The sequence below is a fragment of the Porites lutea genome, chromosome 6 (genome assembly GCF_958299795.1).
Source record: "Porites lutea chromosome 6, jaPorLute2.1, whole genome shotgun sequence".
NCBI classification, from domain to species: Eukaryota; Metazoa; Cnidaria; class Anthozoa; order Scleractinia; family Poritidae; genus Porites; species Porites lutea.
This window is the reverse complement of record NC_133206.1, coordinates 14,717,327-14,861,505: the sequence shown is the minus strand read 5'-3', so window position 1 is coordinate 14,861,505 and position 144,179 is coordinate 14,717,327. Positions and strand designations below refer to the sequence as shown.

Below are 144,179 nucleotides of genomic sequence, written 5' to 3'. Positions count from 1 at the left end.
TGACGGTAGCTTACGACATGGAACCAAATTTTTGCAGCGCAGGTTCCAAGGTCAACTCTCCCTAACTGACAGATAGTTTTGCAGTGCCGGATCCAAACTTTTAGATAAGGAGGGGGCCCGGTCATCCAGACCCTGAAATGGGGGGCGGGGGGGGGGGAGTCAGTCTCCAAAAATTTTTTCGGCTGTGCGAGCCTCAGTTTGCTAAAAATAAGGGAGGGGGCCGGCGGGTCCCCCGGGCCCCTCCCCTACATCCGCTACTGCTTTCGGGAGCGGCACTAGGCGTCCTTCTAAAAGTGTTGTCCGCGTCTTATCAGGTGTCTCATACAAAGTTAAATAAAGTGAGTAAAGAGAGGCAAGGACCTTTAGCGAGATGTCCGTCTTGTAAGAAGTGTCCGTTAGGAGAGAGTCGACTATAATTTTTGCGATTTGCGCTTTCTTTTTTCTATTAAATATAACCCGGAAAAATTTCTTCGCATAACATTACTGTAAGGTTGATCTTTACAATATAGAGGTTTGATCGTTCGGTCTGGGAAGCGCTCAATACAAACAGTGAAAAGCTCTCAACGGATACTCTCGTAAGCGGACAGCTCTACTTTAATACGGTCGCCTTCACAAAATACAAACTCTGTATTTTTACATTCCCGTAAGCGGCAGCTCCGGACACCTCTTTCGCGTCCCGAGAGCTTCCAGTGCATGATGTTGGCCTAGGAAAAAAATTGAAGTTGATATTTTATCCTCCGTGGGAAAAGCTGACTCACTATGATCAATGTAAACTTGGTCAACTCGATCGTCATGCGTTTTTATCATGAAAGGAGACCACAAGGTCCACAAGCCGGCGCTCAAGTCATGCTTTACGCAGCCAACCATACACTCATCACACTTAGCCTTGCATTTACTGGTGAATGATTCAACAGAATCTGCAGAATGTGAATCTGCATTTCCGGTGATGCAAACACCACGCGTGAGACACTAAGTGGGACAGAATCAATGAACCGGCTCAGAACTTAAAGTAGAATACTGACGTCGTAAGTCACAAATTGACTCAGAATAACACTATAAAGTCAACTCTTTCTAAGATGGACTCTTTCTAAGTGCCCGTCTTAGAGTCAAAAATCCAGGGACCAACTCTAGGAGTCTGTTTTACGGAGGTGTCCGTCTTATAGAAGTGTCCATTAAGAGAGAGTCAACTGTATTAATAAGTAGTACGACGTTTGGAACATGCAATATTTTTCATCTGATTATTCAGGTTAATTTTTCCCTGGCTAATTTTGAATGTCCATTTGATAAAGAAACAGAAAAAAGTCACATAATGTTTTTAAATTTGCGACGAATTTATTCCCTACAAGAAAAGTCATTCTTGGCAGTTCGAAATAATAGTTCCCGTAAAACATTTGCTTACATCCCGCTTTACATTCATTTCGATGAAAATTTTTGCCATGTTTTTGTCTTCGTCTGCACCAGGTGACACTATTAAATATGACACAACAGCAAGTCAGTAGCCGCAATTTTTAGCAAGCTGGAAGCAAAAAGCATGTAGGTGCATTTGAACATTTTTATGAAAAATGCGGATTACAAAAGTGTTATTATTATCATTATTATTATTATTAGAAATTTCTCTAGTAAAGTGACAAACTATCGAGTCAGCAAGCCGTCTAGAAAGGTGTTTAAGTAGCGGTTTATTCGGTGTCGGTTGAACCAATAAATTATGATAATCAGATGTAGATTCGTATTTTGACAATTTTCGCGAGATCTAATTCCAGTTTGTAACGAATTTTGTAGACCAAATCGAGAATTTAAATCCCGCAAAATGTCTTCGTCCCAGTTCTTGCGAAATTAAGTTTCCCCCCAAACAAGTAACATTGAGAGGGACAACCTCGTACCCCCCCCGCCCGGGGGGCCCCCCGCTCCCTATTTTTTTTTTTATGGAAAAGCCCTGGATGTTGTTGTTAGCCTAAAAGCAACCAACATTACTTTTCCTTCTAATTTATCACTGCTGGGGTCGATCAGCTACGGAGTCACCGGAATCGCCCTTTTAGACAAAAGTGTTTACTGTTCGTATAATGTTTTAACTGGATATCCAGTTGCCTGTTAATTTATCACAAAAAATTGGACCAAATATTGTCTTTTCATTAATCACAAGGCAATTTTGGGGTTTTAATATAGCAACAGAAAACTGAGGGCGTTGTATTTGATCCATAAAAGTGGCGAAAAAGTGCTGGAAAACGTTACAAACCATTGTGAGCCACATTAATAGAATTTTGTTTTGAAACAAAGTGAGAACTTTGACACCATTTCGCTGTTCTTAATTTCAGTTCCCGTTGGACGACTTCCCTTCAGAGATAATTAAACTATTTTAGTAAGCCGAACAAAAAACAAACAGAAAAACCAATAAAGCAACCATCTGAAGTCAGCGGCGCTGTCATATAGTTCACGGAAGAACTTCACTTACTACGAAATTCTAATAAAAGAAGACATTATCCATTTATAAGTTTAAAAACAGTTACACGAGAAGTGACAAGGCAGAAAGTTAAGATAGGATACAACAGACAAAATAGATTCCTGTCAAAACATTTTCCGAAAATTTACGTATGAGATGTATGTCTATAAAGTTGACAATGAACAAAAGAAAAATTTCTCCTTTCTGTCTTGTCTTTCATTCAAGATATAAAGAATTAATTGCACAGCTCAGGGGAAAAGCAATAACTCATTTTTTCTGGCACAGTTCCTGAAGGATATAACTTATTATTATGCTAGCGGGTTACTAAGTTTTTCGAGGCATTGATCACGCACGTCACCTGTGCAATACTGATTACCACTGACCGACTACAGGGTGCCAGCTAATCGAAGCAAAAATAATGCAGTTCCAAAAGTATACACTTGAAATAATGTTTGGAGTTAATTCTACCATAACATTGTTCCCTTCGTAAATTTAAAGACTTTTTTCTTTCTTTTTTTTTCAGCGATCATTCATTGGAGATATTTGATTCTTAAAAAACAGTGCATTTTAATAGCAAAAAGGCTCTGAAAAAACTTAGCAAAACAACTATGCACACCAATAAACGACTAAGACGGAAATGGGCTGAAGACAGAAATTTTTAAAAAGTGTTTTCGTTGTAAGTTATGCAAGTGCATGTGCAATTTGAATTCATATTTTATGAGTATACGTTGGTTTTGATGTTGTGTGGTAGAGCCGGCAGCCTCCCACACTGTCGATCTATATATGGCCGCTTGTCATTTATTGTGGTTTGAGTACATCCGCAGCTTTTTTGTTCTCCATCCTTTCTTTTCATTCTGCAAGTCATAATTGATACACAGGCTACAAAAAAGTGGAAGTAACAACGGAAAAATGGTAAAACATGGTGGCTTTTAAAATACTTTTTAATTTTTAATGAAATACAAGAGTTTAACCATATCGATTCCACACTCAATATATAATAAAGACATGCAATGTGGTTTCACACTGAATAACTCATGAGTCTGTGGACGAACTCATTCCGTGACACCACATTCGAAAGAAACCTTTCTCAAAACTCTTGCATGATTCTATTGGATTTTCTATATCTGACAGAATTAAATTTAGAATTTCCCTCACCATTCAGGAGGTGAAAAGTCAAATAAGAGCCAGGCGCCATGGGATAGCCTGTGTGCCGCTATTTTTATCTGTGTAAATGTTTTTTATCCCGTCGAGTAATAGCTTGCTACCCCGGCTTGCGACATAAGAAATTCAGCCGATATACCGCAAGTAAACAAAGAGTGGGTGATGCCCAGAATCATGAGTCATGATATGCACGAAATCCCACTCACGTATTGAGGTTTTGAAGGTGTACGCACGGAAAGAAAGGTTGGACCTCCGAAGGCATCGCAAACTAGTGGGGTCTGGGGGCATGGTCCCCCATAAAATTTTTCAAATTTAGGGGCTCAGAAATGCCATTCCCTGCGTTTTCCGCAGGACATTTTCAGTAAATAAATACGAAGGAAAATGCAATAATAAGCCAGTTGTTTTATTTTCATCTCTAGTGTTATCGATAACGAGCAATGTTTGCGGAAAAAAGGTAAAACAGTGAGCCATCCAGGAGGTTACAAGCAAAGGGCGAGATGTCTTTAAACAATTCAGGCGGGTAAAGACACCAATATAAAGCGAAAGATTTATCTCTCATTTTCTCCTAGATTTCAGCTGTTCGCACAGGGATATGTGCGTACAAGGCGTTACGCCTCTGTTGTATACAGAATGCATACTATAACATGCAAACTCGCTCTGTAGGAGAGTCATAATAGAGCCTCAGTAAAGGTGAAGGCAATAAAGGCACAAACAAAAAAGGAAAAGGTTTAAAAAGCGAAAATACAACTCTCCCTGCTCGTGTATCACACTGTTTGGTTACCTTTCTTTGTCTCCTTGCGCACAAGACTGACGACGTGAAATTTCCGATACACCTGTAAGAAGGAATCGTACCTCTCCGGTCTTACATTACTGCCAAGGGTGGCCACCTCGCCCGGAGAGGTATAACTTATTAATAATTAACTTCAAGCTTAAAATACTACCGTCTAGTAATTTCGCAATTCTCCTAAGGGCTTTTCGAAAAGCTCTTAATCCATGTCTGAATGCACTCCCCAATTTGCTCAACATGTCCACGAACTTAATTCCAGAAGAGGCAAAGACCGAGTAGCCTGTGTTACAGACACTCTAAACCTTCTCTGACCTTCTGACCATAATAATCGTTTACGCGATACGTGGGCCGGCTGCAGCGCAAGCTAAGACTGAGAAATATATCTAAAAAAATAGTTTTCCTAGGAAGAAAGGCTACCCAGAAGGTAAATAACAAATATTTATGTTTTGTGAATGGTGGACTAAAATCTTATCGAGTTTCTTGCCTTGAAATGAAATGTAAAAAGGCATTTATCATAAAACAAATAAGTACGAAAAATATTTATATATATATATATATATATATAAAGAAAAAGATTAAAAAATTAAAAAAGAAAGTGAACGCAAAACACCCTGCATGCAAGACAGACCTACTTATAAGGACATTGAAACCATAAAACCCTGTAGTTTAAGACTCTCCGGAATGTCTATATCCTAACATAATACTAGAAAAATTCAGATTTTTAAATCCTCTCCAAGACAATTCTTCATAAAACAGTGTTTCAAATTTCACACTCTAGACTTGCTTTTTTCTGAAACTAGAACCTTTCTGAAAATTGAGTTGCACGGCTGGACAAAGAACATGTCCTCAACACCCGTGCTCCACTCATCAAACACCAGTCAACAGCCACACTTCCGGTTGAAAACATGGTTGATGTCACGGATTTCGGTCACCCTAATGAATATTATACTTGCGAAAAGCGTTGTACTTTATCGTATAAGATACGATGAGACAACAACGTATTTTTATTATAGTTCCTCTAATTAATACATTCAAACTAAAAAACCCTTTTTCTTTTGGTTGAGTTTAAGCATAACCGTCCTTTAAGGGTCTTTGAGGCCGGGGCAAGACTGAGTTTTTTAAAAAAATTCAGATAAGAACCTTTGCATAATATTGATCCTTTAATAGTAAGGATGTCTTTATTGTCTGATATTCAGTCAAATATACATAAAACTATACAGGCAACTGCACAATATTATTTTAAAGGGACCCATTTGCACTGCATTTGCAGTTTTGCTGTAAAATTTCGCAGCCCATGTAGCATAATTGCGCGTTTACTAAAACACGGAACATTCGAACAGGGTTGCGAAATTTTCTGCTGAGGCAATCGAGCGCGGAAACACTTAACCTTTCTGCGGTTAAGTTACGTCAAGTCTTAATTCAAATCCAGTCGTAGTTGCTTCACTTAGCACGTACATTGTGAAAAGCATAAGCTTCGGAAGAGAAACAAATTGTAAAAAAATGTCTCTCGATGATTCAGTTTTACCGGAACAGAAATTTGAAGCCGTTGCCAAGTGAAATGTTTATCAAAGCAGCTCGTAACCATTTCCGCCAAGGTTCTATTTCACGCACGCGCCCTTCGATATAAACAACTTGGGATCATAGCGACGCAAAGCCAATCAAAAGCCCGCATTTGGCGTCTGCGGATAATGGAATTAACTCGTAGCAACCAAGTTACCAATGAAATAGCAGAACGTTGTTTATACCCCTTTGTTACTTTGATTAATGGGTCTAGTCGGGAACAAAAGCCCGAGAACGATGGTCATTCATTACATTTGCTAGTGATTGCTTGCAATAAGCGTTTGCCTCTATATGCTAAATACAGGAAAGAACAAATTGGCGTCCAGTTATCTACAAGGGGCATTTAAAATTGTGGAGCATTAACACCTTGAAGGAAATGAATTGCGCCAGCCGGGTAAACTAGCGAAGCACCAGCACTCAAATTCTGCCTTATAATTCGCCTGTTTTCATCACATTTTAGAGCATAATTACTGACGTTTTAAGCTCAATAGTGAATTATCTACCGGCAAGAAGGAGGTATTTCTGTGGTTGACTTGTGTTTATCGACTGGCGAGTATATATACAAGTCGCCTGTGGACATTAGCAGTTGACGGAAACACCAAAGTGCTTTTATTTTACATTCGAAAGGATTCCAAATTGCAACAGTTCTCTAGTTTTCAAGCTCCGATCTACCTGCCTACGTGTTTCACCTTGTGAATTCCTCTGGAAAACCCAGCACAGTCTGACTCGAGATAAACGTTCAGGAAAGACGAAAAAACATCAATATTAGTTCGCTTTGCTGTGTAGGTAGTTTGAAACGGGACATCTGCGTACACTTTTGACTTATCGGGAATATTATGAACAGCAAAATGCCGGTTGCAGTACAATCTTATGCCGAGAGATTTGCAGCAAATTGGAAGGCACAGAACCCTGAAGACGACGAGGACGAGAAATCATCGCTTGATGACAGTTTGACCAATCTGCAGTGGCTTCACAGCATCAGTGTTCAGGACATCGCGCCGGTGACTACTTCAATTGCTCCTTCACCTAGCCCTTCCTCAAACTCATGTGATTCGGACGATCGAAGCGATACCAGCGACGGATATAAAGACGTCAATTCCAAAGAACCAAACATTGACTACAAAAATGATGCGAATCACAAGCCCCCGTATTCCTACGCCACGCTAATTTGTATGGCCATGCGAGAAACCAATAAGACCAAAATCACCCTTAGTGCGATTTATAAGTGGATCAAGGAGAACTTCATGTATTACAGAGTAGCAGATCCAACATGGCAGGTACGAAATTTTCAACAATTATCTTACAGTTTTTATTTTATTTTTCGAGATTTCAGCGCAAACTTTCACCGGCTAAACACCATCAGCCGACCATTGTGTTTGATCTACCTCGTTACGCATATTCTCGTTAATGAGGAGCGTTTAAATTGATACGATTATAAGTTGTATTAGCACAAATTTTGATGGAAGATTTTTCCCTTTGTGTTAAACAAATTTGTTCGCATTTATTAGCGGCTTGTCTTTGGGTGCTTCGAATTTTTGAAAACCTGTATTTTGCTTCGACAGAGCGGGTTGCAATCGACTCAGACAGCAGGTCATAGGATCTTGTGGGGCGGCTTGTGAATATGGTTTACAAATAAAGGCCACTTGGATAGCTTATGAATATATTTTATTTACACTTGCATGGAATAATTTCCTTACCAAAATAATTTGAAGCGAAAAACGCTGATCAGACATAAGGAGTATTGTCCACCGAAGTTAAAAAAAAAAGTAATGGATTGTTTGCACTATTGCGGGACAGTTTTCGAATGTTACAAAGTGTGTTTTTACCGCAGACGAATTGCTCTATCGTGGATAACTTAAGCTTTCGAAGAGGAAAAAGTGGCAGTTATGCTCGCTGTTTTATTCGCTTTTCTTATTTAAATACATTTACAATAATACCCGCAAATTCATAATCGTGGGCGGAATTTTTTCGGCTTCGTTCGGTGAATTAAAGACAAGTCTCAGTTACATAATACCATTACCACCAATAACGATGTCCTATACATTGGAAAGCGAATAATATTATTTATCTCGCATTCGCTTTCAACTATTAGATTTCGGGAACAAAATCCCCGATATTCTTGTTTTCTTGAAATTTGAAGGTTTCATGCAAATGCCTTGTATGACATGTATTTTAATGTACTTTTCAGATTTTCACACCGGGGCAATCCGGGGCTATTTACTTCACGTCGAGACGAAACAATAGCAGTTTATGTAATTCTTTCACAAAATAATCTGACTGCCCCAATGGTGGTAGAACTCAAGTTTACAGTGAACAATATATTTGATTGCAAATATCCCTCCATAAAAAAGGAAATAGAAAGAAAATATTAAATACGACATCCAGCAATGAGAAAAAGGATATAACTAAAGTACTTTTTAAAACTGTTGCCAATTTCCTTGCCATCTGAAACAGTAGTCATTCTAAAAATAAACTTTTCAATTAATAATAGAACAGAATAATATTATGTCTTACAAAAAAGAATATTATTTTCAAACTCTTAAATTTACTTCAACATTGTTTTTATAAACCTAAAACTTTTAAAATGGTTTCACTGTGTCACTTCACTCTCACTTTTTTTGCAATAACATTTCTTGTAGGTAGGAAAGTTTCAGATAAGTAAATATAACTACTACTTATTATTATTATTATTATTATTATTTGTTTTCACACTATAAAATATGGTAAAATAAGGTGACAAGACATTAAATAATGTGAAAAGTTACAAAATGCAAGCAAACTGTTAATGGAAAGGAAGTCGGTGAGAAAATTACAAAACATAATTACCTAGGGACTATCACAGTTATATTTCAATATTCAAATGAATTCTCTTTGACTGTTAATTACAAAGTTAGAATAATTTTAATGAGACAAATAATTTTGAGGCAACACATTGCTTCCTTTTGAATTATTTTCACCAAGATCAGGGTTAAAAAACTATAACCATCATTGCAAAATGCTATAAAGTAATAAACTGCCAGAAAACTGAAGTTAATCATTCTGGGGTGATATCTCAGGAATAAACAGAAATAGACTAATACCTCTTGGCTTTACCAGTTATCAATTAATAAACATTTCTCCAGCCTTGTATTATTCACAGCTTTGCTGTAAATGTGTCTTAATATTTTTTTTAGCATTATCACACGCAAAAGTTTTCCTGTGTTGAGGTCACATCACTTAAACTAAAGAATGAACCAAACTTTCATCATTTGTTTTGGAGGTCTATTAACAAAGACCCGTTACATTCAAAAGAAATAGAGAATGAGCTGTTGTCATTAATTTAATGCCAATGGTACTAGGAAAACTGAGATGACTGCCAGTTGCCGATAAGAGCATCTCTTTGTTACACAAGACAATAACAATATACTGTGAATTATAACATTGAATCATTTTTCACTCTACCATCATGTGGTATTTGAGGCATAATAAGTACATGTGCCATAATAGCAATGTTGGTTTAGTCCCTGATAAAATGTGACAACCACTGTAATAGCAATTTACTCCAAATTCTCTGCTAATTTTTTGATTCTTCACATTCACTGAAAAATCAAGACCTCATTAAAAAATAATTAGTATTGTTGACAAGTGCATCACTCATTACTGGCCATGGTCTTCGGGAGTGGTCAGTTCAGGAATATTTCATCCTTGGAGACCCAGAGGCAGTTAGTCGGGACGATACTTTAAAGTATTCCATTAAATTTTTATCTGTTCGGGTAGACATGAGTCAGACCCTCGGTTAGCATACAAAGCAAATTATGATTTTTGTTTTATTTTGCTTCAAAGAGGCTAATTCAGCTCACAAACTAACTGACTGACCATTGTGCTGGTTAACTTAGTTTTTAGTTCAGGAGAGTTTGTCTGAGTCATACTAAAGGATGTGGAAAAGATATAATATATTATTTTATTTTTCCCTGACTGAGTGTACACACAAAATTAGTACTTTTTGGTCCAATGGTATCACAACAATGAGTAAAAAAAAAAGAAATATTATAATGTAATAAAAAGAAATGTTTGCCACCATGCAACAGTATTAAAAAGGTCTTGCTTGCTGTAACCTTATTCATATTATTTATATCTTTCAGAATTCAATTCGCCACAATTTATCCTTAAACAAATGTTTTGTAAAAGTTGCCAGAAACAAAAACGAACCAGGCAAGGGAGGCTTTTGGAAAATTGATCCTGCTTATGCTGATATGTTTGTTGATGGAGTCTTTAAGAGACGAAGGGGTGTTAACACACAGAAGCCTTCTAAGAGAGGCTCTTCTTCAAAACCAAGTAAAAAGGCTTCAAACAAGAGACCATCAGACAGTGTAAAACAAGAAAATGATGAACCATGGGCAAAAAAGAAATTTAAACCAGTTAAAATTAAAATTGAACCGGAGAGTGATGAAGAGGAGTTCTACGAAGAGGAGGAAATTGCACCATTTTCTGGTGGAATTAAGGAGGAATTCAGTTGGATGACAGTGTTAACAAATGATGAAATTGATGAAAGCATTAGAGAAATAGCTGATGCTCACGGAATTTCCTTTGAGAATTCACTATCTACTATAACCCTTTCGGGTATTGCCACGTCCAATTGCTTAAGCCCCCCGCCATCAACTGAAAGTACTGAGGAGAATTTTCAAGTTGATCCTGACCTGGACTTAACAATAAGAGGAGTGGGACTCCTTCCTTCTCGTGAAAATTTAGCAACACCATCTCCAACAACCTTGACAGATGCTGCACAGTCTGTGTTCAACATGCCGCCATCCCCACCTCTAATGTATGAGGAGGAGCATCCCTGGGCAGAGACTGGGAATGACTTTTTTGACTGCTTTGAGCTGGATGAAAATAATAATATTTGGTAATCTTAAGATGACCAGCTGTAGGCTTTTTCCTTCAATTAGTGCCCATAAGTTCTATGTCCAAGATGAACAACTCATAATTTTTGGAATGATAACAGTAACATAGAAGTCAACTCATCCAGTACTTTTGCGTTAACCCTTTAAGTCTCAATAGTGACCAACAACAAGTTTCTCCTAACAATATCCATACACTGTCAAGAGATAAAGTTATGAGAATTAATAAAATGAGCATAATAGAGAAAATTCCAAGACCTTTTATCAAATTCTCTCAACTAATTCTTAAAGGAGATGTATGGAGATCAGTTTGGAGAATTTGTATGTGGATATTGGGGCTTAAAGGGTTAACATGTTTAAATGAGCACTAATGGTTACAGTTCAAATTAAGGTTAAAAAAAAATGCCTCTTCAGAGAACTCATGTCTTCTTAAAACAATAATTCAAACTATATATAGATCATTCATTCTAATACTGTTGCTAACAGATCAACAGCAGTCTCATTAATTAACAGCTGCTGTTGCAATCATCTGAAGTTTTCTCATCTAAAATGTACAAGAGCTTTTAGTACAAGCATGAAGTTAACATACCTACAAGTTCTGTTGAATTTCATGTTAGATTTTATTTAGCATTCTCTAAGAGAAAAAGTGAATTTTGTATTAAACACAACATGAAGGTTTTAAGTTAGGAAGAAACACTAGCTCTAAATGCAGTATTTTTGTAAATAAAGAAATGTAAAGTGAAGTTGTCATAATTTATAGATCTTTTAGGTTGTAGTTTATGTTGTATACTGTAGATAAGTAGTTACCATATGAATGACAGCTATATTAGCAACAACTGGCAAGAATACGGCAGGGCCCTTGTTCTTTACAAGGTGTTCTGGTGTACATATATAAAGATTATAAATTTCAAAGGATTCAGATTAGATCAGTGAGTCCACTTGGATTGTTGACTCTTTAGATTTTTGACTCTCTCCTCCACAGAGGTTCCCCTGGGTTTTCCACTAAAAACAGCAATAATATCATTATTTGGCATGCAGTGGACAATGGAAAGAGGGAAAACGCTTTGATTTTCCCCTCTCTCCAGCCTTCCTACGACACAAAGAAACAGTTTGGAGGAGAGAAGGATTTTGATCTTCACAAAGAAGAGCACCCTTAGTAGCCCGCGAACACAGAGGTATTTTCAGTCGACACTTCTCTCCATCTGTTATTTTAAGTGACAACCAGAAATACGTCTGTGTTTGCAGGCTACACCCTTAGTTGCTGGATGCAGTTGTTACAAGTGGGGTTGCAATCATGCTGCACTCCCTTCATCAACTTATGCAACACAGGGTATAAAATAACTACAATTCAAAGATTTAAATAGGCAAAGTTTAATATTTTGAAAAGCTATCAGATAATTTTTGAGGAGCCTGTGAGAAAACTAACTGTCAAACATTGTGTGCCCAAGCAATTTGGATCAGTTTTCGGCAATATTTCATTATGACATGCAGAGGCAAGTAGACTTTGCAATTCTTAATTTTTCAGAGTAATAATATTAAGAATGACAGTAAAAGGTATTGCACAAAAGTTGAGATTATGGTTTTTGTTATAGATTGAATTAAATATTGTAAGAAAGAAACTATTGCTATTTTTTAAGAAAACAGAGTGTATAGCAAAGCATAGTGTATGTACATATTTTATAATATATTATTTTGCACCACTTCCATATAAATGACACTTACCATTAGTCTACAAAACATCAATGAGATTCACTGAGGATATTTTTGATTTGGTGGTTATTAATATCTTGAAGTTTGTGGAAGACTAGTCAGTCGCATATTGCTTAAGTTATGGTAAGGATTAGCCATGCAACATAGGAAAGTGAAGTAATTTTGGTGTGTGAAGAATGATGAATAAACTGTGTGTATTTTGAATATTGTCTGACATTTTACGTGTTGAAAAAATGAGAAAAAAATCCCTTTCCTGTAACAGTGGAATCCCGATTTTCCAATCCTCCAGGAATAATCAAACAAGTTTTAAACAATGACCAAAAATTGAAAAATTAGGCCAGGGTAAAATGATGTGAGTGTTCAGCAGGGAAAGGAAAATCAGTTTTGGTTTGAAACGTTTTCTCCTGTCCAAGGTTCGAATAATCATGAGGTTTAAAAAAGGACCAGTAGGATAAATCAACCAATAATATTACTATTCCAGAAGTTAGGGTATAATATAGTTAAATCTACTAAATTTCAAGGTTTGGTCTGCAAACTACCAAAACTGAACAAGTCCCAACTTTACCAAACAAAAAAACAGTGTCCCGCAAACTGGAGTTTGGACATTTCAAATGGCTCTTTCTTGAACTTGTCCACTAAGGGAAAACATTTATTATTTTTTTCTTGTGACTTCAAACACAATCTTGAGAATTACTGTGCTTTACAGGAGAAGAAAAGCAATCATTGGATTGATTAATCAGTAGGTTATCAAAAATCAGATGCTACTAAAACCATTTATTTCAAGTCATTTTCAAAGTATTTCTCTTTTCCCGAAGAATATCATGAAAGTTTAAATGGATACTAAATTTTAAAACAAAAATATTATTATAAATCTAACCTCTATTTTTATAACTTAAAACTACCGACAGTGCCCATAACACAAACTTGCATGATGCATGAATGAGATTATGTAATATAATTTGTATGTTGCAATGAAAAATGACTAAAAATTTGGAGAATATATCTTTGTACATTGTATATACATTATATAAGAGAACAATAATAATAAGTATTATATGATACCCTAGGTACCTCAAAAGACACAAATGCCAAGTTAAATTTGCAGTTAATAGGTAGCTTACCAGTTCATGCACTGTATACCAGTCATTAAAAGCTATACTAAGTAAAAATGTCTTTTTGGCAGTAATGGTCCTTGTGCATGATTGCATCAGATGAGCACACTTCCACACCAAGCCTCATTTGTAAGCAAATTAAATTCTTCACATATTTGCCCAGTTTGCATGGGTGTTCTTTTCAACTCTTACTGCACTGCCTTAGGAATTCAGCGATACACAAATTGCAACTTTACAATTTCAAAACGAGGTTTGGTGGTAAAACTTGCCTGTATGACGTAAACATGCATGAGGGCTATTACATTACTATTATTTATTGTACTTCCATCTGAAAAAAGATATACAACACTGAATGCAACATCAAGATCCTCGGTGTTAGCAAGCTGTTCCTGAAGGTAAGTCTAAGCTTTGTAAGACTGAGAGACTATTTATAGCAAAATCCCACACCTGCAGATAAAAAAAGGGTTATTTCAGTGGGTTTTTCTGAGGCATCCTTAACTGAATCCTGCTTATTCTAGTACAGTTTTCATCAAGATTTATCTATTCCCCTTGCACAAGTTTAAAGCAGTACAAGGAGCATGGAGAGAAATTTCAGATGCTCTGCAGTTCATGAGAATGTACTTTTTGGGTCAGTATTGGTGCTCCACTGAATTGACCATTCGTTATCCTGCCCCTCGGAAAAGGGACTAACTTATATATCTACAAGTTGGCTAAACTGGCTAATCTTCAGGTACCTGGCCAATGAAATATTCCCCAACAACTCCTGCTACCGCAGTCCACAGTGCACATTGCAATGAAGCAAAACAAGCACACTAAACATGTCATATGCCTTGTTCTTCAACCTACAATTCTCAATTAAGCCAGTTTAATGCAGGTGATTTTATTAAACACTTGCCTAAATTCACAGTCAATGACTTTGGGACTGCACACTGCAGTAGCAGTAGATTTACACACATAGTCAATTTCAAATTCACTGACTACGAGACTACAGACAGCAGTAGCAATACATTTACACAGTTAGTCAATTTCAGATTTACCGACTATGGGACCAAAGACAATGGTAGCAGTACATTTACACACCAAATTCCTTATCACTGACTGTGGACTGTGGACCATGACAGCAACACACTCAACAAGAAAATTTGTGACCAGGTATTCTAAAGTTGCTCCAACAAGTTAAAAGTTTACAAAGCTGTTGGACAAGACTACCCACAATAACAATACCATAAATTATTTGTGATGAGCACCAGAGTTTACTCTTACCTTGATCTCACCACAGTTATCACCACTAATAACCCACTGATCATTAAAAGTTACACATGAAACCCCTGAGGAGTGGTCTCCTGGTAGAGTCAACTGGCAGTCACCACTCTCCAAAGACCATACCTTAAATGAAACAAGAATACTGTCAGTCTTTGTCATGCTGTTGAGAACAGAACCATTTGTTAACTCATCTAATGAGAGTAAAGAGCTTTTGCAACAACAATGGTGACATGCAAAGCAAGGAGAACATCAACAACTTTGCACTAGCATCACACTTTTTTGAACATTTCTCCACTAGCGGTCACTTTTTTTGTCTTGGCGGACAAATAATCCATACATTGACTTATAAACCTCTCTACACTGGCCACTTTTTTATAAAGGCCATAACCTGAGATCAGGCCCAATTTGAGCAGTTCTCATACATTCTCTCTAACGGCTACCGCTGAAATTTTTGTTTTGTCTTGCCCGCTGGAATGTAATTCTCAAAGCGAAACGAAAATAGAGCCTGATCTCAGGTTATAAAGGCCACACTCATCTGTCCCCAAGGTGGCAGTTGCAGAGAGGTTTAACTGTACTTTTTGGAAAGGATCGACAACTTTTTCTCTTGCCTTGGGTAACAATCCAATTACCTTCTGTGGTCATGCTATCATCCACCTTACAAAGAGTGTGATATAACTATCTCCTCTTTAATAAGACGGCTTCCTCACCGACTTATGATGCATGGCAAAAAGCAATACATGTTCAGAAAATGTGATCATTTTTTATGAAAGGACCCTTTTTTATTTGGGACACAGTCTTACAGAGCTAGTAGAGTACAACTTTCTAAAAGCATGACATGCAGTCAAAGCTTTCCAATGTACTAAATAACTTGGTAGAGTACATTGATAGAGGAGCTCTCACATACAATTTTGGGCCAACTGTGGCAGATTGTCCTGTATTTATATTTTGCTAGTGAAGTATAAAAGAAAAATTTGACATTGCATCAAGACACTACTGGGGCTTTACTCCAGACACCCTTCATTATTATCGGCAACTCATCCAGTGTATACAACTTGACATAAAGTAACTGAAAAACTTATGAACTATTCATCATTATGAATGTTAGCAGCGAAGCTCTTTACCTGTAAGAACAAAGCCCCTTAAAACTAATGGGGTACAAAAAACATACCTTTACAGTTCTGTCATTGGATCCACTAACAATTTTATGCATGTCCATATCAGTGCATGTTATGGCACCTGTTAAAAATAATCATGCCAATATAGAAAAAGCGAAACTCCCAAAATCAGCAGTTGGCTTTAATGCCAAACTTGTTAGGGAACTCAGCGTTCCATCTTACACCTGTGTTGTAGACTGTGGGCAGGTCTGAGACAATCTTATTAACCAATCAAACCAAATAACTTGAGCTGATTTACAAAAAAAACATAAACAACTGCAATATGTATTTTTCAAACTTTTTTAAAATCCTGTAAGATTTCTCCAACGTCCTTTCTGTTAAGGACCTTTGCAGGGGAAAATATTAGTTGTGAAAAAACCTGTATTGACTGTATCTATCGCTTACTAACTCATGCCAGGGATACCCACAGACCTGTCAGTGATCTGTCCCAATCAGCAGCTGTAAAATTGACCAATCGGCTACTTTGTCTCTGGACTGACAGAGGTTTTGTTGACTGCAAAAGAGTCTACAGTCTGCCTTTTCTTGTCTCATCCCTTACTGTAACATCATTGTTTGCAAATACACTGGCTGGGACGAAAACTCAAAGGATTTTAAGAGCAAAGGCAGACTTCAAGCAGTCTACTTGTGTTAAATCCTATAACATGTGTAATTGATGTTTTTTATTTCCACACACTCATCAAGTAAAAGTTAATTAGATAATAGTTAGTTGTAACGTTATTGTAACTATATAAGTAACAAGTATGTACCTGTATGTCCAAACAGGATATGCCTTCGGCATTGCGTGGCTGTGTCCCAAAGTGAGATAGTGTTATCATTTTGGCCAGATGTTACTAATTTGGTACAAGGACTGATGGACAGGCAAGACACAGATGTCCTGGAGCCCATTTGCTGCAATAAAAGAAAAATGACTTCAATCAGACCAATACCATCATAACTGTAAAATAGTTAGTCCTAGGTCAAGAATATACCAGTAATATATGCTGTTCCATGATACGAAATTAAACAACTACAGAAGAAAAAAACTGTAGAAGGCCTTTTCCAGTAAAAAGGTATTCAAATACATCTTTCTGATTGGCTTTGGGGCTAACAGTAGCTCAGTTTGGAAGATTTACATCATTTATGAACTTCATGATTGGTAGACTTGGACATTTTGCCATTTTCAGAAAGAACAAGATGAAAAAAGCTCCCTTGCCAAAAATCAGCCTGTTGGTGCAAATTGGTGAGGAGATATAAGCACCTGGGTTGTAATGTTACGATCCAAGCCAATTTTAATAATAATAATAATAATAATAATAATAATAATAATAATAATAATAATAATAATAATAATAATAATAATAATAATTTATTCATTTATAGTGCGCTTTATAGTAGAAGGATTTGTATTGTAGGATTTTAGTAGGATTTGTATGGAGTCATCGGAGCAAAATGTTGCTTACATCTTACTGCCATTTTGCACCAACAGAGGCTGAATTTTAGCAAGTGAACATTGTATTTTTCATCTTGTTCTTTCTGGATAAGCCAACCAATCCCATAATTTCACAGAATAAGAAAATTATCAAAAACCCCCACAATCAAAATAATGCTTACCTCCTTCTGTGGCTGCATCCATGTTTTAAGATTATTTGATGGATAGCAAACACTATCATCCTCATCATCAGAACATTCTGTATCTTCAGCTGCATAGACAAATAAAGTGCCAGTACACTGAATTAGAAAAAAAAATCAGAAACTTCTTAACGACATTAATGAGTCATTCTCAAAGCACCAAAAAAAGTTGATAATTAAGTGATCTCAAACAATTTAAATTGCTCTAACAAATCATGAGTCATAATGAATGAATCATTTCGCTCACATTGCCTTTGGGAGCAGTCACTTTAGCTGTTTTTTGCTCCCTGCCCCCCCTTCCCTAAGTAAGTATCTGTGAAACTCTCCACTGAAGGTTGTCAGTGTGACTATGCCTGGTGGTTGCCACTCATAAGGTTGTCATGGTTACCTTCTGCTGCACTTGCTTGCGGCTCCCTCAATTTGACCAGACAACTTTCCTGCACCCATCTACTGGCAATGGGTAATCAACCTGCTGCAAATATCTTTTATGCTATAGGTGTCTTTTAAGTACAAACACTTTACATACCCACAACATCAAGTCTAGGTCCAACATCAAGAAGTCTGGAACCTTGAAATCTCACTGCCTGTTGAAATGTCAGAGATAGCACTTTACAATGTAAGAGGTGCTGCGGCCTAGTGATTAGTGCTATAGACTCCTTATTAAGGGGGCCAGGTTTAGGTCCTGTTATATTAGGGTCATTGTGTTGGGTTCCTTGGCAAGACACTTTACTCTCATGGTGCCTCACTCCACCAACATGTAGAAATGATGGCATACCATCCTAGGGGGGAACAGAAGTACTCCTGGTTGCTTCATGGTACAGAAACCATTTAAGGTTGTGCTCTAACAAAAAGGATTCCTCGTCACCCAAGAGCGAAAGTAAGACGTTAGGGGCCACTGAACACTGCTAAAGCACAGCCCTGCATTTTTGGACTCTGGCCTGATGCAGACGTAACCTTAACTTTAAAAATGAAAAAGAGCTACATGTCACCTTTAATGTATAATTTGTCATGAACTACTATAATACAATAATATCGCCACAAGTAGATGCCTTTAGACCAAGGGCAGTTCTCTAGTATGAAGTGTCCACTCTGCATCATTCTATGGGGGATGATAAAAATCTACTGTACATACAGTGGACCCACAGACAACCTCTGTAATCAACATAACTAAAGAATAAGAAGCAGTAATATCTACCTGAAAACCAATAAGATTCCAATTTTGTAAAACTTCTGCGGCATGTGATATGGACACAGACCACATTTCATCAAACGGTTCTCTTTTTAGTTGAATATCTAACACAGAACACCTGTGAAAGTGAGAAGTATTAATACATCAAATAACAAAATACTACAAAATATATTTAATACCAGATATATTTAATGCATAATGTTCATGGCAGTTAATTTTTCATTTTAGTTAATTTTTTTTTTCCCATTGTTTTTGGATTTGGTAATCTACGTACTAATGAATTTGAAACAAAAGAAAAACAAAAAGTACCAAATAACTGATTAACTGCGACCAGAAACTCATTTCTGCTATGACATAACTATATAAATTGCTCAGATTTGGGAACTATTAAACGTATACACATTTATGATAAATTATAATAATATTATAATTATAAATGCTGGAAATGACATTTCCAAGCCCGTAATTTAGTGTAATATTTTATCTATTTTTAAATCCAAGTTAAAAACTTTTTTAAAAGATCCTTGCTAATTTTAAACCTTGATATTTTTTGTATGATCGATTTTAAGATTAAAAATTTTTAAATTTGTTTTACTTGTAAACATATTTTCCTTTTTTCGTCATAATTAATTAATTAGTTAGATTAATGCATGAGGGCCCCACTGAAAACCGCCTTGGCGAGTTGGGCTCCCTCTATAAATATTATTATTATTATTATTATTATTATTTAAAAAGTTTTGGGGGAGAATGTCCCCAGACCCCCTAGGTTGGGCTTCCTTTGGCACTACAACTTTTCTCCCGTGTGCATACACCTTCAAAATCTCAAGCTACATCCCTGGTCATGCAGCTTATGGTTGAAAAATAAAACAAGTTAGGACACAGTGTGATGCCTGAGAACCATGAGAGCCATGCAAGAAAATTACAAAACAAATTTCAAAAGCAGTGATATGAAAAAAAAAAACAGCTAACCAAAGTAAATATATGTAAGTGTTTAACCCTAAACAGTGCTAAACCCTAATTGATAAAGAGTGCTTAACTCAAGTCAGTAAAATGGGCATTTAACCTTAATTATTGTAAGTCGACCAAGACTGAGTAATTCTTCAAATATTCCAGCAGCAAAACCGCACATACCCATAAGGAACTAAGCAGGAAACATTTTTCATGTATTTGCAAATTATTTCATAAAACTTTATCTTTTTCCCATCACTCACAGACTCACAGACTGTTTGGCCCCAATATTATAATCAAAATTTGATTATAATGTTATAATATTATAATACTATTTAATAGTAGCTGTGTTAACTCAAGTTCATATTATTACTGGTACCTTGGTTTAAAAGTTGTCAGAGTATGCAGACAAAGGCAAGAAAGCTGACCACTTTTACTGAAATCCAACTGCCAAACTTTTACAATACACTGAGTTGTAACTGTTGCAATCTTGTTATCCACTAGATTGACACGACACACGGCAGTATTAGGGGTGGAAATGTTATTTCTTGGAGTAAACTCTCTTGAAATCTCTGATAAATTAACCTGGGTTAGGAGAAACTTCTCCCTATGGAAATCCCACAGGCAGAACTGTAAATAAAACAAGGTATTAGTTATTTAAAGTATTGTATCAAAGAATCCCACAGTTGTATGCTGTGTTGACACACCGATGACATTTTTTGCCTGTACTGCAAATATTTAAGACAGTAAACATGATAACAATGTTCTGTCCAGGTAAACCTGATTATAAATGAATAGGCATTTTTAAAGTTGTGGGCCTAGTGTCCTAGCCTTTGAGGGAAGGTGAGGCTGAGGTCTAAATTTTGCTAAAAAAAATACTAGTTAGAATAAGAACAACATGATTTACATAATAAAACAAGAAGCAATGTATCAAAACAAGGTCAACTCCAGTCTCGTTTCCAACTGTAACTGTAAAATGGGCTATAAAGATGTAAGAACGTTGTTTTATCTTAATTTTGATATTACTGATTTTTAACACTTCCACATGGTCAAGGTAGTGGCCATAGTTAGGGTACATAAATGGATAATTTTTTCTTTTTGTTTTTGCATCTGGACAAAACCAATTTAACAAACTTAGGTATGTTGTGAGCTTAACAGATATAGTACATTAGTTCAATGTTCAAACAACACTGATGTGACCTCAAGAAAAAACTTGGGACTGTTATAAAGTGGTTATCTTTACTAGTAAATGTTGTGATTCAATTTTTTTTTTTGGTTCAAGTTTGATCTTATATGTACACACCTTGTTATTAAAGAGGCCAATGGCCAGTAAGTTTCTTGAACGTTCACTTCCAAAGTCCACACAACCAACAATGCTTTCACAAAAGACCACATGAAGTGATTTCTTGTTGATTAAACTCCACAAGTGCACTACTTTAGAGTCATGATTGACACTCGCTAAAAGGCTACCGCCACAATTTGAGATTTTTAAGCAGATAATCCTTGAGAACTCCTTCTGTTGTGTGGTGACAGTCTTTCTATGGAGACTCTGAACATGGCAGTGACCACTGAACCAGTTTGATCGTAGTATAAACAGTTCCTTCCACTGAGTTGGAAACACATTGTTATAGTAAGAAGGGTCTAAGATGAACTTGTCAAAAGTTTCAATAAATAATTTTTTCCATCTGTATGCAGGAACAATTTTTTTTAAGTCAAGGAAAATCAGTTAACAAGTTCTATCCAAATTTGCCATAATTCATTTCTCAACAATGAATAGTAACATGTACATGGTTTGTTAAATTAAATAAAACTTCCTTTGCCTTTACACATGTACAAAATTGAATGAGAACCAAATGTATCTTACACGCTTATAAATACAGTAGAACCTCAGTAACTTGAACTTGAATACTGTAAAAACCCACGACCAAGATCCTAATTTTAAGAAACTTTTAGGCTAAAATTTTTCAGTTAGGCCCCCTCAAGAAAGGAACCAATTTAGCCTAAAATTTGAAACAGTTCAATATTTTCTAAAATCTATAATAAAAATTAATTGCCTATGCTTGGGCCAAAGGACTTCAAATTCATGCGGTCAGACGTTCAGACCTTAACCCTGCAAGCAGAGGCCCTTCTGTCTTCCTAGATAAGTCGGGAAGAGGACTTATCTATGAAGATCGATCCCGACTTATCTAGGAAGATCGAAGGGCCTCTGCTCGCAGGGTATCAGTCCTTCTTCTCAAAGTCATTTTTACATATTTAAATTAAATATTGAGTACTAATTTGGTATGCAGATTTTATAAAAGAAATAAGCTGAATACCACTAAATACTCATAGCTACCATGCTTTTTCTTCGTCAGAAAATAAGAACCCATTTAAGAACCTAACATTTATGTAAGAACCTGTTTAGGCTAAATTGGGAGAATGTAGGTTCTTAGTCGCGGGTTTTTACTCTAACTCAGGGCGTGATCCATTCAACCAAAATTTCCGGAAATTTCGGTCCAAAACTCAATGGATCAGTTCGGCCCAACCAGAAAACCTTTTGAGGTGGACCACTTTTCCCGGTCGGACCGGTTGGAATTTTGGTTGAATGGATCGCGCCCTCAAACTCCCCTTTTGCTTCAGAGTTCCAGGGGTTCTACTGTAGACGCATCAGGAGAAATATGGACACATCAGGGGTGGGAAGCTGACAAAAGAGGTTTAAAATACATGTATCAGTATACTGTGCAGTTTGAGCCGGCGTGTGTATGTTGCATTTTCTCACACCACGTATTAAACTTTTTGACCACAGCCATATTGAACAACTACAAAAAAGGATACAAATGAAAGTCGTTTGCCAGACGACACCATGCAGAACACACCTAAAGAAATACGTCACAAAAAACACAAGTCAAAAAACATTCGCCGGCTCTTTCACATTGTCCACAATACAACTTGTTTACCCCACAAAATTTAACACAAATATTGTTTTCGCTTTCTCTTGGGACGAATGTAATACCCAAGAGCAATTGGAAACAATTCTTATAAAAAAATTGGGGGTAAACAAGCTCGTAAACTTCCCGCCCGCCTGGCAAAAAAGCATGCGAACATCAAGCATTTTTTCACGAAAATGAGCAACACTGCATACCTGGGAGCATCTGCAAAGATCTCGAGCCGATAAAAAGCTAAAAATTCTCACTAAAATTTCATCACTTAACTTCTCCATGACGATTTCAAAGAATAAAAACTAAAAAACGCTGATAGAACGAGAAAACTCATTAATCGCCGCCATCGATTTCGCCGCCATCTTGATACTTGTTTACGTGAAACAGGAGAGGTCCTGGAGCAAATTAATTTCCAGATCTTCGCGATCTTCGCTTCTTCAGTGGGACTGGAACTAAGCAAACCCAGGCATCTACTTAATTAAGGCAGGGGCCCTTAAAGAAGGCATCTACGCAGAAATAAAAACATCAAATGTTTAAGACCCGGTTCAAAAATCAAATTTTTAAAATTGCCAAGGCGTGTGAGAAAACCGTAAGTAAATACCGGCTTTATGCACTTGTCAACAACAACAACAACCATAACAATGTGGTGAAAGAATGAAAAATGGTCAATTTTAGGGCCTGTTTATATGGAGGTGGGGGGCCCCACGTAGGTGAGGTAACCCGCTTAGGTGGTAGACTGTTCACAGCAACCTCGTTGTGTTCACAGTCATCTATTTTTCCGTAAGATCATCGAGATCGAGCGCTTTGCGTTACGGGCTCCCGCCCCCTCGGTACATTTGAAAAACAAGATAGCTGTGACGGTAAGACGCGGAATATCTAAACGATCTCACGAAAAAATAGGGGACTGTGAATAGTCTACTTAGGTCGGGTAACCCGCCTATCCATAAAAGTCTCATTTTCATTTGATCACGTTTACATGATGGGTGGGTAGCCCGCCACATGTTACCTCACCTACCTTGGGTAACCCACCTCCTTGTAAACAGGCCCTTAGGGCCTGTTTGCGTGGAGGTGGGGGACCCCAGGTAGGTGAGGTAAAATATTGCGAGTCACCCCACCTAACATGTAAACGTGATCAAATTAAAATGAGAGATTATATGGACAAACGGGTTACCCTACCTAAGCGGGTTACCTCACCTACCTGGGGTCCCCCACCTCCATGTAAACAGGCCCTTGAGCTAGGTGAAACAAATGTGAAAATGAATTAATCAGCATGTCACTAAAACAAGAATGCTGGACTGACCGGCGCGAAAACTACTTTCGCGATTTGTGCAGCACCAAGATCGAGTACTCAGTCTCGTATTCATTCAAATATTTTATATTTTACTTTCGCAAAGTAAAGGAACTAAATGAACTGAAGCGTACTGAGTGCAATTGATCAATATTCTGGAATCTCTGTCTACAATAGGAATTCACAGAATGACAGCGAGGAAACTACTATACAGGGTGAGAGTTTTGCGATATTCGGAATAACAAGGTCGAAGTAAATGTTATCGGTCTAAGCCGAAGGCCTTGGTAAATAACACTTACCAAGATTTTGATTATTCCGGACATCACAAAAGCCGAATCTAATTAACTGCCTTGCTGTAAACTGTTCTTACTAAAGAGAATAACGGCAAAAGCGCTGGACACAGTTTATTATTTCCAAAAAAGGATAGAAAATGCTTGGAAATCATACATTGCGCGCGCAAATGAGAAGACAGATAGTGCATGCAATGCTTAATAATCCGGGATATCCGTTCGCTTGGAATAAAACGGAATAACGAAAGCTGGGTTTCCGACAACAAACAAATGGCGGAACGCGTTACTGACTATAAACGATATTTAAACCAGAAAGAGAAACTAATTCGTAAAAGGGTTGACTACTTAAGAGGAGAAAATCTCTTTGGAAATTTTTCCCAAAAGAGGGAAGCGAAGAATCTGCTCATAAATTTCCCAGTTAGCACAAACCCCCAGTATTGGGAAAAGCTTCCCTGCATGCTGGCGCTATTCTACAACATACAATGCAAAATATCTCGTCTCATGCTATATGAAAATGTTATCCCCTGGCAAATCCTTCTCGGCTAAAATTTATTCTACAAAAACAAAATGTTTCCAGCAGTCATCATAAGACATTACTCTTCATAATGAACAAATGGCCGTGCAGTCATCAAATTTTATATTTCAAAACGGGAAAAGTAGATTTAGTTATTTTTATCATAAAACTAAACCAATTAGGGTAATCCAGAATTGATATATTCCCCTTTTCAGAATAAGGTCAATTATGTTCATTAAAATGAAGAAAATTACACAAAGTGTTCAGAAAAATGATTAAGCTGTCGGAAATAGCTGACCGTTTCTCCTATTTTAACACTATTTATTAAAATGTTGACCACGTAGTTTTTATCTTAATAAAAGAAGTTCTCCTTAGTTCTGAAGTTCCCCTTTGTTCTTCTTTACAATATAGTCAAGTAATCGTGATGTAAAACGCGGAAGTTTAAAGTTCCTCTTGAAAATCGGGCAGCATTTCCTTTACAAATTCGAAGACAAAACCAGCAACGTGCTTCCTCGTGATAAAGTGCTGTTGATAAGTTTGCTGTTGTAAGATTTCCTGGATAAACACATGTTTATCCTGTTTGAGGTGGCCGTTACGTCAAAGCGATGCTCGACATCATCGTAGACGCAAACATTTTTACATGCTTGCCAGGAAATCAGAATCCATTTGCAGACAAATGATACATAGCATAGGATACTTTCTGAGATGGGGAATTTGCAAGGTGCACAACGCGCTACAGTTATCGCTGTTGGGGGATTCTTATCCTTAATTCTCGCTATAATTGTTCTCTGCTTTTGCCTCTTCGTCGTCTACAACTGCTTCTACCACAAGGCAATCCTAAGACACTTAAAGATGAAGGATTCTGCAGCTAAATCTGAGACCCAGTCCACAAATATCGATATTTCCCTCGCCGAATGTCAAGACCTACTGCGATGCATGGTCGAGTCCGAAGGAACCAGGCAGTGACAGGCCCTGAGCAACGTTCAAGAAACGCTCTGTTTTTCTTCTTCAGTGAAGGAAATTTACTCAAATTCAAGTAACAATTTCTGACCGTTAGTTTATCTATTAACGGTATATAACTTGAAGATGACAACATCTCATTGATGGCGTATTTTAAAACGTTTTAGTATTTACATTGCTATTTCAACGCAAACTGCAGTGTTGTTTTCTCAAAAAGAAAATGCAATCAGCTCAGGAAAATATACAATTTTAAACGTCTAACTGTAAATTGCGTCCAACTAGTCAATAAAAAAGTTGTGTGAAAATTTTTTTTCGTCTTTCATCGGAATTAACCGATTAAGTAAAATTATAATCATGAATAAATTAATGAAAACTATTCAGACCAATTTGTTTATTTTACTTTTTTCGTCTTCTATGACCAGATCTGACCATTAGGGGTGGGTTGCAACGCCTTCTGGAAATATACATAGCCCGAGAGGTTCCGCTTTAGGGAAAAAAGACGAACAAAATCGGCGAGTGAAGCGAGTTGCGCGGTAGTCTGGGGAGAGGAAAGGGTGGCCCAATTAAAGTGGACTTAGAACAAAGTTTTGTTAAACATCGTTTAAACCAGCCCTAAAGTCTTTCATTATGAGGCAAGGGGCGCCAAACGTTTAAGGCAGTGACGGCGCGTAAGGAGGCAGTGAAACCTGTATTAAAAGGACACCCTCGGCGGGAATGAACCAGTGTCCGCCAAATACAGGTTTCGATAGAGAATAACGTGTTATCTTCACATGTGAAAATATCACCGTTGCTATGGCTTCATAATAAATCGCGCCTTTCACACCGAGAAACTATTAAAGTGAAAATGTTTAGTAGTTCATTGGTGTTTATATAATAAATAGAACATTACATGGCCGCTCGGAGATACGAAATTTCCCTTCTCGTGTTGAAAAAATATTTCACTCGTTCTCTGCGCTCACTCGTGAAATATTTTTCAACTCTCGGAGAGAAATTTCGTATCTCTGTGCGGCCATGTAATATCCTCTATGTACTTGCTGTATTTCCGGTTTCGTTTCTCTTTGCTTATTCAACAATGTTAACGCACATTAATGCATCTTTTGCCAATCACAGTTTTGATTGCACAATCGGCAAATTTGTGGGTGGAAATTTTTGGACTTTGAGGTGTCTGGCTTGTTGGAAGGTGGTAATCAGAGTTAATACAGGATTGTGAAAAGAGAAATCACCATTGTGTATTAAATTAGGTTCCGGACCTCTTATATTTTGGGGCAAGTTTTGCACATGCGTAGTTGCATTAAAAGAATGACCAGCACATAAATATTACACACTGCATCCACTTTATTGATGTCCGCGTCCGCTTAATAGAGGTGTCCGTTTAATAAAGGTTTCATTTACAGTAAATAAGGGGAAAAAATTAAATTGGGGACTTTGGCTACTGTCGCCTTAATAAAGGGTGTCCGCTTTATAGAGATTTCACTGTACAAAGCCAAAGCAATGGCGAAACTGCTTTTTATAATGTGAAATGAAAACTGTTATCAGATTAGAAACCCTGCAATGCGTCAATTATATGTATTTCAAACGAGCCTGAAATTAACTTTGTCCAGTTTTGAACTTATATTGTAGCACTAAGGTGATTTAGATTCACGCTTACGGCTTTCGGCAAACGTCAGATTTAAGTTGACAGTTTCTTAAATTATGAAATGAGCAGATAAAAGTGAACTGTCGCAAAAAATTCTCATGGATAAATAACACTGGCATGAACAGTAAAGGACAAGTACAGGAAAACACCTGGTCACGTGGTATAAATTTGCGGCTTTTACCGTAACATAACATCTGTTCTTTTACATAGAGTCATCAGGCTACGTGGTCGAGGAGGTTGCTGGGATGGAATCGAATCTGGGGGCAAGAGCCGATTGCTAGGGGGGCAAATATGACTCACAAATTTTTAAATTACTTGTCGGTGAGAGGATACATAATTATAAGGTGTTTCCTTCAGCGGTCTTTTATCGTCTTCTTGCAATTTTAATCACATTTGGGGTTAATCATTATTTTGGTTGTAGAGATGAGAGTTGTGAAAAATGATCGTTCATCCTCGTAATCCATGCGGACAAGTCTCGTCGCTGACAGGATCAACCTCGTCCCCAGGATCTTTTCATTTTCGAAAAACGAGACCCTGGGGAAGAGGTTGTTCGGAATCACCATAAACATGATCGCAATGCAACTATCTTGAGCATGCGCAATTGCGGTCTAACTTTGAGGGCTCTTTTTTCGTGACCCACCAGTGCATGGCGTCCAAAACGTCGGTATCTTTTCTTGTGGTATGTGGAATTTTCTTACTGATTTTCCTCGTCGCACTCTTCTTTCTCCTATATTATTTCCTCCGAAGAGCATGCCTCGTAAAAGCCATTGAAATTATTCACACCGAAGCAAACCAGCAACAAAACCAGTTAAGCGTGGACCGGTTACATGTATTTACGGAGTCGAACATGACGAGCATTTCTACTCCTGCGGTACAAAACGATCACTGTAAAACCTCTTCATTTAATGTACGGCAAACAGTGGGAAAAGAAGATATAGAAGTCACCATTCTTTGACAGGAAGTTTTAATCTAGCTACAACCAATTGCTATGATGAACAGAAGACAAAGGCAAAAACAGAAGACGTGAGAGAAACGAAACGAACGCCGAGTCAAGGACAGCTGGTGTTACATTGAATGCTACTGTTTACAGCCTACGTCTTTGGCAAAATCCACTTAATGGCGAAGTCGCAAAAACGAGGCGGTGCTTTTGAAGTTAATCAAGAATATCTACAGTATCTTATACAAACTGACTCTTTCACAAGAGACTGAATAGTCTAAGAAATATAAATTTCGAGTTTAACAGCGAGATGGTAAGTCCCCATAGGTATAAAAAAACATTCGGCAAGGACGAGAATTTGACACGCTGTATGTGACGTGGTTTACATGTTAAACGGACCTTACAATTGTGCGGTATATACATTTATATATTGGCGGCTGGCGGTAGGAAAAAACACAAAATTAACACTTGCTTGATAGGAAAGGTACACAGACAGACATGGCATAAGCTGAAACTTATAAAACGCCGGTCTTTGAACTACAATTATTGGAAAAGAAAAAGTGACAGAATGAAAATCAAACACGCCAAACATTCAGTTACCCAAGAATTTTATTTCCAATAATCAATGCTCTGATTTACGTCATTTCAGAAAAAAAATAACATGTATTATTTTAAGATGGAGATGATTTTCTCTTCTAATGCTAATCAGATTAAGTAAGTTTCATCCTACGTTTTGGATACACTAAAAGCAAAACATTCGAAATTTGACTAAACGGTGGCTTTTAAAATTGCCTTAAAGAAATTGCTGTTAGGCAAAATAAAAGACTCATTGCGACGTCTAAGTGACGTTTTTTTGGGAAAGTAAAAAAAATTTGTGACTCTTAATAAAAAGCTTGGAAAAATAGCAACCGCAAATCCTTGCAACAATTCGCTGCAGTGATTAAGTTCTACTTGCTAAACTGCTTAACTGACTTCTGCTAAAACATCATGGGAGGAGTGTGAAAACCGACGAGGAACATGCAGATTTTACAGTTTTTAATTATTTTCACATTTCAAAATATCACAGCTGACCGATGTTAAAATTGATGTATTCCATGTTACATTGATTCTTCTTATTCATGGTAGAAATGTGAACGGTTTTCACTAAATAATCATTGTATAAGCAAAACGGCGAGATCTCTGGAGGAGAAAATCCCCAGAAAATGATTGGCAATCTTTAACAAGCCATTACCTTATACATGTCAATTTTTGCAAAGACGATGAAATCGAAGGGATATGATCGTGCAAAAAGCAAAAAAAAAAATGATAAAATACGCAAAGGTGCTAAAAACTCGACGAACGAGAGAAAGACCTAATTGATCAAAGATGATTTAGAAAACTACTGAGTTTAAACGTAACACCCAAATTTATGCAAAAATAATCATTTTTAGTCATAGAGTGCTTAAAATATGCCAAAACTAACGATCTGAAAGTGATTTCCTTAAAAGAGTTGAACATTCTACTGTAGGAGAGGGCATCTCATCGCAAAGATGGGTTACGCAACGTAAGCAACGTTTCAAAATGGACGAATGAAGCTCAAAAACGTTTCGCGCGCGCGTCTCATTTTGATAACTACACTGAGTAGATTCCCGATTTCTCGTAACCTCGGTCTTTCGAAGTTCCAGGTAATTCAAACCAAACCTCACGTCCCTTCACCAGTCAGCACTGGTTATTTTACCCCCGATATTTCTAACCTCCCGAAAATAAATTCGAACTAATCGGCTTTTCCCAAGGTTGTTCGAAGAATCAGGATTTCACTGGTTCCAAGTACAAATTCTCTTCGCCAATATATTGTTCAAGAAAATTGAAAAAAGGCTCTATTTCTATTTGATTTAAAAGTTTCACCAGGTAGTCGGTTGAAAAGCGCCTGGCCGGGTTTGATCACCTCTGACAAGCTTTTCACTTCTCAAAGCCGAACATCCTGAAGCGATCCAGCGGACGAGTCTTCATAATCATTTCTTTCGTTGCAATGAAAAACCTCCATTTCGAACACTTGGTTGTTAGCACTGTTGCACTTATAACGACGGCCGCGACGAGGGTCGAACTCCTCGTCCGTCGTGTCCTCCTCGGCGTCATTAAATTCAACAGGGCTCATTGCAGAGTCCATAAGGATTTCCTGATCTTCTTGCTTCTTCCTAAATCTTGTAAGACACAGCACGCAGCCAACGATCAAGAAGAAAACGATCACAAAAAATATAAAAGCTCCAAGAAGCATCGCTAAGGCCGTTGTTTTGTCTATCGCAGTCATTGTCCGTTTTCGGCCGCCCGATGATGGTCTTTTGGTCTTCGGGTGATTTTATGGAATAGACTGACAGCACGCGGAGCTTACACCGAAGAGGACGACATGGGCGCCATTATCATGTCGGCAGAAGCTTTTACATTTCAATTTTTTGAATTGATTCACATCCGTTTATCGAAGGAGTTTCCATCGGAACTGATGCTAATCCTGTCTCAGAATTTTTTCTTTTGTCGTTCAGGCCACGCGTTGTTGTTTCCAGCTCATCTATTTTCGAGAAAAACTCGTTATTGTTATTCCTGACCGATAAATTATAACAGAAGGAGCCATGGTCGCTTTTTGTCGAGCAAGACTGCGAGCGAAGTCTCTCTTTTGCTCGATATCTGTGAATGAGTGGCATGGATATGTGAATATTCGAGCGGCGGCAGCGTCTTTTGTGAGCGCCAGTACGACACAACAAGCTCAACACGCTTGCCGCTCGAATACTCAAATGTCCCACTTCCTCACAGATTTTCGAGTAAGAGAGACTGCTCGCAGTGTACAAGGCATATTAACGCATATTAACGTCATTTCACAACAGAAGACACAGTCACGGAATGGCCGGAAAACCAGCTAATAACTTGTCGGTTTTCGTCGACACTTATATCATGTAAAGTGCATGTTGTAGACTTTTTAAAATGTTTTTCTTTTCTTTTCCTGTGATTTGAATTGGTTATATGGGTATTAAATTTCGCGGGCATTTTTATTCGCCGGTCTTTAATTTTGCGTTTTTCGCGATTGTGGATTAGTGACAAAATTAAAGACTCGTGAAATTAAGAACCAATAAGGTAAATGTAGTAAACTTGGCAAGGCTTTCTGACTCGCCCTAACCTGCGATCAGGAGCTGTTTTTTCGTCTCCCAAACAAAAGGGGAGAAGGACCCCTGATCGCATTTTAGACTTTCCCTTGGGTGACAGCGACAATCAATATTTTTCCGCAATCCAATAAGAGCTTTTGAACGAAATTAATAAAAAGCGCACGATTGTATTCCAAAACGAAAGTAACGCTATACTCGTCGTGGGGAAGTGTACACACGTTTTAATACATTTCTGTGAACTCTATACTTTAAAAGATGTGTATCAAACTTCAAGACAAACAGTTACTTACGTACCAAGGGCAGATTTAGGGGTGGGCCCAGGGGGCCCCGGCCCCCCCTTTTGTCAGGGAAGTTTTTTTCTTTTGTAAACGTGTGTCGGATAGTACTTCGAACTTTGTTACTTAAATATATTTTCTTTAATAAACCGTGCACTGTTGATAAGAAAAGAATCTGTGTTCGAAGCCATTTTAAGTCGCAAATGACCAAAGCTCCCAGAATGCATGCAGTACTATCCGTCTCCAACAAACTGGATTTGACAATTTTTCAGGGAGACAATGCTGCCGCCTTTGCCAGGAGGTTGTGCTCTCCCCGCAATCACTTCTGCCCCTGCTAGCATCATGAAGTGTTATATTACTTCTTTGACCACAACCAATAAATATTTAAATATTTCAGCATTACATCTTCAATATGGAATCCAGGCATTTGCTAAATTTAAGCGTCCAGAATGCACTAAGTTGCATCTCAGATAACTTCAATCTCAAACATTTTCCCGGAGGAGTATGCGACCGAAACTCCCTCGAAAAGTACGCTGTTCGCAGTCCTGATGGGCGCTATCGCGCCCATATTGCCACTTTATGCTATATCTCTAGCCCCCACCCCTCCCCCTATCACAAACTCCTCTATCCGCCCCTGCGTACAATAATTCATATTCATTCATCACCGAGAAGTGAGAATCGCACTGGGTTTTTCTCTTGAGGGAACTGTACAATCAGTTGGAATTCTCGTAATTGGTGTTATCTTTTGCTTTCTTTGCTTTAGTTTTGTTTTCTTTATTTGCTGTGACAACCTGAACCATGATATTCTTATTCGTTTATTTTTAGTTTTTCCTCTCTTTTGCCCAAGTGAATGTATTTACAGCGTCTTGTTCTTATACAAGTACTATGATATTCATGTTCAGGTAGGAAAGACTCAAAATATATAGGTGACCGCTGCTTTCTCTGGTGCCCACGCAAAGTCTTTGAGAATCAAACACGCTCTCAGTATTGCAAAACGAACACACATCAAACTGCTTTTTTCCCTTTAAATTAAAGGTAAGTTAAACAACTACTTCTATGTCTCAAAAATGAAAACTCATTAAGATTGATATTTTTAATTTAGAATGGAAGGATGACGAAGTAAAAATGAACATTGGCCGAGCTCCTTCCGTGATTTAGAAAATAGCCTTTTCTCGCCAAGGCAATTACAAGTTGCAATCTTTTAAAAGACTTCGTATCATTGGAAGAGTTTCTATGCCGGATATAGTTTCCTGACAGATAATTGTTTAAAACAGGTATTGACAATATGAATTTCCATAATCTACATTGTGCTGAAACACCTGTTATCTGACTGGATAAAAGCGAGAGATCAATTTTATCTGATCTGGTTTGTGCTTCCAAACGAAATGAATTCAGGGATCGGAATTTAAGAGCAACACGGTGCAAGAAGGAAGAGAAAGATCATCCATCAACTCGATATATTCAACAAATTCAAGATTAATTAAGTTACCTAACTTGGACAGTATAGAACATCATGGTCTAACAACCTAATCTGGATTTGCAGTCTAGCTCTCTAATGAGAAGCTAACAGCCTAGTTGTTAATCTTTTATTGTTTTATTCTTTGGCTGGCCAAACTTCAGCCTCAGGTTCCAGGGCTCTTGTTTCTTTTAATGATGACACTGAAAGCTGATGACCTGCGTTCGGCCATCATTGTTAACTGCGTCTTGAACGCCTTTTTAAGTTACACAGCCACCGCGCTGAACTCTGTAACCTTACTCGCGTTAAGGAAATCTTCCACGACTTTACCTAAGCCTTTGAGAACATTGCTTCTGAGTCTGACTGTTTCTGATCTTGGTGTTGGTTTACTGGTTCAACCTTTGTACATTCTATTTCTTGCCATGGTATTCCAGCAAGGAAATACTGAAACTCAAATTATCGAGATCACATCCAAGGTTTCAATCGTCACTATAACTTTTTTCGGTTATGCCTCTTTCTTTGGTGCTGCGGCTCTAGCGGCAGACAGATTCTTGGCTGTTCATCTTCATCTGAGATATCAAGAACTTGTGACTCACAAGCGCCTTGTTGCTGTGGTGATCTCGGTTTGGGTGTTCAGTGCCATTCTTTCCATGACAACGGCTGTTTTCCAACACACTCGGTATATTGTCGTTTCCATCACTGGAATAGTCGTTGAAAGTGTTTGTTACTTAGCCGCAGCCCTCTTTTATATCAAGATTTATTTGGCCGTACTGTATCACAGCAAACAAAATAAAATTCTGCAAGTACAGCCTACACAGACTAGGGTTGAAAATATGGCGAATACTGCGAAGTTAAGGAAATGTGCAGTTGGTCCATTTTATGCTTACCTTGTGTTTTTGGCTTGTCATCTACCAAGCTCGTGTACACGAATAATTTTGGAAAAAACTGGCTACAATAACGTAACATGGCAGTTGATAAAATATACCCACACTCTAGTGTTCCTCAATTCCTCTCTGAATCCTCTGATTTACTCCTGGAAGATGAGACACATTCGACGCGCTATCATGGATATGCTGCGCAACATATCACTGCGTCGATAGAAATGAGGAAAAAAAAAACCAGCTGTTTACTTGTCATAGCAGACTGATTGTGTTGTCTTTGTTTACAGCGGTTCTCAAACATGCGCGCCTTTATTCCCTGTAAAAGCGCGCGAAGAAATTACCTGGCTTGTCCCCAGAGGTCACTGGGCAGAGAGGGCAAGGTGCCACGGGAAGGACGCAAACCTCTGCAGTGCAATGTTCCCAAGATGCCACGTGCGCAGCGTAAAAGTAAGGAGGAACACAAGCCTCATCAGCTTATTAAAAACGCCTTTTAAGCACTTGTTTATGTCGCCGGATTCCCGTTCGCTGAGCTAGTTTTAAAAATTTGCATTCAAGTGTAATTTATATCGGTTTGATGTCTTGTCATTCGGATTTGTAAATAAGAGAATGTCATTTTCGTATTTTTTGCGTGATTAGTAGAATACAGTTAGGCTTCAACTTCAAACTAAGAACGGTGAAATAAAATCTAAAACAAAACACATTATCACGCCTCAAACTTTCCCGGTCTTTTGTTTATCACTGTAATGATATATTGGTTAAGCCTAAAGTTGATAAATACTTTCTAGAATACAATGGAACTTGCTAACTGCTCGCAAAATCTTCACAATCGGAGACAATGCCAGTGAAATGGAGTCTAAGTCATTAGCGACAGGAAGACAAGAGAGCAGTTAGGTATGGTATGGTGTCAGTGTGTTGCAATAACCCTGCCTCAATTTCTCCAGTGAATTTTGGAACGCTTTTCACACTTATAACCTACAACATTGCAGTTTGCACACCTGTATTAGAACGAGACTAATCTTGGCCAGCGTAGAAACCGTTTCCAGTTCAGTTATTGCTTGAAAGTTGGAGCGAGAGGAAAAGAAATGGAAGATCTGCCCAACTTTCTCGACAAACTCGCGCCGAATTGCCTGCTATGCAGGGTAGACTAACACAGCTGCTAAGCCTGCTACGTGCGCTCGGCATGCCAATACTGATCACGGCACTACGATTTTAGAATCTGGCTAAAATATTAACTTTCTCAAACTAAACAAACTGTTTACTGAAGATCAGATAACCAACGACTGATGAGTAAACGTCTATGTTTTTGACAAGATCTTTGCATGACTTCTTTTCCCCTGACATCACATCTTAAGACCCCCGGGGGGGCTACTCTCTTATACAAGCCGTACATGTATGTGCCGCCCCAACGGGTAGGGTTTTTGGGCATTTTTGGTGTGAAAACGGGTATACACTTTGCCCATGCTGGTCTGGAAACGGGTATGGTTTTCGAGGGAACTACGGTAGTGTATGAAACTATTTAACGTTCCAATTCCAAATGAGTAAGAAAAAAAGAGAAATATGCGATATCGAGATGAATTTGAATTTCTTTTTATTTTAGCTTTGACTGAGTAATGATGACATAATTTCTGCCTAAAACGCCAGGTCTGAAAACAGGTATGAATTTTAGAGGTCTGATCTGAAAACGGGTGTAGAAAATGGCATTTCTGGGTCTGAAATGGGGTCAGGATTTGGAGAAACGGTCGGCACACCCCCACCAAGAATTTTCAGGATTACCCCCTTGGTAAAGATCTCACTAGCGAGGAAAACGCACCCAAAAATTAAAAAGATACTTGTACTAGTTGAGGGTCTTTTCTCTAATACTTTTGACCCTCGCATCAGTTAAACGTCGGAAAGAAATTTGTTGTAGCTAAGAAAAGTATTTTAAAGCTAGAATGTTATTTTAACTGTCCCGTTCTCAAAATTAAGAATATCCTCGATCCTTTGCAGGTAAACGTTCGCACTTTTTGGACGGGTGTTTCGACAGAAAGTTAAGACAACCTTTATGTTTTCTGTACTGTGATGTGGACAGCCATAGCTAACAACAACAGACTAAAATATGAATGCCTAAAATGTTCAACCATCGGTCAATGAAAATTCACAGTTATGCCATTTGTGAGAACGGCCTTTACAAGGAAAGCGCGAAGGACAGCTAAATCTGATCACCAACTGAAAAAGCCCCACAAGCTTGATCTACATTCCTTCAAAGTCCGTTTTAGTGACCGAAGTGATTTTTTTCCATCCTCGTTAGTTTATAATAAGTGCTTAGCAACTACAACATACATTACACAACCACAGTTTACATTCGCGATGCCCTCTCCTTATATTAGTTGCAATCCAGGGTTAAAAACTTTTTTCTACCTTGTTACTGAATTCATAACTTAACTCAGTCTCTGTGAAGTTCCTATTTTGAACGTATCACTCTGTGGATTTCTTTGTACTTACTTCTTTATGACTGGGGAGCCCAGGCTTCGTAAGCCTTCTGGTTTCTTCTTGGCTCCCTAGCAACCTCACAATTCCAATACGTATTCCTGTATTGTATTACATTTTGGCTAAATTAAAATCAACTGGACTGAACTGAATATGGGGCTCACTGGAAGAATTTGCAATGAAGTTTTTAAAGCAGGTAGTAGTAGATTCTTGCTCAGCTACTCCTATCTCGAAAAATCATAACTGGCTGTTAAGTAACAGATTAAAGTAGATAATTCAGTTCTTGAAGTTTACTCACATTTCGTTTTCTAAAACAAAATTGAAGACAAATTCCTAGCTTCTAAACAAAGTTTGGACAATTGTTAATAAAAACTCTTTAAAAAGTCATTTCATATCTATAGAATGGAAAATTAAATTTCAAAGAAAATTTTGACACCAACTTTAAATGTCAAATTGTAAGTCTGGCAATAAAAGTATTAAAATGTGAATATCTAAAATATTATAGTAGGTAACAGTCGGATTATACTAGTAGACTTTTGCTAACGATCTGAATTATAAGCTTTGTAATCGGGGAGCATTTCCGCTGATTCACACTTGTGACTGTTGCTTCATCGTAGACGCTGTGATGTCAGAGCTTATAGTAGTGTTTAAATATCAAATTCATCGTCCAAATTAGCACGTGAATAATAGTTACTATTGTACTTGCATTACGCACTAATATTTCCCCTAACTCCTTCTACTGTTACTGTCCCACCAAGTACAAAAATAATGATAAAAAATAAAGCCCTTGTAGCAGCTCCCTTCAGCTTGTTTCATGCGCTTTGGACCGGCCTCAGTCCATGTTTGCTTCGACCTGTTTGTTGTTAGAAAGGTCAAGTGTAATTACTTTAGTTTGGCGTTTACAATACAAATAAGAGAGCAATTAGAAAACCTTACCACTGATAATAACTTTTTCTATTATTGCTTTTGTGTGGCTATAGGTTTCTCGTCAGGCTAAAATCACGCCTTAAAAACTGCTGACTGTAGATTAGCGAGAAATTTTAGATCCACTCTCTCCTTTGTCTTAATTCTTTCAAGTGTTTCATGAAAATGACTTCTTATGGCTGAAACTGAGTATAGACGAGATCATTCTTGTTCGTTTGTGAGTGATAACACCACGTAAGAAACCCAGGGCCATTCAACCTGGCAATATCACTTCCGAAGTACCAAATGGCTGGCTCTGAACTTGATAGAAGCACTAGATTCTACTTCGAGAAACCCGTTGCTTTTTTCTAATCCGACTTTTCTATTTTTGTTTTCTAACTCAGTTAAATGTGTAAAAGACAGAATTTTAGCGTTTGTCTCCAAGACCGATGCCATGAATATTGAAGTAAAGGCTATAAAATTTAAACCTGCTCCGCTACCAGTGAAGCATCTATAAAAGTATTCCTTTTTCTTATTTGTAACAGAGGATGTTTAGGGGACCCTAAAGAGACAGTGGCCCAAAGTTTTATGCCGCTGTACCCTTTCTCTCCCAGTGGTGGCCAAAAAAAGAAAAAAAAAATAGAAAAAACTACAAATGTCTTTTCATAAAATCCTAAGGAATTACATAGTACTATGGAAACGTTCTACCAAAGAGGTTCAGTTCATTTGAATTGTAACATCATAGTATTTTGTCCAGAGATGTAAATTTACATTGACTAATAATCTCACCACTGATGTATTATAGGTATGAAAGGGTAAACCTTCAACAGCAGTGTTTCAGGATTAATAGAAATCCTTTTAAAATGACCGCCTGCTTGTTCTCCTATAGGTACCATGTATAAAGCACACCAAAAAATGGTTAAAAAGTGTCTTTGACTTAATATGTGTAGGATGGAAATGGACTGAATCTTGAAAAAGTCAGGGACACGTTTTTAAGTTTGACTGTTTTGAAAAAAAAAAAAAAAAGGCTCTAAAACCTTAGATTATGTTTTTTTTGTTTTTGCCTTGGAGAATGGATTGATGTATTTATCTTTTCGCTGAGAAGTTATTTCTTGTAGTATTGCCTATCGTAATTTATATGTTTCCAATTGAAAAGTGCAACGATGAAATTAAAAACCTTGTTTTTATTGTACCAGTACCATGGCACATGCATATGAGTAAAGCACACTGTAACTTTAAAATTTCTCAGTTAGTTCCAGTGGAATATCCAATCCTGGCCAAAACTCGGTTGCTTTGCGCGAAAATTGCTGGAAAAATCACAATAAAAACCCCAAAATTCTTTACTTCAATGCAACAAGTTTTCTCAGTCGCCTCTGCCCTGTTTGATAGAGAAACGAGACAATTTTAACAGTAGCTCAGTAAAACTCCCATGAAGGCAACGCTGTCCTCACTTTATTCCATAACCCGTTGAAGCTTATCACGTCACTCACCAAGAAACAAATTTAAACAAGGTTCAATATTGAGTTAGTAAACTTGATAATTTGATTAAAACTGTAGCAAACGGTAACCACGCCAATTTTTGTGTATTTTTTTCCCACATTCCTTAGCATAAACCGGCATCGACCTGTTGATAAAATGTCGATTTTTCTGGATGATCCAAACTATAGAAAGAATTTTTATCTTGGTGAAGAAAGAAAAAATACAATTTTCTACAACAATATACTCATATTAAAGTTGCAGTACATATACTTGTAGACAAGCCGTTTAAAAATTGCTTCGTTTGTAAAGGCATTACAGATGCTTAAATAAACTGCACGAAGTATTATGCAACGTTTGCAGGAAAAAGAACCTGAAAAATTGTTACTCAAGTAACGATTATAAATTTATAATTCAACTCACGTTTTTGGCATTAGCTGGGTTTTTCCAATGAACACCTCGTTAAAATTAAATTAGAAACACAAACTTCCTGCTAAGGATATGAGGCAATTCTGTACAAGCGCGAGAAATGTAGCTTGGTTTTGAACCGGAACTAGCCTCACTGTGTTGCCTGTAGTAAATGAACTGGCTATTGAGTTTATTGGCACCTTGACCAACAGCCATGTGCTAATGCTCTAATCAAAAGAACTTAAGGAATTGTTAATTACTGCCATTTGCAGCCAGTCCTGTGTGACGTTTTTTCGACTTAATTGGTTGATTGCAACGATTTGATTCCCGGCTCCGCCTATATCAAGTTAGGAACACTACAGAAATGAACGGCTTTTCTCGTTAGGCACGACCACGCTATTGAACAAAGTGAAAAGCCAACAATTATGCCACATCTGTAACAATGCCTTTTCATTCAAATCCCTGTTAATTGATTTAATGCTGTTGAAGGACTCTTGCACAAAAGGTGATATTGGAGCCGGAGCAAGCCAATAAATGTGACTCACTCGTTAGCTTTTCACACAGACTAGCAATCCTTTTCAAACACGTTTTGCTATTTCAGTTTCAAAGATTCTTCCCAAGCGTGCGAAAAAAAGAAACAATCGGGCAATGGATTCCGAGCAAGCTAAAGCAGGATTTTCAATCTCAAATCTTCTTGGCTTCGATCGAGCACAAGCCGAACAACCAGAAAACTCTGACAATAGACATCAGCTAAACCTTTCGGAAAATACAGGTGAGAGAGAACGACTTTTTGTTCGTTACTTTACCCAAACGTTTAACATTTTACTCCGTAAAACATTTTCCGATGTCTACTAGGTTTTTATACCTACAAGAAATCGGTTGAATCTTTCATTCTGAAAAACGCAAATCAAAAACATAACTAACACGCATATAAACAGGTTCGGGCCACCTTAAAGGCAAGTCTAGAATATCACGATTTCAACCGTTTGAGCAGGCTTCAAGAAGAATGACAAAATGTGAAATCACTTATCGCAGTGTTCGAAATCTTACCAAGACAAGTAATAAAACACATCGATGCCTTAATTTTGAAGTCTTTGGCAACATGGATTCTAACGGACTTAAGGACAAATGACAAAGTTCCTATGCCGGTATAATAACTAAAAATATATATATATTTTAAAGGTTTAACCAAAGGTAACTTGTTCCCCCTTAGGGCAAGTTATTATGGACGCTTGCCTCTTCTGCGTCTGCTAAAACTCCTTAGAACGCTAACGGAGCCACTAAAAACCACTGCTTCATAAAACAGGGGCACCCAACGAGAATATAGTCCAAAACCACTTAAATATAGCATTGTTAAACGTGTTTTAGTATTTAACGGTAGACATAGGCATATTTTTATTCCCTAAAAATTTTTCATCTGTTCGGATTTCCTAGCTGAAAGTCTAGTGATCCGAAAACTATAGGGATCAAAACTTACCTTTTCGAAAATTTCAGCCAGAAAAAAGGCTCCCAAAAATTCTAGGTGACCTTTTTGGGGTAAAAATCCGTTAAAAATGGGCAATTATACAATTTTTTAGATGTTCGAAAATCCTAGGACAGCAGGCAAGCAAGAAATTTTACAACAAACGTTCCGAAAATTCTAGATCTCAAATCGTTTTCCGAACAGATATTTTCCGAAAATTGGCGTTGGGTGCCCCTGATAAAACAGCACTTCCATACTCTGAAAAGTGATTATCAGATCTCCGACTGCATGATCGATCGTGCTAAAGAAGATCTCTGAATTGCTTTCGTTTGAAAGTTTATATTTAAATATGAATTTTACCCGCCTACTCAGAGTAGCACAAGACAATATCACATTGAAAGGTCTCGATTGGCTAAAACTCCCTAGACATGATGTATAACAAAGAATCGAAACGGAAGAGTATCTGATAAAACCATTCTTATCTTGTGATTACATGCACCCAGAGAAGCAAAAAAGAAAAAAAAGTAGTAAGATTCATAATATTTGATAGAATGAAAAAACCCGTGCAAGGACTAAAAGTCGCACCGTCTTGGCTTTAGCTCATCGCATTACTCGAAAAATAAACTGGCCGAAGAAATCATTTTGAAACCTTTGATCCACTTAGCTTGTAAATAAAAGAGATTTTCAGGCGGTGAAATATTTTGGGGCACAAATTTAAACGTAGGACAAGACAACAACACACTTTGTTCCCAAATATATTAGCTCATTAGTAGGGCGGGACTAATTAACGCGAAGCACTCTCCCGGGAATTATAATCAACAGCCTTCAATAAAATAAAAATTAAGAGGCCAAAAACTTAAAGAAAGACCAGACCAAAAACATGAAGCCTTTGTTGTCTCCTCATCTGCTGGGAAAACTGTGATCAGTAACTAGGTATGCAGTCAAGCGTACTGCTCATTACAAATGCAAGCACTGAAATATGTGTTACGCTGCTGCTAAACTTATGATTATTGGAAATATGGTGCGTTGTATTGATCGTATTCCGGAATAAGAAGAGGCTGCAAAAGTTTTGTTGCAAATCTCTTGTGCCGTAATTTTTAAACCACTTAAACGCTACATACAGCGGGATATTTTATTTCAACGATATTTCTAGATATTGGAATGCAATGAACACCGGAACTAAATGATTTCTAGAGTTTATTCCATTTATTGTTATTCCGGAATACGGTCAAACGAACACGCCCTTATTCGTCAACCAAGTTAAGTATACTTTGGGCATAGTCTAAAAGACATGGATAAACTAAAGAAGAAACAAGTCCGTTGTAAATCAAAGCCTTCTGGGTTTAACTTTTGAAGAGTGAATTTCAGTTCGATTCAATTCCACATAACCTAATAAGGCAAACAAGGGATAAAGTGAAAAAGATTTTTTGCTATAAATGTTAATGATACAGGTCTCTTTCATATCAACAGATAAGCAAGGATCCAGCAACAAAAATGTAAAGAAATCAGAGAAGGCCGAAAGACCATCAAAGAGGATCAAGAGGAACCTGAATGCAGGGGCAGAAGACAGTGAAAAGAGATACCGAGCAACCTTTGATAAGTCCCAGATTTACCAGATGGAAAGAGTATTTCTTCTTAATCACTACCCCGATGTGGCTGCCAGATCTGACCTTTCGAAAAGCACAGGCTTATCAGAAGCCCAAGTTCAGGTCAGGAGAAATTTTTGTTGGTCTTAAATGCGATATCTTTAACTTTGCCTTCAAGTGACGCGGGGTGATTAAGTGTCTTGCTGAAAAGCTGTTTGAAAATGATGTGACCCGAATTTGCTCTAAGGACACCCAGAAGCAATATGAATGTATTGATATCTTTCGGGGTAGTAAATTCAGTTACCTAATACGGGGTATGAGTAAGTGCTGTAAGTCTCAAGACACACTCAGACCTGAAACGGAATTTTACACATTTGATGAGAGGTCTACCAACTTGAATTCCTGCATAAGTTTTGAATCTGCTCTTTTATAGACTTTGTCAAGACATTCAAGCTTTTTATTTAAACCTCGATATTAATTATTTGACCAACGCCTACAGACCGACAATCCCACATGTTGTGTTTCCCTGGTCAATCACTGAATCTTCGTTTTGTTTAAAAACAGATCTGGTTCCAGAACAGAAGAGCGAAATGGCGTAAGCAACAGCGAAAGCGCCGTCACGATGTTCCAACAATCTTCGGCTTGGGATACCCTAGTCATCTGACGCGTTACTGTGGCGGATTCGAACCTTACAGTCTATTCCCGTACGAGTATTACAACACCGACTTCTGGACATGCGCACGACAGCAAGTAGCAGCTCTTCACTTTGCCTCGCTTCCAAGCACAGTCACACCACTAGCGCCCAGTCCTAACGGTTCGTGCTCACCAAAGTCCACCGACTCAGCAACGTCAGGCCCAGAGGAGGTTAAAAATGAAGCTGAGAATTTGGAAATTCGAAACGATTCAAGTCTTCTTTCGCTGCGGCTTAAAGCCAAAGAGCATGTTGCAGCAATGGAGGTTTTACCTTAGAAAAACTTAACGGAAGCAAAAAGATGTTATATTTTGAGAAAAAGGTTTCTGCTTTTCTACAATCACCCAGGTTACAGGTGCATTAGAAAGAAACTGTGAAAATATCAAATTGCGTGAGAACAGAGGGGAAGAATTGGTCTCCCTGACGACTCTAGGATGCGCTATAAAAGAATTCAGCGTACCTCGAGAATTGCTCGAAGCCATCCTTGATTTAACACCATTTTTTCGTGCCATCGAGAGGGAAAGTTAACAATTTGAAGAATTATCAGTTAAGATTTTATGATTGAAATTAGTTTTTTAAAAGATTAAAGAAAGCAAATCACGTTTTATAGCATTGTATATTTAGTACTTGCATTTATAGATCTAAGGAAAGTGTTCTTCCTTTTTCAATTAAACTCCCTTTAGTTTTTATACTACATACGCCTTCTTAGTACTATTACACAATCAAGTTCTGAAAAAAATTAAATAAAAATAAAAGTGTAATTATGTAAGAAAATGTTTAAGAAAACTTCTGCTTAGAGTGTATTTTGGTCATTTATGGAGATGTAATAAAACAGAACTTTTATATTTAACACCCAGTATCGAGTCATTTCTCCCAACTGGTTATCTTTCCCTTTTTTGTTTTTGGTTGTTTGCTAGTTTTATTTATTTTTAATCGTCCGTGCCTCCTTTCGTCCAACAGTTGGACTTTCGGTACACTTTAGAATTGTTTTCAGGGGCTTAGCCAGCCATTTTTTTAATTTCAAGCCCGAGTTGTAGAAGTTCCGAAGGAACGGAAAGGGCGAGGGGAGTAGGGAAATAGTAGGAAGCCAAGTTAATGCTAAGCATTAATTACAGCGCAGTTTCTTTTTGCTTTAAATCTTGTGTTAAATAGACTGAAAACAGTCCGTATTTTTGCGTAATTTAGTACGCAGTCAAACAAATGGTCTGGAGCGAGGCTGAAAACGGAGAGGGAGACTGTGGAGAGAGAGGCTAAAAACTACGGACTGTCCGTTTTGCACATGTTATATTCATTCGAATTACCCGCTTCTACCAGGGACGGGCAATTCCTACTAGCTAAATTTTGATGCAAGCTGTCAAGTCACCCCTACGGGCGTGTGAGGCTTGCGCGCGTCTCGCGTGTGAGACTCTTACGCTACGGTAAACCGATTTTGATGGAAAAGAAAAAAAATCATAAAGCCCGCTTTCTATGCGTTAAATGTATAATTAGCAGTGAGTTATCAACGAATGGGCTCTTGCATTTGAAGAGTGCTCTATCATAATCACCATCTGGGAGGTTTATCTGACCTTGCTAAGCTTTTTGCCGGGAAATAGAATTGCAGAACAAGCCTAGTTTCTAGATCGATCTTAAAAGAAAAGAACAATTCAACGGGATTGGTTTGCTCCAAGCTACATTCGAACATCGATCAATACAAAATTAGCATGGTTAATCAAGGCATGAAATTAAGTTTTTCGGTGAAGCCACTTGGATACTGAATATTTTAAAGTGGTGGCCATCTCTATAAGGAATGAAGATGATGTGAACTGCGGAAATACAAATCTAAATGAAAATATGATCGTCGCAGTGGTGCTTGTAATGCGAGCAATTGCAAATTCACCCAACAAATTTTCGGGACTTAAACAGGATTCGGACCCTTGGCCTCTGCGTTAGCGCTGCAGTGCTCTACAAAAAGGCTATGAAGACCCATTCATTCCGAGCAGGCCAATTTGTTGATTGTATTTCCGCAGTTTACATCATTTTCATCTTACATTTCATTCCATTCACGGGTTAAGAAGAACTCAACAAATTGTCGTCATGGAATTATGCCACGTAGCAAAAATGGCGGGCGCCAGGAGTTCCATTTCGAGTGAAGAGAATTAGATATCAATGACTGAGCTCAGAAACACTTCACGTATTTTGAGAGTAAGTTTTCAGCACCGTCAGCGTGTGTGCATGTTAGTCTCCTCTTTTTTTCACAAACGCTTTATCAAATCTTTAACGTGATGTAACAAACTCGTTGCCAGGTTTATCTCTCTTCCGAGAGAAGAAGAGAGCCAAGGCCGTGGTCTATCTCTTTGTTCGTTGTTTGCGGAGGAGGCTAGGTGTGGCTATAGCTAGCAGAGAGAGAAGGAGAGTGAGGGGCGACGCCACTGCGCAGTAATGGGCAATTGAAGTCTTTCTGTTTTGATGCCACTTGTCTGGCTGGCAGATCTACTGACAGGTATGTCGGCAACATTTTCAAAACAATTAACAAAAACAGGAAGTTGTAGATACTGTAAATGTGCCGATTACAAAATTTTAAGGCGATTAAAGAAAAGTATGATCTCGTTAATCTTGTTACCTGCTCAATAAAGAGGTGCCGCGGAAATACTTCACAATCGAAAGGGATTTGTTCACTGTCGTCAACTGCTGCAGCATACGGCCTAACTGTACCGTTAAGGGAGCCGGAGACAATTTTAAAACCTTTATAAGCTTTGATAATACTGTTTTTAAGTGTATTAGCTATTTTCAAATTGTCTGAAGCTATTAGAAAATGGTACTGTAGACAATTTACCAAAGAACATCGCCGGAAATTATCAATAACTTCTCGAAGTTCATTCTTATTCTATTGGGTTGGATGGGAGTGGATTTTCTTTAAAACCTAAACAAGATTTTTTCTTCTTTTGGTTCTTCTATTTCAGCCACCATTAAGAAAGATCTTCAAAGAACTATTTCCACAAGAACCATGTTGTTTTTCGAGCCTCTTTTAGTTTTAATCGCACCATTGTGACCTTTTCATTGGCTTGTAGAACTATGTCGTATTTTTTACCTTCCGAGACTGTGGGCAAAATACTATGGTATGACAAATTTCGAATTCTTAAAATTCATTCTTGGATGCGAGGCTGAGGGTTATAAAACAACAGAAATGGTATTGAAATTTAGCGATAAAGAATTCTTCACTGTATTCTTTTATTCTCCTCCGCCTTGGTACCGAATATGAATTTTGATTACTCGAAAGTGACCTGTTTAAATTTCGGCATAATCTATTCCCAAATATAAGCGAACAAAAAACAAAAAGTAAAAAAACATGTCACATTATACTTCAAGATCGACCATTTATCGAAATCCTCTTATTTTCTTTATTAAAAAGTGTTCACGTTAGCTGTTTACCTGTCTGAGGGCCCTGAAAGCCTTCAAGCATTAAAAAAAAATAACCAGGTTAAGAATCACAGTCATTTAAACTCACTATGTGGGGATAAAAATAGGTTGTTTGTCACATAATAAAGCATTCTTACGTTAAAAAATACCTGACCTATATACCGTGCTAAAGCGAGCTTTACTTACAATATGATTACCAACTATCAAGGCCAGTTGCGTGATTTATAAAGATAGGCCAAACAGCGAAATAGCCTTATTTTATTCACATCCTTATAAACCCCTTAGCCTACTGCACTGTCAGAGTAAAATTTCGATTTGGGCATGTGCTGCTTTCACTGCCGCTGGGCTAAAAGAAAAATACTAACCACCCGTTGTTTCTTATGTACAAATTAGGCAATGTTTTTTTCTTAGAGTTTTTAAATACGCGCAGGAAACCCTACACTGAGAAGTGCTCAGTGAAATGTAGACATGGAACTTGAAAATAATTCTTATTTCGCCAAAGAATTTGCACAGAATGCAGCTTTCTTCTATCAAAACAAGATAAAATTGGGACATTATTTACACCTGTGTGTGTGTGTTTTTTATACTGGTCTTTGATCGATGATTAAAATCGATTGTACTCTTTTGCAGCTTTACGATATTTGGACGGCCTCACCTTTCTTGATCCAACTTTGGACGTTTCAAACGTTTTTTAAACAAGCTGTCATCGACTGCATTGGTGTGTCACCAAAAGGCTAGTAGATCGATCAAAAAGGGAAATAAAACTTTTTAGTTTGCTGTATCGCTAGGCAAATAAAGATTTGCTCGAAGATAACATTTGAATATAGCTCAAGGTCACTGAGAGAAATAAAATCGTTGACTGGAGGTTACGCAACATTACAGAATGTGCTGTTATTTGTGTTAAATAATAATAATAATAATAATAATAATAATAAATAATAATAATAATAATAATAATAACTGTCGTTGTTTTTGTTACCTTCACTTTTAGTTTTCTAGACGCTCAGTATAACCAAACATTTTAGTTGAATTTATCATTGAATTGTTTTTATTTTTAAAAAAGCATTAAATTGCCGGTTCAATTCAACAACGTGAAATGCTGCTATTACGAGAGTAAAACCAAGAAATTGCCGGGCTCGATATCCGTATTTAAATACCATTTGCAGGTGTTTCAATATACTGGATGTTTATCGCTATTTTCAATAGGTCCTAAATGACTATCGTTGATAGAGTGCTACTTACTGTAAAGATCGAATTAACAAGGGCTCTGTCGATCACAACGCATAGTTTGTCATTTCGCACTCAAAAAACACACTCTTAACACTCAAACATCAAAGCTTGCCGAAAACAAAGAATGCGAGCTTGTGCTTGTCACAAAATAGGCCAAGTACTTTGCAGCTAAATTACTAAATGTACATTGTGTCTGAAATTACAACGTCTTTGTCCTCAGCGTACCCTAGGGACAAGGTCGACAAGAGTTCAAACCTATTTCGTTATCGTGCAATCAACAATACTTATAACATTCGTGTTTGCTTGGGTAAAAACATTTTAATTCCGCTGCAAAACTGGATTTTATGATTACCGGATCGCCTTGCGGTATCGCGTACTCGGGGAAAAGCTAGGTTGAAGGTGCCCTCAGAGGAACTGAGAATATTTCAATAGATATCACGAAGATCAATGAACAAAAGAATGTAATTATGTTATGGAAATCAGAGGCAAAACAGACGTTCAAGACTCCGGCTTACTATGCAGATTAGCGTTTTCTGTTTTGAAAGTTCCGGAGTGTACAGCAGCAAAAACGTAAATGTTACGAGAGCATGCAAACAGCATGGATCGTAATGAAACGACAAGCAGCGAGCAGGTTTTTCTAGAGGAAACAAGGTTACTTAGCGAGTCAGAAAGAACAGAGCTTCGCAGAAAAGCACTGGAAAAAATGGGAAGGAGCTTTTCGTTTGAATTGGAAGAGCCAGACAGTAATGAAAATGTCTTCGTCAGAATTTCAGAGGCCTGTAAAACCGAGGCAGCCCGACAAAGTAGCATGTTATTACAAGTCGCTGAAGGATTATGCAATGAAAATTCGCCAACCTTGCAGCGAAAAGGAAAGGTTTACAAAAAACTCGCTCCTGAAGTAGAGAAACACGTTTTTAACGAAATGCAACAGGACTTGTGTAAAACCATGTGGCACGAAGCGAGACAGCGAGTTTTTGGAACACCAAGCCATAGCGATGCGGTCACGAAAACTTCAACCGTTGTGCAGAATGGAGGATTGTAAACCCGTGTGGATGTTATATTTAAACTATGATTTATAAATGTTAAGATTTCACTGGATTCCTGTGTTAATGGTGTTTTGTCAGTGGGCAAACCCCTAAAAACTATGGATTATAAAGACCGGACGTATCGCCCGCTTGGTTTGCTTATGACTATTGCCTTTGCACCTGCGTGGTATCGATGTTCTGTACGCCGACTCTTTTCATCGCCATGCTAACTTCACGAATTTTTTTTTTTTAAAAAAAGGCAAGGATGTCTGAGGGCGACGAGAATATGGGAATGTGGATACAAGTCATACTATGCCTTATAAACTGCGAGCGAAGCGGATGAAATGAATGTGATCCTTGTGGTTACATAATCAACAAGAAGATTTCTTTTTTAGAAAAAGAAGTGATTCCGTGCAGTAATGAAAGCCTCCCCGGGAGCGTTTACTATTTTCACAAAACAACCGGATGGAATGGAACAGTTCTAGAATGACTAGACCGAGTCCCTCGCGGACTTAACGGCTTCGTCTTCACTCAAACACATCGTTCTGCGAAAAGTGCAAAAAAAAAAACGGGTTACAATATACAATACAAGATGCGTGTGGCGAGAAATACCTCTTACTAGGCGAATTTGAAGCAGTCTCCGGCCACTAGGAGTTACTGACCGAATTATTTTCCCTCGGATTTATAGGCTTGTTACTGAGAATAAGAACAGTGATGGGCTGGAAAGATGTAATCTTGATTAAAACCCACGGTTGCGTAACCGAGCAAACAAGGCTAGTAATGTGCCGGGTAATGTGTTGACCCACCCCTCTTCGAATCAGCGCGAAGGAGAAGACGGCCGACTTAGCTGACCAGTCACAAAGGGCGAACTATAAAGGACAGTATAAACAGTGGTTTAGAGCTAGTTTGAGTAATACAGTAGTTCTTCCAGACATCTATTTTCATTGGCCTCTTTAAGTATTGGCTTCTTTTTTTTTAGGGTTAGGGGTATTGTTTGTGTTGAATCATCTATTGTTTTGTTTTTCAATCACAGACCATGTCTGAAGAGCTACTGACCTAGTTTGGGATATTCCGTCACTTCAGTTGCATTTAGAGAAAGGAAACCCTCTGGAAATTTTTCCATTTTTCTGGAAACTTCTCACTAAGATGAGCTGTACCAGCAATCAATCTAAAATCCAGAAATTCAATCACCATAGTAAACGCCCCTGGATGCAGTCAAGTCTTGACCTTTGCGATGACCAAGAGACAAAGTTTCCAGTAGGAGGAATAATTACAAATGTCAACTGCCACACTAGAAACTGAAAACACAAGTTGTTCTTGAATTCAAAGGTTCAAACCATTTTGACGGCGTGCGAGAACCGTTTCTTACAGACGAGTCTCAGACGACGGAAAAGCTTTGAATCTGTTATATCTGAGGTATAATTTACTTAAGTACTGATTTCCGCTTTTGATATAGAATGTCTGACGAAGATTCTTATCAATGTGCACATTTAATGTCACCTGATGTCACACGAATGCAATGAACATCCGCTTAAAATAAATATTAAAAGTACCCGAGTTTTGAAATTTGTTATCTGTACACCTGACTAAAAGAGAACTGTAAACATTATCGAGAACTCGTTAACCGTTCCGAACATTCTAACTGATTCTTTTAACGTAAACTTTCTTGCTGCCTTGGTTTGAGATAAAATAGAGTTAAGTCGCGGTCAGCTTGCACTAACAAAATTCTTGGATACGCGCAATTTATCAGCCCCTCTCGCTCGATAATAGTTATGGGTCTATGAGAAATTTATGTTGACCTGTCATAACCAGTGCATTGTACGTCCTAGGATGTACAGCCTCGATGTTTTGTCAACTCCTTCCTTGGCATCGATCGAATAAACGCAACTGCAAACCTTCTCACTAGTGTTTTGGTAAACGAAAATGAGATTGAAGTCGACCGGCTGCACATTCGAACTCGAAAAATGATAGAATGATTAGACCTTTTTTTTATCAGACCTCCTGTTTTTGGTAACGCACTTGAATGCGAAACTGGTAGTTTGTTTGTTTGCATTTTACCAGTAAAATCTTTAAATTTGCGATAATAACTCATTCAATTCCAAGCTTGCCCTTTCTCTTTGAAAATCTTTCATTGGACAATTGCACGTTGTTGAGACAGCCTTCTAATCATAGAAACGAATGAAACGCAATGCACCAAGGAAAGAGGAAAAACTACACCTTCCACTGCGCCGTAACAAGAGAAAAGCCTGAGGAACTGAGGAAGCTACTGAAGAGGAACTATTAAGCCAGATATCTCGGCCGATCACAAAGAAGTGAAATCCAGCGCAATGGTCAAAGTTACTTTCACTCTCATTTGACACAGGTTCCAGTATTTTTAAATGATTTAAATAGTCGTTGCTTTCGGAAAATTTACAAAAGGAAACAAACAAAAAGAATCGCGGTTATTGTAAAGCAATTTATTAGAAGACTCATTTCAGTGCAAGTTAAGAAGCTGAATACTTTGCAACAAGGGGATGCCGACATCCTGGGCCTCGTACACTGCCAAAGAAAACATCTTTTGGAGTAACGAGTCGGAGTGTTCTAGAAACAGAAAACGACAAATCAGTTGAACATGAGAGAGCCGTTCACACCGGCGATTGTTACGCGACCTGAAAGTCGACCTACGCTCCGGGTTGCAACCCAAAATCGCGCGTGTTAACAGACGACGATTTCAGCGCAATCTACCGCAGCCAAGTTCTCGCTAATCCGATGATGCATAGTTGAACTTTAGTGTACCGTTTGTCTTTACAAGCGAGGCACGTACACTTATCGATAAAAACGGTGCTTAAAATACCATGGACTATTCACATTCCCCTATTTTTTTTTTTGTAAGATCGTCAGGATCGAGCGCTTGCCGATACGGACGGCCATCTTGGTTTCATCTGTACCGAGGGGGGCGGACGTCGGGGGTTATATTTATTCCTGCCTCCTCCCAAACCGTCCCCCGCCCTCTAAGTAGATTTGAAACTCCTCGCTTGGCTAGACTCGAAACATATGAAACCAAGTTGGCCGCCCGTACCGGTAAGAGCCCGATCTCGACGATCTTACTGAAAAATGGGGGACTGTGAACAGTCTAAAAAAAACCATTCGAATAAAATGGAGGAAACCATCCTGTAAACAGCCCTTTTTAAGGGAGCTTAGGCAAAGACGTTTTTGACCGATGGACGTTAACCACAACTGGACTTTCTGGGACGAGGTTTTGTCAAAATTTTCGGGCAAATCGCATCTACATCTAGTGAAGACACTTAGCAACAGACATTTGGTAGCGTCAAGGCATAAGAGTGATCAGCGTCAAATTTCTCCTTGTAATATCACTGCTTTATAAAACACAGTGGTCATGAGAATTGAGGGCCTGATCACACAAGATGAATCTAACTGATACTTAAACAAATTCTGCCCACTGCTTCTATTGAAAACATATAGGGACAACAAATGAGAATTTGAATTTTGATATTAGGGTTTAAAGGGTTAAAAGGGAAAAAGCCTCACTTCCGGTTGACATGCGTCGCTCAAAAATGCCTTTGCTTATCAGCTAGTGGTAAAAGTTCCCTCCCGAGGGAGGGGGTATGCACAACAAAATTTTGTACTGCGAGGCTCCGCCCCGAGGTCCAACCCTTTACCCTTTTATATGCCATATTTTTGATAGAAAAGGTACTCTTTTCGTATACCTTCTATTGATAAATGGTACCCCTTCCACATAACTAGTTTAGATCTTTGCATCCCTTTTAAATGCTGTAAAGGTACCGTCTCTTTTTTAATACCAGGAGGGAGGGGGCATCTCCAAGGAAATCGGCGGTTCAGTCCTCATGCCAGTATGACGTATTTATGAATAAATCACTTAACAAGGGAGTTTTCTTGTCGCCATAAAATGCGTCTATTAGCCCTTTTAGGCACTTTTAGAGACCACAATGACAGGTTCTCCTACCCTTTCATACACAATGGTAAAATCCCTCTTTTCATATACCTCTGAAGGCCTCACAAAGGTACCCCTTAGGGTGGAACCTCCCCGCTTGGGCCATTATAGGGAGTACCCCCTTCCCCCCCGGAAATGGACCTGATGAGGTGTGAGACTAATGAATGGCGAACAGTAAGTTAGCAGTCTCAAACTAAAGCACCCGAAGAAGACCCTGATGATGGCAATGTTTATCAATAATTATAAACAGAGTTAATTTCACTGTAAATAAAATTCACGAATTATCCAACTGATAGTCTCCTTACCGGTGTGAACCTGACGAATTGCAAACGCTAGGCCATTTCCAAGTTCTTCCGGGCCTCTGTATCAAAACGAGGTTAAGTGTTCAGCCTTTTATATAGAAATGATTTTTCATTCTCATGCAAATAACACTCATTTTCACAAGAAAGGTTGTCCACTTGACCTCATTTTGAAATTGAGGGTTTTTGCAACTCGGATATGGCCTATTTGCAACTCCACAAACTACAGGGAGAATGGGACCAAGCTTTAAGCGAAATGATTTCTGGAATAGCTTGGGTGGCCAGCCGTCAGTTCACAAGCGAGAAAATATCAGATTATAATTAAGGGTTTGCTTACCGTTGTCCAGAACAACAAATTCGGGTAGGAATTTTGCAGCAGTCAAAACTACCTCAGGCTCTGAGCTGTTCAGACAATCCATGTACGCGTCCACAAACTTGTGAGCAGTTCTGTGACAGTGAAAAGAAGCACCAAAAAAGTTCAATTAGTTGAAAAATTGGCTTAATACAAACTCTTATGAAATATTCCTAAAACAAAAACACGTTATACTATCTAGTAATAACCAAAGGTTACAGAGTGCGGGCGACAACGATCGAATGTCAGAACGCTTTTGCTGCATCGCTGTGCTTTGCGTAGGTTTCACGTGACACATAGTCAAAACACGCGTGATCAGATAACGGGTGATAGAAGGTCTAAACGCGCGTGATCAAATTGCGTTCTGTGCGATCCATTTATTCTTAGTTGAAGTCCAAATGAATACTGGCTGCATATATGCGATGCATGCGTTATAACAACCTGGAGATTAGAATTGCGGGCCACAAGAGAAGCCCGCAATAAACACTGCATTAGTAGAGAAAAACATAACCGCACCCAGGACTCTGTCGAATATGTCGCAGGAGAAGAGTGTGGGCCTGGGTCCTATGACTGCTTGTGGCATCTGAGAGAAGTCGAACCAAATGGGGCTAAAAAAAACAACTAGTACTTCAGTACCAAGTATTTAACTGTACACTGTGAAGAAATACAACAACAAACGAATAAAATGTAATTTGGAGGAATTTTCACGTAAAAACCGCAATGATAAACAGTTGTTGGAGTAGGCTGAGTATGATACAACGGACATGCAAAACCGTAAGTTTCCAATTGTGGCGAATACTGCCTCGTTTTTTTTTATATATAGTAATAACCGGCTGATATGGATCAGAAACGGAGAAATATTTTGGATGAATATTTAACAACAACAATAACAACAACAATAACAACAACAACAACAACAACAAACAGCATTCATCCGTATCTTTTTTTGGAAGAATGGTCACAATTTAGAGCAACAAGGCTAAATCATTTCTTTATATCTATCTTGGGAACAGAATATGCCAAGCCGTACGAGACAAGGAAAAATACTCACCACAAAATGTTCTAAAATGTCCACTCTTCGTTTAGAGGTTTCGTCTAAATCAACAAGAACCTTCGACACGTCTGTGATTAAAAACAAGCAGAGGTCAAAATTCTTTCAGTCGATAACAGCCTTTTAGCTAAGGCGTTTACCTTAGCTAAAGAACATATATTATTATTGTTAATTATTATCTTTATTGTAAACACAATTTAAAACACTCTACCTTCAACTGGTTGGCCAGGGGCAAGCCGTTGTACAAAAGGAGCGAGCTGTGCAGTTGACCACGTGACATTCTCGGGTGGTGTGATAATGGACCGGACCTTGGATTGGATGCTCGTGGAGGCGCCCTCATCTGAGGCCTCCTGAGTGGTGACTGGTGTCAATTGATCCTCGTAGTGCGGAGTCCAGGTAAGTGACATCGCGCTAACAACACACTGGAGGGAGGGGAGGGCAGGAAAATCTTGTAACAGGTCCCTGAGAATAACAGGTGCAATTGTCAAATTTAGAAGAAAAGTGGCGATATGAACAACTTGCCACAGAAACCTCAAGTACCCTTCTGTAAACGACTTTTGATGTTAACCTCTTCATCAAAGACTAACTATGATTATTTTTAAGACAATGTGCATAGGTTTTCAGAAATAGAGTAGTTTTCCTTAACCCGTGAAACAGTTTCTCACAATTGCTGCCAAATGGATTCAAAGAAAACAAAAGAAAATAATAAACTTAGATTGTAATACTGCGCAGAAGTCAAGAATAAATTTTATGGGTTAAGTAAAATCAATCTTGAACTTCTGGGACCGTTTAGGTAACAGTAGACCTGTATTTCCTGTATTCAGTTCCGCTTCAGTGAACACAAGCAATGAAACGAGGTGGAGGCGCGACTGGGTAGGCAATACGTATCACCGTATTTTGTCCAATCATGCCTGGTGTCGGCGCCTTTGTTCAAAGGAATGCGTAAACGGTCTCTTTTTATCATGATAATGTGATGGTTTCTGACGCAACCATTGACCAATCAAAGCTCTTACCCAAAGCAGGCAATTGGTTCTCCCACACATTTGAAAGAGGCGAATTTCTTGTTACGGGAGCTTTTTACGTATTAAGAGCGCAACATGAAGGTGGAGATCAGATCTTGTAGTACAGAGACCATTCTACAAGAAACAGATCAATTAAACATACCTCTTTAGTCTACTCACAGGCGATGAATTAACTCTGTTACTTACTGAAATAACGGAGCTCGCTTATGAAGGATTGAAAAAGCATGATCCGGACTCTCGGCGCAGAAATGATGAAGAAACGCCATTAATTTCGTCACAACAGCAGCTACTTCTTTGTTATGCAGACATCCGGCCTGGAAGAGGGCCACACAAAAGGAAAGAAATGAAAGAAAGAAACGAAAGTCAAACTGAGTGTTACGTAACAGAACACAACTTATCGCCACACAATATTTCTCCCAGCGTTAAAGAAGCGTTTGAACAGAGATCCTTCGTGGCCGACCGGTGCTAACCCCCGGTTAAATTTTAACCTCGGTTTCTTTTTCTTTTGTTCAAAAGGTTTTTCTGAGATAATTTTCTCTATTCTTTTTAGAGCACCCATCATCAAATTGCAGCCTTTTTTGAAGCTTTCATATCTGAAATCAAATTTCACACTAACCCTGAGTTATCTTAACCCAGCTTTGAACAACCCGGGCCAGTACAATACGACTGGATGGTACCCTACAGTGCGACCATAAGTATGAAAGCTACTGAGAAGTACTAACTTTGGTACTGTTTGTATTTGCAATACAAGCTGGTTTTAACGCTTGATTTTGTGATTGGAACCCAGGGCCCGGTTCCTCGAAAGATGGTTAATTTGAACCCAGGATTAAGCCAAATTATGTAAAGTTTTCTTCTCTAAAGGCTGGTTTTCACTAGCGACGGAGTCGGAGTCGGAGTCGTAAGCGGAGTCGTAAGAGCGCTTATGACCTAGTGAAAATCAAAAATCGGAGTCGTAAGCGGAGTCATAAGCGCGACGGAATCGGAGTCAGAAGAATCAGAACGTTTCCATTTTCTTCCGACTCCGCTTACGACTCCGTCGCTTACGTTCCGCTTATGAGCTAGTGAAAACCAGATTGTCGGAGTCGGAAGCAGAAGCGGAAGGATAAGCCAATCAGAATGCACGTTCCCACGCTTTGTGATTGGTTTGGTTCTTCTGCTTCTGCTTCCGACTCCGACAATCTGGTTTTCACTAGATCATAAGCGGAACGTAAGCGATGAAGTCGTAAGTGGAATCGGAACGCTGTTTTCACTAGATCATAAGCTCTACGCTTCTGATTATGACTCCGACTCCGACTCCGTCGCTAGTGAAAACCAGCCTTAAGAACATGCAACTCAAGCTTACAAAATACCGTTGAGCCTTCACTCCGAGATGCAGTAATGATAGCACAAAATGTTACTCTAACCAATACATACTGAGGGGAGGTAAAATACAAGAATGTAACAAAATTTTAACCCTGGATTAGCGCTAATCGGCCTTTCAGGAAGCGGGCCCAGCTGATGTGTGACCCGTGGGACACTTTCTCAGCACTTTCAATAAATTATAAGGCTGAATCAGCCTGTGGTACGCCGTTGATTGAGCTCTACAAGGCGATTCCATTGCGAGGTGATTAATGCCGATTACCCAGCAGTACATAACTTCCCTGTGGTACAGTTTGGTGCAGGATTGTAAATATCGTTAATATCGATGAAGTGATTAACGCCGACTACCCAACAGTACGTAATTCGCTGTGGTACCGTTTAGTGCAGGGTTGTAAAGATCGTCAATATCGAGGTGATTACTGCCGATTACCCAACAGTACATAATTCCTTGTGGTACCGTTTGATGCAGGGTTGTAAATAGCGTCCGCTTTTATTGTCTTACCTGGATAAGACCAAAGTAAGCATCTAAAATGTCCCGTAAGCCTTCTTGAATTAGCTGTTAAAACAATATTCAAACAGCCGTTACGTGTTACAGATAGCCTGCATAACAGGTGCTTTATGAAGCGCCTGTTATGTTATGCAGGCTAGTTACAGAAGGAAAACCAACTGACTCTGACTCTAACTCTTACCAATCGCAACACAAGGAAGCGATTAAATGAACCAATCAGAACTCGAAGAGAAATACTTGAAGTTGCTGCCAAGCGCGGGAAAACAGTTCACAGCAAGTCACGTTCAGGTTTGGTTTTAATTCTGATTGGTCTAGAAAGTAGCGACGAGGTAATTAGGACTCATGGGGGAGGTGTTAATACGATATGGGACGTTCAGTTGCGAGTGGGCAACTATAAGGTTATTTATTTACGGTTTACGGTTTGGTGATCGGGAATTTCACGATAAAAATGACTGTTAAAGGGACGTAGACATAAAATTGAAAGTCCGGCTTCGCTTCTCAAACTCATTAGCAATTTAATGGATAAAAGCAAACAAACAACAAATCAAAAATCATAAATAAATAAAAAAATAACAAAAAACAACAACAATACAACAAAAACCGCTGCAGCGATTGTAATCCGGATACACAATAACATATTACATGAACCCCTTCGCATGTAATTTCTCTTATTCCTTAACGGCTTTCGCCTAAGGATGAAGACAAACCTTATCATGTCTGAAGATATGGGGCCTGAGAAGATCCAACATTCCCAAGATGTGAGAGAACACGAGCAGATGCTGCTGGTTTGTAAATTCTTTAGATTTGAGATGAACTCGACCTCTCAGTTGTGCTGCTATCATCGGGAGGTGCCTACAACAATAATATAATGATTATAAAGTACAAAGCATTTAGACCGGTACAAGCGATCACCTGACAACAAGATCACAGACAACAAATATTTTTTTCCCTGTTTTGTCCAACGTGGCGGGCAAATTTAGAATCATTGTGCCTTAGGCAAACTTGTGCATCGAATGATTTGATAACGAGCTGTTGAAAAATAACAAGAGTAACAAAAAGAAAGCGAAAAGAGGTTTTATGGAGGTAGACAATGCCCAGTGATCTAGAGGGCCTGATCATAGAGAAAGCAAAATGGAATCATTTTAACGTAACGACTTTGGCCATACTACCGAATCACTTAACTCACTCCGCGTCCGCTTATCGAGAAGGATAGGGTTCAAATCCTACATCGAGCCTGAATTTTGTCAGGATCTTTCTTAGACCCAAAAGTGCAAAGATTAGAAAACTACAAAGACCATTGCTTATCCTTGCTTGATCGATACTACTAATGATCCCTTTTACATATTTAAGGTTAGGAATATTGCCTTCAGCCCCAGGGGGGAGGGGAGCATTCGCATACTTGGCCTACACGGGTATGCGCCGCTGAATACTTTATGGCACTCAGGGTCTTGAGTCTAGGTGTACAATTTCACTATTTAGCGCCTTGAACAAGGTGTGTTTTGGATCGGAAGCCTTTAAAAGAGAGTGAAAATTGGAGATGAGCGGTCTACATTTGTGTGACCAGCAATTAAATCCAAAAACAATCTAGTTCCATGATATAAGCTTGAAAAATTGCTTAATTGTGTATGCGAAACGAAATGAATCGGGGTCATAAACCAGGTCTCTTGCCTTAAACAGGGTGGTAAGCTTAAACACAGGGTTCGTACAGATTTTAGGGTGCAAGATTCAAGACTTTTTCTACACTTTTTTCAAAAACAATAATTTCCATTTCCAGATTCAAGATTATCAAATAGGTGATCAATAGAAGACCTTTAAAAACGCAGGAACAAAGCCGGTTTTCATGATGCGCTTTAGACCGGCTGCCACAAGTCGACTGCGTGAGCGCTGAAGGCGCCGGGTACTCTCGCGAAGGCAGAAACCGGAAAGGGTTTTGAGAAAGTCTAGAAGCGCTGCAAACGTACGGGCGAGATTAGACAAGATTTGACCAAAACGAAAAAAATTTTCACTTATAAGGCACTTTTTACAATTTTTCCAGACTTTATCTCCATTCTACAGACTTTTTCCAAGTCTGGAAAATTGCTGAGCAAAGTTCAAGACTTTTTCAAGAATTCAAGAGTATGTACGAACCCTGTGAACAGGATCAGGGTTGAAGGCCTCGGCGGCACCCCTCTACCAAAACTTCCCTTAAGCACCCCTCCCCGGGCAATCAGCCTACATTTTAACATACCTAAGAAGCAGCATGGGATGTTGACAGGCCAGTTTCCGTAGCAACAGACTTGTGTTATAGGCTCTATCTTCATATTCTTTGCCCGGCTTGGAATCAGCAAGAGTTGTCAATACACGGTGACACAGGACATCCAACTAATGAAAAGGTCAAACGACAGTTAAGTTAGACCACAGGACTATGAACCGAGGTAAGATTAATAGTACCAACGATACTCGAATCAGTTTGGAGAATAATGAGGTCACTGTCTGAAGAAGTTACCATCGTGCCCGCTAACGAGGTCAGTCTACAACAACAAATCTTAAAAGATTTTAGCACTACTTTGCCAGATTGTAAGCAAAGTTTTCCCGTTTCCTCTCTTTGTACTTCCTATTTTAGCCTGGAGAAAATAAGTTTCATTATATCTTATCTATCCTCTCATTATTGTCAGCGTTATAAAATATTGTATTTTATATGAAATTGAGAAAATAAAAAGTACAAAAAATTATGCAAGGGAGACTTGATTTCTTACCTGACAAACACTGGATTGAGTGATTGTTCCGGAAGTTGTTAGGGAACGGAAATCTTTAATACTCCTCATCACCCTCGGCTGTGCGAGATAAAGTTGAACAAGAAACTGGGCTGTTAGCCATTTCGACCACCTAGCGAGAGAAAAAGAGCTCTTAAGATCCCATACTTTCTAGTCTGAGTGCAGACGTTCCTTATCTCCATTTCATGACACAAAAAAACGACACATACATCGGACACGTCTGCACGCAGGTAGTACGCTACGTAGCCATCATTTGGGGACGTCACGCAACGCTCCTACTCGATCGACGAGGAGCGTTGCGTGACCCATAATCTGTAGGTCAGAGAAAAAAATTCTAACACAAATACCTTTTACTGTTCAATGTACAACGGACAACGGATTGAATCTTCCCCTTGTCACCATGGCAACACAACGAGATTAACTGAAGTCGAGCTGCGATAACTTTCGAAGCAAACTGCTCTACATTCTCTCTAAAATAAAGAGATGAAGGAATAAACTATCAATAACCAAAGGTTAGGGAGTGCGGGCGACAACGATCAGAGGTCCAAACGCATTTGCTCCAACGCTGCGCTTTGCGTAAGTTTCACGTGAGAGATGGTCAAAACACGCGTGATCAGACTACGAGGGGTAGAAGGTCGAAACGCGCGTGATTAAATTGCGTTTTGTGCATCCCATTCATTCTTAGTCGAAGTCCAAACGAATGCTGGCTGCATACATGCGACGCATGCGTAATAACAACCTGGAGATTAGGATTGCGGGCTCCTCTTGTCGCCCGCAATAATTGTTAAAGCAATCTAACCGTGGTATAAATCTTGTTACTAACAGTACCACTACCTCGCAACAAGGTCTTCATGGTCAAACGAATAAACATTGCGATGGATTAATGAGATCTCCAAAGAGAAGAAGAGAGACTACCGTTTCTCCGAACTAGTTCAGTAGAATACTACATTTTTAAATGTTCACCGAGGCTAAAAAGGTTCTGCAGAGAAAAACAGAACAAATTTTTTTGATGACAAAGTGTAAAACTACAGAGATGGAAGTGGCTTAGGGGTGTACAGTCTGTGAATAACGATTTGCGCTGAGCGATTGCTATTCCGCTGAAACCGTTCCTTATTTTTCAAGTTCAATTTTCATTTCTCAACTTTCACCCCTTTTTTCCTTACGTTTCGATCCGTACCTTATTTCCTCTGACACGTATGGAGTTTTGCCATCTTTCGTTTGTTCAAGAAAGTCAGTGTAAGTGGTACCTTAAAAGAAAAGAAAAAGTTAAGATACGTCTTCTTGGTCTAAGACTAAGACTCTTACCCATGCCAAAAGTGAAGCAATCAACTTGACGTACCTTTTTTCAAACACCACTCCTGAACATTGCTAGAAAGCTCGGATAAAATTAAACTGGTCAGAGAAGAGATCTGGGCTGGATTTAAATCCAAAACAGGTTCTTCAAACACAGCCTTCAAGAGAGAGAAAAAGAAAAAAAAAGAGAAGTATTTCACACAAGCTCAAATGGATCTAAGGGTTGTAGGATAATATATAACAATTATTCACCGAAGTGGAGATGGCTAGTGGGGTAAATATCCATCACTAGCCACCGACAATGAAATGAATAATTGTTTTAGTATAAACTAAAACAGTGAGATAATTGAGCCAAAAATGATGATTTTTAACTCCTTGATCGCTGCCAACGATAAAAATTTTGGCGCGCAAATGACCGAAGAGCCGTTACGTTTTCTTGCCGATAAACATAAAAGTATTGATTTAGCTACTGCGGGTACATTTCTTCAAAAGGTTTGTAAATTTTTTCTGTATTTGAAACCATTCTGTAACAAAACCCATTTCTTTTGGTTTTAAAGTTATCTATGAACTTGTAAGCTAAGTAAAGTAACGCAAGACTTAATTTGCATTTGTAACCAAACAACTTTTTCATATAACCGCCCGGCCACAAATACAAGTGCAATTAAAGAAGATGAATGAACGTACGGAATTTGTTCCTTGGCTGCCCACAGCAGTAGACTTTTGATCCCTTCCTTGCCAGAGCCGGGGACTGTGGAAACACGTCCACACAAAATCTAAAGCGGCGGTTGGGTTGAGCCTTAAAAAAACAGAAAAAGAAACAAATAAATTAACAACGAAAGTCGAGAGAGTACTTACTTATTCTGAACGACCCCTTTAGTTAACATACGCATCATCCCTTGTTTCCGTTTAGGTGGCTCTGGATAATAAAGCATTCGTTCACTAAATAATTAGACGTCGACAGCAGACTACCTCCTTTAAGGTCACTCATCCAGTTAATAAATAATTTTTTTCCTAACCAAACCAAAGCTAAATAATAACACACTCATCTTTGTTCAGCCCCGTCGCGGAAGAGCATGCTTGGCTGTTTTACTACCTTCTTCAACTTTGCTGTTAGCTGGTTTCCCATGTTGGGTTTAAATGAAACATTTTCATTGAACATTTTTCGTAATGGACAAATGCTTGATTGTTAAGCCCCAGATAAAAGATCAAACATTTTCGTCCAACATCGTGTTGGAAGGGCATGTTTTTTCGTTTAGCTGCCTATCTCGACATCGCATTTAAATAATTGGCTTTCGTTGTTTCATCCACCGTTTTGATGACAGTCAAGTTTTTGGGTATTGTATCTGTATATAATTATTGTATATGATTGGATTACTATTATGAGACACAGCAAGCATGAAGTTAGCACAATAAACATGTTGTACTCCCTGAAAAATGTGTCATACTACCTCCCTACATCCCCATAACGGCCACCTCTCCACAACCGTCAACGGCCACTTTTTTCTGTCCCAAAGGTGGCCGTTGTGGAGAGGTTCGACTGTAAGCCCAAGCGGGTAAAACCAACCAATCAGAACGCCATAATTTCAGTGGTTATACTACTACATAAGAAATTACTGCAATTTGATTGGCTTAGAGCAGTGATATTTCAGCTTAATTTGAAATACCCACATGTGAAAATTACAAACCCTTTGCAGGTAGTAGTATAAACAAATAATAACCACTCGTGATATTTCAAATTGTCTCAAATTTAACGAGCTGTTCTATTACGTAAAACAATTTCGAAATATCACTCGTGGTATTTATGCCAAATATCACTACAAATCATGCTATTACCTATACTAATCTATACTAATACGTTTTAAGAGTTATGTGGGCTTACACCGATCAAACATCTTTGGCTCACTTACGTTGGGTGTGACAAACATCAAGTTGGACCAAAATGTTTGACCTTCTAGCGGGGTCTTTGAGACCTTTTAGCTGTTGCGCCGTATTTTACCTGTTTTCGTCACCGTTATGACCCAAAAGCCAGTCCAAGCAGTCCTGCAAGGTTTCCCAGCGTGCCCGGTGTGTTAGCAAGCTCAACAGATACGCGGACGGCGAGCGCTCTTCGTGACTGGTCAGTGACCTATCACAACTGGGAATGCTCAGTCTGTCTCGAAACAAGAGCATTCTCTGCAGAAGAGGATGCACATGAACAATTTCCGGGTCTACAATCTCGCACCAATCTACTAACAGACCACTGACCAAGTGATCAAGCGATGGATCAGAGTCATTGGACTGTTCCAACAGCTGAACAAGGATTTCTGAGCATGTTTTCAAGGGGAGAGACTGCTGAGGTGTCCATGCTGCAGACGCGGACTTCGAGTCAGTTCTGCTGTGCCCAGATATAAGTGTTTCCACAATAGCCTGGATCAAATCCTCAAAAAGCGGAGAGTTTGTTTTCCTCACTTTCAAACAAGCTGAAATGAACAATGTAAACTGCTTAATAATTCACGAAGGAAAGTTAAAACAAATCATTATTCATTCAAAATATTTCTCTGTTTCTGATTGGCTAAAATCCCACGCATAATTCATCGTATCCTGCTACTGTCGACCAAATTTTTGAAGAATTTTGCGATATGTCAAAATTCACGTCAATTGTGCAGTATAACTGCCAGAAAACTAAACACTTAACCGAGACGAACTGGGGACGAGGTTTAGTTGTTTTGGTAGTGAGTACAAAATGGCGGAACATTTCACTCGTTTCTCGAGGAAGAAATAGGCGAACTATTAACTAAAAACATGGCAAGAACAGCAAGAAGACAAATCGACGGAGGAGAATATTTGCTGTACTGAAGAACCTCTTATGCGAGAAAACTTAAAGTTAAAACTCTGTAATGGCGGCAGCCGAATGACGTCACAAAAATCGAGCTAAAGGTACACTGGGAAATTTAAACCCGCGAAAACAGGAGACATCCTGTATTTAAATCTCTTAGATGGAACACTACATACTCATACCCATTTATTGAAGACTAGAGTCAAATTTGTTTACCATTTTAATACAAATTAAACAATTCTGGAAAAGGAACTTTCTAACAAACCTTTCACTGCCGAATCCACAGTAACAGATTCTGGTTTAACCGCGCGATCTTTTGAGGCGGAAATAAATTTTCTAACAAGGGCAATGTCACCAGTGTTGTTGTCTGAAGCTAGCTGTTCGAGGATTGTGTCATCTGACGGGGAAAAAATCTTGGTAAGCTTCAAGTATGACAGTAAACCAATATTAATAAGTTTATAGAGCGTTTTCACCCATGCGGCCAGCATCTATGTAAATTCACGGAGACAAAAGAAAGCGTTTAAGGAACCCCTACAGGATTCGTTTGGGACGCCAACATGGCCGCCGTTTCATTGTTCTTGAACAGCAATAGGGAGCTTAGGCAACGATGACGGCGACGTCAACGAGAACGTCAAAACAGCAATAGTCGAGGACGTGAACACAAGACAACGAATTTCTTATTCTTTTCCTGGACTTCGATACAGTATTTTAGAATTTAACTCCAGAAAAATTTGCCAAAAATTGACGAATTGAACGAGATGGAATATGCGCGATAAATTTTGAAGCAAGGCGAACCCCTGTAGCCGTCGCTGTCGTTGTTGCTTAAGCTCCCTAATATGGTTGCCTTGACGACATGTGAAAACCCCCTTTTCTTCATACTCTGTAAACCTTTATGCTGCTGATGAGCAGAACTTGTTGTGACAATCATATAATTTATCTTTGGCGATCGTTTCCTTTTTTCCCTCACAACCTATACGTTATGTTAACACTTCCAGTCCTAAGAGGGAATAACATCAACTTTCTCTTGACAACATCCATACATAACAAAGAAAACAAAAAGTTATCACAATTACTGAAATGATCACCTAAGGAAAATGCTCTGATGTTTTGTCAAAGTCTCTCAAAATAGTTCCTTAAGGAAATGTATGGAAATCAGTCTGGAGAATTCGTATGTGGATACAGGGGCTTTTAAGGGTTAAGGAGACCAAGGAGCTATCCCACAAGACGAAAGTAGATACTAGGGTCAATTCATTAAAACGTCTACACCTTTAATTTACAATTGTAGCTATTAGAGAACTTTAGATTCTGAGACGTGGACGACTACGAGTATGAGATTTTCTCAATACTGAGTATTGCTCACGCGTGAACCAGCGTCATTTTGGCGGGAAAACACAATACCCGTCGTCATTCTACTACGAGTTTTAGTGAGAATAGGGAGCTTTAGCATCGACGACGGCAACAGCAGCGAAAACGTCAGTTTTAAAATGAATTCCCGTATTTGCAATCTTTGTCTCGTTTATTCCAATTTGCTGAAAATGGCAAGTGTAGGCGAATTTCCCTGGAGTTGATTTCTTGAGGACAGCACTCAAGTTTAGAGAGAGAAAAAGAGATTCGTCGTCGCTTGTTTACGTCCTCCATAAAACTTGCAATTAGGCATTTTCACGTCGTAGTCGTGCAAGGACGGTGACGAAATGTACAAAAAAGCGTGATGCACGTGCAAAGTTGTTGTTTTGCGTAATAAACCTATTGCTTTTTTGACGTCCTGGTTGCCGTCGCCGTCGTCGTTGCTTAAGCTCCCTAATGTCATAGTGGCGGGAACAAGTTATCAAATGTAGGAAGTTTTATCATTTTGGAAGTTTTATCATTTTTGGGGAGGGTTTTACCTCCTTCAGTGTAAATAACCGTACTAACTTTTTTTAGTGAAAAAAAAGTAAAATGAAGCTTTTCGGGGTGTCCTTTTTTCGAGAACACGTGCAAAAACTTTAAGTTAAATCTCGTACTCGTACTCGTCCTCAAATCTTAAGCTCTGTACTGTTTCCAAACTCTAAACCAATAACTGCACTTGTGCTAAAAACGCTTGTGCTTGTAAATGCTTCATTGAATTCACCCCTGGTCCCGGTTGTTTAAACGTTGGGTAGCGCTATCCATAGGGTGAAACACTATCTGCCGGACAAATATTACGGAAACCAACTGCGTTGTCCACTGGACAGAGATTAATCCAGTGGATAAAGGAATGACAACCGTGGAAAGAAACGCGTTATCCAAATGTGAATTCAAATTAAACAGGAACAATTTTCTTGCCTGGTTGTTTCTGTTCCGTGATTCCCAGCTGCTTCTTGTACTGTGAAATGGCGACACCTAACGCCCCGCCTACAAACAGATTACCGGTATGAAAGGTTAAGGACTCAATGGAAGTATGATACTTGGAAACTGAAAAAAACACACCCTTCACTACACACGGAACTGACATACCTTTAAGACTGTAACTGGCAAGCTTACTGATAGTTTTTACAAAACTACAATCCACGCCTTTCTTTTCCAGTGCTGTCTAAAAATCAATCAAAACAAGTTTAAAGTTAGCTGGCGTATTGCTTTCAACTTTGTTAAGTATGACAAGCCTAAGACAGACAAAAACGTTTTTTCCTGTTTTACATGTAATTGTTTTTGAGGAGTAACATTAATTCTTCAACAACTTTCCTTGTCTTATAAACCACGACACGATGTCAAAATGTAATACATTTCATAAATATATACAAATCTATACAACTAACTGTCGTTTATTACTGATTTTGTTTTTTACAACAGCATGCCTTTCTTGGTACTTACTAATGCAAATGCAAGAACATTGAAGGTCTTTAAAACGTCCATATCCGGCAAGGTTTCTTGGGAAATTGCACTCGAGAGACCGAGGAAAACAAATTACGCCAGGATCTCTTTTTCCATTGATCTTTGGGCTGATGCTTCTCTTCAATACTGCGCAGGCGTGGAAAAATTCAAAAATACTAGAAAAAATCTCGAGTTCAGACCGCGAGAGACCATCAACTATCGTTGCTGACTGCCTCTATTTCCGTTTCAATTTTGACTGGTAACGTTTTCAAAGTTTAGAGAAAAAAAATAAAAGAGTATGTATTCTAAAGAACTTCAAGGCCTTTAAAAAGCTGAAAAAGGTTATCAAAAATCAACGGATTAAAGCACAGCAACAGACTGAGTGGTACCTGTCTTGACTTGAAAAGTCTAAGCAGAGGACAGGAGAAAGCAGCCTTATTAGACAATCCATCAACAAACTTCTGGCCATGATCTGAACCTAGGATCTACAAAGAGCAGGGAAAGAGAGTTAGATGACGAAATGATTTTAGAAATTATGCATGAAATTATGCATCCAATTTAGTATTTTTATTTTGAAGGAAAAACTTCCCTTCTGTATTGCTTTCGACTCTTTTGGACTGACTGGTATATAAAACTTACAGAAGCAGAGGTCAAAATCTGTTTCAGTATACCTTGAAGGACCTAATAAACGCCCAGAGGGTCTATTTAATTGTAGGGGTCCAAGCGGGGACGATTAGTTGATAGGAGGCGTTTAAAAGAGAAAGGCGTTTAATCTCATAGCTGTAACAAGCTGAACAAAACTCAGAACCTGCTTTCGGCGAAAATATTACGAAAGTTTAAAAATAGCGGATTGATACGTCTAGGCCGTCTAGAGACCCATATCGCTTTCTTAAAATCCAACATCGACGTTAGAATCCTCGCTCAGGGTTATTGTGTTGCCATCGTTAGTCCATCCTCGTTTTGAACTTGACACATAACAAGATGAAATCCGCAAAGCCTTGTTAATCAAGCAAGAAACTGAATGGGTTGAGTGATTTTGCTCCTTTTTGCTAATTCCAAGTATTTTGGAGTGATTCTCATGGGGGGCGACTATTAGACAGGCGGTGTTTTTAGATAAGAGGCGTATATCTGGAAGTGGGCGTTTATTAGGCCATTTACGGTAAACCACACCCGCGCGAAACGGTTGCTCGCGAAACGTCAATCACTACGAACTAGCGCATCAGATTCATCACCTTGCACCTCTTGCAAGCTTCAACCCGCCATTGTTCGTTTCCCGCGTTTGGCACCAAATGCATACTTTCCCGCGCTTAGCGAAGACGACAGAAATCTGCTTCAAGACCTGATAGGTTCTTTAGCTACTTACATTTGTTATGACTGAAACATGCGAATGCTGTGGCTTTACGTAACCGTTTGTAAACAAAATAAATTTATCAAACTAGTTTTAGTGAATAAAAACTTTCACAGCAACCTCGACAAACTTGTGCATGATGTTTTCCGCCAGCGAGTCTTGTGGATTCTCCCCACGGTTCGCACTGATAACTTCCTTGGTCAAAGCCTAGAACAAAATCCAACGAACAATATTCTAACTTACTAGATAAACGTCGTGCTGCTGGGGGGTTACATTTTTAAATTTTGTACTTGAACAAGTTGTTCCACAAAATAGCCAAGTGTGATCATCAAGTGAAAGATACCAAGCAATACTTCACAATGATGTTCACTGCGTGATCTTGAAACTGTCTTGGCAATTAACAAAAATGCTATTTTAATGTGGCCAGTCACATAAAACCTACGTCAACCGTAACGGATTATGTCTGGTAATAAAATAAAGAGTTTGTCACCCATGTAATATAATCCAGACTCTAGATTCCAGGGAGACTTTTGCTTGTGGAATCCGGAATCCTGGGCCTTGGAATCCGGAATTTCGCTAACGGTTAGAATCAGGAATCCAAGACTGTCTTGGATAACCTTACAGGGGCCAAGTTTGACTGAGCTGAACGTAAGAAGTTAGTGGTTAAGGCGGACCATCGTAAACGACTTTTTATTGGCCCCAGTTATTAAGATTCAATTCAACGTGAGTTCACCTTTTGCACACGATTTTCAATGAGCCTTTGTTCTTCAGTTATAACATCCTCAGGAGACAAGAAAATCTACAAGACAAACAGAGAAGCATCTTTGTAGCCTTAAGCTTCCGCGAGGAGGAAAATTATTACGTTAGAGTTGCATAGAGACTCGTACCCAGTCGCTGTTTATGTGTATTTGGGGTGAGAGAAGACTGGGGTTAGGCTGAAGCGTGTGGGGACTCATGGGAAGGGACGAAGGAAAAATAGCGTCGCTTGAAAAAAACAAGCGAGTCTACTAGTACAAAAGGAATCGAACCCAAAAATCGCCACAACACTGTTTGGGCACTCTAACCTTTGAACTACGGGCGAACTCATGGAACTCGAGTACTCACACTAAGTCCAAATGTGACATACGTCGTACATGTCGTTAACATCAAAAATACATCGAATGCCTTTTTTGTCCCAGTAAATAGAGAATGGTTAATGTTCAGCTCCATAAATAAATAAGAAAGAAAAAATCACCGCACATTAAACGACTGTTACTGTAAGTTCGTCCTACCTTGACTACTTTGGCAGCCATCTGCTGATTGGTTTCGGTATCATCGACACTAAAACAACATGCAAATGTTTTTAGGGATTTTGCTTGACTAACTGTTAGGCGCTAAATAGTGACCGCTATGTAATTTCTCCATACAATATCACAGCTTAATTAAAAATGAGGGTAATGAGAATATTGTAGACTAAACTGCTGCTTTTAAGCCCTAGGCTTATACATCTTCGTAAGGGGTGTTGGGAGAGCTTATGTACGGAGGGGCTAAAATCCGAGGGGATTTATAACCGGAATAAGAAAAGCACTCGAAACAAGCTATAGCAGTGCTCAGTGGTGGGGGACACCTGTCAGGGGGAGCTTATAACCCGATGGACCTATAACTTGGGTGGGGGGGGGGGGGGATGGTTATAAGCGGCAGTTTACGGTAAAGGGAAAAGCATGAGGGATAAATCGTAAATGTCTATTCCCCTCATCGATAGCCTGTAAATACAGCCGCATCTCATCGCTCCCCGCCAAAAATTCCCAGCAGCTGTATTGGCATGCTACCTCAGCAGTACCAAATGAAATGCATGAAAGCTTCAGTGGATTACACCATTTCTTCATACTGAGCCTCAAGCAGAAAATGCAATAAAGATACAAAATATTTTATCACACAAACAAACAAACAAAAATTAAACAAACTACAAAATAAAATAAATAAATAAATAAATACGAAATGCCAAACCTCATTGACGCGTCTTTAGGAGGTAGAGACGGAGCAGCAGTAGCGAGAGGTAGCGGAGTTATACCACCATCCAGGGACTCCAAATCTGCACCTGTGACACAACGCTGGTTATGAGGATGGGCAGGAAAACTCGAAAATACGAATTGCAAATTAGTCAAAACCTCCCGTGTAATAATAACTAAATTGGGGTTAAATAATAAGATAATGTTGTTCGCTGTCGTCACCGTATGGGAAGAACCATCTTTGATTTGCCCATCACCTTTGCTTATTAAAACTAAGTTGGAGGTTTGGCAAATCTTTGAAGAGACATATGTCTTCCTCCCCACATATCCTCCCTAGTGATAGGTGAACATACAGACAGTGGGCTGGTGGGCTGTGTCGTATTGTCTCGGTAACAACTTAGGCCGGAAGATCTCTGCCTGCTACAGATCCCTGCTCTCTCCTCACTATTGTAGACGTATATCAAAAGTCGTTCTCGTTTTGCCGGCTAGCCTGGGACCACACTCCATGGTAGGGAAAAAGGGATAACGACTAGCTAGTTATAGGGAGAGGGGAAAGGCCCTGCCCACTTCCCAGGGAGAGGGGAGAGCCCCACCCACTTCCCAGGGAGAGGAGAAAGGCCCCACCCACTTCCCAAGGAGAGGAGAAAATTCCCCACCTACTTCCCAAGGAGAGGGGAAAGGCCTCACCCACTTACCAGGGAGAGGGGAAAGGCCCCACCCACTTCCCAGGGAGAGGGGAAAGGCCCCAACTACTTACCAGTGAGAGCGGAAAGGCCCCGCCAACTTCCCAACTTCCCAACTCCCCCTCTTCCAATCCCCTCCGATATTTACCTCCCTTTCCTCAAATGGAGAGGTTGTTCACAGGCTAATTGACCGCAATCTCAATTGTCGTGGTCCAAATTCTGGGATAGCCAACAACATGCAAAAATGTCTTACAATGGGAGAAACTTATTGCGTTATTTACTTATTACTTATTGCAAAAATGCCTTACAATGGGAGAAACTTATTGCGTTTAGAATGAGCCTTTTCCTGCAGGACAAGGTCTTTTACTAAGTGAACGATCTGATAAAACTGCATGTGTGACGACTGCACCTTCCCAGCGAACATTTACTGTGGGACATAACTACGGTTACGCTAGTATTTCCCAAGGAAGCACCCTTGACAGCTACCGAGATGTCGAGATGTTGTAAATTGTAAAAATTGTAAAAAATTGTAAATTGTAATTTGTTTACCCACGGATCACTAAGGAGTTCATAAGAACTCGTTGAAACGTGTCCGTGCGTTCCAGATCGAATTGGAATTTGTTAGTGTTGGTTTTAAAGGAGAGGGGAAAACCGGAGTACCCGGAGAAAAACCTCTCGGAGCAAGGGAGAAAACCAACAACAAACTTAACCCACATATGGCGTCGACGCCAGGATTCGAACCGGGGCCACATTGGTGGGAGGCGAGTGCCCTCACCACTGCGCCACCCTTGCTCCCCAATGTTTGTCTCGGGTTTCTTACGACAAATCGACGACTAGTCATTAAATTTCCAGCGTAAGCGACGCACTGTACGAGTCGAATACCGCGGGAAACACACTTGAGTGTGAACGCGTCCATCACAGATAATGCGTTGCGAAAAAGACACTTCGGGAAATTGCTTTTCTCCCCTGAATACGTACCCACGACTATTACAAAGAAATGAAAACTTACTTTCTTTCTTAGAAGGTGGTTCCTCGGTCAGCAAACAGCAGAACATGTCCCCACCAACAGCTCCACGGAGCTGCTGAACTTCAACAAGCTGAACCATGTAACCTAAACAAAGACAATAAATGCACTCAAGGAAGACTAACAAGACTAACTAAGTAACGCCTCAGTGGTGGCAAACCCACAAAGTGCTTCTTCGTCTACCATGCTCCGCAACGCATGGAATTTGGAGAGACACTTAGATTCGAAGACCAGGACGAATTTTCATTTTTCGCGTATTCTAAAAAAATCGACACCCCGGAAAACTCCATTGTACTTTTTTCATCAGAAAAGTTAGCAAGGTCGTTTTTCTTGAAGGAAGTTAAGCCCTTTATCGATCACAAAATAATAACATTTCTAACCGCTGATACCTTGTTTCCGCCACTGCGACATTTTCGCCAAAACTTGTTCGAGGACGAGAACTACGAGTACGAGATTTGACTGCAAGTTTTTTCGCGTATTCTCAAAAAATTGACACGCCAGAAAGCTTCACTGTACTTTTGATTCACCACATAAGTCAGCACTGCTATCTTTATTGAGGGAGGTTAAGCCCTCTCCCGGTCACAGAATGATAAATCTTCTTAAGTAACATTTGATAACTTGTTTCCGCCGCTACGGCAATCTTGTAAAAACTCGAAGTGGAAATACGACGGCTACCACGTTTTCCCGCCAAAATGACGCTGGTTCACGCGGGAGCACTACTTAGTACTCAGAAAATCTCGTACTCGTAGCCATCCTCGTCTTACGGGTCTCTATGACAAAAACAAAAGTAACAAAAGAATTCGTGTCTATTACTTTCTTTGAGGGAAGAGGGGAACCAAACATGTGTGCGTAAAATGCCGACTAGGGACCGTCAATTGTCGTTCTCAGTTTCGGTTTAGAAAAAAAAGACAGAATCTAAAACAAAAGAAAAGATACTGACCATGACAATGAGTCGCTGGTTTATTGACACCCGAACTAAAACTCATACAAGGCGAATTCGCGGCCCTAACGGCAGTACACTCGGGGTTAAATTTTAACAGATACAGCCGGTATAATATTGTCCCTCAAAGCAATCCAATGAAGCTCTTTCATTAATTTACGCGACAGGCTCACTAACCTTTGTCTAACACGGCTTCCTCTATCCCCACAGGGTCCTCCTGAGCAGCTTTGTCCAGCTGCTGGAGAAGTTTGCTGAAAAGCAGAAGTACACTAATGTCAACAATCGACTGCAGAAAGGCAGTTTTCCTCGTTGGCTTTGGGCTCTGGTCTGGGCTTTCATTGTTTAGACATTTTAACTAAAACAATTCTTCCCCTGCTTTTCGGCACTGATTCAACAAATTTTCTAATTTTTGCGGATTTTCCAATGTTTCGCAAATTTTCGCAAAAATCGCAGTTTTAGTCAGGCCCCTTCCAATCTTTCACTTGCATTGCTTTTCACTGAGTTGACGAATTTTTTATCATTTTTCTTGCAAATTTCGCAATTTTTGCAGCTGCGTGCATAGGCATACCTATGTTATATTGCCAACGTCTTCTAAAGTTAGCAGTTACTTGGTTATGAAGAATTAAACGGGGGATTTGAGCCAATCTGAAACGCAGAACTATTTCCTTGATCAGATATGATCACTATAACTCTATCATTCTGTTTCCCAAATGATTTCAAACCCCCGGCTTCAAACAAACAGCATCTCTAAGTTCACACCTCATACTGTTGACAGGAATTCCAAACGACTGGGCAAACAACACCAGCTGAGATGGCATCAACTCTTTCAAGGCTGAAAAGAAACTCAAACGTTTAATTGAGTTCACATCTAGAGGGCCCTATCCTGACAAACAAAATGTCAATTTAGTTCATCCTATTAAAACGATCCCTTTCTATTTCTTTCTTACTGGACGAAAATTTTTCTGCCACAGCATTGTGCAACCATTCCTAACAGCGCGCTTACATTTATGTGCACTGGCTTTCCAGTTAAGCCGCGTGGGTACCCTGTGTAAGCACAGTTTACCGAAACCTTACCTGCATCGACTATCCTAGGGACCTGGGACCTGATCATGCGCAGTCTGAGCCATTCCTGCAGCAGTACAGCCTCTTCTCCAGTGTCAGTAAGATAAACCTTGACTTGTCCATTTTCAGGACACCAAGCACTTAGTAGAGCCATGTATACACTAGTGTCTCCTGTATGAATTTAAAAAAAGGAAAAGGAAAAAAAAACTACAGGCATGAGTAAGCCATGTATGGTTAAGACGAATCTTGAAAGCTTCACTAAAAAGTCGAAACTCGAGGTTGCACACACAAAATATGTCTATCTGAAGCGATCTGAAGGAGACCAATTTTGATAAATTACAATTCGTATTTGGCTCCAAGGCTTGGGCGAATAGAACAACAGAAATCACCTCGTATTTCAGGCATAAATAATCCTTTCTTTTTCGGATGAATTACTTCCCTATGTCTTGTTGCCAGGTATGAATTTAATGTATCAAAATTATACCATTAAAATGCAGTTAAGTTTTTATTCTGCAACAACGACTTACTGTTAGTTTTGTTAAACATGATACGGTATCTGCAATGCGTTACAACTGCCTTATCGTAAAAGCACATTGCATGAGGCCCGTACAGTGTAAACTTAGCCTGAGTCTTTAAATGAGCGGATTTCCAATTCTTTCTGATTCGGATTACTTATTGATGCAAAGCTACATGCAAGTAACAGAACAAATCAACAAATCTGACTGGCTCACCTTTTGGTTCTCCGTAAGTGAGAAGAACAATCATGGCATGTATAACCAACACATGTATAGAGGCCGCATTCCCGGCATACTCTGTGTCCTTGGACCACTGGACAAACAACTGATCTGGCATTTCTTGCTGCTGTATTTGTAGAAAAGCAAAACTAACATTTCACACCATATCACTCTAGACAGTCCACGGTCCTCGATTTTGTCGTATTTTATTGTACAATTCTTTTGCATGCAGTTATTAAGGTAGCTGAAGACTGAATTCGTCGTGGCCGATAATTTCCTAATAGGGCCTCTCTTATGATTACTAGGAGATATTTGTTAACGTTTTCTAAATTGAATCTTAGCTACATGTAAACGAAGAATTATTAAAGGAAAACAAAGAGCAACCAAACCTTATAGAAAATCTCCATTTATCGATTAATAGTTAAAAGCTGACTTCTTTCTTTATATACAAAATAGATGAGGTCTGATAACACTGAAAAAAGTGAAATGGCTCATCTGGGATGCTTACCATTTGACAGAAATATCCAGTGGGGTTGTCGAAACCATAATGGTAAGCGACTTACCAGTTTACCGCAGAATTGCAGGAATTTGTCACTTCAGAGAACTGTATTTTAGTAATACTTTTACGTTAAAACTTATTTCAAAATGATTTGCTTTTGCCTTGTTTTTGATATCAATGAAATTATTTAAGGTCTTTTTTTCCAGACAACATGCACTCTCATTGTTTGACTTAATCACGAAGGTTCTCCGCTGTTTGCTATTTTTTTTTTCAGAATGTTATATTCATTACCACTAAAAAGGGATACGATCGAGTGCAAAATTACTACGAAAAGGGTTCAAAGGCTTACCCAGGAGAAGTTTGCTTCCTGCATATTAACGGCTTGTTGTAAAGTTATTGTGTACAATCTTAGTAGAGCTTGATAAGTTTCTTGACCAGCGATACCCTCTTCCAAAACTGGGCTCATGATTGTGGGACGTTCGATTATCAACTGCGCGATGTCCTGCAAAAATTGTAATAGCAAAGAATTTTCTCTTAAATTTATGCAGTCTAAGTTTCAGTGCGACCACCTCGCGAAAGTAACGTAACCACTTTCCTAAAATGACTAATACTTTACCCAATAAAATCACTATATGTGAAACCTATCGCACATGCGCATGCAACCAAAAAATATCTCCTGGCCCCAGTTGTTCAATCTCTATCCAGCGGATAGTGCAATTGGTTTTTCTAATACTTATCGACTACGTACAGATTTATCTGATGGATACCGCTATCCAGCTTTGGAACAACTGGGGCCCGGAATATATGTAAACCGAATAATGCAAAATAACACAGCTCCACCGTACTGCAAACTTTGCCTTTCACAGCTAACTAAACTAAACTAAATTAACTCTGGTAAGTCAGTCTGTGAAACAGCACTGAAACCCTTGTTCTGGGCCTCCACTTATGTACCAGGATTTGAGTACGCACCATCAATGTCATCGTCGATTTGCCAATCAAGATGAAAGAAAATCCGAAACCCACTTCTGGTAATTCGTTAAGTCCGCTGGGGACCCAGAACAAGAACCTCAGCGCTTCTTCGCAAAAAGTAAAAGATATCAACTCTACTCACAATAACTGTTTCCAAAAACTCCTCTTCACCGTTATCAGTGGCGTGTTCTGCCAGAAACATAAGATATGCTTGTGTTCTCTCGGGAATTATCTCCACTTGGCAGGACTACAACAAAAATATCGGTAGCCAACAATTAATTGACAAGAAAAATAAATCATATATTTTACAGAGCGTAACGAGACAAATAAGAGATCTGAGAAGCTGGTGCTTTGCCTTCTACGTGAAGTTTCTCAGGGCTGTGTTATGTGTTCCTTCCCCACCAACCTCCCCCTCCAAAAAAAAAGATGCGATCCTAGTAATTTTTTTCAGAGATTGCGCCTCTCAGAGACCTCTTACTATGCTCCGAAAGGTGTCGCATGCCTCTTAAAAGTTTGAGAATTGGTTAACTTTAAAGAAGCACCTATATCAATAAGAGCTACGACGCTTTTGAGGATTCCGCGATCCTGACCCAAAATTTTGTTCAATCCCTTTATCCCGAAGGTTGTTTCCAGCGTCCTGCATCCAGTGCACACTTCAATCCCGCATCTCGCCCTCATTTTGCTTTAAATCCCGAATACCGAGCATCAAATAAGGAACTTCCCGGATCCCGCGCATCAAATAAGGGAAATCCCGAATCCGGAGCATCAAATAAGGGAAAACCCGAATCCCGATCGTTAAATAAGGGTAATCCCGGATCCCGAAAAACCTTTTGGGGACCCTTGCTTTTATGGACAGCTAAAAACCGTTGAAATAATGAATTGCCCGTATCAAAGGCTCACCTGTCTGAGAGAAAAGCAACACGTTGCTCGCACAATTTCAAAGTGTGGTAAACTCTGTAAATTCTGCAGTAACCACTTGTAATTCTTGCTCACTGTGCTGTCTGCAGGGAATGATGGGGAAAATAGTTCTTCCACTGTGGTTACCATAGCACTCCCCTCCAGATCCTCCTCACAAACGACCGTTACGTGATCATCCACCTGAATTGTATCCTGGGATAACACTAGTTCCAGGCCCTTGAAGAAAAGGGCAAATGCGTCAATAAGGAAACAGCGTGGCCGAGTGGTCAGCGCGTCGGACCCGCATCCGGTGGTCCCGGGTTCGAGCTCTACTCTGACCATTTGCTGCCGGATTGTTCTCGATCGTCCCGAGTTCAAATTCCTCGGTAGCCAACTGGTTGTCTCCTGCCAGTTGGGGTTTTAAATCCTGGTATATTATAATTCAATTTTTTGCTACTAACTATTTAAGAGGAAGAGTAAACAGGCTAGATAAGCTAAGTGCACTTTTCTCTAAAAACAATCCTTTAGCTTAATTTTTTAAAAAAATGATCGCTTCTTACCTTGACTGCTGAATCTCTTTCGGCGGTTTGTACACTGGACAATCTCCTCATAAAATATTCCAGCACCTCGCCTGTAGACTCTGCATCAGCATTATCACCAAACAGCAAAGACCTTAGTCGTCCCAGGACATGACGCTGAATACCCTACAAACAAAAATGAAATATTTGCCAGTGAATCATCTTGTTGCGACTGTTTAGGACGTTTTCAAACTGGTAATCAATGATCATTTCATGGTTTATTTTGGTTTTTCACGCTTTGTGACATCTCGAGATACCTATCTTTCTGCAAAAGCACTTGAACACATTCTCGGACTCCCAGAAACTCCCACTAGTATATGGAATCGCGAGTAGAATTAGTTTGCATCTGCCTTAATTAATACATACTACTACCGTGCCACGAATTAATTAACTGAAACCATGGACAATCAAAGCTATTGTTGGTTAGCTATTATCCTGTGGTGTGGGAATAATTAACTGTTTTGTGTTTAGGCTTTTCACAATCACATGATATTCCCCTTCGTTTCATGATAGGGATCAAGATAAAGGGCTATAACATCGTCAATTTTTACTGTAATAAAAGAGATACCCCCTTATTCTGTGGAAGAGATCTAGACAATACGCCATGACCTCCCCCTCATTGTATTACGGAAATCAAGACAGTAAGTTATGAGGTTTCACTTTATACTGAGATTCCAACACAGAAACTAGGAGTAAAACATGCGTCCTATACTACTTACAATTCTCTTCTCTGACAGTGTTTTAGAGAAGCCTTCTTCTTTATCTTTTTCGCCCGTTTTCTCCAGTAGCAAGAATTCACACAAACACTGCACGGGTAGTACATCCAACGAGCCCTCTGAAGATTGAACAAGCTCTGCCAGCCACGGCATGCTCTGGGATGTACCCTAAAAGTAGAGTACCAATGAAAGGATAGGCAAAATGTTTTTAAAAAAGTGGAACTTTCGTAACGCGAATACCACCAGAGAAGGAACACAAGTGTCCAAACAGTCGAATTTCCCCAAATTTCGCAACACTACGCCTCCTTATAACATCATGTCCATTTGGTCCCAAAGAAACCAGACGTTTATAAAGACTCTTAGCTTTAATATGGACGCTTTCATAAAACCGAAATTGGGTTTCCTCTTCATGGATCCACATTAAAGAAGTTTTAGTCTCCCTAAACGAAACTAATGTGATCTAAACGCATTCAGAAAACTTGCAGGCTGAACTCCCGTTCACAAAGATACGATTACTGGACGCAAAAGCAAACAAGAAAAACAATGTCAAATTTTCGCCATCTTGAAAATCTGATAGGCTTTGGGTAACCTGTACGAGGGTCGCTACGTTGGTTATCCTGTGCAACGTAGCAGGTGCAGTTGAAGGATTTAAAACATTTTTTTAGGTATGGTATCCAAATAAAAACAACACTGATTGTACTTAGCCACCGGCGATCTCATGAAAACGTTCTTACCTGCCTCTGGATAATCTCTAACAGGAAATCAGGTGATCGACTGCGGCAAAGTCTTTGACCAAGTTTGAGACTCCTGTTTGTAGCCTTCAACTGATCAATTACAGTCTGGGATGGGCGTCGCCCAGGGCCACTAGTGACAGAGAAAGAAAGTAAAGAGATTGGGTGAATTAAGACTTTTTTACAACGTAAAAATTCAATTTTATCGTTAGATATGCAACTATTTGACAGCCATGTTGGGAGGAAAAACAATTATTCTCCACACGAGTTCCTACAACACATCTATCGTTTTTGTGGCATGATGTGACTCAAAGGAATTCTGCAACAGTCCAATTTTTCCTTAGGGGGTATCTATGTGAGCGGGTGGACGGAGGGTAGCACTGAATTACAATACGCGCTGTTTGGGGTGCGCAAGTCACATGGGAGCAGGAAAGGGGGTGTTCTTTTAGCTTTATGCCCATTGAGCCTGTTCCAGGCATTCAGATAGAAGTGCTCAGGCGAAAAATTGACTGGGAAAAGAAAACTAGGGGAGATTCCCCTCGTTTTTCCACCGTACGATTTAACTCGCTACCCACCATCTGAAAACCGTGCTCTACTATCTTAATGCTTGAAACAGGCTAATGCCCATTCCACTGACAACCCCGTTTTTCTCCCCTTTTCCCTCGCCTTTTATAAACAGATGGCGACTTCAAATAGGAAAAAAAATATCGTTTGCTTGCCAGTAAAATACGTCCGCACTGTACTGCAGGCTATACAAACGTGATCCTTTCTATTACTTACACTGGATCCATACTGATCAACTGACTCAATAACAAGCTGTTGCTCTCTGTAATTGTCACCTTCGTTGTAGCTGCAGCCAGGTGCGACTCAAATAAAAGGATTTCCTCCTTTTCGGCTTGTGCTAGCTGCAAAACAAACAAACAGAAAACCCCGTCTCAAAAAATTAAAAGATTCCAGGAATTCTATCTCCACTGCTTTGTCATTTTAAGAGCAAAAGAAAAAACTGGCAGAACACAAGAGTGCTACAGTTACTGTTGCAAGAGTAAGCTACTTAACACTTATTCCTCTCGAGCCCGAATGGGCTCTGAGTCAATAGCCAATTCAACTAGTTGGTCAAAAATATCAAGACAAAACAACTTTAGCGAGCAAAACGTGATTCAGCAACCATTGTTTTGGTTTTCAAAGCCGGCGCCTTTCGCTGCTAGTGGGCTATAACATATAGCCTCATGGTAGCTCCTCCAATCAGAACGCAGCATGGATTATAGACCACTAGTTGGATTTTACTACAACGAATTATACCTGAAGTTCTTGAGAAAGTATCTCATCTTTTTCCTCGCTTACGGCAGCAGTTGGGGGAGGAAATGTAAAATTGCTAAAAGCGAAAAGAACACAAGATTCAGGAAGATTTCGTCTATCTAGTTCATTCACTTGACGACTTGACGGCCATATTGATGAGCCGAAGTAAAAAAATGGCGAACATGTAGGTGTAAGAACTATTTTTGTACGTTAAAAATAATTTTGTTTCAATAAGTGAGTATATAAAAAAATCAAGCTTCTGGGCGTTTTCTTTTTTTGGAAAGGTGTCAACCTTTAATTTACTTTTCTGGATGTAGATTGATTGATTGATTGTGCAACAATTTCTTGGATCATTTGGGTCGACAAACGTTACTTAAAATTGGTTGATGGTTGCTTTGAAAACCATTGACCAATCATAACTAACCCTTGTCCACCCAAACGATCCCAGAAATCAGTGCGCCCAAAGCTTTTACCCATTTTCCTTTGGGTTTCTGAAGTGGGATACAGTGTATTCACTCCATATCTGAGATGACTAGAAATGGTAAGTACTTCATGACAAGGCAACATTTAGTCTTCTAAGGAAAGCAAATTAAGAAGGGAAAGCACCTAAGTAAGGTGAAGCAGGTAAATGTGGAACATATAAGGGACACTATATGTTGGCTTGACATGAAGTACTTCCCTACAAATAGCATCTGAGTGTAAATTTGATCCTTAGAGATAAATAGCACAGTCTGTATGCAGTGTCGGTTATTATCTAAGAGATAATTTTATAGAGCTGTAGTAGTTGATTTACTTACTTAGTCATCAGCATTTCCATGATACACTTAAGCATTGGAAAGTTTTCCCATCCAGAGTGACCTGAAAATAATAAATAAGTCAATGTGATATGGTTTTGTGATTCGATAGGGTTCCCAAAATAAGAGAGATTTGAAAATCACTTCAATCATCATAAAATTTTGAGAACTTTGCCCTGAATTTCTTCAAAAGGCAGTTTAAAGAATATTTCAGAAGAAAAGCACTGGAGAGAAAAGCACTTAGAAATTTCAGCCCATAAAACACCTTGAAGTAAGTTTAAAGAAACTGTTCCTAGTTTCTTAATAATTCTACTTTCTGGTGTATTTGGATGTGACCTCACGTTTGATATTATTACTTCAGCAATTTTCCAACCTAACGCCATACATTATCCATAGAACAAAATAGACCCTGAATATTTACGAAACATAACATTTTTTTTCGTATTTTGCCTCATCATTTCCCTATGCATTTTTTGCTCATAGTTGCAAAATGAGCTATGAAATGGATTGACATTCTATACAAATCAAGGCTGTGCTTAAAGAAAATTTTATAGGAACCCCAAAAGCTTGAACCCACAAAATTTAGTATGCTCATCAAAGAAAAGAACAAAGATTAATTTTTTCTTTACCGTTCAAGAGCAAAATTTATGATAGGCCACAGCATAGGCTTACAAATCCTTTACAATTATCTATACAGTCTACAGTTGGTTATACGAATTCAAAGGGGACAGACTAAATCCTTGTTGCTCCAGTAAAATAAAATGCCAACTGTAGCAACTGTTTATCAGAAGGATGCCAAACCGTTTTCCGCTCCATATGATAGTCACAACTAACCTCAGGATTTATTCACTGTTCCAAAAACATCACGTGTCATTTATTAGTAATTTATCCTTACTGCATATGTTTGTCACATTACGGTAAGCTAAGTTATGGGAAGAATCTGCGACTACCTTGGCAAAGATATGCAGACAACCTTGATGATAAGATCACCACCATCAGGGGAGGTGGGAGGTGCGAAAAGCACTTCCTGAAGACAATCCTGTCAAACTGTGAGAATTCGCACCACACTGCCGGAATTTGTTGCAAAAGACCGCAAAGGATCATAATCAACCCCAACTGCCGAGAACTCTGGGACTGGTAAAACGCAGGCATGTCACTGGGATACACTCATTATAAATGCAATGAGAATACCTAGTAACTCTTACCTATAGTGGATGGGTTGAGCGATGCAACAATGGCAAGTAAAATCCAGCCTTTCCAGTATAAATTAGCAATTGCTAATCTAGGAGCAGTATAGCTGTCAAGTAAACACCAAATCACATATAACTTAGTGAGTTAACATTCAAGACAAGTGAGCATAAATAACAGGCAGGTACAAAACTTGAACGGAGTCACCTTATTTACACACTTACCAGACAATAGTTCCCACTGTTTTCCCTATATGTAAATGAGACGATTCGGTCCGAGTTTTGTATCTACCCCATAAATATTGGACATTTCAACAACAGGCTACAAAAAACGTCACTTAGTGATGCGTAAAAAAAGCATGCTGCATGTGCAGATTTGTTGTTTTGCTTATATAAACTTATTACTTTTTTGCCGTTCACATTACAGTAAGCTGGTGTACCATGTACCAAGTGAACAGTCTTGAGTTACGCACCAAAGAACAAAACAATGATCCCTAACCCTTACACAATAGCACAATAAACTTCACACAGTAGAACAACACAATAGTGCATAATATATTGACTTGGTATATCGAGCATCACCCCATCATTGCTTAAGTTTCCTCTTATGTCAAATATGCCCCCAAGTACTCCAGTTAGATCTACCAAAAAGATTAACCAAAAGGTTCTAGGCAATTACGTAATTACATACCCGGCAGGTAGGATAATGTCTTTGGGATGGTGATATGCACAAAGATTGAGGACAGCATCTAACAGCTCCAAACGACTAACAGAAAGAAATGGGTTCCCTGTGCAAGACATACGGGACATTGATTTGGCATAAGTAGTATAGATATCAATGAATGTTAGAAAATACTAATAAAATTATTTTACCTCATCTTATCTCAAAATTTTGAAGACTATTGAAAACTTAAATGCGCACAATAATGACCTGGTGTTTAAAAGGAGTTAAAAATTTCCTCAGTTCTTCTTAATAATGTGAAAAATAATATGATGAACATTTAAACGAACACGTTTTAATATCTTCAGGACATTTTAAACTGCTTTTCACTAGCTTCACAAGTGCATGTATATTTGACAAATTTTATAAGAATCCACATCAAGAACAAAATTACACTTTCAAAATCAGAGCCAAGAGGTTGGTATTCCATGTAACGGATAACATCAACCATGATCAGCTGACCTGACTGTGAACCTTGCATCCACGCTGATGGTACTTTTACAGCTGCTACTCTTCTGACCAGTGAATCAGCTATTTCAAGGGTCTCGGGTGCAGTTAGGGGCAGCTCGTTAGACAGACCAATTATGATGGTCCTCATTAAGGTATCCTCTTGAAGGGGAACCTCTGTGACTAAACTCAGTAATAAGCTGATGGAAAAAGAGGAGTTGAGTAATGAAACAGTTTGAAAGGAAGAAGAGTAAACTTTCCACATTAGCTATGTAAACCTTTTCTACTGGGCAACTGGAAAATCTTACAACTGTATTTCTTTAAAGAAATCATATCCTGGCCACCCCAGAGTTCAGAGAACGGCTCCAGATCACTGGGCTCCCTTCAATTTTTCTTAGAGCACAGCGCTGCAGTGTATCTATACTGCAATAAGGAATACTGACCAGTATCAAAGACAGCACAATAATTAACATGACTTGTCTAGAAGTAGTTCTTGCATGTAGTTTGAGTGTATGGATCAAATAATCTTAACATTAACTTCAAGTGAATCCAAGTACATGTAAAAGCACAAGTGATAAGAGCGAAATGCAATAAGCTTATTTTACTGCTGCCAGTCGTTTGTTTTCTCAACTGCTTAGTTCATATAAATTTATTTTTTCTTACCCTCGATCATTCTCTGGTGGCCAGTTGTCTTTCCCAACATAAGTCTCCACAGGATCAAGGAAAAGTACCTTATTCATGCTGAAAACATACATGATCAAGTACATGTAAACAGTGAAATTGGTAAATGGTCACATATGGCAGGAAGAAAATGTGTTTTAAACATCAAATGAATTAAAAGAAAGAAGCTGCTTTAAAGTGTGCGTGACTAAGTCAATAATGAACAGCCAAAGATACAAATCTATCAAGTACATGTAAACAGTGAAATTGGTAAATGGTCACATATGGCAGGAAGAAAATGTGTTTTAAGAATCAAATGAATTACAAGAAAGAAGCTGCTTTAAAGTGTGTGTGACTAAGTCAATAATGGACGGCCAAAGATACAAATAATTAGTTTGCCAGCCGCTGCATTAAACTATACACAAACACCATGACACTTTTGGCTTTCAAATTTATTTTTTATTTATACCGGTAATTTATATAATTTCTAATGCCATATCTAAGCACTGTGCAAGTACAACAAACAAGAATCTCACCAATGAAGGAAATCTTTTCCACTGGGGCTGAACATTTTAGGAACAACAACATGGAGCCACCAGACAGCATCTCGCTGGATTGTGGACACAGACTTCTGAAATTCCTGCAGCCCTGACATGTCTGAGAGAAAAATAATGAAAACAACAAAGATCTCTACATGTACATGTACCCTTGATTTCTGCTATTATTTTCTACTAATGATAAAGAGGGGGCTATCAAAATAAGTAAGTAAGCAATAAAGATATTTAAACAGGGAACCCATGTCACAAGGTGGTTTTCAGCAGGGCCCTGCATTAAATAAAATTACAGATATAACAAGGCATAAATAAATAAACTTTAAAAAAATAATAATTTAAGAATTAAAAATAAAATATAAAATACTCCTAATACATCTTATAAAAGATAAAATGTCAGAAATTTTTTCAGCGTCTTTAGATAAAATGTTCCAGTTACTGGCTGCTCGGTAGATGAAACTCTTTTGTCCCCAAGAGCAACATGAACTGGGACCTACAAATGTTATTTTTATTCTGAGTGTTATAGTTATGAATGTCTTTAAAACTGTAAAATGTAAAATAGGACACCACCTTCTCATGGTGGAAAATGGGAGACACAAGGACACCAAAAGCCTTTCTGTGGAGTAGATATGTCCTTGGCTGTACAAAATATGGCAAGCAAAGAAACACAATGTCAGCGTAAAGCTGTACCTCTCTTTTCTCCTCTTGCAGATGAGCTGAATGCATCCTTAATAGCTGGTGTGACACTAAGAAAGGTTGCCATTGTTATTAGATCAGCTAAGGATAGGAGCATACGTTCCTGAAACAGAAATATGAATACATTTTACAGATAAAAAATATAGTTATCATCCCATAATATGAAGTACACTGTTTTGTATGCCTACAAGTTGTGCACTTCATATAGATGAACACAGTTGCTAATGCAAATAATAATCTACAACACTCATAGTAACTGTTGTAGATTACTACGAGAGAAAGGTAAAAATGTTAGCCTTATATGACAGTCGTACTCAGGTTAAGTAATGGTCCAGATAAGACGGAAAGAACCAAAAACAATGAACATGTCGAAATGCAGAAAGGTGCTAAATTTACTGTTCTCTCTTTTACACTTCTGATTGGTTTAAACAACAAATTTAATAAAATCTTCACAAAGCAGCATGTATATTAATCCCTTGTTTTCTAACCAACTTCCTCATAACAAAATCTTGTCTGAGTCCAAGTAACACAGAAATCTTATGTTAGGAACATGTATAATTGAAAACTTTTCTTGGCTATTGTTTGCAACTCTCATGATTGGTCAAAATCTTTTAACACAAAAAAACCACCCTTTAAAAGTGGAGTTTAAATACATTTCATTTTGTAAACTATCTATTTGTAGGTTTATACATTCTCTCGATGTGTGAAAATGAAAAGATCCCTATGTGAGGAATGCCTATTGTGCCATAACAAAAAAAGTTACTTCCCATCTTACCTGGATCATTACTTAAAGGTTATGGATTTAACAATTTGTTACTCCTGTAGTCACAAGAAATTGACTACAGTACTGTTTTGTAACTACTTATTATATAATACAATTCAACTTTTATTTATATGTTTTAACAAGAATAAGTAAAAAAAATTAATAAAATCATACATAAATGTTGTGGTTTTATTTTATCCTTGGTTTAATTTTTATTTCCCATTGTTTTAAACTCATTATCATACATTACCATACCCCAAAACAAAGGGAAATAAGATTTAAACAAAGGATAAAATTGAACCACAACATAAATAAGCCATTTTAGTTGTGGACTTGCTGTAACTGCAAAGCTTTCATTGCTTACCTTTATGGGAGCTTCCAGGTCCCTAAACTGACTTTCTGTTCTTTCCTTCATGAATCCGCGACACAAGGCAACAAAGTCCATATCATGTCTCAGGGCCCTGACAATCTCCCTAAGAAGGGCACGCGATGCTCGGAGGTAGTCATCTCTAAAAACAAGTTAAACCTTTTTGTAATGATAGGTGATTTTATTGTCGTGTATGTAACAGGTCAAATTTGATTTCAGGTTAATTTTTGATTCAATCTCCTTTTTTTCCCAGCCCTGATTCATATATAATTAGGGCTAGGAACAAGGAAATTGAGAATCAACCTAGGTTAAAAAAAGTTAACCTTAATATAATTTTGACCTGTAACATACTGGTATGTACAAGTTTATATTATGAGGCAAAAATTTACCAAACTCCTATTGACCAGTTATTGCACTCATTTCCACCATATGCCAGTACTTACAATGTCACTGAATAATCACCAGTTATGAAAGCAAATTGCCTTAATAAGAAAACAAATTAACTCTGACTTGATAGTATTTTGCACTTGACAGAAGAAAGTATTTGAATTAAAAATTGATAGATCAAAACACAGGACACTATGTTCATGAATTACACGTTTCAACTGCCTGAAAAGGAACCTGAAATTGAATGTGTCTAGCTGTGTAGCAAAATGATGAAAAAGTTTGTCTACTTACTTATTGGTCAACAAGTCTTGAAACACCATGGCAAGCAGCTGAAAAAAATTTATTGCATATTAATCTATAATAATATTAGATTAACCACCAAGAAGCTTACAAATTTTTGTTCTACCATATTTACACCGTCAAATAAAAGAAGTTTAATCAATGATGCATGGCCATAGTGGTTTAAGTTTTAAACCCTTAAAATTAAAAGTTCCCAGAGTGACCAACAACAATTTTTCTTGTAAAAATTTGAATTTGTATGAGGATACTAGATACAGTAAGCATCACCTTTACAGCAAACGTGAGATTCAAGTTGAGAAATCTTTGAAGTAAGAAATGAGCAGATAAAAACAGCTTAGCACAATTGTTATGGATAGAATTGGCGTGAATCTGCTGATTTTCATGTAGTTATAATGAACAGTAATGATAAGTAAATGGAAAACTCAAGGTCACGTGGTACAAATTCACATTTGCCATTTGCCGTAAACACAATGCTAAATCTCTCTAATGAGGCTTAAAGGGATAAGCTACAATGCGACTTACAAACCTTGGCTGCCACTTCCTGGTTGTTCTGGAATAAAGACCCCAGCAGTGTCATGTTATTGGGATTGCGAGTGTTGGAGAGTTCATTGTAGATTACATACTTCAGTACTGTTCCTAAATTTTCAGAGTGCTGGTTAGCCAGCTCCCTGGTAAGTAAGACACAAGACAATAACAAAATTTTAATTATTACATGTTCAGACTCATAAAACACCTAGTTCCACATATACAATGTATACAAGCAATGAAACATGAGTGAGACATCTGTGAGGCAATTAGCAATGCACAGGTAACATCTAGTACTAATGTGCACTCTGATTGGCTGAAAAAGTATGCTTTATGCGAGTATAAAACATGGAGCTAAAGCTGTCAAGCCATCTGCCAATGGTTTGTCTTGAAAATTAGAAAGTAACGTGAGGGGAATTTAGTTTATTCTGTTGTTCTGTTCTGTTGTAAGGGCACCAAGGAAGCAGCTACACCACTCAAAGTAAGGAGAAACACTTCACTACTACGTCTTGTGTTTCCCCCTACACTTCTTTCGCGCTCTATAGCCGCTTGCTGTGTGCTTTAAAACAGAACAAAACACAGTCAAGGCTTCTTTATTTGTTAAGTAACTCAACTGCATGTTTATTTCAGCATGGCACAGATGTTTTGCTGGGGTGATATATAAGGAAACAAATTTTTACTTTACAGTCAAAATAATCATGTTTTGCATCAGAAGGTAAATGTAACTACATGATAGTATACTTTGCCCTCAAAAATTTTTACTTTGAATCACTTATATAACAAAAATTAAGTTACAACAATAATATGTGCATGAACTTCGGGTTGACCTCAATAAAATATTCCCAAAGTTGGCTTCATTGAAAAGAGTATTAAGAACTTGAAAGTGTACGTACTTGATGCAAGCCACATAGTGGTTAGCAAGTGGTTTAGTTTTAAGTCTCATCCTTATTAGATTGCTAATCACTTCCACATCCTCGGTACTGTGACTGTTACAGTTCAGAGCAAGAGACATAAGCAAGTCTTGAGCTGGCCGGGTAAGCTACAACAAAACATATTTACAGTGCATTAATTTTACATTAACTGCGTAATTCATGTGTTTAAGTTATGGAGAATTCATAATTTAATAAGACAAAGGTGACGACAATTATGATAACCATGATGATAATGATGATGGTGACAATGGTCAAGGGCCACCAGTGATCCTCATGACAGGTGCTTAATCTACAGCATGTAGAAACACTACAAGATCAACACCATGAGTGAAGAATTGTTTTCACAAGGTTACTGGTCAATCAGTCTTTTTTCCAGCTCAAATCATTGCAAGGACTTTTTTTACTGATAAATATACTATGTTCAGTTAAATCACCACTTGGCATACAACATGAGGGTGAAAAAACAAACAAACAAACAAAATGAATACCTTTGGGTTCTGCAACCACATTTCCAGCCTTTGGGAGACTAATAGCCTGATCTGACTGTACCCACAAGTGACTGTCAGCAACTTCAGCAGGTTACGTGTGATGCTGTCTAAGGTCTGACGTCTTGTTAACTGGTCATGAACAAGCTCAAGGATGTATGTTTGGATGTTGTGTTCAACAGAAGCTGACATGAACCTGAAAGTTCAACATTGTGCTATTATTTTCCTGACAATAGGAAAAATAATACATGTAAACAGGGAATTTTAGCTAGTTTTCTGTGGTTTTCTTGAGATGAATCCATTTGAAAGTAGTACATTCTGTACACTGTGTCATACATGTACATTGCAATTCCATCATTCTACAAAAATGACATTCTGAAATAACTAGGTTAAACCTTTTTTTATGGCTAAATCCAAATAATTAGATACTTTCGGTACAAGTAATTCTGTCAAATAATTATTTCTTCGCAAGGAAAAACCACTACCAATTTCACGCAAGAATTGAGTCTATGCAATAAATAGGGTCATTTACAGTAAGTCATTAATATTTTCTTGGTGCTCACCTCCTTTGTTGCTGGAGGCATTAGTTTTGAAGACAGGATCTAGGCTATTTTTGCTAACAAACCAGTTAACACAAAGCTATGTATTTTTTTACATGACACCTAGTCTCCACCAAAAAAAAAACACATATTGGAGAAATGTGGATTCCCAGGCAAAATTTTCATTCACAGCCTTTTCAGTGGAGATCTTAAGTGTTATTTTACTCTACTTGATTCTGGTATAATATTCAATACACAGTACCACTAAATTCTTTCGATTCTCACGCCTTGAAGCTCAAACACTTCAAGTTTTGAGAGATAAGAATAATTAATCGAATCTTTGAGTCTTGAGCTCCCAAACTAAAGTTTAAAGTTCGGAGTCTTGAGATTCATTTTTGTGGAGAGTAAGTTATTTATTAATGACCAGCTACAGTAAGCTGTATAAGCATAGATATAATATTAAAAGTAAATCTCATAGCTTACTGACCTGGATATGACAGGTATAGAATCTTCTTCAAGTGATGTTGATGTTTCCATTTCTTCAACAACTTCTTCTTCATCCTTAGGTGGAACTATTAAGTGTAAAACAAAATAAACCAGAGCTGAAGACACAATTAGATGCTTGTGTAAGTGAGCTCATACAAGTATAGAGCAAAATAAAAAAAGATATAATAAAAACTACTCACAGTGAGTGTTTATTAAGTGACTGTCTAATTTTTATCCCCAATTGCATTTACAGTAGAATTAAACATCATAAAAACATTATTTTTACAAAAGGAGAAAAGGAATTAAGAAAGGCCAGCATCAACTCTAGGTGTCCGTTTTTTTGTCTAGGTATCCGTTAAGAGAGAGCTGACTGTAAATAAAACTGATCATTGCCAACCTCCTGCTTGAGTTCCACCAAGTTGGGCCTGTTCAGATGTTGATTGTTTGCCGGTCGGGTCACTTTGCTGTCGTGCCAACGTTGCTCTTGGCACTGTTTTTGTTCCAAAGGCTGTCCATATGTTCTCCACAAAACTGCGGCAATGATCATTATCAACCCAGACTCGGTCACCCAGGGCATCCTCAACATACACTTTAACAAATGACTCTGGCCAATCATCTTCATCTTGGAAGGCATAGAGTAGAATGTTACAAGCCATTGTTGGTACCAGAGCATTTGTTCCTTTTGCTGGCTTTATACCACCGCCCTCACGTTTGAGTATACTTGTAAGTGCCTGCAACAAAACAAAATGTTAAAGGCTAACATTTATGTATCACTGTCTGTGCAGTTTTGCATCCTGAAAATATATGTACAGAATATACATGTACCTCATCATGGTGCAAGGAGTGGTGGATGCAGTTTCCCTTAAATGGTTTTTTTTATTGACACCCCTGAGATTCTTGACATAATCTTAACTTCCATGTTGTTGCGCATGTTTATGCCCTTCTAGCCTGTGAAAACATCCGTTTCTCCTCGCTCTTCGCTGCTGGGGACGTTTCGCCCGGAGGAACATCTGCGACTCAGTGACAGAAATTCCATACTTACGGTGTAATATCTGTCCGGAATCCGGTCAGAAGCGCTGATGGGTCAGCGGAGTACTTACATTGTTTTACCTGTTGTTTACGAATGACAGAAAAGAGACAAAAGCCCACAAAGGTCAAATGTAGACGCGAAGAATCTCTAACAAAACAGTCAATATTTGTGGAATATAGTCTTCTCCGCAAGAAGCATTTGAGTTTTACTGGGGCTCGTTGGCAGATGAACACAACACTTTACCAAAATCAACCAGAAGACGCGTAAAATTGGACAAATTTATATTTGGAACCCCATGACTACCGGATTTATTATGTAAACATTGATTTGCATCATCAGTATGGAATTTCTGCCACTGAGTCGCAGACATTCCCCCACTCGAAACGTCCCTAGCGGCGAAGAGCCAGGAGAAACGGATGTTTTCGCAGGCTAATGCCCTTCATAAAAACTTTGTACTAGGAAAAATTAATAAAGTCCATGTACCAAGACATGTGATGCCCGTGCATAGTAGTTGTTCTGCTTATTTATAATCCCTACTATTTTTTTATGTTTTTGTTTCCATTGTCAATGGCATTATTGCTTTACCCTTTAATCACTCAGAGAGACCAACATTTAATTTCTCTCAGTAACACTGCTCAATCTGCACTGTAGCATAAACATTGTGAGAAACAAGAAAACAATCAACATCAGAAGAAGCTTAAGGTCTTGATTGTTAAACAAATTCTTCTCATGATCAATACCATATAATAATCAATGGAGAGCAGTTAAGAGATTATGTATTTGGATATCAGCGTTTAAAAGGTTTTAAAGTTTTCATAGCTTGTAATAGACTCACCTCAACTATTCTGCTGGATAAGAACAACTCAGGTTTGCTCTTTGCCAGGTAAATTAAGTTCATGTAAAGGATAGCATCAGGTTTAGCTTTGTTCAATTTAAGGTTTTTTATAGCTCCAAGGAGGAGAGCGTCAACTCTTAACTTATTCCCACTAGCATCTGCATCAAGAACCCGATCCTCTAGTTCAGATGGAGCAACTGCAATCATGAAATCATTATCTAAGTAACCAAAAGGAGTGTTTTCCAGCCCTGTTTACTGCTTAGGGAAAATGATATGATGATGACGATGATGATGATGATGATGATGATGATGAATGTCTATAGAGTACTAAAGTGTGATGTCATAAAAATGAAATTTCTGAAATTATGGGATTTGTCAGGATATTCTGAAAGAACAACGTCCAAGAGGCCTACTTGCCAAAAATGAGCATTTGGGGGCAAATTGTCTCTGACATCCTAGCCCAGTTATGCTAACAAAACTCCAAACCCTTCTAAATTTTTTTTGGGTCGACCCAAAAAAAAATTAGAAGGGTTTGTATGGAGTTTTCTGAGTATAACTGGGCTACGATCTCAGAGACAATTTGCCATGAAATGCTCATTTTTGGCAAGTAGGCCTCTTGGACATCGTTCTTTCAGAATATCCTGACAAATCCCATTTCAGAAATTTCATTTTTATGACGTCATCACTTTAGTACTCTATTCCAACAACAACAAAATACATATATTTTGTGATGATTAATTTGGGTGAAAATTTTAAAGACCACTAACAAGATTTGTTGTAGCAAGTGACGAAGACGCACATAAATGCAAATACCTTGTTAACCATCTCCAATAGAATCTAAGAAAACTGAGGTGGCTTGCTTTTTACCTAAATGTAATGGATCTACAGGAGGTCATTTTTAAAACTGACAGAAAGGTAAAATGTACAAGTTTATCTTGGTCGTACAAAACTGCCTTAATGGGTTCATAGTGAAAAGCTGTTAAAAGTAATGGTGTCAGATCGTATAGATCAAAAGACAGCAAAAATCTACATTGATTTTTCATTATTTAACACCAGTTCATAAGTACGGTATTCTCGACTGGTGAGTAACTGACTATTAAGAGCGACTCCGCGTAAATATCAACTAGACGTGGAAATAGTCAAAAAATGACCTGGCCTCAAACTCGGCCAGAATAAAGCCCTATGGGCCCTAGTTACAAAATCGTTGGTTTAAGTACGATCGAGTGAATAATATTTTTTTAAAGAATTTTTTTCTTCCCGAGGCCTAAAATGGGCAAAAATTATGCAAAATTAGAGTCATATTCAGTGGCTCTTATATTTTAAAATAAAGTTGGCTTCTGAAATATAATGACACTTCACATTTTTACTATCTTTCCTCTATAATTTTAACTGATTAGTTCGCGATTTGGTCAACAAGAGATTTGTTAAGAAATTTTCAAAGTTGTTGACTCAAAATCGCTTAATCAACCATCAAAATTTAGCACTTTTTCACGAGCTAAAAAAGCGGATTGGTACATGGCTTTGAACACCAAGACTTGTTTAGCCTGAAAGAGCATTCTTTTTTCTTCAAATTAGCGAAATAAAATTCTTGGGTAAATGAAATCACGAGCGCTGGCAAAGCGAAGCAAATGTAAATGTTACACTAAAAACAGGCGAAAAACGTGACCTCTGACCGAAGCACAACCAAATGCAAATTACGGTAGGCGCCAAACTTTAATTATTCGGTAACTTATCGAAACAATATTAGTCTGAAATGTGTATAGGTTCTTTAAAATAAAGCTGAGTTAAAGTATTAAGTGTCAAAAAGTCCACAAAGCGGTAAAAAATACAACAAAAGTCACAAGTAATCTGTTCCGTTTTCTGAATTTTATGCAGCGATTTAACGAATGAACAATTTTTAATCCAACGATACCCACCTGAGACTGTGTTAGTTTAAGAGTCCATAGAACTTCTCAGAAGATTCCTCGGAAAGACCTCCAGAAGGAAATGAATGAAGAATTTGAACTTATAACTGTAACAATTTCAACTTGCCGCCACCGCAATGAACCAAAACAACTGTCGAACTGCCACAGGCAAACCAGCTTTCAGTGCAGTCATGCAAAGCATGTCACGTCACGTAATTCTGCCCAGCGCATTTGGGAAGGAGGCAAGAAACAAGAGCCATAATGGGTCTTGGGAGGAAATTATTCGACACCGTGCGCTAAAACATTTATGAAATAAAATTAGCTTTGGACTGTTTCATTTTTGCCCTCGCTTGAGGGCAAAGGTGCCTCTTCCGCCTCGGACTTGATGAGCAGGCGTTTTTAGGGGATTTGTAATTTCTCTCTCCCCACAAACGAAAAGTGTGAATTTTTTTTTTTTCACCATTGATCTCAACAACGTTACCCTAAATTTTCTGATTTTCCCTTCGCTTTATTTACAGACTGGTATAAATGACAGATATCTTGGTCTCAAGTAAGGGAGGAAATACGGGAAAATATGACTCCCCTGAAAAGCCACCAAGGGAGGCTAAATGTTTGGTTGCCTGTTAGGCCAAATTCGCTTCATGGATCCGGATTTCTTGTCAGTGGAACTTGTGGAGGGCACAAGTGTAATAACTGGATCCAAGTGCAATAAAGGTCCATCCGTAATAACATTTGAACCCAAGTGCAATAAAGGTTTCATCTGTCACGACTGAGATAATATGAGACATGTCCACAACGTCCTAAATATGGTTACCTTAACTTAAAAAGCTGACATCACGGTTCATGTGACCAAACAGAACTAGAAAAAAAGGAACGAGAAAAAATACCATAGAATCTAGCAATGGCTCTCAGTTACAGTTTTGGCAAATTTTTGCTATGAAACGTGCTTTTAGAAAAAAAATTCATCGCTCCAGAACAAATAAATATGTCATTCCAGTTCGCTTACATAAAATGTCAGGCGAAACAATTTTAAACCCAGTGGACTGATCTGTTATTATTTTTCCCCTCAATCTTCTTGTCATTTTCACTATTTCACTCACGGCTGAGTTTTACTGACAGGATTTCATGACTGTCAGTACTTTGCAAAAATAATTTCCCGCAAATAAAAATTACCGCAAAAATATTTCCCGCAAAAATTTACTTCAGAGGAAATACTGTATTCCCTAACTTAAATTCACTACCCAAGAATACAGTACCAAGAAATCGTGTCTGTTCAATTACAACTGGTCTCCTTTTTTTCAGAAACAAATACTGACGCACCCTTAGTATTGTTTGAAAGTATGTATTTCTATTGCACGTACTCAATAAAAACGAAAATATTATCAATGCTGGGTACTGGGTACTTTCTGAAATCGCAAAAATTAATCCCCACCAAGAAAAACCATTCTGTCCTAAGCGCAAAAATTAGTTCCCGCAAAACACAAAAAATCGCCAATCTGCAAAAATAAACTCCCACAAAAATTTCGTTCCACACGGTACTTGGAAAAATGATCGGTCGTTTGATCAACCAGGGTCAGGTCGTTATTTTTGGTTCCTTACTTGCGCCAGTTCAGGTTTATTTATACCTTTGTAATCACCAATGATGCTTATAATTATGTACTTTAGTTTTAAATTCAATTTTGGTAACGACCCCACAGTATCAGCCCCCGACAAAGGTATGTGTTGCAAACCGACTAATACCGGGAAACATGATATCATGTATATTCTTAAGTTTGTTTGTACTGGCTTTCTTTTCTCTTTTCGTCGATCAGTTCCTTCGATTTGTCCTTTCAACTTATCCCAATCTTTTTTTGAGATCCGGATGTGGCCACTAGTTCATTGGCTTCCGAAGAGCTCATTCCCTGTTGTTGGCTTTTAGTGGGGATGTTTCAACACAAGGAACCACCGAACCACAGGAAACCGAATGATTAGAAACGGCTCGCAACAAATATGTCTCTTGTTCCTCTAGGATACTCATGATCAGCACAATTTTCATATTACATAAATAAAATTATACCGTTTTTCGTCCTACAAGTGAGCCTCTAATATAACTCGAAAAAAATTAATTTACTTGCACACGCCAGCATAAGCCTTGATTGGCTCCGAACTCAGAGTAACATATTTGCAGGGGGAGATCCAAGAATTTTTCATTGGGGTGGGGGGAGGTCCAAATTTTGGTTCAGAAAGGACTGTTGAATGGAAATTACTTTTCCCCACACCCCCTCCCAGTAGTCACTGAGAAGGCGAGAGACGACTACGTGTTTCTCAATCTGTGAAAGCCAGTTGCCGTTGGCCCGGGAAATACACAGACTACGAAGGGTACCCAAAGACAATCACATTTTTGAATATCGATGGAATTTAGTTTGGTAGCAAAAGACAACACGCGATTCATTAAAAAATTCAGCCAGTTAAACAGTGATATACAATGCTATCGTTATAAGGATTTTAGTCTCAAACAAGTATCAGGTCTGATGGGGGGGGGGGGGGGGGGAGGGGGGGGACTTGGATTCACCGGACCATCCCCCTAGATCCGCCACTGCTTTGGTGCCCTTTGATATCCTTTCAACAGCATTCGGTAATTCGAACACACCAATTGCTAACTACAGATGCACATTCTGAACTTGAAACACAATAATTATAAACAGCAGATAAAATAAAAGAAGTGCACTGCGTTCCTCGGGCAAAAACAGGGGAAAAGTTATTCTTTTCTTTAACTAGTTAGAAAAGATACAGTCCAAAGCTAGTTTTGTGTCATAAATGTTTTAGCGCACAGCATGGAAGAATTTCTTCCCTTTTTTCCAAATGCGCGGGGCAGAATTACGTGACGTGACATGCTTTGCATGACTGCACTGAAAGCTGGTTTGCCTGTGGCAGTTCGACAGTTGTTTTCGTTTTCTCGTGGCGGCAAGTGAAACTTTTACAGTTATAAGTTCAAATTCTTCATTCATTTCCTCCTGGAGGTCTTTCCGAGAAATCTTCTGAGAAGTTCTATGGACTCTTAAACTAACACAGCTCAGGTGGGTATCGTTGGATTAAAAATTGTTAATTCGTTAAATCGCATAAATCGCTGCATAAAACTCAGAAAACGGAACAGATTTAATACTCGTGACTTTTGTTGTATTTTTTACTCTTTGTGGACTTTTTGACACTTAATACTTTAACTCAGCTTTATTTAAAAAAATCTATACCGGTTTCGGACCAATATTGTTTCGAGAAGTTACCGAATAATTAAAGGTTTGGCGCCTACCGTAATTCGCACTTGGTTGTGCTTCGGTCGGAGGTCACGTTTTTTCGCCCGTTTTTAGTATAACATTTACATTTGCTTCGCTTTGTCAGCGCTCGTGATTTCATTTACCCAAAAATTTTATTTCACTAATTTGAAGAAAAAAGAATGCTCTTTCAGACTAGACAAGCCTTGGTGTTCAAAGCCATGTACCAATCCGCTTTTTTAGCTCGTGAAAAAGTGCTAAATTTTGACGGTTGATTAAGCGATTTTGAGTCAACAACTTTGAAAATTTCTTAAAAAATCTCTTGTTGACCAAATCGCGAACTAATCAGTTAAAATTATAGAGGAAAGATAGTAAAAATGTGAAGTGTCATTATATTTTAGTAGCCAACTTTATTTTAAAATGTACGAGTTACTGAATATGACTCTAATTTTGCATGATTTTTGCCCATTTTAGGCCTCGGGAAGAGAAAAATTCGTTAAAAAAATATTATTCACTCGATCGTACTTAAACCAACGATTTTGTAACTAGGGCTCATAGGGCTTTATTCTGGCTGAGTCTGAGGCCAGGTCATTTTTTGACTATTTCCACGTCTAGTTGATATTTACGCGGAGTCGCTCTTAAATCTCTTAAAATTGATTTCTTTTCATGAATTGCTTACATGTATATTTGAAAATATAATAATTATCCATAAGCCAAACACACCTTCAATAGGAGTAACCTGTGCATGCAGTGAAGACTGTGTACTTGTTCCAGATCTTTTCCCACTTTCACCGCCATCTCCTCCTCTGAAGGAATGGGCTGATGAAGGAGAAGATGAGAGCCTGGGCCTCTTTGATGACCCAAGAGCCGTCAGAGGGCTGGATGGCTCTCTCTTCCTCTCCGAAAGTGACGAACTTCCTAGCTTTTTTTGTGGTAAAGGCTGAGGTGGCTTAAGAGGTTGTAAAGGTTTAAGGGGCTGAAGAGGTTTTAGCTCACTCTCAGAGGTCCTGGTGCCTCGGCTTCCTGTTAAAAAAAAAAAACCACAAAACACAAAACAATAATATGTTAAAACAATAAAGGTGCATAACTTTATATGTATCTGATGGACTATCAATTTTATTATAGCACATGATTGGCACAGATTCTCACAGGGAAGCTTTATTCTCCCTCCCTGTTGTGTATAATTCCCAAAAAGGGACAGTAACCTAAACTGCCTTGATGGAATCACCAACCTATTAAGGTGGGTCAGTTTGTGCGCCACATAACCCCTACAAGTAGAGGAATGCTGGCAAGAAACTTGCAATTTGGTAGGGTCACCCAGGCTAAATAGGTTGAAAGTTAGAGAGCGAACAAAGCCTGATTCTCTGGTTCTCCATGTTGGGGGTGTGGTAGAGGGCTGATACCCCCCTCGTTTTTATATTACATAATTATATTACAGGAACAAGAAACAGGGTAAATTGATTAAATCCAGGGGATGCTGTAACAACCTGTCATAACAGGAAAGACCCATGACAAAGCCTCTTATCTCTCCCAAGAAACAACATGAAGATTGAAAAGTGGGATGGTGTGTGGATTATGGCAGCTGCAAGGTGGAAATTCAGAAAGCATTTATACATGTAAGTAACAGGAAATGATCGGACAGATTTTTGCAGAAATATACGCCCTCTCAGAGGCACATACATGTACCACAGAATGGTAAAGCGATGCTAAAATGCATTTGGACATCATGCTTTCTCATGGTAAGACAGCCAAGGTAATTTTTTCCTTTTTTCGCTCACGAATGTCTTTTGTGACCTTTTTGCTTCCTGCTCTGGAATTCAGTACAGCATATTCATAAAACTCACCAAGGGCAATGAAATCTCCTGGAGGTGGGTGACCTAAAAAAAATAATAAAATAAAAGACGTTTTAGCCAAATTTAATTCACAAGAGAGGAAAATGTACTGTTTTATGCATGCTTTGTTTCACAAAGATTATACATGACCCATCCACAGGATTGTCACTAAGGGATGGGAGCAGGGCATTTTCCCCAGCTTCTCAGGGTTTCCGATCATCTGACAACTACTTTTCCGATTTTTTGCAAAGTGCCCGTGCCCGGCTCGTGCATTCCTTGTCACTTTCTGTCGTTTGAACGAAATGAGTTTGGACCTTTTTTCAGTACTCAAATGATCGTGTGTTAAAATCTCGCCTCAGCAAACAAAGTTTCCAGTGACATCAGCTAGATTTGCATAAAAGCCAGTTTTATAATTCATGGAGTTCCTGAGCCGTGTTTTCGAATGAACATGGCGAATGAAGGGTTACATAAATTATGTGAAATTGACTAATACAAAATTTAATAACTCAAATGCTAGTTAAAAAGTTGCTTTTTGTTACAAATAAAGTTTTCCGTGAAATTATTGTGACTACGTGTAGATTTGCAAATTTACATACAGTAACAGCATGGCAAGCCACGGTATCGACTGAAACGTGCATGTGAAAATTTCGCTTTCTAGAACAAACATAGTTTCTCATGACTTTATCAACATTATTTACATATGCCAAACGCGCGACAAGCCACGGAATCGCCAAGTTTTCAAATAAAATTATCGAGTGAAAGGCTACATGTCCTTAGCCGCCTTTAAGAAAGAAGTTAAAGCTTGACAACCAAGCAAATTTAACAACTCTTCATCAAGATTTGCATAAAACCGCGACAAGCTTAATTTACAGAATGAATTGCCGAGTGGCACCGTTCATCTGTGAAAATCTCGGAACATGGCGAGCAAAGGCTACATACACTGTACATGCAGGATAAATCTGCGAAAATGAAAATATTGATTTACACTTATTGAAAGCTTGGCGAACCCCGACAATTCAAACAGTTACAGAACACTGCACCGCAAGCAATGATCGACTGTGCGACTATCTGAACGGCTACGTGACTGTACAACATTGTTCTTTCGGAAAACCTAGCTTCTTGGATCCTCGATCCTCGATCATCGAAACTCAAGACTCGATCCTCGCGTCTTGAGACTCGATCCTCGCATCTCGAAACTCGAAGCGTTTGAGCTTCGGGAGGCAAGAATCGAGTCTCGAGTTTTGAGCTTCGAGTGTCAACTTACTCTTGAGCAGTACTGTAGGTGGCAAAAGCTTTTGAGTAGGCAGAGAAGGAAAAAACTCACGCCACTGGCGTGACTTGTGAGCGCTGAAAGTGCAAGTTACTCGGGGGGTTCTGTTTGGGGGCATGACCCCTCGAAAAATTTTGAAAGCTGGGCTTCTCAGAGTGCATTTCCAGCATTCTGGAGCAAAAATTTGAGTGTTTGAACAGAACATGGACATCATTAAATTCTGGCTTTTTAGGGGATAATATTTCCAAAGAAAAGTAGGCAGAGTTCACATGAAATAGCTGGCGAATTTCGCTGGCCACTGGCTCTGATTGAGAAACCCAGCTACTATGAGAATGACCCCAGTTTTTTCATAGCAAACAAAAGGGAAACAGAGCCAAAAGAAGTTCCTAGCTGTCCAATACCCTGCCAACTAACTGCCATAATAGTCGGCAACTTGAAACCATGCCATGGACAAATATAGTGAGATTTATATTACTAGTACAGAAATATGTCAGGGAAAGTCCATATATGCCAACTTTCCCGGATTATGATTGTTGGCATTCAGGGGAGGGGGGGGGGGGGGTGCGCAAGAGAAGTCTCCAGAGTTTAGATTTACAGAAGTTGGCATCTCTGAAAGTCACTGCTTGAAGAAGCAACGTAATTTTACAATACCCAGTCCCCTGTAAAAACAGGCACTCTTGTTTTTCCATGACGAAAGTAAGTGGCCAGGTATTCTGAAGTTTAGCTCTAATATGATGTCAATTGATTTATCAGCTGAAAGGATCAGAGTGATGGTCCATGATTACACTCAACTAAAAACAGTCAAGTATATCTCTTACCACGTGGACCTGGTTTAGGTCTCCTTGCTCCTGGTCCACCTTTGTTCATTAGGATAGAGAAAGGAAAACTAAGGAAAATTCTGTGGATTCAATACACGCAAGACCGCCGCCATTTTCAATGCGCGCCGGCGCTTGTGTCAGCAGTGGGAGCAACATAAACGGTTTTTTATATATGTATGCTGCACAGTCTGTCCTGTAAGCGGAATACGTATAGGACAAATTGTTTATGATACATAGCGCATTTACCCTTTGTTAACAAAATGGCGGACAAGAAGAAGTCAAAGTGTTCGAAAACCGGCAAGTTTGAGCTACCGATTAGGGATTATAAAAGAAAATTAGTAAAAGCAGTGAACGATAATGATTTCCTGGTTGTTGTGGGTGAGACTGGAAGCGGAAAAACTACTCAACTTCCGCAATATCTTCACCAAGCTGGGTATACTTCTCGAGGACAAATGATTGGTGTTACACAACCAAGACGTATTGCTGCGATTTCAGTTGCGACACGCGTGGCAGAAGAAACGGAATGCCAGTTAGGAGGTGAGTGCCTTTCTGAAAGGTAGCTAGTGTAATCTACCCTACGTGCACCTACATCACAACTAGTACATGTTTGTACAACGTGGTGTTTTACATGTACATGTAAATGTTACGGCTCAAAATTAAATTCAGGCCTAAAATTTTTAACCTTGGTTGTCTCTCAATTTGCTTGTCTCCTAGCCCTAATTCATAATTAGGACTAGGAGACAAAGGAAATCCAGAATAAACAAACGTTAAAAATTTTAAACCTGAATTTAATTTTACCTGTAACCTATACATTTATAGACAATAAAAACAAGTGCACAGGTCTAAAATAATTGTTATAACCATTTCATTGTTGCTGTTTTTCTCACACATTAAAATTTTCTGTTGTTTTCAGAAACTGTTGGTTATCAAGTGCGGTTTGATGACTGCACCAGTGACAAAACTCTTATCAAGTACATGACTGATGGCTGCCTGTTGCGAGAATTTCTTGATGATCCTGTGCTTAGCAAATACAGTTTAATTATCTTAGATGAAGCTCATGAAAGAAGTTTGGACACTGTGAGTTCATGTCCTTGTGATCTCTAGTCTACGGATTATTAATTTTCCTTCACTTAAGGTGGCTCCGTAATTAATACAATAGCATTTTGCTGTGACAAATTTTCCGTCATAACTTTTTCGATTTTAACGCGATGGCTGCGAAACTTTGTAAAAAACAACAGATATCATTCGGCAATAATACGAAATATTCCGATTTCATCGATGGCAAATATTTCTTGAGAAATTAGCGCTTAAAAGGACCCTACTGTTCAAAGAAAATCGCGTCTAGTAAAAAATTTTGCTGATATTTTTTACTGAAATTTCTGGTATCGGCTTTAATTGATATAATAAATATGCTAGAGGAATTTCAGAAAAATCGTTGGAGCAGAAGTCCGTAACTAAAAGTTGCTCAAAATTCAGCTGTGAAATTGTTTTGGAATTTCAAAAATAAATTACTATCAGGTAGAAGGAACCACCAGTTTGAATTTTCGGGACAAGTAAATTCAACGTTTGCTAATTCTTAAAACAAAAGCCGATTGCCTATCGTGCTATTCTTTAAAAGGTACTTTTTAGTTTTAGAAGCACTATAAATTGCTCCAAACCTTGCTCTGAAGTAGAATGACTTGTTCTTCGACAGTTTTAAAATATCCCGTGGCAGTTTTGGCTCAAACTCCTGCTGCATACATTTTGATGTATTGCAATGCATTTTCAACAACTTTTACTGCTGTTCGTTGCTTCCAACTCAGGAAAAAAGTATTGAGATTGGACGCTACCTCGTATCAGAGCTCAGAAAGAACTGTCCAGCACCTTTGTTTATGACTACAAAATGAGCACGAGCGGCAGTTCTGCGAGGAATTCGCACCTCACCCAGGGGGGACGAACGGCAATGATGACCATGCCTGTGAACCGAATAACATCACAGTGCAAAATAAAATTATCGCAAAAATACTGCCCGTGAATAAATTTACAACTCTGAAATTTTTGTCACTCCTTCCTTCAATGAATGGGTATTTTTTTCTTGATTATTATGTTTTGCTCTGCAATACATGTTTATACAGATTGGTTCACAGACATGGGCATCATTGTCATTCGTCCCCCCTGGCTGAGGTGCGAATTCCTCGCAGAGCTGCCGCTCGTGCTCATTTTCTGGTCATAAACAAAGGTGCTGGACAGTTCTATCTGAGCTTCAATACAAGGTAACTTACAATCCCAATACCTTTTTCCTGAATTGGAAACAATGTAAGGCAGGAAAAGCCGTTGAGGATGCATTGCAATACATCAAAATGTATGTAGCAGGAATTTGAGCCAAAACTGCCAAGGGATTTTTTAAAAATGTCGAGGAACAAGTCATTCGACGTCAGAGCAAATTTTGGAGCAATTTATCAAGGCACAACCACAATATCTTCAACTACTAGATATTGCTTTATGTTTACTTAAAAGATAAACCAATTCCTTTGAGACGCTTCAGTGAATTCTGCCTGTTTAGCCCTAAACCTGGTTTTCATTCTTTTAAATGTCCAATATTATTATTTCCACTGAACTGAAAAAAATGGTATCTTCTGTATGCTTTATTTCAGGATATACTTTTTGGTTTAGTAAGGAAGCTGTTTCACAATCGAAGAGAACGATCAGATGATGCATATAAACCTGTTAATCACCTACCAAAGATTGTGATTATGTCTGCCACCTTAAATCATGAAAAGTTTTCTGAATTCCTTGGTGGTTGTCCTGTCTTTGAAATTCCTGGACGTTGTTTTCCTGTAGAAAGTGTCTTCCTAAACTATGTTGGTGTTAAAGACTTACAGACACCTAATTATCTGAAGCGTGTAAGTTTGTGGCTCTTTATAATGTAGGGAAAGGAAAATACATAAAAATTTTATGTTGACTTTAATGGTAAACTAACCACAGATATTATCTAATGTCACTCTCTGGGTTTTTTCCTTTTTCATAATAATCTGGTTGTTAATATTTATTTATTATCTGCAGACTACCTACAACTGTTATTGAAGACAAATTGCCTAAAAACTATTGGTTTCTCACAAGGGTTATTAATTTTTGACTGTCTGCTAGTTTCAGCATTAAAAGTGGACTTTGATAGCAAGGAATGGTCCTTAAAACATAGTCTAGTTTTTACCAAAGAATTGTCTATGAGTGGATAATCCAAAATGCTGATAGATGGAGAGACCAGTCATAGGACAAAGTTGAGATACAGTGATGCACCTGTCCCATAATATTTGTAATAAATTATTATACAGCTTTCTAATGGTCTCTACCCAGTATTCAGTACCATGAATCCTTTCAGTTGCAAGATTATGGTCATAATATTATTTTTCTCACAAAATTCATTGGGAATTCATGTAACAGTATTGACTAGTGACAGTGAAGTGCATGGCTAAGCTGTTTACCATTAATTTTGGTGTGTCTGATATTTAGGCGATAGAAACAGTGATGAGAATTCATCTTGAAGAACCACCTGGAGATGTTTTAGTTTTTTTAACTGGTCAGGAGGAAATTGAGCATGCATGTGACAGGTTGTTTGTGGCTGCAGAGGATGTGGACTACAGCCATGATGTCTATTATAATGAAGTAGAGGCCATGCTTATTTTACCCCTCTATGGATCCATGACAACAGGTTTGTGTAATATATTAAACAAAGCTTTGTTTTCAGAGAAGTTGATCGATATTTTATGCTGTGCATGTGCAAAGTAATGACATTCGCTAATGTACAGGATGAAATAAACATGTACTCTGAAGGTACTTGTAGGATAATTATTATTTATGTAATAGGATTGGAGGGCAGCCTCTTGTAATAATGTATGTGTAATTGCACTTTCATTTATATGTATTTTTTACTTTAGATTTTTTTGTGCACAGACACATACACACTCTAGAATTTTGGCTAAAACTGTTCAATACAAATTAATGTTGTTGACATTAATGTGAATTTATGAAGGGTCAATTTTCTATATGAAGATAATGTGAAAAGGTTTTTTTTTGCTCATTGACAACTAGTAGCATAAATTTTGTGTTTTATCTTCTCCTTTTTCTCTAGAATAGACATAATCCATACTTAATTTACTTTATAGTGCTCTCTTGTTTTAGAACTGCAGAAAAGAGTGTTTGATCCTCCCAGCCCAGCTGTGCGGAAAGTTGTTGTGGCAACCAACATCGCAGCCACTTCACTTACTATTGAAGGCATCAGGTGAATGGCTAGCTCATTCCTTTTCCCCTTCTACCACTGTGCAAAGTCAACCTTCATGGGTTCAATTGAAAATTTTAAATTATTATTTGACCAAAGAAAAATGAACCCAAATGTGAACTGTGCTTGCAAAGCCATTACACTAGATAAACTCTTAATAATAGGCTAAAAACTACCTCTTTATGCTATTCTACCTGACATCTCAGACACTGTGGTTGCATTAATTCACTATTTACTGGCAGAATGCACTGTTGATTTGAAAAGTGTAATATCATCCAGAGCCACCAATTCTCTTTGTATTTTGTAGGTATGTTGTGGACAGTGGTTTTGTAAAGCAGTTGTCTTACAACCCACGCACAAGGCTTGACTCTCTGAATGTTGTCTTGATATCAAGGTGATTTAAGGATTTTCTGTCACTGTTGAAGCTCACAAAATTAATTCATATTTAATATTAATCATTCAATATATAGTATAATTACAAATTTTTTTAGCACTAAGAAATGAAGTTGTAACTGTAAACCATAAAATGTTGTACATAACCAGCTTACTGGTATTTCATTATAATGTTACATTGCACAAAATAATGTCCTTTTAGTAAATGCAAGCTGGAGAAATAAAAGAATACAAACTCTTATAATTTAACATGCATGTACGTACCTTGTTTGTACATTTCAGGTCTGAAGCCATTCAAAGAACAGGAAGGGCTGGTAGAACCGCTCCTGGAAAATGCTTTCGACTTTTTTCAAAGTAAGAATTTGTCTTCTCCATTCTTTCTGTGTTAAGTGTGATGGTTTTTTTAAAGAACAGATCTGTAAGTTAAGCCCCTGTACTAGGTCTTGTAGGTAAACATTCTCAAGGGGCTAGATTATTTTTTTTGTTTTGTTGCTATTTTAGAGAGGTGTATGATACAGCTATGACAGAAGAGACAATCCCAGAAATACAGCGGACAAGTCTGGGTCATGTGATCCTGTATCTTAAATCCATGGGAATACATGATGTGTTAGGGTAAGGACTATTAATTTAAAGCTTGTATGTGTCATTCTTTAAGTAGATATGAACTGACGTCTAGCAATGTAAATATGAAATCATTCAGTTGGTTAAATTAACATGATTCTGGGTCTGTGAGAGGAAAACTGGCCTAGAAAAAGTGGCAGAAATCTTTGTAAGGTTTAGAATTTCTAGAAATGGGTACACTTGGAAACAGCAGCAGAAAGGCCAGACTATATTGCAAAGCTGTTGGGAAGGGACAAGGGGGTAGGGACCTTTTTAAGCTTCACCCAGACTGACACTAATGTTGATGAAGAAAGAAAACCCACACACTACAACAAATCATGATTTATATCTTTTCTACAGACTTGCTTTGAAAACTAGGACATCATCATGGAATTTTCTTTCTAACTTTAGTCCAAACAAATAATTTATATGCAATAGAACTTTTTACCGATACGGCAGCCATAGTGAATTAATTCGATTTAAGGAGTATTATAGGATGCCCAGGGGGCATGAGCACATTTCGGTCTTTTTTTCGAGCGCTTTTCGGGACATTTTTTCTTAAAGTTTTCTTAGAATAATATTGTAATGAGAAAAAAGATCCTTGTACCATGTTTGGATGTAATAATGATCGCCTTTTTCTAGTTTAGTATTAGAAATATTATGGTCTTCACTGTATATTTCTCAGGAAAAAGGCGATCATTATTACATCCAAACACAGCAGAAGGATCTTTTTTCGCATTAGAATCTTATTCTACGAAAACTTTGAGAAAAAATGTCCTGAAAAGTGCTCGAAAATACAAGCGAAATGTGCTCATGCCCCCTGGGCATCCTATAATACTCCTTAAATCGAATTAATTCAATATGGCCGCTGTATAGGTAAAAAGGTCTATTGTATGTTATTACACTTCTTGTATTGACTTGTTTCTGATATTGAATGTTTTCTAGTTTTCAGTACATAGACCCACCAGAAGAGAGGATGATTTTGGAAGCATTGAAGCAACTTTACTTTTTTGGTGCCTTGGACAGGTAATGAAAGTAGATAAAGGAAGAAGACATTCACAGACATGTTATCTTAGTTATTTTATAAAAGATAATTAAAAGATTTTGTCCACAGACTTCAAAAAATTTAAAGCTGCATTGCTTGTCTTCATAAGAGTTAAAGGATTGATAATCTCCTGTTTTTGCCTTATTTTGTTTGTTTTTTCTTTTTACAGGGGTGGAAATGTTACCTCCCTCGGTCGCCAAATGACAGAATTCCCTCTCTCTCCAGGCCTGTCCAGGACTGTTATCCACTCGGTCAGTCTTGGTTGCGAGGATCTTGTACTTGCTGTGTCCGCTATGTTGTCAGTCGAAAATGTCTTCGTAAATCCAGGCGGGAAAAAGAATTTGTCTTCGGCAACAAAGGTTCATAAAGAACTTGCCGAGGAAGCAGGTGGAACGAACGACTTTGCAACGCTTCTATACATCTACAGACAATGTCATTCAAGGTTGGTTATCCGATATACAAGCAAAAATCCCTGGGGACGATGTTGTGGAGTGCAAATATACTCTCCGTGGTCTTGAGGAGGCGTGGTGGGTGAGGGTTTTTAAGACACAGGTTAAAGAACTATTCGTTTCAGCTTGAAGCGTTTAACAAAACCTGTGGGCACTTACAAGGTTTTTTAAAAACGGTAGTTTTAAAGGTTGTGCAGTGTTAAAAAAGCGCTTTTGAAAGCATTTTTCTGACATAAGATGCGTAAAATGCCGACATGTGGATTCTTCACAATGCGAATTTAGAGATACTCAGCAGTCTACAGTTGGAAGTGGTTAAAAATTAATTTGTTTGCGTGCTAGTCACAGTAAAGCTTTACATGCACAATGTATTCTTAAAACAACTTCGTTCCCAGGGCTTTTCCCTTAAAAAATGGGTGGGGCGGGAAAAGGGAAAAGCCCTGGGGACGAGGTTGTTCTTAAAATCGTCGCAAGAATTTTAGCCATGATACTAGAGCGGTTTTCATTTGAGTGTCGAAAAGTAATTGGTTTTGCACTTTCTACACGATGCGATTGGCTTAAAAGATTCGCGCCACCTTTTCATCCAATCAGAAGTAAAACCAAAGCCAATTGTGACGCGCTCGCATGCATTTTCCCGCGCTTTGCGTCAGCCGCATGTAATTACTTCGAGTTTTGATTGGTTCAATGTATTGTCTGTGTCCTATGTGATTGGCCAGAGTAATTACTTTGGTTTTGGTTTTACGACACTCAAACGAAAACCACTCTAACAGTTTTTAGGGCGTCGCGCACTTACTACGAGAACCGCGTCCTGCGCTACAGGAATCGCGTTCCGCGCAACGCGACTCGCGAGAGGGGAGAAACTTGCTTTTGAGCGTTACTGAACATACCACATTTCACCGTCGCGGAGATTCAGTGAATACATTATCTTTCTGTCTTTTAGTTCATCCCCTCCACGATGGTGCCGTGAACATTTTATTCACTGGAGAGCGCTGAAAATGGCCTATAACATTCATCATCAGCTGGAGATGATTTTACAGAAACAGGCAGGTTTATCTTGGTACATTCTTTAACTCTCTCCAAGGCGTTTAGGGGGTAAACTAGCGAGAATAAAATAACAAAATTACACCTGGCCAATTAGACCTATCACCCAGCAGTGCGGGATCCAGACCTTCAGATAAGGCGGGGGAGAGGGGGGAAGGGGGCAGACTCCAAAAACTTTTTTGCTGCCCTTTGGGCCTCAGTTTGGTCTAAAAATAAGGCGGGGGGGGGGGGGGGGAGTGCGGGCCTCAACACAACGAAAGCAAACATTTCGATCTTGACTTATCCAAGCAACTGATTTCGAAAAGAGTATGTCAATGGAGTTTCCTGGCAAATTAACGTAACTATGGATTCAGTGCAAATTAATTCAATGTGACTCGCTCTACATGAAAACACAAATTAACTAACAAAAAGCGGAGCTATCCCTACATGGCCGCGAACTTTTTATATGCCCTTACATGTACTAGCCTTCCACCATTGTGGCTTTTGCTCGATTCAGCACCGTATGCGGTCATATGTGGTTGAGCGGGTTTCGTGTGCTCTCTTCCAGTGAGGGAGAGTTTTTTCTCAGGGTAGTCCAGTCCTCCCACGCCCCCTGGTTTTACCATTCCCAACCCTTCCAGGTTCCAATTCGACGAGTGGATCCCAAAACACTTACTAAAAAACTCCCTAAAAGCTTCATAGACCTGTGTTTCGAGCTGAACAAGTTCAGTATTTAACTACCAAAAACTACATTTACGTTTTCTTTGACCCAGCAGTAGAATATCAACCTTACCTCTGGTTAGAGATGCTTTCTTAGTAACCTGTGTGATGGGTGATCATTTTAACCTTGTCACTACACTGTATATGTTTCCTCTGTCAACAGATTGTAAAGTATTCTCTTCGTAAGCATGCTACAGACAACACCGGACAAAATTCCAAAGAGAGGCTAAGAAGGGCTCTGTGTAATGGTTACTTTTGCAATGTCGCGCGAAAGTGAGAATGTTTCTTTTTTTCTAAGATTATAACATCATTTTTTTTCTTGCACATGTATATTGCGACCCATTTTAACTTGAACCTTTATGCCCCAATATCTACGTACAAATTTTCCAAACTGGTATCCATACATTTCCTTATAGAATTAACTGAGGGAATTTGTTCAAAGTTCAAGCGGCGACCAGAAATATGTCACTTTACAGCCACATAACTGCAAACCATGACCATTCGGAGGCCTGCATAGCAGGCATTCTAAAGGGAAGAAAAAGGGGATTTGGGGCGCGCGAGAAGCGCGAAGGTTGCGCTAGGGCGAGGGAGAGGAACCTCCTCTCTTCTCCCTCGCGCACGCGCGAATTCCCTTCCCCTTCCCTTTTCGAACGCCTGCCACGCAGACCAACCATTCGGTTTCCATGGCTACCCTTTTAATAAATGAGGGCCAGATATGTGTCTTAAGAATAACCAGATTTTTAAAGGAAACTTCTGAATTCCTGCTGTTTGGCAGCATATCGCGTCATCGTCTACTGAGGCAGTTCATAATATGAAAGCACAGGATCCGAAACCACTCGTTTATAACTGTAGATGTTTTCTTTCATTCCTAGAAGCAGCGCTGGAAATAGCTTTCGCACCATGGATGGACATGGTACTCAAGTATACATTCACCCATCATCCACGGTGAGGACCTGTTGCGTGAAGATAAAGTTCATTGTCTTTTTTCTTTAGATTTAGCATATTTTGCTCGATTAGCCTACGCAGCTGGCGGCTTTGAAGCCGTAAGGAGATTGAAGCGAACAAAACCAATACGCGAAAAAGCTTAATTAGATACCGGTACCTGTATAACAAGTACATTAGATGTTACGTCTCTGCTTTTTTTTGTAGTTGTTTGGTTGTGAAGATCAGCTTGAGTGGATAATATTTCATGATATCATATGGACCTCGAAAATTTATGTCAGAACAGTATGTCCGGTGAGTAACCTATTTTTCACTTGGTTTAATGAACTTCAAAGAAATTGGCTCGACTGAAGAATTAATGTTCATATGTCTGACTGTTTATCTGTTTTTCCAAAACTGTCAGTGGCTTCCGGCAGAGTTGCTTGAGCAATAGAACTTCCGAAGGATTGGCTAGCTGACTATCCTTTCGTGGGGGGCGAGGGTGGGAGAAATGCGGGACCTTTTTACCCTCTCCCCTTCCCCATTTTAATGCTTCCTACGTAAGCTATCGGCTGACTGCCGTCTGACCAACCGTCATCTGACTGACTGGCAAGTTGACTGACCATCTGACAGACGAACTGGCCTACCTATCGCCTATTAACTAACCGTCTGACCTGCTAAAGGTTTTGTTGACTGAAAAAGCGTTCAATGGTCTGCCTGTTGGATTGGATGATTGGTTGATTAACTATAACTGCAGCGGCAGCGACGAATTCGAAACTGGACTTCTGACTTACTAACACACTGGCTCACTAATGGGAAGGATAGCTGATCTATTAGTTAGAATACAAATGTCTTTGTAACTGGCTTGCAATAGTTTTTCAGTTGAATAATCGCGTGATTTACTGAATTCTTGCTGTTGAATGAAGCCACTTACTGTGTCATGTACTAAATTGATTCCTTTTCTCTTTTTTCCATTCTGTATCAGATACGATACGAGTGGGTGAGAGACCTTCTTCCAAGGTTACATGAAGTAGATAGCTATTCATTGTCAGGCTGGGCAGAGGGAAAACTTACAACCAGGAAACAAGAGGCAGATGAGAGTAAACTAAACACCGCTCTTCAAGCAGGTTTCTGGCCTTTTCTTACCCTGTGTAGTGTACAGTAATAAATGGTAATACCGCCTACAAAATTTTCTAGAATGGGTAAAGCCCCATTTCTTTGTCGAGGAAAAACTCCTGTGCGTGTGTCGTAAACTGTGACGGGAGCAATCCTTGCGAGACGGTGAGAAGGGGGACGGATCAACTCGTTGTACTCCAGACCTTTTCCTCTGTTGTTGGAAGTTACCATTTACCCTCCCCCGCCCCGTTGATCTAGCCAAGGTTCCAAAAGGAGTTTAGGGCTCCAAGGCTCCGGGCCAAAGTTAACAGGACTCCAGGGCTCCCAACAATGAAATCGAGGGTTCCAGGCTCCAATTTTTTTATTAGTACTTTATCCAAATCGACCAACCAGGAAAGAACCGCTATCTCAGGTGTGCTAGAATGTTCAAATGCTAGTATTTAGGAATCCGGGCCCCGCGGCAAACGTTTCGAGGGTTCCAGGCTTTGCAAAGAAATAATGTTAGGGCTCCAAGCACCGAAACGATGGGGCTCCGGGCTCCGGGCTCTGCCCCCACCCCCCCCCCCCCCCGCTTTCCGTTGGGACCCTGGCTAACGGCCAATAAGTCCCTTACGTTTTCTATTTTCGCAAGTGCAAACGATGGTCTGTAAAGAGAAGATAATAGTCAGCTTTCTGATTGTATTCCATTTTATGCATTTCAAAACGTTATCTCTTTATCCCACCAGGATCAACCGAAGAAACTCCGAAAATCTCCAAAAGAAATACAGAGGACACCATCACTGCTGCCAGACAACGCTTTCAAGAGAGAAAGAGGGCTCGTGATCAGCAGCAGTAAGGCACGTGACAGGGGAATGAAATTGCCATTGGTCAGTCGCTGTTGCACGGATAGGTGGCACGTGCAAGTGAAACACGTGCAGTCTACTGATGTTCTTGGTGGTGGCGTTGTTTGTGCCGCCAATGAAGATCCTGCCCGAGAGAGAAAGGGTTTTGTGGTGGAACGTTCACGGAACGTTAACGTTTACGCGAGTTATGGGAAGAAGAAGTTTCACGATTCCTATAAGGAAAAACGCGGAACTAAACTTGTGATGAGGGGCAAAAAAAGGAACTGAAACCTGTGATGAGAGGCAAAGCACGGAAGTAAAACTTGTGACGAGAAGCAAAAACGCGGAACTGAAGATCAGTTTTCATGTTGAACGTGTGCGGGATCGAACACGGAACTTTGACGGGTAACTGGATATTTTGAGCAAGCAAATTATCCAACTCAGAGCGATCAAGCTGGTTCGGAGAGCAAGGCTCCTTGCACCATTGAAACAAAGGAATCAAACAACCGGACGGAGATCTAGTACTCCAAACTCTCTGAACCAGCGTAAAATCTTTAAATTTGCTCTAATGGGAACTAAAAAATACAATTCCTGTAACTCTAGACGTGACATTTAACGCTGATGCAACCTGTCGGTCTTTTCAAGTTTACTTCCTTTTACAGTTCTCACGGCACCGAACGGGACACTTCGTTCACAAGAGACCGTTCAATATTTTTGCTCTTTTTTCACGGAACTTTAAACGACTAGGCGTCTAAATTTTCGTTCAGTCAAGGTTGTTCCGTACGCGTGCGAACAGAACACCTAAACCAACGAATTTTCGAACCGGTGGAAATGTTCGTCCGGTGCCGTGTTAGCTAGTGTTGAAAGTACATTTGCGTGGCACGTGCAGCCAGGTATTGGGACAATACAAAGTTTGACCAAAAACTGTTTGCGTGAAGTCTTGCATAGTTAAGGCTAGTTGAGTGACATTTTAGGAAAAATCTGTTTGGAAAAAAACTGCTGTAACGTTACCATGGACGGAAAAAACATTTTTTCCTTAAGCTAATTACACAAAGAGAAAGTGCTGACACTGACAAGGACTCAGTAAAAATTCACCAAATTCGCTGTTCCAATACACTTGGTCGCTACACCAGCTGCACGAACACGCCTAACTTGAACGCATTACACGAACTATTAGCTATGAGAAACCTTCAGAAACAACAAAGAAAGCAGGATACAATATTCGAACCAGCTTACGGTTGGGTTCCTAAATAATTTTTGCCATGCATTCCGATTGTATAAATGGGATTGACAGAATAAATAGCATTACACTTTCAAAAGTTGTCAGTTGTGAAACCTGCGAAAGACAGGAACCCATGGCGGAAGAATAAGCCTGCGCGGCAGGCGTCGGAAGTGGAGGAGGGTGGAATCAAGGCAGGGAGATTAGGGAGAAAGAGGAAGGGCTCCCTCTCCCTTTTCCCTCTCAACCCATTCGGAATGAATACACGTCTGTTTAACTTATGCAAAACAGCTATTTAAGGTGACTCGACCCAGTTTTTTTGGGGGGGTACCACCCTACTTTGAAGCTCTCTGGTATCCCCACCTTTACTTTTATCGTAAGTCTAACACATAGAATGGATAACATATAGATCAATCTACAATATAACATAAAATTTTTGGCGATCGGAGTAAATGTCACGTGGTTATAATGCCACGCCCCTTTGAGGTCTGAGTCGAAAATCTGCTGTTGCCGGCATTTTTTCGTGAAAATCTCTCGGCTACACATAGTGCGCATTAGTTCCTTACGCTGAACAGAGTTTCACCAAAATCGCAAAGACCCAATTCGAGAAATTCAGCGGTTTCCAAATTTAGGTCATAATTTATGCGAAAATGATAAGCAAACTTTACACGGATTATATCTAATAAACTATGAGATTTATCTCTTTATTTTGGGCATCGTTATAACAGATGGGTCCTTGCAAGTTAGCAAAACGCTTTAGGGCCTTGTAAATGCGCGCGATTTCGAGCAAAGCAAACATATAGAAATTATAGTTTTCGCTATTTGTTGACGTTTGTCAGCGTTTAAGAGTCCTTCTCACGAAAAAAGCATTTTCTTAAAAATTCGTAGTTTTTTTTCCTTCAAATTTTTTCAGGGCCACAATTGATTAACTAACTACCCGGACTCTGAATTTCATGGTCATTGAAAAACTGTGACATTATCTTCTATAAGCCCAAACTTGAGTAAACATTGAAGATTTTTAGCGTTTTGGCTGAGTTTGTGCTTTGGGAGTTGTCTATTGTTTCTAGTCTGTCATTTTACAGCATTCTTGTTCAGCACGCGTGCAATGACCACGCTTGGCTGACTTCCGAATGCTTACCGAGATATTCCCGTCACGACTTGGTTTAATTATTGGCTTGCATTAAACCTATGAAAAAATGACATTTTTTTAATAGTAAGTAGATTAAGTGTGTAGCACTTCTTGATTTTTTTGCAAAGGCACAAGAAGCACGAGAATTGATTAAAAATTGTGACTTAAACCTCTATGTATCACGCGATGGCCTGTCTCACTGTACCAAAATTATTATATCTCGGTGAGCATTCGGGAAGTCAGCCAAGCGGGGTCTTTGCACGCGTGCTGAACAAGAATGCTGTATAATGACAGACTAGAAACAATAGACAACTCCCAAAGCACAAACTCAGCCAAAACGCTAAAAATCTTCAATGTTTACTCAAGTTTGGGCTTATAGAAGATAATGTCACAGTTTTTCAATGACCATGAAATTCAGAGTCCGGGTAGTTAGTTAATCAATTGTGGCCCTGAAAAAAGTTGAAGGAAAAAAAACTACGAATTTTAAAGAAAATGCTTTTTTCGTGAGAAGGACTCTTAAACGCTGACAAACGTCAACAAATAGCGAAAACTATAATTTCTATATGTTTGCTTTGCTTGAAATCGCGCGCATTTACAAGGCCCTAAAGCGTTTTGCTGACTTGCAAGGACCCATCTGTTATAACGATGCCCAAAATAAAGAGATGAATCTTATAGTTTATTAGATATAATCCGTGTAAAGTTTGCTTATCATTTTCGCATAAATTATGACCTAAATTTGGAAACCGCTGAATTTCTCGAATTGGGTCTTTGCGATTTTGGTGAAACTCTGTTCAGCGCAAGGCACTAATACGCACTATGTGTAGCCGAGAGATTTTCACGAAAAAATGCCGGCAACAGCAGATTTTCGACTCAGACCTCAAAGGGGCGTGGCATTATAACCACGTGACATTTACTCCGATCGCCAAAAATTTTATGTTATATTGTAGATTGATCTATATGTTATCCATTCTATGTGTTAGACTTACGATAAAAGTAAAGGTGGGGATACCAGAGAGCTTCAAAGTAGGGTGGTACCCCCCCAAAAAAAACTGGGTCGAGTCACCTTAAAAGCTGGAACATTGCAATTGTAACAGAAAAGTGGAATCATTTTCTTTCTGTACAATCAAAATTTCATTACAAGCAAACGTTCACGGCTTCGTGGTCTAAAAGCGTAACAATATACACTCTGCGAACTGGGGATTTAGACTACAAATTATTAAAAAGTTGCAATTTACTGTCATGTAGAGCATCTACATTTCAGTTTGAGGTATTTTTCACTGCATAAAGCACTTCTCAAGTCTCCTTTGACGGTTTTAAAGTGTCCGTTGTCCGTCTTAGAGAGGCGTCCGTCTTACAGAGAATTATAGTTGCAGTAAAATGACCGACACCAGGTGTCCGTCTTATAGAGGTGTCCGTTAAGAGAGAGTTGTACTGTATTACTAGATATCTGAAAAATCGATAAATGCATAAAGCGGGTAAGACTTTGTCCAAAAGACCTAAGCGGACGTAAATAAGAAGCTATGAACGAGGAGCGCAATGTCTGACTACTATTGAGACAAACTTAACCTCTCACAAGGTTTTGGTTACGACCTAATTAAACAAGTGTAAGCTCTGAGAAAATTTACATTGAAAATTCAACATTTGTTTTACTACTCCTGTTTAAAGATTATTAAAGGGTATTATCTGTTCCAGGCAGGAATTACAGCTATTGGCTCCTGGTTCCAGGTTATGACAAATATAATGGTCTACAGCTTACTTGCCATCACTAATGTTCTTTCTAAACATTCTATCAGGTTGCAGGCGGGCGTGACATATCTGGTCGCTGTGCTTGAGGAGTGTAACCCACAGCACCTTCATGTGGTAGCAGCGGTGGTGCATCTGGCTGTGGTCTCATAAAATAAGGAGGGTTGGCAAGTCCCAATGGCTGGGAAGGATACGTTGGTCCCCCGGCGGGATATGGAAGATACATTGGAGATGCAGCAGCATTCGGTGCATTCAGCAGTGGGTATGGGGTCCCTGTGACGTATATTGCAGGGGGTGCACTTGGTTCCGGTGCGGCTGGGCAGGAAGGCCCCATAGCTGGATTGCTTGGTGGATAAGGTGCAAGGTCATTTTGGTAGGCGGGGTTACCTAAGCCGGGATTGAGCATCTCCCCCATCTCATAAGAAATCTGGTTATTTTCCGGAACGCCGGAATCATTGCAAGTTGGATCACCCGCCAGCATTGCTATTTGATCTATAAGGTTTACTTCTCGTGGGGCCGTGGTACTCTTATAAATCATCTTCGTTAGGGCATAGTAACTCTTGCTGGTCTTTGCTCTGAACAGCCAGCGATAAGGCCAAGTCATCTGCAACAGTGTGGCAAGCCAAAAGAACAGGGGTCGAATCCACCAAGGCTTCACCCTCAAATCCACGTAAGCAGAGATTCTCTTCTTCAGCCCAGGAATTTCTCTACTCGCTGAGAAATCCGTAAAGGCATCTCGGTGACGATTTCTTTCTATCATGGCTGTTGCTTGTCTCTCGTAATCATCCGCTGTCTCCTGATCACCGAACAGGACCTGCGGATCAATTCTTACTCGAGTAAGAGACACTGTACTCAGTGCTGGCATTTCTCTTTTGGAAACATCAACCCACGAGCCAAACGAGAATTCATCGTGGTCCTTGAATGTCACAACCTTCTCGGTATAAGTTTCTGTGCGGGACTGCCTGTTTCCATTCGCGTCCGTGTAGTATACGTCACGTGTGCTCATCTCGAAGTGATAGCACTCCACAATCATACTAATTCTGGGTGCGATTTGATGCATATTTTGTATGTAGCCCCATGCGGTCTCGTCCTGCATGACGTTTCTTAAGTAATCCAGCTCGTGGGAGAAGATGCTTTCTATGAAAATGTACACAGACGAGAGGCACAGCATAACAAATCCAAAGGTTTTTAAGTAGACGAAAATACGTCCGTATTGAGTACACTGGGAAATTTCACAACCCAAAAGATACACGATCCAAAGGAAAAAGGAAAAAAAGAGGCAAATGGAAACGATTCGCCATAAACTCGAATTTTTGTTCAAGCCTTTTTTGCGGCTGAGTTCTTTGTCTTCGTTCTCACGTTAGTATTCCTGGACGGCTCGTTGGTAATCTTGAGCATCACGGTCGAGTTCCACTCGGCTTCCGGCCCTAGCAACTTGCTCCAGTCTCCTTTCTAATTCCCCGCCAACTTCCTGGAATCTCCTCTGATTTTCTTGTTCTTTTCTCTCTTCTTTACTTTTTTTCCTACACATAGAGCAGCAGTAGGTGATAAATGGCAGGAGCAATTCCAATATGACGGCAGAAGTAAGGACCACGGGGGTGATTACAGGGTTGTCATCAAAGTTAACACGACGAGCTCGAGGCGTGGGAGATTTCCAGGGGGTTCGTGGATTCCATGGCGTCCGTGGAGAAGAAGTGCCTCCAGTATTCCCTATATGGCAGGCGCTGCCTTGTCTGCTCCAGTAAGGATTAACACTGTATTTGCTTTCCACACACACGGCAAACCTTACAGAAGGATACGATCCACTGCAGAAAGAAAAGCCGAGATCGCCAGGCCTTTTTCTAGAATGGTAGAAAACCAGTTCTGTGCCAGATAAGGGGTAGGGAGTGGGGCACTGTTTGTTGGTAGAGCATGTCACACCGGTGTAACCGGAAGGGCAGAGACAAAGTGTTTCGTTACCGGAAGAGTAGATGCATGTAGCTTTGCTATTACATGGCTTTGATAGACAAGTATTCGACATTGAATTTACTCCTCTACATAAGACTCTCAGTTTAGGCATATAACGCCATCCATTGTAATGGACCGACCAAGTCTTGCTGATGTACTCTGGTCGCAGGGCAAAATCTTTAGTCTTCATTAAAACTTTATCATTTGAATTGCTTGGTGAGTACCTTTCTGTTACCACCCAGAAGCCGTCTGCAGTGTACTGGAGGTACCACGTTTGTCTGCTATGCTCATATAAAGGACGAAGATAACGGAAGACACCTTGCTTACGAAAGAAATAATCTCGAGTGTGATCGTTTAAAACATTCCCCCATCTATCGGTGAAGTTAACATTCATGTAAAGTCTGTCCGAGTTACATTCTGTGAAATCTTCATCCACGCACACAGCTTTAATTATAGGCGACAAATTATTAACTGCAAGATAGTAATTGGTTTTATCGCGCGTGTTGTAGAACTGCCAATTGTATATCAATCCTCCAAAGACATCACTTCTATCCAAACTCCCGAAGTTCAACCAAGACACAGGATCAACAGCGCTATAAACTTCAGCAGCGACGCCAATGTAGTGTTTCAAATTAAGTCCAAAAGACAAAAATTTTAGGCCTTCCTTAGAAATGTAATAGTAAAACAGTAGATTGCCGTTTTCTCGCCTATACACTGGGAAGTTGTTGTGGTTGTTGTTCTCCTTAGTGTATATACCTTCAATGATTTTGTAAGGCATGGTCTCTTCGTTGATGTTTTGAAAGAAAATCCTCGAACACAAATTTCTGCAACAGGAGAATGCGATCAACATGCTACACAAAATCCAAAGTAAAAAAAGTAGCCTTGCCATCATGATCACTTAAGATAATTTCCTCAGGGACAAAACTAAATGAATGCGAAATACTTCTGCAGTCGCATATAATGTGACAATAAGAATTTTTGACTGACACATACTGCAATGGTCGGCGTCAAAGTCATTGCACGCTAGGTTTTGAGCTGGTGAGTTTGGGTAAACCACTAGGCAAATGTCGAAGCGGAAGTTTAGTAACAGAATATTATGGATAAAGTGCGACACGTATCAGACGAATATTTTGCCAGTGACAAAATAGATGAAAAGGTTTCGAAACTGATATTGGACTTGTGAGTTTCGTTGGTCTACCGCACTCTATCTACAAAAACTGAACAACTCAGTGTTAACCCTTACAATCTCATAGTGGCCATGGTAAAAAATTCTTCAAAAACTCCAAATATCTTTTTGTAAACTCCTAAAATGTAAATAACATGATGCAAAAATTCTGCCAAAAAGGTAGCCTGCGAAAGCAGCGGTTTCTCCTCGCTCTTCGCCGCTGGGGACCTTTCGCGAAACGTCCCCTAGCGGCGATGAGCGAGGACAAACGTCTGTTTTCCCAGGCTACCAAAAAGGTTTCATTTCGATGGTAACAGCAAAGAATTTTGTCCACATACCTAAAAGGTGGGAAAGTTATAGCGGCAAAACATCCTGCCATTACATGGTATAAGGGTGAAAGAGTTTATACAAAACTATTTTAAAAATCAACAACTTTGGGATTCTTTTCTTACCGCAAAAATCCTTCACTTCTCGGAAAAAAATACAACGGACGAACTCTTGAAAACAAAAGGCCGTCTGTTACTTCCTGTAGGTGCTTGGCGTTAAGTCTTCTTTATTATCACAGTTTCTCAGAAGAAGGGGAAACGGCGCGTGGGAAATCCAGGGAAGGTGTATTGTGGGAGGAGTGCAAATGGCTAATTCTAGGAAAATCAGGTCACTGGAACTGGAATTTACTTGGAATGGGACTCAGTTGTCCATCACGACCAGTCAAGGTTTACTTCGCTTGGTTTACCTCTTCCCACCATTAAATGTAAGTTAAAGAGTTGGCCTAGTTAGAGCTATTCTCTTTTATCTCGACACACAGTTTCGCCGCATGTAAAGTAATCCAAATTTCGGAACCCTTAAAAATTTTGTCTTGTGGAATCCGGAATCCTGGGCTTTGCTCGTCAATTCAGGTAAAGGAATCTGGAGTCCTGCTAAGGACTGGAATTCCACTGACAAGAATTTTGGAATCTCGTACCTGGAATCCGGAATCCGGAATCCACAGGGTGGCATCAACAATCCAAGATTGTCTTGGATTATCTTACATGGGGCGACACCATTATAACCTACCCCTCCCCTAAGCCAACATTTTGCCGTAAGTGAGAAGTAAGTGTTAATGTTGGTTTAGGGGAGGGGCTGGTGGTCAGTTTCCCAGACACTTATAACGATCCTAAAGATGAATGACCGTCGCTCCTGGCCTGTGCAAAGCTTGTAAGATCGGAGCATTCTCTCTCATTCTCGCAGAAACCAAATGTCATGCATTGGACACGCAAACAGGCAGTGGACCCGACAAGCGTTTATTCGTCAACATCTTCATTCTGGGAGCTGTACTGTTCTGTTTCTTCTGAAATAAAAAATGCCGTGTGAAGCACATACGATATAGAAATTCTGCATGGCATGGTAAGACAGCCTCCTCCCCATTTGTCGCTAGCATTTATTCGCCCTTATTAAATTCATATAGTGTCTGGCTACGAGTCTACGATAGCATGCATTGTGATGGGAAGCTGGATCCAAATTACCGGAAACTAAGGTCAGCTAATCAGAAAGGATAGTTACGTGCCAAATCATGATTATAGGAATACGAATTGTTCTCACTCTCTTGAGAGGACCCTGGGAACGAGATTGACCCCCTATCAAACAGTGATCAAGTTTCGGAACTTTTGTTCTGTTCGTCATTTGCCGTGTAGTAAAATAACAAATGTATAATTATCTTAAATTTGGAAATAAAATTTTACTTTATCTCCAATCAGCATAAACGGCGTCCACTGATCGACGTCAGAAAATTTGTTAACCCTCATCCACTTCATTGCCTGGTGAAGTGATTCGCTATCACTATCGCCATGAAGAAGGCGCTCATAGAAACGGGTCATGAACTTTTCTATTGCCTAATCTTCTATGGCCCACAATGCCACCAACACAGATCGTGCACCTGATGCTAAAGCTCGCGCTATTCCAACAACTCCTTCTGATGGAAATTGGGTTTAAAATCGTTGCTGCGAATTGTCCCGTGTAACATCACCTCTACAGAGTTATAATTATGGCTCAAGTCTCTTTGCAGGGGCAACCACGGGCTAAGTGGCCGTTATGGGGGAGGGGGGGAGGGAGGGGGGCTGAGGAGTAGGAGTAGGCGTGACAATAATTTTTTTGAAAGGAATAACTTCCACTTATCTTTATTTCATTTATTTTTATCTTAAAATGCCTAGTATAGTTAACTTAATTGCAAAATGCGTCACCCATAATTACTTTTAAAATATTTCTGGTTACGACATAAGAGAAAATTTCAAATCACAAGACTATATATAATTTTCTCTCATTTCAGGGTTTTCTTTGCACCAAAGGCGATTCGGCTTGCTATGTCCTTACCACCATGGCCAAAATAACCTAAGCTGAACATGCTGAAAAACTTCATGCTGGGTGACAACAAGTGAAACCTTCCGTTTCACGGTTATTTCACGGAAAAGAGTGGTTGGGTACTGTTATTCTGAGCACCGTTATTAAATCACGAGGCTTGTCCAATACTCACAAATAGACTCCATTGGTGTTAGTGGTAATAAGAAGGGTCTCCATTGGTACCAATGGTACGATTGGTACCAATGGAAAAACACCCTAATCCAATGGTTCTATTGGTGAATATGCATCTCATTAAGGGGACTTAGATTATTTTCTGATGTGGTCTAGCTGGGTACAGGGCAATTCCAATGGTCCATTGGTACCAATGGTACGATTGGTACCAATGGAAAAGCATCCTATTCCAATGGTTCTATTGGTGAATATGCATCTCATTAAGGGGACTTAGATTATTTTCTGATGTGGTCTAGCTGGGTACAGGGCAATTCCAATGGTCCATTGGTACCAATGGTACGATTGGTATCAATGGAAAAGCACCCTATTCCAATGGTTCTATTGGTAAATATGCATCTCACTAAGGGGACTTAGATTATTTTCTGATGTGGTCTAGCTGGGTACAGGGCAATTCCAATGGTCCATTGGTACCAATGGTACGATTGGTACCAATAGAAAAGCACCCTATTCCAATGGTTCTATTGGTAAATATGCATCTCACTAAGGGGACTTAGATTATTTTCTGATGTGGTCTAGCTGGGTACAGGGCAATTCCAATGGTCCATTGGTACCAATGGTACGATTGGTACCAATAGAAAAGCACCCTATTCCAATGGTTCTATTGGTGAATATGCATCTCATTAAGGGGACTTAGATTATTTTCTGATGTGGTCTGGCTGGGTACAGGTTAATTCCAATGGTCCATTGGTACCAATGGTACGATTGGTACCAATGGAAAAGCACCCTATTCCAATGGTTCTATTGGTGAATATGCATCTCATTAAGGGGACTTAGATTATTTTCTGATGTGGTCTAGCTGGGTACAGGGCAATTCCAATGGTCCATTGCCTTATCTCGGCCATAAAAATCAAACAATGCAATTTAGTGGAAGAGTTAGTTCTTTTTTTTTTTTTGTTCTGCCGTAGTATGAACAAGGCCGGTTAAAAGGTGCAAGAGCTCTCAAACGATGAAACTTTTGCATCCCTACTCCTTACACTACAGATTCGTTTATTTTTTTTCTAATATTCTCTCCACCACCCTTAAGTCCCAGGGTTTATTTTCTCGTTACTTGCTTTGGGAATGTCAGGAGTGAATCCTACAGCAGCATCGTAGGATGGCGGGGGCTCGTCTGGCTGCGGTACCACATAATAAGGAGGGTAGACAGGTCCGGGCGGCTGAATAGGAAACGCAGCTCCTCCTGTAGGATAAGGATTATTCACAGGAGGTGAATATGAGGTGCCAGTGTCGTAAGTCGCAGGGGATGCGCTTCTTTGGGGTGCGACCGGCAAAGGAGGGCACCCAGTTGGATCGTCTGGTGGATTCTGTGGGCAACCGTTTTCGTAGGCGGGGCTCCCTCTGCCTGTATTAACGATCTCTGCCATCGGATAAGATTTTTGGCTGTTTTCCAGGACGCTGGAGTCAGTGGTCGAGGTTGCACCATCGGCCAGCATTGTTATTGGATTCATCGGGTCTACTTCCCTTTGAGGCGTGGTGCTCTTATAGATCAAGTTCTTTAGAGCGTAATGACTTTCACCGGTTTTTGCTGTAAACAGCCAGCGATAAGGCCAAGTCATCTGCAACAGCGTGGCCAGCCAAAAAAACAAAGGTCGAATCCACCAAGGCTTCACCCTCAAATCCACATAAGCAGAGATCCTCTTCTTCAGCCCAGGAATTTCTCTACTCGCTGAGAAATCCGTAAATAGATCTCGGAAACGATTCCTACTTATCATGGCCGCTGTTTGTCTCTCGTAACTATCTACTGTCTCCTGGTCACCGAACAAGACATAAGGATCGATTCTTACTCGAGTAAGCCACACTGTACTCACTGCTGGCATTTCTCTTTCAGAAACATCAACCCACGAACCGAACGAGAATGTTTTGCGGTCCACAAATGACACAACTTTTGAATGATCACGTGTGGGATGATAGCACTCCACGACCATGTCAATTCTGGGGGCGACTTGATGCATTTTTTGTATGTAGCCCCATGCGGTCTCGTCCTGCATGATGTTTCTTAAATAATCCAATTCGCGAGAGAAGATGCTTTCTATGAAAATGTACACAGACGAGAACCACAGCATTGCAATTCCAAAGATTTTTAAGTAGACGAAACTACGTCCGTATCGAGTAGACTGGGAAATGTCACAACCCACCAGATACACCACCCACAGGTGAAAGTAAAAAAACAAGACCATGGAAAAAATTCGCCATAAACTTGCATCTCTGTACAATCCTCTTTTGCGGCTCATTTTTCTGTTTTCATTTTGACGTTGGTATTCCTGGACGGTTGGTTGGTAATCCTGGATACCACTGTCAAGTTCCATTTGACTCCCGGCCCTAACAACTTGTTCCAGTCTCGTTCCTAATTCCCCGTCATCTTCCTGTAACCTCCTCGCATCTTCCCTTTCTTCTCTGTCTTCCTTACGTTTTTTCTTACACACGGCGCAGCAGTAGATGATAAATGGCACGAGCAATTTTAGAAGCACGAAAGAAGAAAGGACCACGGGGAAGATTACAGGGTTGGCATCAAAGTCGACACGACTAGTTTGTGCAGTGGGAAGTTGATCTGTGGTGTCGGTTCGTTGATACGAGGACCTCTCCGTGGTTTTTCTGTACCAGGGTGTCCAGGGAAAAGAATCGCTGCCAGTATTCCCTCCACGGCAGGCTCTCCCTTGTCTACTCCACTTAGCGCTGTATTTGCTATCCACACAGAGGGTAAACCTTACAGAAGGATACCTTCCCCTGCAGAAAAGTAAGCCGAGATCGCCAGGCCTATTTCCAAAATATGCAAATTTCAGCTCTGTTCCAGCTATGATGTTGGAGCGGCATGGCTTGTTAGTATAGCATGTCACGCCTATGTAACCGGAAGGGCAGAGACAAAGTGTCCCCTTACCGAAAGTGTAGGTGCAGGTAGCTTTGCTATCACATGGCTTCGATGGACAAGTATTCAACATCGAATTTACTCCTCTACACAAGAGTCTAAGATTAGGCATATCCCGCCATCCATTGTTATCATGGACTGACCAAGTCTTGCTGATGTACTCTGGTCGCAGGGCGAAATCTTTAGTCTTGAGTAATCGACTCGGTGCGTACCTTTCAGTTACCACCCAGAAGCCGTCTGGGTTGTATTGAAGGTACCACTTTTGTCTACTGTGCTCATACAAAGGACGAAGGTTACGGAAGACACCTGGCTTGCGAAGAAAATAATCCCGAATGTGATCGTTTACAACATTTCCTTTTCCATCGGTAAGCATAACATTCAAGTAAAGGCTGTCCGAGTTACCTTCCCTGAAATCTTCATCCACGCATACAGCTTTAATCATAGGCGACGAACTACTAACTGTAACATAGCCAATGCTTTTATTGCTTATGTTCCAAAACTGCCAAAAGCTTATTAATCCTCCAAAGACATCACTTCTATCCAAACTCCCGGAAGTCAGCCACGACACAGGATCAACAGCGTTATAAACATGAGCAGCGACGCCAAAGTGGTCGCTTGGATTAAGCCCAAAAATCAAACGTTTTTCGTCTTCCATGGATATACTGCTATAGTAAAACAACAGATTGCCGTTTTCTCGCCGATACATGGGAAAGTTGTTTTGACTGTAATTCTCCTTGGTGTATACGCCTTCAATGATTTTGTAAGGCATGGTTTTTTCATTTATGTTTTGAAAGAAAATCCTTGAGGACAAAGTTCTGCAATTGGAGAATGCGACCAACAGCCTGCACAAAATCCACAGTAAAAGAAGTAGCCGTGCAATCATCTGCATCATAATCTCTTACGATAATCTACTTAGGGCGCAGGCTGAACTAAACGAATGCGAAAATTTGACACATACTGTTTTATTCGGTGTGACAGTCAGTGTATATGAGGATTTGAATGAGTTTAGCTAAACCACCTGGCAAATATTGAAGCGGAAGTGGCTAAACACAAAGGATATATTGTGATGTACGATACCTATCACACGTTTATTTTAATTCCGCTTCAATATTTGCCAGGCAATTTAGCCAAACTCATTCAAATCCTCATATACACTGCCCATATATATGAAAGCAGTTTTTACCTGATATGGAACTTATAAAGAGTTTCTCGTTAAGAGCGCTAACATTTGTCTTGTGCTCTCTTCCTCTATAAATTAAACAACGGTGTTAACCGGCTTTTTCACCTGGCTGATTGGTGCACTGTAAATACTCAAAAATTCCAAATATCTTTTTTGATAAATTCTTAATTCCTTCAAAATATTTTTCCGATTCTGATTGGCTAAAAAAACAACTGCATAATTCACCATAACCATTTACTGATGACCAATTTGGAAGAATTTTGTGTTTAACGAGGAAATGACGTAAAAAAAGCAGCGTTCTTTCAGCACCGTTAACCGAAAAGACCTGGGGACGAGGTTGAGTTGTTTTTGTTGTGAAAAAAAAAATGGCGGACATTTCACTCGTTTCAAGAGTAAGAGCTAGGCGTAATTATAGCTAAAAACAAGGCAAGAACAGCAAGAAGACAACTCGAAGGGCGACATCTGCTATAAATTGGAGAATATTTGTGGAGCTGAACAACCCTAAACGTGCACCACCGAACATGAACTTAACATCGATGGAGGTAAGCATGTTTTAGCTTTGTTTTTAAACTAGCAATTATTTTGAATGAATAATCAAACAATTATTGAATTAGACTTTCGTATCATATGAAGAATTATGGAGATCTCGGAGGGTGTTATCCGTCGAGGCCTTAAGTCCCTAGTTTTGCACTGCGCATCTCTTACTGCGCATAACAAGATGGCCGCCGTAAAAAAGAGCATGTGAAGTAATATTATTAAAATGAAGTTGACTGAAGAGAAACGCTATTGGAATTTTTGCTTGCTGTTGTTTCTTGCCGAGGTGAGACTCAATTTGTTGGGAATGTGTATAACGTAAGCAGTACGCGTGTTGCTGAGTTCGACCTCCTCTCGGAGAACCTCGATAGTGGATGTTTAACTTGTGCTTACTCACTTTGATGTTCATTTAAACACTTTCTTTATCACATTGTGTCCTAAACGTGATATATCGATGTAAATTCTGTAAAAACAGATTTTTTTCACATACATTCTATTTTAAAACTCGCCCTCCAGTCCTCTCTCAAAAATTGGAGAAAATGCGTTTGGTGCGCACTTTCTGCAGCTCTACCGCAAAAACGAGTACGGTGACCCCCATTTTTTATTTCATGATTTTAATAAGGACAGTGCTTCCTATTCATTGTCAGGCTGGGCAGAGGGAAAACTTACAAACAGGAAACATGAAGCAAATGAGAGTAAACTAAACACCGCTCTTCAAGCAGGTTTCTGGCCTTTTTTTAACCTGTGTAGCGTACATGATAAATGGTATTGAGCTGTTAATAATATCGCCTACGAAATTTGCTAGAATGGGTAAAGCCCTAATTCTTTGTCAAGGAAGAACTCGTGTGCGTGTGTCTTAAACTGTGAATGGATCAATCCTTGCGAGACGGTGGGATGGGGAACGGATCATCTCGTTGTAACAGTGAAGTAATTTCAATAACCGCCCGTTGAATTCCTTGTCTGTACTCCAGACCTTTTCCTTTGTTGTCGGAAATTACCATTTACCCTCCCCCACCCCATTGAGCTAGCCAAGGTTCCAAAAAGGTTCCAAGGCTCTGGGCCAAAGTTAACAGGGCTCCAGGGCTCCCAACAATGTAATGAAGGGCTCCAGGCTCCATTTTTGTTTATTAGTACTTTATCCAAAATCGATCAACCAGGAAAGAACCGCCATCTCAGGTGTGCTAGAATGTTCGAATGCTAGTATGAAAGGACTCCGGGCTCCGCGGCAAATGTTTCGAGGGTTCCAGGCTCCGCAAATGGATAATGTTAGGGCCCCAAGCACCGAACTATGGGGCTCCGGGCTCTGCAGCAAACATTTTAGGGCTCCAGGGCTCCGGTCAACGCCCCCCCCCCCCCTTGACCCTGGCTAGTGGCCAATAAATCCCTTGCGTTTTTTATTTTGGCAAGTGCGCTCGATGGTCTCTAAAGAGAAGGTAATAGTCAGCTTTCTGACTGTATTCCATTTTATTCATTTCAAAACGTTATCTCTTTATCCCACCAGGATCAACCGAAAAAACTCCGAAAATCTCCAAAAGAAACACAGAGGACACCATCAGTGCTGCCAGACAACGCTTTCAAGAGAGAAAGAGGGCTCGTGATCAGCAGCAGTAAGGCAGGGAATGAAACTGCTACTGGTCAGTCGCTGTTGCACGGATAGATGGCACGTGCACGTGAAACACGTGCAGTCTACTGATGTTCTTGGTGGTGGCGTTGTTTGTGCCGCCAATAAAGATCCTGCCCGAGAGAGAAAGGGTTTTGTGGTGGAACGGAACGTTAACGTTTACGCGAGTTATTGAAAGAAGAAGTTTCAGGATTCCTATAAGGAAAAACGCGGAACTAAAACTTGTGATGAGGGGCAAAAAAGAGGAACTGAAACCTGTGATGAGAGGCAAAACGCGGAAGTAAAACTTGTGATGAGAAGCAAAAACGCGGAACAGAAGATCAATTTGCATGTTGAACGCGCGAGGGATCGAACACGGAACTTTGACGCGTAACTGGATATTTTGAGCAAGCAAATCATCCAACTCAGAGCGATCACGCTTCTAGCGAGAGCAAGGCTCGTTGCACCATTGAAACAAAGGAATCAACCAACCGTGACTACGGACGGAGAGCTAATACTCCAAACTCTCTGAACCAGCGTGAAATCTTTAAATTTGCTTTTATGGGAACTAAACCATATAATTTCCGTAACTCTAAACATGACCTAGATTTAACGTTAATGCAACCTGTCGGTCTTTTCAAGTTTACTTGCTTTTATAGTTCTCACGGCACCGAACGGGACACTTCGTTCACAAGAGACCGTTCAGTATTTTTGCTCTTTTAACGACTAGGCGTCTAAATTTTCGTTCAATGAAGGTGGTTTCGTACGCGTGCGAACAGAACACCTAAACCCACGAATTTACGAACCGGTCGAAATTTTCGTCCGGTGCCGTGTAAGCTAGCGTTGAAAATACGTCTCCAACACACTTGGTTACTACACCAGCTACAGGAACACGTCTCACCTGAATGCATTACAGGAACTATTAGCTACGAATAACGTTCAGAAACAACAAAGAACGTAGATACAATGTTCGAACGAGCTTACGGTTGGGTTCCTAAGGAACATAGCATTACACTTTCAAAAATTGTCAGTTGTGAAACTTACGAAAGACAGGAGCCCATACGAAAGAGTAAGGCTGCGCGGAAGGCGCAGGAAATGGAGTGGGAAGGGGGCGGGAAGGGCGGCGGGGGAGTCAAGGCAGGGAGATTAGGGAGAAAGGGGAAGGGCTCCCTCTTCCTTTTCCCTCTCACGCTTTTTCCCGCAACCCCCCCCCCCTCCCCCTTCCCTTTTTTCTCCTGTCACGCGACTACAAAGTTGTGTTTTAGTATAAAAACTATTGCTTCGAAAGGGGTGGGAGATCAAGGAAGTCGGGGGGAGAGAGGGAAATGGCTCCCTCTCCCTTTTCGCTTTCGCGTTTTTCTCCCCGCTCCCCTTCTCTTTTCCCAACAGTCACGCGGCCAGCAAAGACAGTTAGTATGAAAACTAAAGTCAACTCTCTAAGTCGGACAACTTCAAGACCGGCTCTGACTGTCGAGAGTCGAGGTAACGTGACACCAGTAAAAGCTCAACCCATTCGCAATGAGCACACGTCTCTTTAACTTACGCAAAACAGCTAAAACTGGAACATTGTAACAGAAAAGTGGAATCATTTTCTTTCCGCGTACGATATTAATCAAACTTTCATTACAAGCAAACGTTCACGGCTTCGTGGTCTAAAAGCGCAACAATATACACTCTGCGAACTAGGGATATTAAAAAGTTTTCAATTTACTGTCATGTAGAGCGCTTACATTTCAGTTCTGGGGTATTTTTCACTGCTTAAAGCACTTTTCAAATGTCCGTTGACGGTTTCATAGTGTCCGTAGTCCATCTTAGAGAAGTGTCCGTCTTATAGAGAGTTATAGTTGTAGTAAAATGACCAACACCAGTAGTCCGTCTTAGAGAGGTGTCCGTCTTATAGAGAGTATAGTTACTATAAAATGACTGAAAAACGGCAGGGACCAACACCTGGTGTCCACCTTAGAGAGGTTTCCGCCTTACAGAGGTGTCCGTTAAGAGAGAGCTGACTGTATTACTAAATATTTGAAAAATCGATAAATGCACAAAGCGGGTAAGACTTTGTCCAAAAGGTCTAAGCGGACGTAAATAAGAAGCTATTAACGAGGAGCACAATGTGTGACTACCATCGTGACAAACTTCACCTCTCAAAGGTTTTGGTTACGACCTAATTAAACAAGTGTGAGCTTTGAGAATATTTGATATTTAAGATTCAACATTTGTTTCGCTACTCCTAATCTGTTCCAGGCGGGAATTATCGGCTCCTGGTTACAGGTTATGACAAATATAATAGTCTAAAGCTTACTTGCCATCACTACTGTGTTCAGTTTCTAAACATTCTCTCAGATTGTAGCGCGACATATCTGGTCACTGTGCTTGAGGAGTATAACCCACAGCACCTTCGTGTGGTACCAGCGGTGGTGCGTTTGGCTGTGGTCTCACAAAATAAGGAGGGTAGGCAGGTCCTTGCAATGGCTGGGAAGGATACGTTGGTCCCCCGGCGGGATATGGAATATACACAGGAGACGCAGAAGCATTCGGTTCATTCAGCAGAGGGTATGGGGTCCCTGTGACGTATGTTTCAGGGGGTGCACTTGGTTCCGGTGCGGGTGGGCAGGAAGGCCCCATAACTGGATTGCTTGGTGGATAAGGTGCGAAGTCATTCTGGTAGGCAAGGTTACCTATGCCGGGATTGTGGATCTCCACCATCTCATAAGAAATTTGGTTATTTTCCAGGACGCTGGAGTCATTGCAAGTTAGATCACCCACCAGCATTGCTATTTGATCCATAAGGTTTACTTCTCGTGGGGGCGTGGTGCTCTTATAAATCATCTTCTTTAGAGCGTAGAAACTCTTACTGGTCTTAGCTCTGAACAGCCAGCGATAAGGCCAAGTCATCTGCAACAGCGTGGCCAGCCAAAAGAACAGAGGTCGAATCCACCAAAGCTTCACCCTCAAATCCACATAAGCAGAGATCCTCTTCTTCAGACCAGGAATTTCTCTACTTGCTGAGAAATCCGTAAAGGTATCTCGGCCACGATTCCTTTCTATCATGGCTGTTGCTTGTCTCTCGTAATCATCTGCTGTCTCCTGATCACCGAATAAGACATAAGGATCGATTCTTACTCGAGTGAGAGACACTGTATTCAGTGCTGGCATTTTTCTTTTAGAAACATCAACCCACGACCCAAACGAGAATTCATTGTGGTCCTCGAATGTCACAACCTTCTCGGTATAAGTTTCTGTGCGGGACTGCCTGTTTCCATTCGCGTCCGTGTAGTACACGTCACGTTTGCGCATCTCGAAGTGATAACACTCCACAATCATACTAATTCTGGGTGCGACTTGATGCATTTTCTGTATGTAGCCCCAAGCGGTCTCGTCCTGCATGATGTTTCTTAAGTAATCAAGCTCGTGGGAGAAGATGCTTTCTATGAAAATGTACACAGACGAGATGCACAGCATAACAATTCCAAAGTTTTTCAAGGAGACGAAAACATGTCCGTATTGAGTACACTGGGAAATTTCACAACCCACAAGATACAAGATCCATAGGTAAAACGAAAAAAAGAGGTGGATGGAAATGACTCGCCATAATCTCGCATTTGTGAACAAGCCTCTTTTGCGGCTCAGTTCTTTGTTTCGGTTCTCACGTTGATATTCCTGGACGGTTTGTTGATAATCCTGAACACCTCGGTCGAGTTCCACTCGGCTTCCGGCCCTAGCAACTTGCTCCAGTCTCCTTTCTAATTCCCCGCCAACTTCCTGAACCCTCCTCTGATCTTCTTGTTCTTCTCTTTCTTCTTTACTTTTTTTCTTGGACATAGCGCAGAGGTAGATGATAAATGGCAGGAGCAATTCCAAAATGACGGCAGAAGTAAGGACCACGGGGGTGATTTCAGGGTTGTCATCAAAGTTAACACGACGAGCTCGAGGTGTGGGAGATTTCCTTCGTGGATTCCATGGCGTCCAGGACCTCTTGGTTGTTTGTGTATACCATGGCGTCCGTGGAGAAGTTCTTCCAGTATTCCCTATACGGCAGGCGCTGCCTAGTCTGCTCCAGTAAGGATTAACACTGTATTTGTTTTCCACACACACTGCAAACCTTACAGAAGGATACGATCCACTGCAGAAGGAAAAGCCGAGATCACCAGGCCTTTTTCCAGAATGGTAAAAAATCAGTTCTGTGCCAGCTAAGGGGTAGGGAGTGGGGCACTGTTTGTTGGTAGAGCATGTCATACCGGTGTAACCGGAAGGACAGAGACAAAGTGTTTCCTTGCGGGAAGTGTAGATGCACGTAGCTTCGCTATTACATGGCTTTGATAGACAAGTATTCGACATGGAATTTACTCCTCGACACAAGAATCTAAGGTTAGGCATATCCCTGATATCCTGCCATTCATTGTTATCATAGACCGACCAAGTCTTGCTGATGTACTCTGGTCGCAAGGCAAAATCTTTAATCCTCATAAAAATTGTTTTATCATTTGAATTGCTTGGTGAGTACCTTTCAGTTACCACCCAGAAGCCGTCTGCAGTGTATTGAAGGTACCACTTTTTTCTACTGTGCTCATACAAAGGACGAAGGTTACGGAAGACACCTTGCTTGCGTAAAAAATAATCTCGAGTGTAATCGTTTAAAACACCTGAAACATTCCCCCATCTATAGGTGATATTAACCTTCATGTAAAGTCTGTCCGAGTTACATTCTCTGAAATCTTCATCCACGCATACAGCTTTAATTATAGGCGACGAATTATTAACTGCAACATAATAATGGGTTTTATCGCGCGTGTTGTAGAACAGCCACTTGGATATCAATCCTCCAAAGACATCACTTCTATCCAAACTCCCGGAGTTCAACCAAGACACAGGATCAACAGCGCTATAAACATCAGCAGCGACGCCAAAGTAGTGTTTCAGATTTAGTCCAAAAATCAAAACTTTTAGGCCTTCCTTGGAAACATAATAGTAAAACAGTAGATTGCCGTTTTCATGCCGATACACTGGGAAGTTGTTGTGGTTGTAATTCTCCTTGGTGTATACACCTTCAATGATTTTGTAAGGCATGGTTTCTTCATTGATGTCTTGAAAGAAAATCCTTGAACACAAATTTCTGCAACTGGAGAATGCGATTAACATGCTACACAAAATCCACAGTAAAAAAAGTAGCCGTGTCATCATGAGGATAATTTCCTCAGGACAAAACTAAATGAATGCGAAATATTTCTGCAGTCGTATATAATGTGACAATAAGAAGTTTTTGACTGACACATACTGCAATGGTCGGCGTTAAAGTCATTGTACGCTAGGTTTTGAGCGGGTGAGTTTGGCTAAACCACCAGGCAAATATTGAAGCGGAAGTTTGTTAACAGAATGGTTAAAGTGCGACACGTATCAGACGAATATTTTGCCGGTGACAAAATAGATGAAAAGGTTTCGAAATTGATATTGGACTTTTGAGTTTCGTTGGGCTACCGCTCTCTATCTACAAAAACTTATAGTGCCCTTTGTGAAAACTTCTTCAAAAATTCCAAATATCTTTTAATAAAATCCTAAGAGGTAAATAACATAATGCAAAAATTCTGCCAAAAAGATTTCATTTCAATGGTAACAGCAACGAATTCTGTCCACATACCTAAAAGGTGGACAAAGCTATGGCGGCAAAACATTCTGCCGTTACATGGTATGAGGGTGAAAGAGTTTATACAAAACTATTTTTTAGTTTACGTCTTGCCACCATTAAATGTAAATTACAGAGATATTCTCTTTTATGTCGACACACAGTTTCGCCGCATGTAAGGTAATCCAAATTTCGGAACTCTGGAAAATTTTGTCTTGTGGAATCCGGAATCCTGGGCTTTGGAATCTTTAATTCAGGTAAAGCCGAATCCGGAATACCGCTAACGATTGGAATTCCACTGACGAGAATTCCGGAATCCCGTACCTGCAATCCAGAATCCACAGCGTGGCATCAACAATCCAAGACTGTCTTGGATTATCTTACATAGGGCGACACTGTTATAACCTACCCCTCCCCTAAGCCAACATTTTGCCCTAAGGGAGAAGTAAGTGCTAATGTTGGCTTGGGGGGAGGGGGAGGGGGAGGGCTAGGTGGGCAGTTTCTAAGAAACGTGTACTACACTTAATATGAGTGACCATCTCTCCTAGCCTGTGCAAAGCTGGTAAGCTCAGAGTGTTCTCTCTCACTCCAGCGGAAGCCAAATGTCATGCATTGGACATGCAAACAGGCAGTGGACCCAACAAGTGTTTATTCCTCAACGTCTTCATTCTGGGAGCTGTACTGTTGTTTTTTCCCTGAAATAAAAAATGCCGTGTGAAGCACATACGATATAAAAATACTGCATGGCATGTTAAGACAGCCTCTTCCCCATTTGTCACTTGCATTTATTCGCCCTTATTAAATTTATATAGTGTCTGGCTACGAGTCTACGATAGCATGCGTTGTGACTGGGAGGCTGGATCCAAATTACCGGAAACCAAGGGTCAGCTAATCAGAAAGGATAGTTACGTGCGAAATCATTATAGGCACAAGAACGGTTCTCACTCTCTTGAGAGGAACCGAAGTTGAGGTTTTAACTATAGTGGTCATCGCGTGAGTATAGCCTTTTTGATATGTAACCTGTTAGTTGTTACCATGGTTACCAAGTTGATCAATGAGCATAATTGTTTATATTTTAAGTATGACCATTAAAATGGTCATTTCTTGGCTGAATCATAAATTCGCTAAATGTACCTTGAGTACATCGGTTGAGCAGTTTCATCTGAACGTATGTGATAGAGTGATAGTTTACTTAACCTACGAAGCAGATACTAACCGTTTTCCTAGAGAGCTCCAGAGCGATTTTGTTCTGAACAGTATACATGTATATTTATCCAAAAGGAGATGAATGGAACCCCTTGGTTTATCTTACTATTGAGGTGAATTATTTTTGAGAACTTAAAAGCCACTTTTTTTATCCGATAGAGCCACGTCGTGTTCAGGTTGGAGGGTTTTTTGTCAGGTTGTTTAGCTTCGTTTCACTTGACTTCGTTCCAGAAGCTGTCTTTTCACTTCGCCTGTTCGCGTCTGCAGAATAGTTTTAAACTTAATCAACCAAGCTATCGATACAAAACAAACCTATGTATCACAAATAAGGCTATGATTGCAAATAACTCACTGTGTTACGAGTTCCTAATCTTTCAATGTAGCCCAGTTCCGGTATGTAAAGGTAGCACCAGCTCTGTAGGAAAGTTGTGGATCAAAGAAGATTTACTGTGGTTCTGAGTTAGGCTACAAGATCAAAATAGACGTCCAATATCCACATATGTAACTTGATTTTGACAGTTCAACACAACAAATTGAGGGTGGCAAAATGCACACGTACGGAACTTTCAACTGAAAAAGGCCAAGTGCAAAACCTTTCTTGTGATAATGAGCTTATGAGGAAGTGAATATTTTTACAAGCCGGTATACCCAATTGTTTACTTTACAACGTGACAATCATGACTCAAGTCTCTCGGCAACGGCCACCATAGGCTACGTAACTATTATGGGGGACAGAAATAGGAGGATAGCTCTACCAGCAATCTTTTTGAAACGAATAACTTTCATCAAGAGAGAATAATGGGACAAGAAGGAAACGCCCAATCAACGCCCTTTGGAAGGGTAAATTTCAATGTGAATTGAAATTTAAAAGAATTTTGTCTCCAGAGGCGGTCCGCAAACTTTTATTTACAGTTTTCTAGAGAGAATTCAACAGTCGCTAGCACAATATTTTGCACTGTTTGCTTCGGAGGCAGTCGCGCTTCGGTGGAAACGAGTTATCGATGACGTATCAAGTATTGGTGTATCAGCTGTGTTTCAATTTTAGCCTTGTTTTAATAGCAGTGATAAACGGACCGGTAAAGCGGCTGCTCCCTCAAATTGGCGCCACAAAAAGGCGCGGCAGAGACGCGCGCATGCGTTCCTAGTTAATATATTTCTTTGCGCCATTTTCCATATATTAAATTCCACATAATTATAACATTCCGCAAGATATGCCACATGTCATTCTGCAAACTCATTCCGGCTTTTACCCTCACCGGTCGCGTGTGGACTTAATGACGTTTCAAACAAATGATATAAAATGCGCGGACATCTCAGGAATAAGTTTTTCTTGATTACAACATCTAAAAATAACTTAAGTGAAAGTGACATATCCCAGCCAACGTTGTAAGATTCCCTCGATCTCTGTCCCATTATTCTACCTTGCTTTCGTTTATTTTTAGAGATCTTTAGATTCGACGACTACGAGTACGAGATTTGACTTAAAGTTTTTTCGCATATTCCCAAAATTTTAACTTCCCGGAAAGCTTCATTTTACCGTATTTCACTAGACAAGTTAGCTCTGTTATCTTTTAGTGAAGGAGGTTACGCGCTTTCCCGATCGCTAAATGATAGCAGAGCTCTCGCGCGCGAAGCGCGCCAGCGCAGACAGGCCAGAGCCCCGATTTTAGTGCGCGCCGGAGGAGGCCTAATTTCCACAGCAACCACCGCAGATCGGTTTCCAATAACAGACAAGCGTTACTTTCGTAATTAGTTTTAAGCATTCCTCCAGACACCTTTGGAGAGCGCCGGACACATTGCCTGTCAAGGAACTTTGTAGTTCTGATTAAACGAACCAGACATCTCTAGGAAACGCGAAATTTGGTCAGACTATTTGGGTATTGTAAATTCATTTCACGGTCGATTGAAAATTTCGAAGTCGATCTTCACAGCTCGCTTCGCAATTGATAACTACAGTTTTCTCGCCGCATTTGGATTCAAATAGGCTTGATACGCTTTCAATGGTTTTTCAAGTGCTTTCTTTTAAGAAAGTAGTGCTCCGATGGCTTATTTAACTTCTTTTAAGAGTAGTATGCCGTGTCAACATTGGTGACCTTCGAAGCCAAAATGGCGAGTCGGCGTATCAAGTTTTTACTGTGGAGCCACAAGTAGGAATACACTCTCTGCTGGCACATCTTTCTCCGGTTTGGAAGGAACTCTGCGTGGAAAAGACCCTGACCAAAGAAATTTTTAAATCTTCTCTATTTGAACGTTTGAGAAAAGCCGTCAACAATGCACATTTTATAGTCGCCGGTGTAAACGAATGCGAGAGCTCGAGCTCTACTTCACATCTCCTTGAGGAACAGCAAGACCGATTATCTGATTCAATGGACGATCGTTTTGATCAAACGGCGAAGGATTCAAGTCTTTTTTCTCTGGCTTAAGACGATAAAAGCGTCGATGTTCCTCCGGTGACAAATCACTCTCCAAAAAGCCCGCCAAGCACTGTCGAAATCCCGCCAAAATCTTATTCGCTGGCAGGAGACCAAGACGCTGGATTACTCCAGACATTCTAGCTTCCACTTCAACATCTTCGTGTTCGCTTGGGCGATCTGTATAATCAACGTCACAGATACAGTATGGTTTCTATATCAGTCATTTTAGCCTCCTTGAAATGTCAATCATAATCCAAAAATTGTTATTACAGGTTACCTTTGTATTGTTACTTGTTTTTTACTTAATAGGCCAAATTATAGGGCTACCCTCTCCCTCAGAGCTTACAGGCGGCGCGCCCAAGATTCTGAGGTGATGATAGTCTCTCTTTTAAAATGTCGGTCATTTATCCAAATTATTATTGTAGGCAATTTTTGTAGTGTCATTTATGTTTGAAATAGGCCAAATTAATTATGGGGCTAGCTACCCTCTCCCTCAGAGCTTACAGGCGGCGCGCCCAAGTTTCTGAGGTGAAGGTAGTCTCTCTTTTAAAATGTCGATCATTTATCCAAATTATTATTGTAGGTTATTTTTGTAGTGTCATTTATTTTTGAAATAGGCCAAATTATGGGGCTTCCCTCTCCCTCAGGGCTTACAGGCGGCGCGCCCAAGATTCTGAGGTGATGGTAGTCTCTCTTTTGAAATGTCGGTCATTATCCAAATTATTATTGTAGGTCCTCTTTGTACTGTCATTTGTTTCGAAATAGGCCAAATTATGGGGCTACCCTCTCCCTCAGAGCTTACAGGCGGCGCACCCAAGATTCTGAGGTGATGGTAGTCTCTCTTTTAAAATGTCGGTCATTTATCCAAATTATTATTGTAGGCAATTTTTGTAGTGTCATTTATTTTTGAAATAGGCCAAATTAATTATGGGGCTACCCTCTCCCTCAGAGCTTACAGGCGGCGCGCCCAAGTTTCTGAGGTGAAGGTAGTCTCTCTTTTAAAATGTGGATCATTTATCGAAATTATTATTGTAGGTTATTTTTGTATTTTCATTTGTTTCTGAAATAGGCCAAATTATGGGGCTTCCCTCTCCCTCAAAGCTTACAGGCGGCGCGCCCAAGATTCTGAGGTGATGGTAGTCTCCCTTTTGAAATTATAATTGTAGGTTATTTTTGTAGTGTCATTTGTTTTTGGAATAGGCCAAACTATGGGGCTTCCCTCTCCCTCAGAGCTTACAGGCGGCGCGCCCAAGATTCTGAGGTGAAGGTTGTCTCTCTTTTAAACTGTCAGTCGTCAACCATAGTAATATTGAATTTTCATTTTCCAGAGTTCATAGTGGTACCTTCTTTATAGTTTTACGTGATTTGTGGCAAAGACAAGACCAGGCTAACAAATTTATTCTGCTTTATGCGTGGTGCGACAATCACCGTGGCTGACTGGCCTCCAAAGTTCCTTTATAATTTGGACGCTTCTCAGGAGTTCCTTCACTGCTTGTAATCCAGAATTGGGGTTTCTCAGCAGCTTGAAGCTCTTGCATTGCATCAGTTGTTCCTTGGACGGCGACCTTTTCTTGTCCCGAGTACAATATCGATTCTCGACTCTCGATTACCGTATCTTGCTCGAGCAAGGTTTCGGCAACGGGACCAGTACTAAGACGATTGTAGGAAAACTGTTTGGTAAAAGAAGAGTGAAATGGTGGCTTCGGCGCGTTACCTGTCTGATGCTCGGTATATCACTGCCAAACTACGCAACAGAATGCGCGAAAAACCCCTCCGGTACTTGAAAAAAAAGAAAAAAAACCTGAGCAATGTAATTTAGTAACTTATTCATGGTCTTCAGCTTCCGGTTTATTCAGCTTATTGCCAGTTGTAGGCAAAGTTCACGCGCACATTATCGCACTCTAACTGGGTCGATTGTGAGGAAACTCTTATGTCAGTCATTGACTAAAAACCCCCGCGCGTTAAGCCTTTGTGCGACGGACGTCCCTTAGAAATATAAATTGCCCACACGATCGCTAATTCTACTTGCAAAGTGTTGCTGATTGAGTTGTGTAATGTATTCTAGAGTGTAAATTTTGTACTAACCTCGCAGACAAGGATGCAATGAGACATTTATTTGCGTAGTTAGGCCTGCTATCCATTGGGCAAGCAACCCTTTTATTTTCTTTCGATAGCCTATCCATGCACTAACCTTTGGGTACAGAGACTAGCTGCCTCTCGCTGTACCAAAACTTAATAGTTTTGGCGTTTAATATTATTAACGGGTGCTCACAAAACACCGAGACTGCATCGTGCTTCTTTGGCTCTTTGGTACCCTGCGAGCTTTGGTTCATCGCGTTTTTAAAGATGGAAATTTTGATATTCCCGCGTAAAAGAGGACCGATAAAACGTGTCTTTTATTGACTACAGTGAAACGCCCAGAAATGAAGGATGTTTTGAAAGAAACGGGAAAACTGATAAAAGTAAATATTTGTTTTGATAAGTGAAATTAATGAGAAATAACCATAAACTAGTTTTGTTTTCTTGTTTTTTAAAAGCGGTTTGTCTGGTACCAGATTTGTACAATTACTTTCAATAAAACATGGATCGGGTTTTGCTAATTATGACAGAATGTGATTAAAAAGCATTATGTTGACAGCTGCGAGTATCCCGCCATGTTTTAAACAAAGGGCCTCTGACCAAGCCGGGATTCTAATCCGCCACAAATATGTGAGGCACGCGTCTTTCAAAGTCGCCTAGTACTTAAAATCGGGGCTCTGGCCTGTTATACCATGGCGGAAAATGAAGTAATCTACCCATCCGAGAAAATTCGGTAAACACGTGACCGTCCACCGACCGAACGACCGTCCGTCCGTCCGTCCGTCCGTGCCATTTCCTGAATTTTGACATCATTCCGGCCTGAGTTATAACATACCATAATGCTCTTCGCGAAGAAAGTAAGTATAATATGAGTGTTTCACAGTGACAGATCGCTAAAAATTCTAAAGATTAGCAATTTTTCCCTAGTTTTCAGAATTTTATAATAAATCGGGAGAATTTGGTAAAAATCGGGAGAGCGGGAGGCAAGACATCAAATCGGGAGACTCCCGATCCAATGGGGAGGATTGGAATCTCTGTTTATTTCGTTTTTTGTTTTAAAATGCCTAGTATAGCAAACTTAATATTGAAATACTTAACACATTCAAAATATTTCTGGTTACGATATTAGAGAAAGTTTCAAATCACAAGACTATATATAATTTTCCCTCAATTCAGGGTTTTTCTTTGCACCAAAGGCGACTCAGCTTGCTAGAGATTCAGGGTACTACAGATACGTTTATTTCTCTCTAATATTCTCTCTAATATTCTCTCGACAACCTTCAAGTCCCAGGGTGGATGATCTCGTTACTTGCTTGGGGAATGTCAGGAGTGAATCCTACAGCAGCATGACCATAAGATGGCGGGGGCTCGTCTGGCTGCGGTACCACAGAATAAGGAGGGTAGACAGGTCCGGGTGGCTGAGTAGAAATCGCAGCTCCACCTGTGGGATAAGGATTATTCACAGGAGGTGGAAATGAGGTGCCAGTGTCGTAAGTCGCAGGGGATGCGCTTCGTTGGGGTGCGACCGGCAAAGGAGGGTTCCCAGTTGGATCGCCTGGTGGATTCGGTGGGCAACCGTTTTCGTAGGCGGGGCTCCCTCTGCCTGTATTAACGATCTCTGCCATCGGATAAGATATTTGGCTGTTTTCCAGGACGCTGGAGTCAGTGGTCGAAGTTGCACCATCGGTCAGCATTGTTATTGGATTCAACAGGTCTACTTCCCTTTGGGGCGTGGTACTCTTATAGATCCACTTCTTTAGAGCGTAATGACTTTTACCGGTTTTTGCTCTAAACAGCCAGCGATAAGGCCAAGTCATCTGCAACAGCGTGGCCAGCCAAAAGAACAGAGGTCAAATCCACCAAGGCTTCACCCTCAAATCCTCATAAGCAGAAAACCTGTTTGTCAGCCCAGGAATTTCTCTTCTCGCTGAGAAGTCCGTAAATAGATCTCGGAAACGATTCCTACTTATCATGGCCGCTCTTTCTCTCTCGTAACTATCTGCTGTCTCCTGGACACCGAACAAGACATAAGGATCGATTCTTACTCGAGTAAGCCACACTGTACTCACTGTTGGTATTTCTCTTTCAGAAGCATCAACCCACGAACCGAACGAGAATTCTTTGTGGTCCACGAATGTCACAACTTTCGAATCATCACGTGTGGGATGATAGCACTCCACGACCATGTCAATTCTGGGTTCGAGTTGATGTATTTTTTGTATGTAGTTCCAAGCGGTCTCGTCCTGCATAATGTTTCTTAAGTAATCCAACTCACGAGAGAAGATGCTCTCTATGAAAATATACACAGACGAGAACCACAGCATTGCAATTCCATAGATTTTTAAGTAGACGAAACTACGTCCGTATTGAGTACACTGGGAAATTTCACAACCCACCAGATACAGCACCCAAAGGTGAAAGTAAAAAAACAAGAGCATGGAAAAGATTTGCCATAAACTTGCATTTCTGTACAATCCTCTTTTGCGGCTCAGTTTTCCGTTTTCATTTTCGCGTTGGTGTCCCTGGACGGTTGGTTGGTAATCCTGGATACCACTGTCAAGTTCCATTTGACTCCCGGCCCTAACAACTTGTTCCAGTCTCGTTCCTAATTCCCCGTCATCTTCCTGTAACCTCCTCGCATCTTCCCTTTCTTCTCTGCGGCCTTCCTTACTTTTTTTCTTACACACGGCGCAGCAGTAGATGATAAATGGCACGAGCAATTTTAGAAGCACGAAAGAAGAAAGGACCACGGGGAAGATTACAGGGTCGGCAGCAAAGTCGACACGACTAGTTTGTGCAGTGGGAAGTTGATCTGTGGTGTCGGTTCTTTGATACGAGGACCTCTCTGTGGTTTTTCTGTACCAGGGTGTCCAGGGAAAAGAATCGCTGCCAGTATTCCCTCCACGGCAGGCTCTCCCTTGTCTACTCCACTTAGCGCTGTATTTGCTATCCACACAGAGGGCAAACCTTACAGAAGGATACCTTCCCCTGCAGAAAAATAAGCCGAGATCGCCAGGCCTATTTCCAAAATATGCAAATTTCAGCTCTGTTCCAGCTATGATGTTGGAGCGGCATGGCTTGTTAGTATAGCATGTCACGCCTGTGTAACCGGAAGGGCAGAGAAAGAGTGTCTCCTTACCGAAAGTGTAGATGCAGGTAGCTTTGCTATCACATGGCTTCGATGGACAAGTATTCAACATCGAATTTACTCCTCTACACAAGAGTCTAAGATTAGGCATATCCCGCCATCCATTGTTATCATGGACTGACCAAGTCTTACTGATGTACTCTGGTCGCAGGGCGAAATCTTTAGTCTTGATAAAAACGTTATCGAGTAATCGACTCGGTGCGTACCTTTCAGTTACCACCCAGAAGCCGTCTGGGTTGTATTGAAGGTACCACTTTTGTCTGCTATGCTCATACAAAGGACGAAGGTTACGGAAGACACCTGGCTTGCGAAGAAAATAATCTCGAATGTGATCGTTTACAACATTTCCTTTTCCATCGGTAAACATAACATTCAAGTAAAGTCTGTCCGAGTTACATTCCCTGAAATCTTCATCCACGCATACAGCTTTAATCATAGGCGACGAACTACTAACTGTAACATAGCCAACGCTTTTATTGCTTATGTTCCAAAACTGCCAAAAGCTTATTAATCCTCCAAAGACATCACTTCTATCCAAACTCCCGGAAGTCAGCCACGACACAGGATCAACAGCGTTATAAACATGAGCAGCGACGCCAAAGTAGTCGCTTGGATTAAGTCCAAAAATCAAACGTTTTTCGTCTTCAGTGGATATATTGCTATAGTAAAACAACAGATTGCCGTTTTCTCGCCGATACACAGGGAAGTTGTTGTGACTGTAATTCTCCTTGGTGTATACACCTTCAATGACTTTGTAAGGCATGGTTTTTTCATTGATGTTTTGAAAGAAAATCCTTGAGCACAAAGTTCTGCAATTGGAGAATGCGACCAACAAGCTGCACAAAATCCACAGTAAAAGAAGTAGTCGTGCAATCATCTGCATCATGATCTCTTACCATAATCTACTCAGGGCGCAGACTGAACTAAATGAATGCGAAAATATTTCTGTAAAACTATATTAGGACTACAGTATGTCGCAACAAGAAGAAATTGACTGACACATACTTTTTTATTCGGTGTGACAGTCAGTGTATATGAGGATTTGAATGAGTTTAGTTAAACCACCTGGCAAATATTGAAGCGGAAGTGGCTAAACACAAAGGATATATTGTGATGTACGATACATATCACACGTTTATTTTAATTCCGCTTCAATATTTGCCAGGTAATTTAACCAAACTCATTCAAATCCTTATGTTCACTGC

The 144,179-nt window shown here is 39.6% G+C and overlaps 7 protein-coding genes and 1 pseudogene across 7 annotated transcripts; 4 read left to right on the top strand and 4 right to left on the bottom strand.

The window, feature by feature from the left end:
• The first annotated feature begins 6,157 nt into the window (after window positions 1-6,157).
• Window positions 6,158-12,736, top strand: LOC140940273 (forkhead box protein J1-B-like). The gene is made up of 2 exons (XM_073389196.1): window positions 6,158-7,222; window positions 10,067-12,736. The coding sequence occupies exons 1-2, from the start codon at window positions 6,782-6,784 to the stop codon at window positions 10,829-10,831; spliced, it is 1,206 nt and encodes a 401-aa protein (XP_073245297.1). The 5' UTR covers window positions 6,158-6,781; the 3' UTR covers window positions 10,832-12,736.
• A 1,219-nt stretch (window positions 12,737-13,955) lies between these two features.
• On the bottom strand, window positions 13,956-23,087 carry LOC140941058 (uncharacterized). The gene is made up of 11 exons (XM_073390017.1): window positions 22,949-23,087; window positions 22,642-22,682; window positions 21,131-21,512; window positions 20,207-20,457; window positions 18,886-18,997; window positions 18,217-18,274; window positions 17,673-17,761; window positions 16,829-16,970; window positions 16,076-16,143; window positions 14,908-15,030; window positions 13,956-14,091 (listed from the first exon to the last, which is right to left on the bottom strand). The coding sequence occupies exons 1-11, from the start codon at window positions 23,024-23,026 to the stop codon at window positions 14,020-14,022; spliced, it is 1,416 nt and encodes a 471-aa protein (XP_073246118.1). The 5' UTR covers window positions 23,027-23,087; the 3' UTR covers window positions 13,956-14,019.
• Window positions 23,088-33,338: 10,251 nt separating this feature from the next.
• LOC140942383 (adrenocorticotropic hormone receptor-like) lies at window positions 33,339-34,500 on the top strand. The gene has a single exon (XM_073391348.1). The coding sequence runs from the start codon at window positions 33,427-33,429 to the stop codon at window positions 34,330-34,332; it is 906 nt and encodes a 301-aa protein (XP_073247449.1). The 5' UTR covers window positions 33,339-33,426; the 3' UTR covers window positions 34,333-34,500.
• A 5,514-nt stretch (window positions 34,501-40,014) lies between these two features.
• On the top strand, window positions 40,015-43,795 carry LOC140941921 (aristaless-related homeobox protein-like). The gene is made up of 3 exons (XM_073390926.1): window positions 40,015-40,138; window positions 42,299-42,537; window positions 42,979-43,795. Exons 1-3 carry the CDS (start codon window positions 40,015-40,017, stop codon window positions 43,381-43,383), a joined length of 768 nt encoding a protein of 255 aa, XP_073247027.1. The 3' UTR covers window positions 43,384-43,795.
• A 7,404-nt stretch (window positions 43,796-51,199) lies between these two features.
• On the bottom strand, window positions 51,200-101,362 carry LOC140940478 (integrator complex subunit 1-like). Its single transcript, XM_073389453.1, has 54 exons — window positions 101,229-101,362; window positions 99,153-99,185; window positions 98,032-98,331; window positions 92,157-92,353; window positions 90,689-91,022; window positions 90,293-90,377; window positions 89,270-89,462; window positions 88,743-88,888; window positions 87,851-87,992; window positions 87,316-87,353; window positions 86,635-86,779; window positions 85,502-85,610; window positions 84,797-84,917; window positions 84,264-84,341; window positions 83,616-83,800; window positions 83,124-83,220; window positions 82,451-82,542; window positions 81,249-81,309; window positions 80,455-80,527; window positions 79,936-80,060; window positions 79,159-79,288; window positions 78,428-78,592; window positions 77,691-77,834; window positions 77,134-77,367; window positions 76,376-76,480; window positions 75,614-75,766; window positions 74,763-74,889; window positions 74,044-74,202; window positions 73,729-73,801; window positions 73,147-73,220; window positions 72,015-72,116; window positions 70,321-70,411; window positions 69,606-69,654; window positions 69,068-69,133; window positions 68,455-68,541; window positions 67,376-67,471; window positions 66,633-66,708; window positions 66,462-66,530; window positions 64,426-64,557; window positions 63,342-63,804; window positions 62,030-62,141; window positions 61,392-61,503; window positions 61,230-61,299; window positions 60,400-60,522; window positions 60,035-60,164; window positions 59,527-59,660; window positions 58,007-58,151; window positions 57,294-57,347; window positions 55,619-55,746; window positions 54,622-54,872; window positions 54,411-54,481; window positions 53,876-53,967; window positions 53,345-53,454; window positions 51,200-51,336 (listed from the first exon to the last, which is right to left on the bottom strand). The coding sequence occupies exons 1-54, from the start codon at window positions 101,275-101,277 to the stop codon at window positions 51,230-51,232; spliced, it is 6,837 nt and encodes a 2,278-aa protein (XP_073245554.1). The 5' UTR covers window positions 101,278-101,362; the 3' UTR covers window positions 51,200-51,229.
• Window positions 101,363-101,478: 116 nt separating this feature from the next.
• Window positions 101,479-113,884, top strand: LOC140941482 (probable ATP-dependent RNA helicase DHX40). Its single transcript, XM_073390480.1, has 16 exons — window positions 101,479-101,765; window positions 102,142-102,305; window positions 103,862-104,110; window positions 104,718-104,916; window positions 105,387-105,486; window positions 105,791-105,877; window positions 106,159-106,230; window positions 106,378-106,488; window positions 107,422-107,502; window positions 107,691-107,963; window positions 108,908-109,010; window positions 109,871-109,980; window positions 110,580-110,652; window positions 110,857-110,943; window positions 111,614-111,755; window positions 112,470-113,884. Exons 1-16 carry the CDS (start codon window positions 101,489-101,491, stop codon window positions 112,577-112,579), a joined length of 2,238 nt encoding a protein of 745 aa, XP_073246581.1. The 5' UTR covers window positions 101,479-101,488; the 3' UTR covers window positions 112,580-113,884.
• Window positions 113,885-116,114: 2,230 nt separating this feature from the next.
• Window positions 116,115-133,694, bottom strand: LOC140941419 (uncharacterized). Its single transcript, XM_073390420.1, has 3 exons — window positions 132,502-133,694; window positions 130,904-132,453; window positions 116,115-116,764 (listed from the first exon to the last, which is right to left on the bottom strand). The coding sequence occupies exons 1-3, from the start codon at window positions 133,686-133,688 to the stop codon at window positions 116,703-116,705; spliced, it is 2,799 nt and encodes a 932-aa protein (XP_073246521.1). The 5' UTR covers window positions 133,689-133,694; the 3' UTR covers window positions 116,115-116,702.
• LOC140940631 (uncharacterized) lies at window positions 116,778-119,492 on the bottom strand (annotated as a pseudogene).
• Window positions 133,695-144,179: the final 10,485 nt, after the last annotated feature.

What these genes read in the sequence shown, in the direction of transcription:
- LOC140941419 (XM_073390420.1), bottom strand. Translation starts at nt 133,688, where the DNA reads ATGATGACACGGCTACTTTTTTTACTGTGGATTTTGTGTAGCATGTTA. An exon ending in ACTTCTCCACGGACGCCATG is followed by an intron (nt 132,454 to 132,501) that starts GTATACACAAAC and finishes GAATCCACGAAG; the next exon opens with GAAATCTCCCACACCTCGAG. An exon ending in ACCGCTGGTACCACACGAAG is followed by an intron (nt 116,765 to 130,903) that starts GTGCTGTGGGTT and finishes TACCACATGAAG; the next exon opens with GTGCTGTGGGTTACACTCCT.
- LOC140941482 (XM_073390480.1), top strand. Translation starts at nt 101,489, where the DNA reads ATGGCGGACAAGAAGAAGTCAAAGTGTTCGAAAACCGGCAAGTTTGAG. An exon ending in AGATGATTTTACAGAAACAG is followed by an intron (nt 109,011 to 109,870) that starts GCAGGTTTATCT and finishes CTCTGTCAACAG; the next exon opens with ATTGTAAAGTATTCTCTTCG. An exon ending in AAACACCGCTCTTCAAGCAG is followed by an intron (nt 111,756 to 112,469) that starts GTTTCTGGCCTT and finishes TTATCCCACCAG; the next exon opens with GATCAACCGAAGAAACTCCG.
- LOC140942383 (XM_073391348.1), top strand. Translation starts at nt 33,427, where the DNA reads ATGATGACACTGAAAGCTGATGACCTGCGTTCGGCCATCATTGTTAAC.
- LOC140940273 (XM_073389196.1), top strand. Translation starts at nt 6,782, where the DNA reads ATGAACAGCAAAATGCCGGTTGCAGTACAATCTTATGCCGAGAGATTT. An exon ending in TAGCAGATCCAACATGGCAG is followed by an intron (nt 7,223 to 10,066) that starts GTACGAAATTTT and finishes TATATCTTTCAG; the next exon opens with AATTCAATTCGCCACAATTT.
- LOC140940478 (XM_073389453.1), bottom strand. Translation starts at nt 101,277, where the DNA reads ATGAACAAAGGTGGACCAGGAGCAAGGAGACCTAAACCAGGTCCACGT. An exon ending in CACGGAACAGAAACAACCAG is followed by an intron (nt 64,558 to 66,461) that starts GCAAGAAAATTG and finishes TTTCCCCGTCAG; the next exon opens with ATGACACAATCCTCGAACAG. An exon ending in AAGCGAGCTCCGTTATTTCA is followed by an intron (nt 54,873 to 55,618) that starts GTAAGTAACAGA and finishes TGTTATTCTCAG; the next exon opens with GGACCTGTTACAAGATTTTC.
- LOC140941921 (XM_073390926.1), top strand. Translation starts at nt 40,015, where the DNA reads ATGGATTCCGAGCAAGCTAAAGCAGGATTTTCAATCTCAAATCTTCTT. An exon ending in AAACCTTTCGGAAAATACAG is followed by an intron (nt 40,139 to 42,298) that starts GTGAGAGAGAAC and finishes TCATATCAACAG; the next exon opens with ATAAGCAAGGATCCAGCAAC. An exon ending in TATCAGAAGCCCAAGTTCAG is followed by an intron (nt 42,538 to 42,978) that starts GTCAGGAGAAAT and finishes GTTTAAAAACAG; the next exon opens with ATCTGGTTCCAGAACAGAAG.
- LOC140941058 (XM_073390017.1), bottom strand. Translation starts at nt 23,026, where the DNA reads ATGGAGAAGTTAAGTGATGAAATTTTAGTGAGAATTTTTAGCTTTTTA. An exon ending in TTGGCCTCTTTAATAACAAG is followed by an intron (nt 20,458 to 21,130) that starts GTGTGTACATAT and finishes TTTTATTTACAG; the next exon opens with TTCTGCCTGTGGGATTTCCA. An exon ending in GGAATCTTATTGGTTTTCAG is followed by an intron (nt 18,275 to 18,885) that starts GTAGATATTACT and finishes ACATTTCAACAG; the next exon opens with GCAGTGAGATTTCAAGGTTC.